Source organism: Leopardus geoffroyi, chromosome B1 (genome assembly GCF_018350155.1).
Source record: "Leopardus geoffroyi isolate Oge1 chromosome B1, O.geoffroyi_Oge1_pat1.0, whole genome shotgun sequence".
NCBI classification, from domain to species: domain Eukaryota; kingdom Metazoa; phylum Chordata; class Mammalia; order Carnivora; family Felidae; genus Leopardus; species Leopardus geoffroyi.
The window spans coordinates 79,561,650-79,696,437 of record NC_059327.1 but is presented as its reverse complement, the minus strand read 5'-3'; the positions used below and the strand labels follow the sequence as shown (position 1 = coordinate 79,696,437).

Genomic DNA, 134,788 nt, shown 5'->3' with positions numbered 1-134,788 from the left:
CAGCATCCCCTTTTGCAAGTACATCCCCTTTTTATAGAAGAACATTTTTTTAAGTTTATTTATCTATTTTGAGAGTGAGAGAGAGCAGGTGAGGGGCAGAGAGAAAAGGAGACAGAGGATCCCAAGCAGGCTCCACACTGACAGCAGCAAGCCCAATGCAAGGCTCGAACTCACAAACCATGAGATCATGACCTGAGCTGAAGTTGGAAGCTTCACTGACTGAGCCACCCAGGCACCCCTAGAAGAACATATTTTAAGAATAGCTTATGCCATTCCTATAGGAAGAAAACCAAATAATATCCAATTTGCTTAGCATAGATTGGTCTTTACTCCTGTAAGGGTCGTTAAGTCCATCATAACACATGAAAATGAATTGACCAGGGTGTAGCTAAGACAATTACAAATCAATAAACAATTGCCAGACTAGATATTCTATCACTGACTTATTTATCATTCAAATTCTGAAAAAAAAATCTTTCAAATATACAGAAAAATGTCAAGGTCATGTAAAAGATTAAGCAGGGATGGTTGCATTGGTTCTCTGCCTTTTATATAGCCATGCTTTCGAAAGGTTTATAAGAAGAACCAATAACTAGATTGACATTCAGGACTGACTCCTATCAGTCTGTCTACACAACACTACCAGGGCAAGAACTTCTCTCAGATCCTTGCTTCCAGATGTGACTCACCTCACTGAAGCTCAGCCAACCTCTCTTACTTTAAAGAACTTCCTTTCCTCACAGTGCTTTCAAATTCTAATGAGATCTCCAGAAGTCTATTGCAAAATACCTGTGGCCCTTTACACACTTTCATCATTGGCTCATAAACAACTCTTCTTTTGTCTTCAAACAGTCTACATGAGTTTCAAAGTTTATTTTTTTTTTTTAAGTTTTATTTGACTATACAATTCTAGAGGATTTTGTATTTTTATCTAAAAGCCAGTTTTGGCTTTGAAGAATATCTTTTTGTACCTAAAGATATCTTCAGTTTACATTTTTGCTGATCATAGAGCTGACAAGTCTTGTAACAAATAACAAGTTGTCAACCTGACTAATCTTTGTCCTTAAAACATGAGACGAATCCCAGTAGGGTCTGTGAAGCTTCTTAACTTCACCCTCATGCTGCTAATGATGGGAGGTAGAATAAACAATCAAAACGCACAATGTAGTAGAGTACCTGGGTGGTTGTCAGTTAAGCATCTGACTCTTAATTTCAGCTCAGGCCATAATCTCATAGTTTGTGGGTTCCAGCCCCACATTGGGCTCCGTGCTGATGGTGTGCAGCCTGCTTGAGACTATTGTTTTCTCTCTCTTCCCTTCCCCCACTTGCATGTGCTCTCTTTCTCTCTCAAAAATAAACTAAAAAAAAAGGAATATTAAAAAAAACACACACAATGTAGCATGTACACATAACAGCATACTGACTGAGTAGCTTCCATTTTTCATCCTCTTTTACATTGCTGTTTTTGTTTTAAAGTAAAATCCCAGACACTAAGTTACTGCCTCCAAACAATGGGGAAAAAAACAATAACCAGAGTATTGCTTTTAAATAAATATTAGACTGAAAAACATCCAGCTCCAGACTGTCTAGAAGCCCCTGAAGGGCAGAAGCCAAGTCTTGCTCATCTTTGTAATTTCTCCCCCTTGGGACAGTCATAGATGTGGTTCTTCACTCTTATTAACAAGGACTGGTTGCCACTACTCCACACAGTGCCTCCATAAAAATTAGAGGAAGGGGCACCTGGGTGGCTCAGTAGGTTGAACTTCCAACTCTTGGTTTCAGCTCAGGTCATGATCTCGTGGTGTGTGAGTTCAAGCCCCATGTCCGGCTCTGTGCTGACAGCACAGAGCCTGCTTGGGATTCTCTCTCTCTCCTTCTCTCCCTCTCTCCCTCTAAATAAATAAATTTAAAAAGGTTTAAGAATGCCAACTAATTTCAATTTAGTATTTTATTTAAATAATAACACAACATGCTTTCTTGGTAAATACATTTATTACAGCAATTCTACTATTTATTTGTAACTGGGTCTCATTCTATAAAAATGGCCACTTGGTTAACTATATTTTTTGTGATATTGTAGACCTTAGGCCATGTTTAATAAATTTTCAGTTTGAGAATAAATTCTCCACTGCCACCAAGAGACTTAAACATAAACTGAGAACCAGGTAAGTATTGGGTGTGCAGTGAATTAAGGCTGCACGATCATGTCCCATCTGTTACTCCTTACTATGTTCATCAGTCAATTTCAATTATAAACTTGTATGTACTTGTAGTAATTCATTTCTACAGTTTTTCGAAGTATATACGTCATCTAGAACAGAAGTTAGCCAACAATGGCCCACAAGCTGAATCTGACCCACCATCTGTTTTTGTACAGCCCATGAGCTAAGAATGGCTTTTGCATTTTTCAATGATTAGAAAATTGTTAAAAGAATAGCATTGCATGACACTTGAAAATTTATAAAACTGAAACTTCAGCATCCGTAAATAAAACTTTACTGGAACACAGCCAAGCTCTTTTGCTTATGTGGGGTCTATGGCTGCTTTTGTACTACGAGGGTAGAGCTGACAAATTGAACAGAGACCATGTAGCCCACAAAGCCTAAAATATTTATTATCTAACCCTTTTGCAAACCCCTGACCTAGAACTCTAAAAAGGCTGTGATCGTCTTTTTTTTCTTTTTTAGCTTTTAAAAAATTTTAATTCTAGTATAATTATCATGCAGTGTTATATTAGTTTCAGGTGTATAATAAAGTGATTCAACAAGTCTACAGATTACTCAGTGCTCATCTGTGATAGTCTTCTAACACTGAAAACTTTTAAAAATGATAATCTTATTGTATCATTATTACGTATTAGTAGTAATGGTTATATTATGACATTATTGCTATATGCTATTATTTTGTATTATTATGATCTATATTTACTGAATTAATATTGCATGTTATTATTCTTTGTAAGTCTATACCATTATTCTATCTATCTACATATTTAGGTATTTCCAATTACATCATCAAGCAGTTTCCCAAAGAGCATCACACGCTGCTTCTCACATAGTTTTTAGTGACACAATGCTATCAGTTGATTCTCCCTCACATATTTCACAAAGGTTTTCAAGTTTTTTTTACATTTACTAAATGGGTTTTAAATACAATTCAATGTTCAGTTGAAGTCAAAAAGTAGCTGGTTAGTTCTTGAAAGATAATTAAAATTTAGTGGTGTCAAAAATATTTTTTAACAATATTGTTAGCTACCAGGTTTAAAGAATGCACAGATAAGAGGATTAAAGACTCTTTTGTGCAATCTGTTTTTTCTATATATACTTTTCATATTATCTGTCCTTAAGACATGAGGCTAATTCCAGAGGGGTCTATGAAGATTCTCAAATTATTTTTGTCTTTAAAATTGTATTTTAAACTGTTTAGTCCATAAGAAATGCACATAATTCTTTAGTTAGTTAACAAAATTCCAAACCAAGAATTGACATTTAGAAATATATGCATCTCTAGAATCCACAAATCTAATAGTAATTTCTCTTTATTCTATTTGGCATACATCAGGGATTGTGTCCAAAATAATTAAGTTGTGTTTTACATTTCTTGTTATCCAAACAATTCTGCTATAATTTTATAATTTTGGCTTTGTATTCCACCCCCTAAGAAGTATGATATGTTGCCAATATTTGTATTCTGCGCATATGTCTTCTATGGTATTATAAAATTCTGCTATTGTTTCTAAAAAATACAACAAATCACCATTGTCTTATTAAGTTTCTTGAATAATTCTCAATGCTAGACATAGCCTTGCCAAAACCTGAACCATACATATTAAGAGGTCCATCACAGAATGCCAGTATTTTTCTCCTTTCCAAGTAATCTCTGTTTAGTACCAAGAATTATAACATTTTTCTATAAGATTTCAATTTTGAATACTTCCATTACTGTTGACCGGCATTTTCCTTTTTTCATGTTACTAAGAATATGTAATAAAAGCTCATAGTCATTTCACACTTTCTTTCATTAGTGGATTTTTTTTTCTATCCCAAGGCATTTATAATAGAGACAAAAGATAAATTGACTCGAGGTAGAATAACATATTCTAATCACTTTTGGCATTTGCAAGAACCTGCATATACTCATTTCTGAAATATTTTTACCTATTAGTGTCTTTGGGACTGTTACATTTTCTTGCAAGAATTGGATACTTTTCAACAAGAGTGGTATGTCTTTTTGTTTCATATTCAAATTAGATGACCATGAACCTAATCTGCAAATATAATATTCAGTATAATAAGTTCTTTTGTGTTTTTTTCCTCTTCAAAGTATTCTTGAAATTCTTCATTTAGAATTGATACTGAAGTGGAATTAACATCTGCTCCATTAATAATATATTTATGGTCCATTTTGCTGAAAATTATGGTTCTGAAATCCTTTTCTTTTTGTTCTGTCAGTCCACCTATTATTTCTCTAGAACATTTATTTAACCAACCCAAATTTCTCTTTAATTTTCTTTTCTGAAAATTTCCCAATTATTCATTATATGATACTAATAAATAATTTAAATTTTCTTTTCAACATCCAAGGGGAAATAGCATCCTTTTTAAAAAATTTGTAACATTTAAAAATATTATAAAACATGTCTCCAGATTTTTAGAGGTTAATTTTTGTAACAACGTTTCTATAGTAACAAAAAAAAGCCAATATTATAACATAATTAACAAATTGTTACATGGTAATCTCTAATTGGTATCTATGCAAAACATACTTTGTAGATTATTAATAGAAATTGAATCATTACATAGTAATTTGTGTCATAAGAACTTGTAGATTAATTGGAAATTTAGCAGTACAATTTTGGTCCAGGAAACAAATAGCAGATGGTAAAAACTATAGCATATGATATCCATTAAGCCAGGGCACTAAAACCAACAGTGGATTTTTTTAAAGATTTTCACCAAGATATTCAATAAGAAGCTCCTTGTTTATTTTTTTTAATTTTTTTTGTTTTTTTGTTTTTTGTTTTTTGAGAGACAGAGAGAGAGAGAGCGTAAGCAGGAGAGGGGCAGAGAGAGAGGGGAGACACAGAATCTGAAATAGGTTCCAGGCTCTGAGCTGACAGCACAGAGCCCCACACAGGGCTTGAACTCATGAACCACGAGATCATGACCTGAGCTGAAGTCAGACGCTTAGGCAACTGAATCACCCAGGCGATTCATGAAGCTCCTTGTTTAAAGGCCCAGGTTATTGGATCAAAAAGTTTTATTGATTAAGCTCATTCCTCTTTTATAAGGTAAAGCATAATTATACATATCTTCTCTGTTATAATATGATTCTGTACATCCATCTGTTGGAAATTTGACACACTATGCTGGCTTTATTTTTTAACTTTTCAAAATTTTTTCTTTTTATGTGTATTTATTTTTGAGAGAGAGAGAAAGACAGAGTGCGAGCAGGGGAGGGGCAGAGAGAGAGGGAGACACAGGCTCCAGGCTCAGAGCTGTCAGCATAGAGCTCTACATGGGCCTTGAACTCAGGAATCAGGAGATCATGAGCTAGACCAAAGTCAGATGCTTAACCGACTTAGCCATCCAGGTGCCCCCAATGCTGACTTTAATAAAGCAAAACTCCTTGCTGTCACAAGCCAGAAAATTGTCATAAAATATGCAGATCATCCATCTTTGGAGTGAACAATTAGGATAAAATAATTTTAAAATTTCAATAGAAGCATGTCTATATGTGAATGGAACCCCATTGCTATGACACCCTATTGATTAGATTAGACACAATCTAATCAATGTGAACAGCAGCTATCTATAAGAAGAAACCTGGAAATATTCTCCAGTTCCTACTGACCATGTAGATAAATAAATATTTGTTGAATGAGTAGCACCTAGTGCCTAATTTGAACATTCATTTTTGTTTTCTTTCTCATCTCATCTCCATCCTCTTTCCCATTTTTGTTTCTTTTTTTATTGTAAAGTCAATTTTAAATGTTATGACACAGATCTTGGAGCCTCAAACTTCTTCATTAAACTTATATCAGTGCTGAAAGTTGAGATTGTTCTGGGCAACATTAAGCATTTTATGCCTCTCAAGAAGATAATGAGCCAAGCCCAAGCAAAGAATAACTTAAAAATATGGAAGATTGACTAGTCAGTTGTCTTGGAATATCTTTGTATGATGACATATGGTATCTATACTTGTGGTAATCATAGCATAACATACAAACTTGTTGAGTCACTGTGTTTTACACTTGAAACTAATGTGACATTGGGTGTCAACTATACATCACTCTAAAACAAGAAATTAAAAATATGGAAGATTGAGCAAATGCTAATAACTATATTTTGCTGGGTTGCCCATATAAACAGTGAGGAATACAACTCTAGGGATCTAAGAAGAGATTGATTTTTAATGTGAGACAATAGTAGGTCACAAAAAAAAAAGGTAAAGAGGTAATAATATGTCTCCAAGAGCCTAAATTCAACCCTTAAAAGAATGTATTAAGCAAATGCAATATTCAGCAACTGGGCACCCATCCTAGGAGGAGAGATAAGCAATATACAAATTGAGCCTATATTGCTGGAATATGTGATATACAATGAAATAGACAAGGTGCTATGGGAAAATAAAAGAGAACAAAACCACTTGACTAGGGAGGATGGTGAAAATTTCATTAATTGATTAACCAAATACTTACAGAGGACCTGCAATGTGCAGGAACTATTTTTAGTGATAAAGCCAACGAAGCAGCAAAAACAATCACCCTCGTGAAGCTTACACTCTACTGACGGAAGCAGACCACAAGTAAATAAAAACTAAAACATCTTTCAAACAGTGCAAAGTGCTCTGAAGAACAACAGCAGCAAAAGACAGGCATGTGCTAGAAAAGTGCAATTTTAGATAGGATATTCAGGAAGGCCTCCTAGGGAAAGCAAAGTTTTAGTGGAGCCCTGGAGGAGGCAAAGGAATAAGTCATGTGAGTCTTGTGGCTATCATGCAGGTTAAGGTAAATTTATAATTTTTGAGGGTTTAAAAAAAATACACAAAAGGACAAGGCCACCCTGTAGTACATGCCCAGGGCCCTAGGCTTCAAAACATCTGGATTTAATGACATCTGACCTTCTTTCCAGCTCTGAAACTCTCTGTCTTGGAAAAGGGAAGTGCTTGTGCTAGAGTATGAATGGTGAGTTGGAGGAATGACATATTCAAGGCACAGCCTGAAGGCCAGTATGGCTGGGATGGAGGGGAAGTCAAATTGTATGGACAGAGAAAAAACAAGGGACAGATTATATACGACTTCGTGGACCACTGTGAGGGCTTTCCTCCCAGTGACAAGGGAAACAATTAGAAGTTTTGAGCAGAGGGGCACCTGGGTGGCTCAGTCGATTAAGTGTCCAACTCTTGAATTTGGTTCAGGTCAGGATCCCACAGTTGTGGGATGGAGCCCACATCAGGCTCTGCCCTGAGTATGAAGCCTGCTTGAAATTCTCTATCTGTCTCTCTATCACTGCTCTTCCCTGCCCCTGCTCATGCTCTCCCCCTCTTTCTGTGTCTCTCTGTAAAATAAAAAATAACTTTTTCAAAGAAGCTTTGAGCAGAGAAGTGACACAGTGTGAGAACAGACTCAGGAGAAGCAAAGATGAAAACTGGAAGACCAGTCAGGCAACTATATCAAAACTCTGGACGGCCGGTGATAGTGGTTCAGACCAGGGTGACCGCAGTAGAGGTCCAAAGGGCTCATATATGAATACTTAAATTTCTCAACAAACATCTTTTGAGTACCTAACAGACGGCAGGTACTGTATCTAACCCAAGGGCTAGATTCAGGATTTGGAATCCCTTGCATGGACCCTCTGGACTTCATTATCAATAATTCCAAACTCTATTGAAACCGAAACTATCCCTCGCTAAAATATCCCTCATTACTATTTCAGGCCATATTGACCTCCTGCATTCAGATTCCAGCCTATCACAGACTACTTCTTGCTACAAACCAAGTATGTGATGACTTGAACTCCCTCCTCTCCATTGTCCATAAAAGGCACAGGGGGAAACTTTCATAACACATTTGGAGGAAAGTACCCAACCAGCCCGGACACCTAATATTAGAGTGTATATGAAGAACAGTGCTGAAATATGAAACTCTAAAGATAGGCTTGGCCTGGGGGTGGGGGTGGTCACTGTTTGACATTTGGGCTTTATGCTTAGGTCAAGACCAATGGACACAGGTCTTTTACTGCATGTTTTTTAATCAGTGCAAAAAATTGGATTATGTTCAGCAGATATTCACTCATTTTTCCTAGGATCATACACTTGGTTGTTTATCAGACAAGTTTAACATATAGAACTGCTGTAGTCTTTCAAAATGAAGGAGGAAGAACTTCATACATCTGAGAAAATTAGCCCCAGGCCTAGAGAGAAAAGTGTTTCCAGATCCTTTTGCATCACTTTTACCTGTGGGATAAATTTGTTTTAAATAAATTTTTTGTGATTCTTCCAAAAACCATGTGCACGAATTATCACATCTACCTACAAGATACCAAATTTAGAAGTAATAAAACCAAGTACTAGTCAATTGCATGATCAGTTTTTAAAAAATTCTTGACTGGGACACCTGGGTGGCTCAGTGGTTAAGGGTCCAACTTCAGCTCAGGTCATGATCTTGTGCAGTTCATGAGTTTGAACCTGCTTGGGATTCTCTATCTTCCTCTCTCTCTCTTTCCTCTCTCTCTCTTCTCTCTCTCTCTCTCTCTCTCCATCTGCCCCTCCCTCACTTTCACACTTGCACTCTCTCTCTCTTTCTCTCAAAATAAATAAACTTAAAAAAAAGAAAAAAGAAAGAAATGTCCTGACTGATTTGCACTAATTGGAAAACTCACTGCAGTAAGAAGTTATATATGCCTTAGGCTCCCCATTTAAAATATGAAATTATTTTTTACAGAGTAAAGAAGCACAGAGATGCTACCTTAGAAAGAAAAAAGGAGATTAGGAAGGAAAAAGCTATTTTTCCCTACCAAAGACCTTAATATTTTAGACAGTAATGTTAGCAACTAATTAAGTTTACATGGAATAATAATAACAGCGACTCTTTTTCAAGTAGTTTCTATTTATAGGCACAAGCACACACAACCTATTTTAAATTCACAAAACCTTTTGAATAGGTATTATTGCCATTTTACCAGTGTCAAAACAGAGGCTCCTCAGCCAGTGTGAGGAGCTTGTCTGAACTCACACAGATAGCTACCATTCCTTGTCATCTTCCCATATGGAATCCACCAAAACATCTCACGTGGAACGTGGCCATCAGTACACTTTACTGGACTTCAGAACATTCTCCACCCCCTACATTATAGAGCAACGCTTCACAGAAGAAGTATAGGAGCTTGTTGCTCTAAATATTTGTTGATCAAGTGATTGCAAAGTTAAGTGGCACAAGTAAAAGGTTATTAGGAAAAGATTATTTTTGCCTGTCTCAAAGTCTGAAATACCTCCTTTGACTAACCCTACAGACTCCCTGTCTTTTTCATGAAATGTCAACAAAAAAGAAAATAGATGAGTATAAGCTACTTTGAGGAAAATGAAGATGAAACCACACGACACTTGAATAAAGTCACAGGTTGCTCTCTAAGCTTTTTCAGTCAAAGATTCTATATAAAAATGAGGTACTTTGTCTATCCCCCAACCAGCCCTCAGCTTATGCTGATAACTGATTAGCATGTAATAGGTTGACCTCAGCTCCTCCTCTGAGCTTTCCTCTCTGTGACTAGTGAGAACCTACTTTCTTAGGACATGCCCATGCTCGATCTTTCTTGGGCTCTTGTCCACATTTCACTAGCCTCAAAATTTAATGGCAACTCCATGATGAGAATATGAATCACACATGTTGAAGTTACAGATTCTCCAATATTCTTGAGCAAGCTAGGCCTTATGTTTTATTTGGCCCAGGCAGACTTGACTAAAGGGCATGCCTAATGTTCAGTGAATCTAAAGAAGAGCCGCCTTCTAGCCTTATAGTTTCCTTGTGGTGATGCATTAAGGTTTAAAATACTTACATTCTTCATTGTTTTTCTTACGCTCTTCAACATAAAGACAAACCCAAAGGTTTTGCCTACCTGATAAGTAATTTTTAATAATTATTCTTTACATCAATTCAATAAGAGTTCATCAAATTTATTTTTTTCATTGAATAGAACTACCAGCACAGCAGAGTTTTCATGCTACAGGTGTTTATGTTGATGCTATAATGACAAAACACAAAGTACTGTATAGATCCAAAATAAAATAAAGCATAGTCTCCAACACCCTATGTGATAAGACCATGCCTTCTTTTGACCTTGCCCCCAGCACTCCTTTACATGATTGTTCTTCCCCAACCACACCATCCTTTCTGTTCCTCAGAGAAATTGAGTTTGTTCCTGTTGAGGGCCTTGCCACCTTGCTGCTCCCTCTGCCTAGAACACTCTGCTCCCAGGTTAGATGTATGGTTTGCTTCTACTTGTCACTCATGACTCAGCTTACGCATCACACTCAGACCTGCTTTCCCAGCTCACGCCCCCACACACAAAACAAGGCAATCACTCTCTCGTTGCAGGTCTGTTTTCTTCATAGCACTATTCACTATCTGAAGTAGCTTGTTCATTTGTTTGTTTAGCTGTTATCTGTCTATCTCCCCATCTAATATAAGCAGTCTAAGAGCAAGGTCCTTCTCTGTCTTGCTTACCAATTTACTTCTAGAGAATAGGACATTTGCCTAACAGAGTACTCAGTGAATATTTGCTGTATGAATGAATTAACAAATGAACAAATGTATGAATGAATGAATGGTTTCTATGAAAGTTGTAGCAGAGCCACTAACACTAAACATATCCCAGGAGTTATGACAAATCAGCAGTCTCCTACAGTGGAGATGAATAACTTGGAGAACTAGATTCTATCCTTGATACTCATCCTTATGTTTAGCCAAACTCCAAACAATGAAGAAAAGAAAATTCTAGAAGAAACCATGTCTAGGTTTCTCTCCTTGTGCCAAAAGATGATATTCCTAAATAGAAGCCAACAAATAGAGACCCATCACATAGTAGCTATGTACTTTCTTTCTTCATAAAGGGATTTTTCCATAAGCAAGCAATTCTTAGTTTTCTCAATTTAATGCATTCCAAACACTGTTTTTGCAGTCTACTGGGTATAAAATTTCAATGTACATAGTTCATTCTTTGGTTCTGCTTAATCTTGATTAATTTCTGGAAATTTCCATTTGCATGTTCTCTCTCTCCCTCTCTCCCCTCTGTCCTCTACCTCTACCCCATCCTTTCCTCTCTTTTCTCTCTCTCTCTCTCTCTCTCTCTCTGACAACATATGTCTAAATTAAAAATAAAAAGAAGGATTTATGGGCCATAAATCAAGCATAGGTATATCTTGAGTAATCTCTACAGTCAGAAAGACAAAGAAAATAATCGTGTTACATTAAAAAATGTTGGAAAACTGAACTAGAAAGATGTCTCTTTTGCCTAAAGAAAAGCCACTCATAGTGGCTGCCTGACATTTTTTTTAATTTATGGAGGCAAAAATATTTCTTTTCTATTTAGTGCTGTATATAGAAATTTAATAATTCAATAATTAAAAGCTGGTTATACTTTTTGTTATCATTCAAACTGTTATAGTTTGAATATAGTACATTTTACTGTTTTATGAAGAGAAAAATTTTAATATTTACCATTTATCTAAAATGCCTGTTCACCTAAAAATTCACAAAAATAGCAATATAAAAATTAAAAATTCTCTTTATTTAGAATTTAGAACATGCAAGATTTAATGACCAACATTTAACAAGTAGTAATAAGAGTGATAAAATAAATAAAAGAGAAATAATTTCTACCAATGTAAATGTCTTCACATTTAGGCAATTTTGACAAATTGCCACATGGAAAAAGTTTAGTCGGTACATTGATAAAAAACATATGTGTATATATATATATATATATATATATATATATATATATGCAGTATGGGCAAGGAGTCAAAATTTTAATTACCTAGCATTTCCTCTACAGAATGAATTTCTCCAGCTTTAACATGCTTTATACCCCATTTATAAGCTAACACTATAACCTGTCCCTAAGCTAATATTCAGATAAAATGAGGCAATTTGATGACTCAAATTCATCTTCCCAAACCCTTAGCCTTTAGCAGGCAAAAACCTAAGTGTGCTAACTAATCTTTTCAACCTAATCTCAAATGTATATAGCTGGGTTTTTGTTGCTTAAAAACTGCATTGCAAAAATGGCATGATGACTTCCCCCTCACCACAAGAACTTCTGTGCCTATTTTCACTCAAAAAGTGCAACTATCACACAGATATTTTAAGACTAGGTCACCCATTGTCATATTAGGCTAAGAAATATCAGATGGGACCTAGTTGTGGCACTAATGAGATTCCCATCCCATGTAAGCCCATAATGTGTCTTCTCTTTTATACAGTTGTTCCCCCTTATCCATGGGGGATCTGTTTCCAAGATCCCGAGTGGACAGATGCCTGAAACCATGGATATTGCCAAACCCTATATATACTATGTGTTTTCTTATAATACATACCCATGATAATGTTTAATTAACAAATTAGGCACAGAAGAAATTAACAATAATACTAATAAAATAGAACAATTATAACAATATCCTGTCATAAAAGTTATGTGACTGTGGTTGCTCTCTCAAAATATCTTATTATACTGTACTCATCATTCCTCTTGTAATGATGTGAGAAGATAAAACGAAGTGAGGTGAATGATGTAGGCATTGCAGCATAGCATTAGGCCAATATTCACTTCAGAAGGACCTGAGGACACTTGAGAAGGAGGAACATCTGCTTTGGGACATGTTGATCGTGGGTGACTGAAACCGGGGAAAGAGAAACCACAGATAACGGGGGGACTACTATATAGACTGACAGCTGGTATACACGTATCTAGGAATTCACATAAAGTAAGACACTAAAAAGGAAAAACAGAGAGTCAAAACCCTAGTGACTGCTTTTGGCTCTAGTCGAGGAATAATTTCTAAGATACTAACTTCTATTGTTGACTAGCCTTTAAAGATAGAGAACAAAATTTTTTTTTCTGAAAGTAGAATAAACTTTCTTGAATAGTTTCAATTGCAATGAGGTTAACAATAATGTGAAGCCTCCTGGCTATCACTTTAACAGAAATGCATTAACCAAACATATTTCAAGTGTACACATTTCAAGTCAGTAACGTTTTGCCAATTAAACTGTCTCTTTATTAATGCCAGGACTCAGAGGTTACAACAAGTTTACCTTTCTGACAAGGGAAAGAACATGTAGTAAAAAGAACTGTGGAACTACTATGCTATGAGTAAATGCCCAAGTGAAAATTTTTTACATCATTATTATTTTTTAAGGGAGAGCTTGGGATCTAAAGTTAAAATATGTATAGCTTACAGAGATGATATGCAAAATCTTTTCAATACTTCATGAAAGTTTGTTTTTTGGAATTTAATCCAAGTTCACTTAATTCAGTGCTAAGAAAGAAAACAGTAACTGACAGCCGGTTTTCCTCTCTAACAGGCCAAACTCATGACCAGTCATCACACACATGCCCATTAATTTAGATCACCACTCATTGTGTTATGAGTTTAGATGGCACACTGGCTTGGAGGGGGTGGATATGAATGTGTTTATGTGTGTGTGTGTTGGGGATTTGCTGTCTTGAATTTAGCCTGACCAAGCAATAGGACGGAAGTCTCTGTACCCCTGGCTGCATTTTTGTGTAAGAAGGACCTCCACTCAACCTAAAGGAATGTGTTTGGCTTCTTGCCACCTCTTTACATGTATGTCCATCTGTTTTTAAGTACAAAATCTATCCTGCCCCTCAGATAAGCCACTCCACTAAATCTTATGGATTTTACTAAATATTAGGATAATTAGGACAATAGGAAGGTACACATCAATGTTACAATCTATATTTCCACTTAAGTTAAGAATTTGGTCATTCGGGCACCTGGGTGGCTCAGTCAGTTGAGCATCTGACTTTGGCTCAGGTCATGATTTTGGGGTTCATGAGTTCAAGCCCACATCAGGCTCTCTGCTGTCAGCACTGAGCCTGATTCAGATCCTCTGTCCCCCTCTCTCTCTGTCCCTCCATCACTTACACAGGCTCTGTCTCTCTCTCTCTCTCTCAAAAATAAATATTAAAAAAAAATTTGGTCATTTGACTCTATTGAGTATTTTGATACACACAGTGATGAGCAAACTATTCAGGGTCCTTATGTTCACAGGGCTTTTAAAAAATAATGCTAAAAGAGAAGTCTTATACCTTTTCCTAAATATATTTTCATCACAAGAGTATTTTTTCTTTATATCTTCAAATTAGCTTTTGGTTGAAAATCCAAGGATAGACAGTAGCTATTTGTCAAAAAGAATATGGAAATATCTAAAGCTGTCCAGAGAAGAAATGAACAACCTCAAAGGCAGGGCTTATAAGGTATACAGCCATGTGACTTGGGTTGTCAATCAGTCAGTGTTCAACAATGTAACTGAGTGACTTTTAAGATCCCAGTGAACCCTTTCTGAAATTTTTAAACTACTTTTCTAAATACAGAGTAGGGAAAATTGAAGTAGACAGCATGGAATTATCCCAACTGATAGAAACAAAGTATTAGCAACTGATCACTGTCTTCTTTCTCTCCACTCTATATTTTTTAATTGGTCACTTTTCCATTCATTAATTCATTTATTTAGACAACAAAATTTTTAGCACTAGGCCGAACCCAAAAATTCTTCAAATGAACATTATATCTTATAAAAGGTCCAGGGGCGCCTGCGTGGCTCAGTCAGTTAAGCATCCAACTTTGGCTCAGGTCGTGATCCCATGGTTCATGAGTTCAAGCCCCACATTGGGTTCTGTGCTGACAGCTCAGAGCCTGGAGCCTGCTTCTGATTCTTTGTCTCCCCTCTCTCTGCCCCTCCCCTGCTTGCACTCTGTCTCTCTTTCTCTCTCAAAAAATAAATAATAAACATTAAAATTTTTTTAAAAGGTCCATTTCTTGGGTTTTAAAATATATCTCCTTAATATACACTGGGAAGAAGTCTATATTTATATCTATTGGCTAATGAGTTTATGAAGTAAGGGATCTACTCGATAGGGGATGGAAAAATTTCACTGTTATCCTTCAGAGAACAGTCTAACCAAGTTTGGCTTTCCTTTTTTTACTTTATTATTGTAAAATATAATACACATAAAGAAAAATGCATAAAACAAAAACTTAACAAAGCATTATACAACAAACACCCATGTATCCACCACACAGGTCAAAAAATACCATTCCAAATCAATTCCATCACTCACCTAAATGAAATTTTTCCTGTTTTTTATGGTAATCATTTTCTTGCTTTTCTTTAAAATCTTATCAACCACTATACATCCCTAAACACCATAAGTTTTGAACTTCATAAAGACGGCAACATACAGTATGCATTCTTTTGTATGTTTTTGGCAGCTTACTGATGGTGTGATTTGTCCATGATGTCCCATTCAGCTATAGTTCTTCCACTTTCTTTAATGAATAGTGTTACAATGTATAAGTACATACTATTTATGTGTCCTTTTTCTATTAACAGGAGCTTGGGATGCTTTCTCTTGTTGGGGCCATAATGAATCCAGCTACCGTGAGCATTCTTGGACATGCAGGACATATGCAGGAGCATATGCATTTCAATAGAAGTGTAACTGCTATGTCATGGAGATATCTTCAGTTTTAGAAAATATTGCCTATCTATTTTGTAAAATCGTACTAATTACATACCCACCAGCTATGTATGAGAGGTTTTGTTTTGTTGTTTTTCATTTTAAACATTCTGTTGGGTTTGTAGTGCTATCCCATTGTGATTTTAACAGGCATTTCCCTGATTATTAATGAGATAAATCACTTTTTTATATGTTTATTCAATACTTCAATTTCTTTTTTTTAATTTCTCCTTTCAAATCTTTTTATACTAGGTTGTCTGCATTTTTAGTGATTTGTAGTCTTTTAAAGTACACTGGATACAAGCTTTTTATTGGTTATAGATGCTGCAAATATCTTCACTCATTCTATGGCTTGCCTTTTTCAGTCCCTTGGTGGGTATATACTATATGTAGAACTAAATGTATAACAGCATTAGAACAGATGGTGGGAGTGTAATGAGAATTGTTTTCAGTATAATAATTAGTAAATTATGATATCAATTCAAAGAGGAAAATGATAGGATAAATGACATATTTTAAGCATTTGAATAGCCTCTAAAAATTAATGAAGAAATATAGCTAGAAAAAAGAGAAAAGATGTAATAGAAAAACCTTCTCAATTAACCTAAAAGAAGATAAAGAAATAACAAAAGAACAAAGAACAAAGGAAATAGGAAAAAAATTATAATTATACTTGGAGATTTTATTGCCCATTTTTCATAGTTGATTAAAGCAGGAAAAAAACTTGGGCTATAAAAATTTAACCAATATGAGTAAGCTAACATTTATACAGCACTAAACCCAACAACAGAACACATATCCCTTTAAAGTGCACATGACATGTTCACTAAGACATTTCAATAAATTTCAAAGAATTGTTCTGTAACTGCAGTGGAACTGAATTAGAAATCAACAAAAATAAGATACATAGAAAATCCTTAAGTATTTGAAAAGAAGACATAAAATAAGACATGCCTATAATGTAAACAGATATAACCACTGTGGAAAACAGTATAGAGTTTAAAAAAAAACTAAACTAAAAATAGGGGGTGCCTGGGTGGCTCAATTGGTTTAGCATCAAACTCTTGATCTTAGCCCAGGTCTTGATCTCAGGATCATGAGTTCAAGCCCCACACTGGGCTCTGTGCTGGATGTGAAGCCTACTTAAAAAAAAAAAAATTAAAAATAGAACTACCATACGCTACAGTAATTTCACTACTATTTTACCCAACTCAAACAAAAACACTAATTTTAAAAGATATATGCAAGCCTATATTATTACAGCCTTATTTAAAATAGTTAAGAGATGGAAGCAACTTACGTGTCCATATATAATAAATGGACAAAGGAAACAACAAACGAACAAGCAAAGAAAATATAAACAGACTCATAAATACAGAGAACTGGAGGACACCAGAGAGAAGGAGAATGAAGGAACCAGTGAAATAAGTGAAGGGGATTAAGAGGTACAATCTTCTAGTTATAAATAAATTAGATGAAAAGTACAGCATAAGGAATATAGTCAATAATATTGTAATATGCAATATGTAATCTGTAGTATGTATTGTAATAACATTAAATGGTGACAGATGGTAACTATACTTACCGTGGTGTATAATGTGTAGAATTACCAAATCTATATTGCACAAAAAACTAATGTAACATTGTATGTCAACTATATTTGAATAATAAAAAAATGTTTTAAGCTATTTGAGTGGTCAATTAATACATTAAAAAATACCCAGTATCATTAGTCATCAGGGAAATGCATAGTATAGCATAGCCACAATGAGATATCACTTGATACTTACCAAAATAGCTAAAATTAAAAAGACTGATGATATCAACTGACAGTAAGGTTACGAGACAATCAGAAATACAATATGTCTGGCAGTGCAACATGGTACATTTTAGAAAATAGACAATTTCTTTTCTTTTTTTTAAATATTTTTAAAAATTTTATTTATTTATTTATTTTGAGAGAAAGAGAGAATGCATGCAAGCAGGAAAGGGGCAGAGAGAGAGAAGGAGAGAGAGAATCCCAAGCAGCCTCAACACTGTCAGTGCAGAGCCCAAGGCAGGTCTTGAACTCACAAATTGAACCATGAGATTATGACGTGAGCTGAAATCGAGTCAGACACTTAACTGATTGAGCTACCAAAGCACCCCGAAAATAGAAAATAGACAATTTCATAAAAAGTCAATATATACTTACTTGACCTTTTAAGTCAATACTTTAACCCAATACTTTCACTCCTAAATTTTTACCCAAGAAAAAAAGAAAGCATATTTCTACAAAAGGAATTATATAAGAATATTTATAACAAGCTTAATTATAATACCTAAAAATTGGAAATAGACCACATGTCCATCAACACGTGAATGGATAAGCAAATTGTGTTATAATATTATAATTGAATACTTATAGCAATGAAATGTTATGAACTATTAACACCAAAAACTGTATAAATGGATCTCAAAAACACTATAGTGAGTGAAAAAAGCCAGATACCAAAAAGAACATGATATTGATTCCATTTATAGAGTCTATTTCTAGAACAAGTAACTCTATTCTTTGGCAATCAAAATTTAATCTAATTATTTGAATAGGGTAAAGTAAACTCCATAGGTTGATGGAAATATCCTTGTTTCTTGGTTCAACTATAGTTACATGTTCATATACTATTGTCAAAACTCACTGAACTAAAATCAGTTCATTCTAAGTAAATTATAACTCAATAAAGTAGACTAAATTTTAAAAGACATATCATAGAAGGAAATTTTAGTAATAAATTTTAAAATAATGTGAACCAGATAATTATTTTCTTTAATCAAGAACAGCTTATCTCATTTTGCACTTTTTTTTTGAGGCAAAATTTATATAACATAGAATTAACCATCTTAAACTGTCAGTACATTCACAATGTTATACAACCACTAACTTCATCTTCTTCCCAAAAATTACCATCATCCCAAAATAAAACCTTGTACCCATTAAGCAGCTACTCCTATTGTCCCCTCCCCAACCCTTGGTAAACACCAATCTACTTTCTGTTTCTACAGATTAACATATTCTGGATATTTCATATAAGTGGAATAATATAATATATGCAATTTCATGTCTGGATTATTTCACTTACTATAATATTTTCAAAGTTCATCCATAGTGTAGCATAGATCAGTATCTAATTCCTTTGCCAAAAAAAAAAAAAAAAAAAAAAAGATTTTACTTTCCAGTAATCTCTACACCCAATGTGGGGCTCAAATTCACAACCCCGAGAACAAGAGGTGCATGCTCTATCGACTGAGCCAGCCGGGAACCCCAGTACCTCATTCCTTTTTATGGCTGAATAATATTCCATTGTGTGTACATAGCATAATTTGTTTACCTAATCATCAGTTGATGGACATTTGGATTGTTTCCATCTATTACCTATTGTAAATAATGCTGCTGTGAACATGGTGTACAAGTATTCGAGCAACTGCTTTTGATTCTTTTGGATATAAAACTAGGAGTAGCATTGCTGGGTGATATGGTAATTCTATGCTTAACTTTTTGAGAAAACACCACCTATTAGAAAATAGACAATTTCACCACCTACTTTCCACAGCAGCTGAACCATTTTACATTCCCACCACCAATGTAAGAGACATCCAATTCTCCACCTCCTTGCCAACACTTGCTCTTTTCCATTTTGTTTGTTGTTTTTATGTAGAGCTACCCTAGTGGATGTGGAGTGGTATCTCATTGTGGACTTTCCGTTATTGTTATATAAAGTTTGAATACAGATTCATCAACTAATTTCCTTGCCAAACAATTTTTGTTGCTGTCTTGGTAAAGAGTCCCCCCACCCCAGGTATATGCCACTTTGTATCATTTAACAACAATAATAAAAATGATAATAGCTAATATTTACATAACGCTTATTGCTTATTAGTAATATTATTGTTGCTGTTATTATTATTATCATTAATTTAACCCTCATTACTACTCTATGGGGTAGGTATTATTAGCTCCACTTTGCAGATGAGGACACTGGGGCACTAAGTAACTTGTCCGAGGTCTACAACCAGTAAATATTGGAGCCATAATTCATATCCAGTTAGTCAAACTCCAGAGTTTATTTTTTTCTGTGGTTGCCAGGCTATTCCCCAAAATGCTTGAAGCCCTGTAGGCCTTATAGAAATAAGTCTGGGTAGCATAACTTAATTACAACACGTTAAGTTCAAAATTAGGCACCCATGTTATATATAAAATGCAAATGTGAAATTAACAACAACAAAAGGACTGTTGTTATGGGGTGCCTGGGTGGATCAATCATTGAGTGTCCGACTTTGGCTCAGGTCATGATCTCACAGTTCATGAGTTCGAGCCCTACATTGGGTTCTCTGCTGTCAACAGTGGGGACCCCGCTTCAGATCCTCTGTCCCCATCTCTCTCTGCACCTCCCCTGCTCTGTCTCTCTCAATAATGAAAGGACTGTTGTTATATATGCCCCCTGAATGCACTCTCCACCTACCTCTCAGGTCTACTTTATTGAGTTATAATTTACTTATAATAGAATGAACTGATTTTAGTTCAGTGAGTTTTGACAAATGTATATGAACACTCTCAGGAAGGGTCGAATACCCTCCATCCCAGCTGGCCAGGTAAGGGGAGGACCAAAGGCTGGAGGACCCTAGAGGTGGCTTTCTGCTACCTGTTATGCCAGCCCCTTGGAGACCTGTAGGGGGCGCCATTCCATCTCACCATCTAGCAAGGATTTGGCTGTGAACTGCCAATCACCAACCACCCCAGGGAGCAGAGGCAAAAATCTGAGCAGAAAAGTAAGAAACTATCATCTTTAGCTTTCCTCTTTGGACCGTCTCCATTTTCCTTCAGGCCTCTGAGCACTGGAAGCAGCAATGAAATTTCATGTCTCTGTGTAAAGAGAAAAGGGGCCAATTTCTCCTCTACCTCTGCAACTCAAAACTTAGTTCCTAAGCAGCAGCTCCTGATTCAGCTTCCGGCTGATAGAAATTCTTCCATTAACCTCACCTCATATTTTAGGGTTTTAGATGCAAAAGAACACTCCTTTCAAATACCTCCCCATCCCCCCCAAAACACAATCAGTCTTCAAGTGATAAAGAAAAACAGGTTTTTTTAAACAAAATTTTGAAAGAATTCATTAACAGCAAAAATCATGAACCACTGCTAAGAATGTGAGCAAGAATTACCACAAAATGACAAAGAATGACTCAGAAGGTTTTATAATGTTCTTGAATCCCCCAGAGGGTCCAGAGAGCCCTGAAACCTTTGCCTTTCTCATGCTTGTCATTCCTGCCTAGACTGACCAGTGTCGGGTGGTGTTCTTGGTGTGTGGCCCTCCTATCTGAGAGAACAGGCCTGCTGTCATGGCCCACCACTGTCCAGAAAAGAAGGAAACGAACATCTGGTGAGTGCCTACTATGTGCCAGATGCCATACAGAGCACTGTACAGACATGAGCAGTCGCAACAGATGAGAGAAGGTCCTGGGGTCAGGCAGACCAGGGTTTGATGTTCCATGTCACCTCTTACCAGCCAAGTGATTTCATCAAGCCACTTAACCGTTCTGCACCTCACCTTTTTATCTGTAAAACCTAATAGCTCATATGTCATAAGACAGTGGGGAGGGCTGCATTACATAATACCTGTCAAGTGCTTTGCACATAGCCTAGAATAGAGCAATTGCTCGAGCTAGAGTATTAGCTATTAATGGCAGCACTATCATTATTACTGTTACTATTGTTCCATCACCTCACTTTCTCTTCTTAGGCAAAGTCAGAAAAAAAACTCAGAATGGGAAGAACTTCTCAAGCTCTATCAGTTCTAAGTTAGCTCTTTCTAGGTTAATCCCAAGGGAAACTTTAGCCTGTAAGCTGTTCCATTCACCTAAAAGTGTCCCCGCCACCAGGAAGCATCTGAGTGCACTCTAGGCTTCAGTGCATTGCTTTTAACTTTAGCAATGCCTGCTCTATAATTGCTCAAACACAAGTCTCTGTAGTTCTTTCTAAATTGCCTTGTGAAAACAGGATTCAACCCCAAATGTAAACCTGTGCCACTCGCTGAAACAGTAAGTGCCATTACAACCAGTGCCGCAGGTCAAGGGTAGACTCACTGCTAAAATAACTGACTGCCTCCTGCTAAGAGATGGCATTGCTCCTGCACAGATAAAAATTCATCTCTAAGATTTCTCATCAATGATGGGTCAGTTGAAAACTTTTGCCCATTTTTAGAACAAAATTGGAATTGGCCTTTTATGGTAACTCAAAAGCAGATAGATAGTATCTGCAATTATTTGCTTCTTTGCATTTATGGAATTGCTGCTCCCCCAAAGCAGGTGGCCTGAAGCAAACTATGCCAACTGCTTCCAGAATAATCCATGTTTGTATGTTCACTCCCCCCACACACACTTCAAAAAAAAAAAAAATCTAGCAGGAACTAAACAGAAACAGGCACATGTAAAAAACAGGTCTCTGACGCATGCACTCCAGCCCACAGTAATCCAGATTTCTCTCCTCCCTTTCCGCTCAGTTAAATGTACAATTTTAGCTCTTGTCTTGCTTGACTTTTTGAATACTTTCAGAAGCATTTACACTGTTGTGTAATGGAAACTTTACGGCTTAGTGGAAACTGCCTCAACCCAGTTGTGACATCCTCCTCCCCAGCTTCTTTTGGCATCTCCCTGTCTCTGTCCCTTCATGGTTTCATCTTCCCCTGTGCTCCCCACTTACACTGTGGGTATTCCCTGGGATGCCACCTCAATGCCCATCCCCTTGCACTATCATGGCACATATAGCCTGCTATTAGGAGAAAGGGCATCTGAATGATTTCAACAATTCATGTAGAGAACATTCCAAAAACTTCACTCTTACTTTTTAAATAAAATATAAGCTAATATAATTACAAAAGCATTTATAAACCTAGAATAAGGCAACTTAAGATACAGTCTCTAAATCATGCCCTGTTTATAAGAAGAGAGGGAAATAGCCTAGGGAGAAAATTAAATTGCTACAACTTCTCTGAAAGCAATTTAGCAATAATTATCAAAAAGTCTTTACACTGTCAATACACTTTGAGGCAACAATTTTATTTCCACATAATAACTAGGAATATGTGCTAATATTCATCTTTTAAATTTTTTTTTTCAACGTTTATTTATTTTTGGGACAGAGAGAGACAGAGCATGAACGGGGGAGGGGCAGAGAGAGAGGGAGACACAGAATTGGAAACAGGCTCCAGGCTCTGAGCCATCAGCCCAGAGCCTGACGCGGGGCTCGAACTCACGGAGCGCAAGATCGTGACCTGGCTGAAGTCGGACGCTTAACCGACTGCGCCACCCAGGCGCCCCAATATTCATCTTTTAAACTCTTTTTAATGTTTATTTGTTTATTTCGAGAGAGAGAGAGAGCTGGGGAGGGTCAGAGCAAGAGGGAGAGCGAAAATCCCAAGCAGGCTCCTCACTATCAGCGCAGAGCCCAATGGGAGGCTCAAACTCATGAAATATGAGATCTTGACCTGAGCCAAAATCAAGAGTCAGATGCTTAACCAACTGAGCCATGCAGGTGCCCCTGTGCTAACATTCATCTTAATGGTCAATTGAAAATGCATTTGAAATAGCCAAAAATTGAAAGCAGTCTAAATAATTCAATAAACAAAGGCATATCCATATAATAACATTAAAAAAATTTAATGTATTATTTCACGAAAAAAGTTTAAAATAACAAACATATGTACATGTAGAAAACAAGAGGGAAATAAATGGAAAGAAGTCATATCCGATAGTAATAATGATTGTTTCTTTGTGTAAGAAATGTGGATGATTTCTACTTTATTCTTTGAGTTTTTCTATATTTTCAAAATTCACTAAAATAGCATGAATTACTTTTATAACAAGGGAAAAATAAACTTTTTAGGGAATTTTTTTCAAAAAGAGGTTATATACACAAAGATGATATAATTACCATTCTCCTAGAATACTGACTCTTGTAAGATCCATACACTGAGACTATTTGAAATACAACATATTTCAGAAGGAGCTTTTTGATTAAATAGACTTTGAATCCTGTTTGAGATCAGTCTAGAGACAAACATCTAAGTGGAGATGTCTCACTTATCACAACTTACTATAGGTAAGAGAACAGCACTTGGATGACTCCAGAATTTGCCAGAAGATAACTTAGCTTTCTCAAACACAGTGAGATACATAGCGCAAATATGGCAGCCTTGCCTTTGGGATTAGAGCAGCATTATTTACCTTTTATCTATGTCACTAACTAGCTGGCTAGCCTGAGGGAAATAACTCAACACTTTTAAACCTCAGGGATTTTTAATTTGTGAAATAAGGACAAATCTTTTTGGGTTTTTTCTTGTGTTTTTGGCTTTTTTGTTTTTTTGGTTTTTTTGAGAGAGAGAGAGAGAGCGCGCACACAAGCAGGGGAGGGGCAGAGGGAAAAAAAGAGAGAAGCTTAAGTAGGCTCCGTGCCCAGCGCACAGCTCAATGTGGGGCTCTATCTCACAACCATGAGATCATGACCTGAGCTGAAATCAAGAGTCAAATCTCAATCGACTGAGACACACAGGCGCCCCAAAGGACAACTCATACCTCACACAGTGTGGATGTAGAAATTAGTTGATTCTTATTATTCATGGATTCCATATTTGTGAATTTGCTTACCCACTAAAATTTATTTGTAACCTCAGAATCAATACAGTGTTTTCATGGTCACTCACAAATATGCTCAGAGCAGGGAAAATTTTGCAGCATGACCCACACATTTCCAGCAAGGTTGAGTAAGGGATACTCTGCCTTGTTTCAATTCTCATCAAGGAAACAAGTGTTCTTTTACAGTCTATTTAATGCCATGTTTTTCACATTTCTGTACTCTTTGTTAGTGATTTCACATTTAAAATGGCTACCTAGTTTATTAGTGGTGCTGTCCAGTGTCCCCAAGTGCAAGAAGGCTGTGATGTGCCTTAGAGGAAAAATACATGTGTTAGATAAGTTTCATTCAGGCATAAGTCACAGTGCTGTTGGCTGTGAATTCAGTGTTGATGACTCAACTCTGTATGTTGAATAAGGTACCTTTAAACAGAAACACACATAAAACAAAATTACATATGATTAGTTGATAAAAATTTTGTGACCAGAGTCTCATAGGAACCTAACCCTGTATTTCCCCTAGGAGCAATGGTTCAGTATTTGCTAATTCACTCTTCATGGCAAGTTTACAGACCATCACTACTGTGAATAATGAGAATAGACTGTATATACAATTCATTCCATGCTTTCCACAAATATTACATTAAGTGCATCATCAGCTAGATAACCACCATGCCTAGAATGAAGAAAAATGGGTAATCAATGTCTATTGACTAAATTTAATGTTGCCTTAAATAGAAACAACAGATGTCATAATACACCTATTTTTAACCAACATCAAGTTACGATTTCTGAAAAGCCTTAAGCATGATGGCTTTACAAACCTCCTTTGCCTGGGCTACAGTTGTTTGCAACAGTAGTTAATCTTAATTTCTCACAGGTGAATTTGCCCTTCAGTAACCAGACATTCTTACAAAGGAGAACATCCAAAACACTTTCAAAATTATGTTTTGGCCTAAAGGTAATTACTGATTCTCTTTATGGAGAGCTTTCTATCCATAAATAAATAAATAAATAAATAAATTTAAATAAATAAATAGATAAATAAATAAAACAAAATGAAAAATTAAAAGAAATATAGCTTCTTTCCAGCCTAATCCATTCTCCTGCTGCAATTACAATGTATTTATTCGTGGTGATACACTGATTCTACAACATTCAACATCAGTTGAATCAGAAAAAGTAGCCAGGAACAAAGTTGTTTTTTAAAAACGGGGGAAATATCCATAACCTTAATCTAACCATAAGGAATGTCAAAAAATATTCAAACTGAAGAGCCTAAAAATGTGAGAGTCCTACAAAATACCACTACTCTTGAAAAGTTTCAAGGTCACAAAAGACAAGGAAAGGCAGAGAAATTGTCACATATTTGAGGAGCCTAAGGAGAAATGATAACTAAATGTGATGTACGATTCTGAGTTAGACCCTGAAACAGAAAAAGGACACTTTTGGAAAATAAGAAATTATAATAAAGTCTTTAGTTAAGGGGTGCCTGGGTGGCTCAATCAGTTAAGAGTCTGACTTCAGCTCAGGTCATGATCTCATGGTTCATGGGTTCAAGCTCTGCACTGACAGCTCAGAGCCTGGAGCCTGGTTCAGATTCTGTGTCTCCCTCTCTCTACCCCTCCCCCTCTCACGCTCTGTCTTTCTCTCTGTCCCAAAAATAAATAAACATTAAAAAAAAAAAGTCTTTAGTTAAAAATATTGTATCAATGTAATTTCTTAGTTTTGCAAATTGTGTCTCAGTTATGTCTGGTGTTAACACTACTGGAAGCTGGGTAAAGACTATGGGAACTCTCTGTGCTAACTTTGCAATTCTTCTCTAAGTCTAAAACTGAATTACAAAAACTTTTGAACAGAGAGTAGGGGAGAGTAAGAAAGGGAAGAGATGGCTCATCTACATTCAAGGTATGAATACTGAACTGAAGCCAGGTTTGGGGGGAGGGATGGACACACAGCTACTTTGGGTAGTTGGGCAATCCCCATAAGGGCCCATTATTTTTTTTAAATAATTGACAGGAAGTAGTTCTTTACTCATACTACATGGGAGGACAATTCTCCCCAGAATCCTTAAATTCCTGTCTCCTGGAGGATTTCTTCTAGGCACCCTGAATACTGAGCACACCTCCCAGGCTGAAATGGTCCATACAGAAGAGTGACTTAGGAAGCCAGAGTTCTGAAAACATAGAGCCTATTTGGGTAACTGTTCTGCATCTGACAACTCAACATAAGGGCTATTTGTGGCATAACAGTGTTTTCCCTGGGCATGAACTTTTGCCTGAGAGACAAGTATCTCCAAATGTCCTTCTGTGAAAGCATAGGCTCTTGAGCCCCAGCTCATGTCATAACATGACCATGACAATTCAAGCTCATAATTAGTATCTGCTACAGTTTGTGCCCAAGTTGCTTTGAAAGCCTGTTGCTGTTTAAAATTTTGTTTTTCTATAATTACTAGAGATCACAATGGTTATGATCTGAACATAGAGCAAGGAGATACTATTCCTTTCCTGAAAATACATCAACACTGGGGTTTCTTACTCTGAAATATTGGGAAATTTATTTTATTTTTCATAAGTTCCTTGAGCCAGCCCTTCCTGACAGCCAGCTGGTGAGTAAGAGGCATTCAGATCCGACTGCAGAGATTTAACCGCCCACTGTGCATCTATATGATTTTAGAACAGTTGTCATAATCATATTCTGCATCTATCCAAAACTATGAGAGCTCAGAGCTATATACCAAGGTCCGTCTATCAGATGCAAGAAATTCAAAGTACTGGCTTCAGAGTGTCATGAGTCATACTTCCTCAAACCAAACAAACAAACAAACAAACTCAAGGGTCCTAAATCTTAAGTTCTGCTTAGAAGAAATGCTCTAATTCTGGGACAGACAAGAGGCCTAGATAACCCAGGTATGTTCGCAACAATGATGGTGTAGGGCAGTTGCACAGCAGCAGTAGGAATGATAATGATAGGGAAACGCTAACACTGATCGAGCATTTACTGTATTCCAGGCACTGTGTTACGCACTTGATGTGTGCTATCACTTGTAATCCTCCCCACAACCTTCTGAGGTAAATATGATCATGGTCCACGATGTAAATGACAAAGGAACTAAGACTTTATGAGGTTAAGTAACCTGCCAGAGCTCATAGGACTAGTAAACATAGGAAATGAACAAAATCGCCCTGACCCCAGAGCCTACCAGCTGAACCACACTACCCTGCACTTAGCATTGTGCAACTTGATACATTCCAGGGTTCCTTGTTACCCCAATTTCTGAATCAACATGACCTCTCTGAGATGCTTCTAGGCAAAGTGAAGTGTTCAGAAACCACTTGAGTCCCTGGTCACTCTCTCTTCATGTCTCCCTAAATATACAGCTTGCTGAAGTCTCTAGTTGTGACTCCTGAAGGAGTCCTCATGGTTTCCAAGGCTTGAATTCACCAGGTAGGTTTATTTCCAATGTTTAAATGTGACTGCCTGCTCCCTGATCCTCAGGGTTAGCCCTCCTCTAGGGATAAGAGCTAAAAGCCAGGAATAGGCTTGTTTTTTGGTCCTCCCTCTGCCACTAATTACCTCCCTGAACTTTGATAAACCTCTTTATTTCTGTGGTTGTGTGTGTGTGTGTGTTTCATAGAGATATTTCAAACAAAGAAAACTGTTTTATCTGGGCATAAAAATAAATTTAAGTATTTACTAAACCAAACTGACTGAGTAATGAAAAATCCTGGGAGTTGAGATTCACTCTGAGGATCTCAAAATCATCTCACTCAGCTCAACTCTCTACCCTTGCTATCTACATTACAAACACCACCCAGTCTCTTCTCTAATAGACACTTTTACAGCTGTGGGCAGGCTGCCAGTCTGGCCTGGTTTTCTTTTTGGGAAATGTCTCCTACTTTCCACGAGATTCTATTGAGCCCATCCATCTGTTATCCCCTGCAGACACAACACTCAGGCTGACCAATGAGAATAATTTGTCATCCTGATACAAAAACCCAAGAAGCGTTTGTCCAAGTCCTTTCTGAGGGATTGACATGGGTATTTCTTTTGTGCTTTGATTCCAAACTGTAAGAATCCCAGTGTTTGTGGCCACCAGGGACAGTTTGCTAAGGAGAGAGCCTAAGAATAAAACAGAGTAGTGACAAACAATACTGAAAGACAGAGAGAGACAGTGACAGAGATAGCAACAGGGACAGAAAGGTGACGAGATTGAACTCCTGGATCAAACTATGTCTGAAACCAGACCTACCACTTGAAGCTCCCAGTTAAGTAAACCAAAATATTCCCTTGTATATTTGGTTGTATGGGATTTTTGGTCCCTTACAATTGCAATATACAGTCGTAACCAATACAGTGGACATTAACAATGTCATGGATACCCAAGTCTCCTTCTTAATTCTTTTAATCTATTGTTAATTGTTGAGAAAGTGATAAAGTACGAAATAGTACCACTTCTCTTAAAAAAATAAATAAAATTCATGATTTCTCATGTACTATCCATGTGAAATGAAATTGGGAGATATAGAAAAATTGCAATAGTATGTTGGGTTAATTAAAATAATTAAGCCAAAAAGGCCCAGATGTGGTTAGCTTCATAAATATTGACTAATATTACATATAAATTAAATGTGCGTATTTAAACCCCATGTAATCTCTAAAACTGTGAGTGTGAGTGTGTGTGTATGTGTGTGTATACCTATCACTGATTTCCAAATTTATGTCTCTCACTTTGACCTCCCTTGCTGAACACCAGACTCATTTTTCCATTAGCCAACGGGACATCTCCCCCTCTGATCTCAATATGTATCCAATGTCCAAAAGAGAATCTGGTTCTCTTCAGAGTTTTCCTTTTCAATAAAAAAGAATCTTTTTTTTAATGTTTATTCATTTTTGACAGAGAGAGAGAGCGTGCACGAGCACGAGTGGGGGAGGGGCAGAGAGAGAGGCAGACACAGAATCTGAAGCAGGCTCCAGACTCTGAGCTGTCAACACAGAGCCCAACGTGGGGCTCAAATTCACCAACCGTGAGATCATGAACTGAGCTGAAGTCAGACACTTAACCGATTGAGCCACTCAGGTGCCCCAATAAAAAGAATCTTTAATTCCCCAATGGCTAAGGTGCAAATCTTAAAGTTATTCTTGATTTCTTTCCTTCTTTCACCTCACATCTAATCAATAAATTTTGTTGGTTCTGCTTCCGGATGTATCCTGAATCCCCCACCACTTCTATCTCCACCATTATGACCTTGGTCCAACCCACAACACCTCTCAGATGGATAATTACAGCAGCTCTTAACTGAGATTCTTGCTTCCACGCTCGGCTCTGTCTAGCCAATTGTTCGCACAATAAGCAAAGGAACATCTTTTAAAATATAAATTTGATTATGTCACACCTTTCCTCAAAACCCTTCCATGACTTCCCATCACAGTCACAATGAGGCCAAAGTTCTTATCATGACGTATAAGGCCCAAGATGATCTGGATCCTCACAACCTCTGATGTCATCTTTTATTACTGCCTCTCTCATTCTTTTCCAACTGCACTAGCCTCTTTGCTATTCCTACAGTAAAGCAAGCATGCACTCACTTCAGGGCCTTTGCACTCCCTATTTCTTCTACCTAGAATGCTGTACCCCTCAGTTATCTGTAGAGCTTACTTTCTTTCTTTATTCACGTCTCTGCTCAAACGTCATCTCATCCAAGAAGCCTTTCCTAGCTGGCCTAAGATCATCATCCCCTCTTACTCTCTAGCACTTACTCTGCTTTATTTTTCTTCATGGGTCTTATGCTATGACATTGTCATCATTTTCGTTTCCCTACTCTTTTATTGACTGATTGCCTTCTTTAGGATATAAGCTCCATGAAAGGCAGGACATTTGTTTTCTTTATGGTAACATCTCCAGCATCTTGACTCAGGCAAAACACGAAGTGAGCACATGCTAAATATTTGCTGATTAATGAAAGAAGAAATATTTCTAACATTCAAGACAGGCAAAAAGTTAATATCTCTAATTCATGGAGAGATGTTCCAATCAGTAAGAATTTTTTTTTCATTTCCATAGGAAAAAATGGGCAGACTCAGGCCCAGATCTTGGTGTTTAAATATGATCCTCCAGAAAAAGGAACCAGAGTTCCTTGGGAGAAGTGGCTGTCCAAGACTGGAGCACAAAAAAATACAAGATGAGCCTACATCGTTGTGCAGAACCATAAAAGAAGTACTCAAAAAATAAAAGGATGGGGTCATGTCAAAGAGACACAGGAGAGAAACGGAAGGAGTTCCCAGTAGCCAACCAAGAAGAATTTGAGCAACAAAATTAACATGGTATTAGGTTATAATCCAAAGTATAAAATAAGTATATGTGATTCCATACTGGTGTAAATAAATGGTTGAATATGTAAGTCAATGGAGGGAAAGAGAGAAATCCTCCCTACAAAAAAATCCCCAAATAAAATATATAGATATTCTTCACTGTTATGGGCTGAATTATGTCCTCCCTCTGTCCCAAGTCCATACATTGAAGCCATAACTTGCAACACCTCAGAATGTGACTATATTTGGAGATGGGGCCTTTAAAGAGCTAATTAAGTTAAAATGGGGGTGTTAGAGTGGACCCTCATCCCATCTGACTAGTGTCCTTATAAGAAAAGGAAATTAGAACACAAAGACACCAAATGTGCATACACAGGGAAACAGCCATGTTAACACACAGCCAAAAGGCGGCCATCTGCACGCCGAGGAGGGAAGCCTTGGCGGAGACCAGATCTGCCAACACCTCAATCTCAGACCTTAAGCCATCATAACTGTGAGAAGTAAATCTCTGTAGTTTAAACCACCTACCTGGTCTCTGGTATTTGCTCTGGCAGTCGTAGCAAACTAATACACCTCTCTTTTCAGAGGCAGTGCTTCAGCCCAGCCCCACCTTGAGTGTGGGCTGAACTTAGTGACTTGCTTCCAAAAAATGGAGTATGGAAAGTGAAAAATAATCAATTTACAGAAACCTGGAAAACACCACCAGAACAAAATGATAAAGGTTAATAGCAGCAGTGCTAAGTCATGTGGACAGCATGTACCCCTCAATAGGTTATGAAGGGCAAGGCATTCCACCTCTGGTAAACTTCCTCAAATCCTGTCATCACAGCTGAATCGTGAGAAAACATCAGGCAAATCCAAAGTGAGAGATATTCCACAAATATGTGACTAGTACTCCTCAAAACTATCCAGGGTCAAAAAACAAAGACTGCATGTCCAAAGACATACCTGGGGAGACTAAGGAAACATGAAGATAAAATGCAGTGGGGTAGTCTGGATTAAATTCTAGGACAGAAGAAGGATAATAGTGGACAAACTACTGAAATCTAAGTAAAGTCTGAGGTTTAGCTAACAGTTATGTACTAATGTTGATTTCTTGGTTGTGACAATGGTACCACAGTAATGCGAAATGTTATGTAGGATATATAAGACTTTTCTATCTTTGCAATTTTTCTGTAAACGTAAAACAATTCAAAACTAAACATTTATTTTCTTTCAGATGGACAAGGAGAATGAATAGGCAAATTACTAAAAAAAAATGCATATGGTCAAACTCCATGGAAATTATGGACAAACATAAGCAATCAAAGAAATGTAAATGATAACAATGAGTTATTTTTCACCCATCGGAGTGACAATGAATTTCAAAAGTGATAATACCCAATGTTTCTAAAAAGGTGTGGGAAAATACGTAATTTGCCACTGACATCTAATGTCTTTATCAAGTACATACTTCAATTCATTTCCCAAGGAAATAAGCAGGCAAGTTACTGAAAATAATAGCTAGCATTTATTGAACATTTACAATGTGTGCAAAATAGTACATATGTATTAGATCATTTGACTCTGATGATAATTCTATAAGGTAGATAATATTATCATCTATAAGGATGATAAAACTAAATTGTAATTTTTATAACAATTGGAATATTTATTACAGTAAGGGCTTCTTGCAATGAATCATTCCTCTCTGTATCTATGCCCTTGCATAATCCCCTCCACAGTGACTCTGGGTTTGGCCATGTCACTTGTTTTGTCCAATGAGATATAAGCAAGTGTCACAAATAGAGGGTTTCCCTTTCTCTTTCTTCTTTTGAAATCTTGCCACAATGCTAAGAAATCCTAGCCTGCTAAGACTCAAAGTCAGTCAAGAGCCAGCACCAAGCACCAGACGGGAAGGTGGCTAAACTGAACAACCCAGCCATGGCTGAGCTCTCAGATGGCTTTAGCCACATGAATGACACCAGATGGGAGAGGGGGAAGACCCACCAAGCTGAGCCCAGCCCAAAAGTTTGGGCTCACAGACTCGTGAACCATAAATGAACCACAAAATGGCTGTTTAAACCACTAGTTTGTTTTACAGCAATAGATAACTAATAGACAACCTTACAAGACTTTTGTTATAGCTAATTTATACATGAGGAATCTAACACTTCGTTAAGTAGTCTGTCTGGTAAGTAGCAGAGCCAGGATTCACAGGGACATAGCTAATAATCTTAAAAGAACATTCTTAAACTCCGTGTTGCTCCACAGACCATTCATCTTTGTAAAATAACTGAAAAGTATTCAAAAGGGGTTTGTTTCCATAAATTCTGCTATAAATAGATACAATAAGTGATACAATAAACTACTGCTAATGATAGAATAAAATGCAATTATCCTCTCAGCAATATAAACCCATTGTTGATCTGAGAAGATAATCAGAGTTCACTTTTATTGGGTGTTACTACCTGTCACACACTGTCCTTAGTGTTTTATGTGCTTTATTTCATCTGCTATTCACAACAGCTCTGTGAATATTGTGAATGGTTCTCATTTATTATTATTCCCAATTATTCCCATTTCCCATTTCCTTACAAATGAGGAAAATGAGTGCAGAGCAATTGAACAACTTGCCCAAGGTCAATTAGTAGCAAAATGGGGAGTCTGACTTCCAATAGCCGTGTTCCTAACCACAGCATCATGCTGTTTTTCCCGTAATGTATTTTTAGTTGAGAAATATCAGATTATGAAAACAATATGTGTTTCCATTTTGGTAACAAAAAAGAAAGTGTGGGTGGCTGTGTGGCCTCTGTTTATGTAGGCATAGGAAAGAATATGGAGGAACTTCTAAGTGTAGAGTATCAACAGTAGTTACTCCTGACTGGTAGGACTGAGTGACTTTTCTTCTCTATATTTTATGCATTTTCAGATTTTTTTTGCAATAAAAGTTTACAACTCTGATTATGGGAAATATACAACTCTTTTTAAAGGAAAACCTTAGCACTTCAATATTTAAAAATTATAAAATAGATTTTAAAATTTGCAGAATAAACGTAAAGTCTATGTGGCCATATTAAAAATTACGAATTACTTTGTAGTTATGTATGGTGCTGGGTGTTAACTACACTCACTGTGATCATTTTGCACTATATACAAATATCTAATCCGTATGTTGTACCCCTGAAACTAATAAAATGTTATGTGTCTATTACACATCAATTAAAAAACAAAAAAAAAGTACAAATTAAAAGTTAATTAAAACAATTCATCGGTTAAAACAATTTTTCTCATCAAATGGGCATCTTTTAAATGTTAATTCTCAGCTTGCAAGGGTCTTAGGAGATGCATATTTTCAGCTGCTGCCACTGGAAACATAATTGCCACAACCTCTCTGAAATTTAAGCTAGCAGTATGTATTAAGAAAGAATGAATATGGGGCGCCTGGGTGGCGCAGTCGGTTAAGCATCCGACTTCAGCCAGGTCACGATCTTGCGGTCCGTGAGTTCGAGCCCCGCGTCGGGCTCTGGGCTGATGGCTCAGAGCCTGGAGCCTGTTTCCGATTCTGTGTCTCCCTCTCTCTCTGCCCCTCCCCCGTTCATGCTCTGTCTCTCTCTGTCCCAAAAATAAATAAACATTGAAAAAAAAAAAATTAAAAAAAAAAAAAAAAAAAAAAAAAAAAAAAAAAAAAAAAGAAAGAATGAATATCACAAGCGTTGGTGAGGATGTGGAGAAAAAGGAACCCTTGTGCACTGTTGCAAACTAGTACAGCTACTGTGGAACACAGTATGGAATTTCCTCAAAAAATTAAAAAATAAACTACCTTATAATCCAGTAATCACACTACTGGGTATTTACAAAAAAAAAAATACAGGGGCGCCTGGGTGGCGCAGTCGGTTAAGCGTCCGACTTCAGCCAGGTCACGATCTCGCGGTCCGTGAGTTCGAGCCCCGCGTCGGGCTCTGGGCTGATGGCTCAGAGCCTGGAGCCTGTTTCCGATTCTGTGTCTCCCTCTCTCTCTGCCCCTCCCCCGTTCATGCCCTGTCTCTCTCTGTCCCAAAAATAAATAAACGTTGAAAAAAAAATACAAAAACACAGATTCAAAGGGATATATGCACCCCGATGTTTACTGCAGCATTATTTACAACAGCCAAACTATGGAAGTAGCCCAAGTGTCCATCGATAGATGAATGGGTAAAGATGTGGTGTGTGTATGTATATATATCTATATCTATATCTATATATAGATATAGATATAGATATAGATATAGATATAGATATAGATATAGATATATATAGCATACATATATAGAGAGAGCATATATATATATATATATATATATATATATATAGTATATACATACAGTTATGGAATATTATTCATCAATAAAAAAGAATGAAATAGGGGCGCCTGGGTGGCTCAGTCGGTTGAGCGTCCGACTTTGGCTCAGGTCACAATCTCACGGTTTGTGAGTTTGAGCCCCGCATCGGGCTCTGTGCTGACAGCTCAGAGCCTGGAGCCTGCTTCTGCTTCTGTGTCTCCCTCTCTCTCTGCCCCTAACCCACTCGCATTCTGTCTCTGTCTCTCTCAAAAATAAATAAACATTAAAAAAAAAAAAGAATGAAATAATGGGGTTCCTGAGTGGCTCAGTCAGTTAAGCATCCGACTTCAGCTCTGGTCATGATCTCAGAGATCGTGAGTTCAAGCTTCACATCGGGCTCTGTGCTGACAGCTCAAAGCCTGGAGCCTGCTATGGATTCTGTGACTCCCTCTCTGTCTGCCCCTCCCCTGCTCACACTCTGTCTCTCTCTATCCCTCAAAAATAAATAAACATTAAAAAAAATTTAAAAAAAGAATGAAATATTGCCATTTGCAACAACATGAATGGAGTTAGAGAGTATAATACTAAACTAAATAAGTCATTTGGAGAAAGACAGATACAGTATGATTTCACTCCTATGTGGAATTTAAGAAACCAAACAAATGAGCAAAGGAAAAAAATAAAGAGAGAGAGAGACAAACCAAGAAACAGACTCTTAACTATAGAAAATAAAGTGATGATTACCAGAGAGGGGGTAGGTGGATGGATGGATGAGATAGGTGATGGGGATTAAAGAATGCATCACTTACCATGATGAAAAAATACAATAAAATAATAAAATAAAATAAAATAAATAAGCAAAAACAAAACAAAATAAAATTGCACAAAAAAGAAAGAATATTATATGAAACAGTAGCAATCACATCCTATTTATAATTCAACAAATTTTAAAAAACCCAAACTCCAACAATAAGAAAATGGTTCAGTGGGTAATGAAACATCCACATAATAGGAAAGAATATAGACATTAAAGTCCTGTTTTCATAAAATATTTAATAACATTCATTATCCCCTATTACTTTCTTTCTCCTATTACTTAAAAAGCAGAATTTTGGTAAATAGCAATAATATCTATATGCAAGTAAATATGCACAAATGAATGTGTAAATGTGCCCTCCCAAAAAAAACCCTGAAATTAAATACAAAAAACATTTTAAACATTTTCTCTGAGTAATGGCATTTTAAGTAACTTTAATTTTCTACTGAATGGTTGTCAAGTGCCTAGGACAAGTCCCTGTTGAAATCAGTTGATACTAAGAGGCATACTAAGTAGCATTCAAACTCAGGATCTCTATCCCAGCTCTTGGTCTGGATAGCAACTGCACCTGTAAATCATGGCACACTGAAGGCCATCACATGGGCAGCGCCAGGAGTTTTGCTGAGTATGATTAGAACCACAGTACAGATGAGGAATGATATTCCTGCAGTTCTCAAGAGAAGGACCTCACGAAGCTCCAGGTACTTTGGGGGAGTCAGATATACACTGGTTCTTCAACCAGAACACAGGAGAGTCTTTTTAAGCTTCTGCAGCATGTAAGTCATTTTGAAATTGAACCTATTAAAGAATAGCAACCACAGTACCTGCCACTAATATGTGTTTATATGAAACATACAAAACATCTGGGGCCAGATCTCCCTCAAATCATAACATCACGCTTTGAATGTGGCTTCAGTAACCAGAATCCTACATTCCAGGTGCTTCTCCGCCCCCCCCCCCCACTCCAGGTACTTCTAACCTGCCAAGGCCACCTTCTAGAAGGAGCATGGGAGGCCTCATATTGTTTTGTAGAGAGTCAGGGCTACCTCCAAGTTAAGTATCATTATCTCATCTGTACAAATACATGACCAAGCCAGGATTCAAACCCGTCAGACTGCAAAGCCTAAGGTAAATTTTAACCAGTGGCCTATGAATGTGAAGAATTCTGTCTTCTCCCCACCTACTCCCTATGGGGGGAAAGCATTGTACCAATATTTGATATAATGTGTACTTCACTGAGTAACAGAATGGATGAATCCATGGGTCTGATGGCAATTCCTAATTTTGATCCAAATTAACTAAATGCTGACTTTTAATCCAAATGATTATTTTTTAATTTACAGCCCCACTTTGTTACTTTGTTACCAAAAAGTAGCTTACAAAGATGCATAAAGTGTAGTAAGATAATATGAATTAAAATTAGGTGAAAAAGAAAAGCGAATACGATGGTAGGGACACGAAAAGGCGCTAGCTTCGAGGCTAACACAAAATCACACATCACCACATCCCTCTATGTGCTTTGTATCAGCTCCTTTATAAACTAAAACAGCATTTTAGAGTTGTGCCAAGTAAAACTCTAAGACAGTATGGTTTACTTCCTATTACCTGGTTATGTCCTAAAAAGACAGGACAGCTCTCCTGTATGCTGCTTCACATGACACCCATCATAGTAGCAAAAAAGGTCAGCAGTTTAGAACTGGTTTTAGAACCTGATGAACATGTGACCATGGATTGTGAACCAAAAAACCTTGAGATAACAGCAGTTATCTGACTCTTCTGTCATGCTGGTTGTAATTACCAATGCCCATAGGGGATAAAGATGTAATTTAAAATCAAGGAAATGCTAAATTCACCACCTCCAATGTCTGTCACACGCTGCAATTTTCAGTCCCCCAATTAGTGACAGAACAGAGCTAGGTCCATGGTAGTCACAAGTAGTATACAGCATTCAACATTTATTGTATTTAATGTTATTAATATGACACAACTGATTTGATTGATAATAAACAAGAAACCAATATAGATGTTGATTTCTGCTTTGGAGAGATTTTATCAATGACCTACATCACATAAGGTATCACAAAGCTCAACTACACACTTACTCAGGAACAGTGATTTTTCACTTTAAGGAAGCCCTAATACTCAGACATGCTACCCCCAGCACCAAGAAAGAAAAAAAAATCAGACATACGTGAGCAAGTATAGCATCCTGAAAAATCAAAAACATATACTGAGGGGCGCCTGGGTGGCGCAGTCGGTTAAGCGTCCGACTTCAGCCAGGTCACGATCTCGCGGTCCGTGAGTTCGAGCCCCGCGTCAGGCTCTGGGCTGATGGCTCAGAGCCTGGAGCCTGTTTCCGATTCTGTGTCTCCCTCTCTCTCTGCCCCTCCCCCGTTCATGCTCTGTCTCTCTCTGTCCCAAAAATAAATAAACGTTGGAAAAAAAAAATTAAAAAAAAAAAAAAGACTGTATGGTTGGTTTATATCAGTAATTTTTAAATTTTAAGGAGTCCATGAACTGAGGATCTCTTTAAAATGTAGATTCTAATTCAGTAAGTCTGGGGTGGGGCCCAAGATTTTATACACGTAAGAAGCTCATGCATGATGTGAATGCTGCTGGTCTGAAAACCTCAGTTACAAGTAGTACAAGTTTTTACTATATTTTTGTATCACTTATCACTAAGTTGATGTATAAAAAGAGATTTGCTTCTACTTGGTACAACATGACTAGACTTAGGGATGTCCTGATAGCTAGTGAAACATTACTTCTGGGTGTGTCTGTGGGGGGCTTTTCCAGAAGAGATTATCATCTCAATCAGTAGGCTGAGTGAAGAGCATCCTCACCACTGCAGGTGGACATCATCTACCCCTTAAGGGCCTAAATAGAACAAAGAAGTGGAGGAAGAACAAATTAACTCTCTCTACATAAGCTCAGATATCCACCTTCTCCTTCCCTCAGACATCAGTTCTCCTGGGCCTCAGGTTTTTAGACTCAGATGGGGACTATACCATTGTCCCCCTGCTTCCCTCCCCGTGCACACCCCCCCCTCCCCACCTCTAATTCTCAGGCCTTTAGATTTGGCCTGAATTACACCACTAGCTTTCCTGATTCTTCAGCTTGCAGAGAGCAGATGAGACTCCTCAATGTCAATAACCAATTAGGCCAATTCCTATAAAAATCTCCTCCTATTGGGGTCCCTGGTGGTTCAGTTGGTTAAGCATCCGACTTCGGCCTTGGCCATGACCTCACCATTCCCAAGTTCAAGCCCCATGTCAGGCTCTGAGCTGTCAGCTTCAGATTCTGTGTCTCCCTCTCTCTCTGTCCCTCCCCTGCCCATGCTCTGTCTCTCTCTTAAAAATAAAGAAACTCTAAAAAAATTTTTAAGCAAAAAACAATCTCCTCCTATATATATTTGTATATATCCTACTGGTTCTGTTTTTCTGGAGAACCCTAACTAATACACTTGAGTAAAAACAAACTATAAATTGATATTTGGAGACTCAATTCAATTCATAATGTGTGATATGATAACTTCTAGCCTTGTGTAGCTATTTAAATTTAAATGACTAAATAAAATTTACATTTTCAATTTAAATTTAAATTCCTCAGCTACATTTGCCACATTTTAAGTGCCCAATAGCAGTATGTGGCTAGTGGCTACCATACGGATGGCATGGAAGAACATTTCCATTATCATAGAAAGTTCTATTGAACAGTGCTGAACTGGAGATGGTTCAGTTACCAAACAAAAATGTAGAGAATATAAGGTTTACTCCACTTTAAAACAAATCAAAAACTGAAATCTTGAACTGCTCTTGGTAAAACCCCAGCCATCCCTGCTCAAAAAACAAAACAAAACAAAACAAAACAAAACAAAAAACAACAAAACAAAAAACACCAAGAATAGGTCAGGACAACATGATACCCATTAATAAAAGCAGCTTACATTCCTTCTTCCCAGCAAAGGGCAGTACAGCTTAACCTCAAATGGAACGTGACATTAACGGGCTAAAAGGGAAAGACAGTAACAGAGTTGCTGAAGCTAACCAGAACAGGCCCCATGCTCTGCATGCTTCATTCCAAAGCCATGTTCATGACCCTTAACTTTTATCAGTCAATCTCTTGACCTGATGGGGAAACTAATACCAGTGAGACAAAAGTGTGGGGGTGTAGAGCACAATTTTTCGCTCAGCTCTATCTGGAATACTCAACTCTGACTATTCAATGAAAGCAACAATAACAAAAATGAAACAAAACAAAACAAGAAAACAAAAGGATGTATTAGTCAGGGATTTAGATAGGCCGATAGATAAATAGAGATTTATTTAAGGAATTGGCTCACATGGTTGTGAGGGCTGGCGTGTCTGAATCTGTCATGCAGGCCAGAAGGCTAGAAATGCAAGGGAGAGCTGATGTAGCTTTGAGTATGAAGGCAGTCTGGAGGAAAATTCCTTCTTCCTTTGGAAGCCTAAGTCCTTTAAGACCTTCAACTGATTTGTTGATGCTCATTTACACTAAGGAAAGTATTCTGCTTTACTCAAAGTCTACTGGTTTAGACGTTAGTCTTATCAAAATCACATCTTTAAAAAAATACCTCCATGTCAATATCTAGACTGGTGTTTGACCAAACAACTGGATACCATAGACTAGCCAAATTGACACGGTAACCATCACAAAGGGATAAAGACTGAAATCTTTAGCTCCAGGTCCCTAGTATTTAGGGCCTCCCTACTAGCTTCCTTTCTGACTACTTTCTTCAAACTCAATAGAATCACTAGTGGAGACTGTAATGTTAGTAATGCTGTAATAAAGGCAAACTTGGCTGTGGTGGCCACTTGTCACCTGTCCCACACCAGTTTGTTGACAATAGCAAAGTCTCCATGAACTTTCAGAATAGGATGCCTGATGTCAACACTGAGGATCGCTCTAGAACATGGGTAGCATAAGCATTAGCCTTTCTCCTTTCCCCAAACTGCCCCCTGCCAAAGCCTACGCAAGATACTAAAACTTGGGATTATGTTTTGCAGATTATACGACCACTTGGGAAATCTGGAAAATAAACGAGATGGTTGTCAACTACGTTGAGCATCTCAAAAAACAAGCATGACTGGAGGAGAAAACAGTTTTCATTAAAAGAGCCTTTCCAGGCTTCTAAACCCAGCTTGAATTTTTCTGTGGGTTTGGTATATAGAAGAGAAGGAAATTTGTTTACCTTCTCGGAAAAAAAAAATAATAGTAATTCTTCCAGACCATGGGTTTCATGGTCTATGAGAGATAGAAGTTTATACTTCCAATAGAAAGTTTGCTCTGCCCTTCACTATACCTGATTTTACATTCATTACTGATGAATATATAGCCTGAAGTGGTGTTATCTGAGCAAGCAGAAATTAAGTTATAAATCCATGGAAATCCTTCCTCCCTTCAATGATATTAGATAATCAGGTAGCAGGTTTCTGGACTGATTTTCTTTATCACTTATTTCACAGTCTAACCATATGAGTCACAAGCACTAATATCCAACTTGCAATCCAACTGCAGCTTTTTGCCTTCACCATGGCATGGTCCTTGGGGCATTTTTTCTAAGCATTCAGAAGTCTCTGAATTCTAAGTCCTGCTTATAATATTATAAGCTACACTCTCTGCATCTGGTTATTGCACAAGCCACCACTAACCTCCATGATTATCAGTTAATCTCAGCTGTTGACGGAAAAAGAGGATCAAAAATGCAGTTATGTAAATCCACAAAAGTATTGGTTTATTTCCAGTCTTGATCCAGACTTCAAAAGATTTCATGGACCAAACCCCACCATAATTGGATTTCATAGGAAGTATAAGAATTGTGTATAATTAAAGTGACTTAGTTTCCAAGAGTCAATGTAAATTCAGGAAATGACACTAGTAAATTCATTCATATGAGACTATGTCCCTTCTACAGTCCCCACCCCCCACATTTTCACATTCTAGGCTTCTATTCTGCTACCCTCACCTACTATGTCTTGCATCCCACCTTCTCAAATTCATCCCTCCTTTTGAATTAATCCAATCCTTTTGCATTTATAGACTGACCAAAAGTCTATCTGCTAGGTCCCTACCATCAAATCCCCTATCTTCAATAAGCCTTCTCAGAGGTAATCACTTAGAATTCATCTCTACGCTTCTGTACTTTCAGAATGTGTGGTCTTTACCAGAATTAGAGCCTTTATCACATTTCCGGTTAGGGATACTTGGGTGTCTGTCTCATTAATTGTGACCTCTGACATAAAAAGTTACTGTGTGTCATTTTTCTCCCCCAGCATACCAAATGAAAGTTTAAAATGAAATGGGATGGAATGGGATGGAAAGGGATGGAAGTAGCTCCAAAGAGGGACAGCTTCGCAGACCCAGCTCAGCTGCTAATACAGCTCAGCTGCTAATACAGCTTTTCTGTAGGCCCAGCGATTCTGTGATGCAGCACCATGTGTTTAGCCCACAGGACCCCAAAGGCAGGGGTGAAATGTCCTTAGAGAAATGACATACAGATGTAGAAAAGAACAGGGCATCCAGTTAAGGGGACACGTTAGCAAGTACCAGCTTGTACTCAGTCTCCCAGAGTGGCCTCAAATTTCCCATTATTGAAAGCAGAATCTCCACCACTACATCTGTCCTGGCCACATGCAAAGTGGTAAACTAGGACTACCCCCCCCCCCCAACTATAACAAAAATAAGTTGTGTTTAAAGCTCTTCCATATACATTACCACATTCCATTCATATGTATCCTGTGAGGTAGGCAGGTTAGCTTTATCTCATTTTATAGGCAAAGAAAAGGAATGTCAGAGATTAAATAATTTTCCTAAGGTCCCCTAGACAGCTTATGGCAGAGCTGGAACCGTAACTCAAGTCTTTTTGATTCCTGGTTTAGAAGTGGAGGTGCTGACCACACTCCCAGTGCTATTACGAGTAAGATTTCCAAACACTGACTACCGTTTACTATTTCCACGCCGGACATTCTGGGGTTGGGGTGGGAGGGCAGCAAGAGCTCCGCATGTAGGAGCAGAGAAAGCTCAGGCAAGGAATGCAGGAAGTGGGGATAGTGCGACTGTGAGTGTTGGCTTTATTGTGTCAGGGAAATTCAGATTCCCATAGAATCTTTTCCCCTAGCAGCAGAAACTTTGCACTTTTTTTTTTTAATTTTTGTTTTTTAACGTTTATTTATTTTTGAGACAGAGAGAGACAGAGCATGAATGGGGGAGGGTCAGAGAGAGGGAGACACAGACTCTGAAACAGGCTCCAGGCTCTGAGCTGTCAGCACAGAGCCCGATGCGGGGCTCGAACTTACAGACCGCGAGATCATGACCTGAGCTGAAGTCAGCCGCTTAACCGACTGAGCCACCCAGGCGCCCCAGAAACTTTGCACTTTTAAGCCAAACCCTTTAGAGATCATCAGTAATTACAGTTTTCCAAGTCAGGTAAAAGGAAAGGACTCTACACTGGTATAGAGGAAAGAGGGAGCCCCCAGAACCCGCGCAGGAGTCATTGCTCCGGCGAGGGGGGAAAGGTACTGTCCATTTCTCCAGAAGAAAGGAAAAGGCAGAGTCTTTTGAGCTCTCAAAATATGCAGTCTCGAAACAGTTGATCTTGAGAGAAAGTTCAAGTACATCCTTGACCAAAGTCCAGGATGTTCTGCAACAGGCAGCAGCCACTTTTCGTGGATAAGATTTGCTGACCAGTATGCCTAGTTCGATGTTGTGACATTTATGGGAATTACCCAAATACCGTGGTTACATGCTAATGATAGGCTGGGGGGAAAAAAGCCGTTCCAAAATGCAAGGTAAAGTTGTTCATAAAAACTTTTTGACTCTTTGGTATCTGGTATGAAAAGGGGAAGGAAAGCATATACATTAAGTCAATGTATAGCACATGGAAATGATACATCTGATAGTAAGAGGCAAAATACCTGTTATCTCTATGTAAGATTTTTTACAATGCTGAACATAAACTGGAAGAAGAACCCAAGTAATCATTAAGGTTGAAGGGAAAAGAAAAAACCAACCCAAATGATGGAAAGAAATCAGTGAAAACTGAGAGTGAGGGAAAACAAAAACAAAAACAAAAACAAGGTTCTGCAATATGCATATCTGCTCATCATAAAAGGATTTTTATTTTGGGGGTGTCTGGGTAGCTCAGTTGGTTAAGTGTCTGACTCTTGATCTCAGCTTAGGTCTTGATCTCAGGGTCATGAGTTCAAGCCCTGCACTGGGCTCCACACTGGACGTGAAGCCTGCTTAAAACAAAACAAACAAACAAAAAAAAAAACCCTATGTTTTTTAACACAGGTTGTAGCAGTAACATTTCATAACTTTATTTTAAAGATTACCCCATTTTGCTTCAGTAGGCTTAAAATATATAAAAAGAGTTTGGCTTTTTAAATATGAAATATTAAAATACATAATTTATTCAGACAGTGGGACTATGAACACTTTTTAAGGTTAGACAATTCTAATATTGTTTGGAATATGTATGTGTGAATATATATGTGTATGTGTGTAATATGTAATATACAAAAATACACATCTATTATATACTTTTATATATTATATATAATATAAAAGAAAATATAAAGAAAATATTCTTTTCTTTAAGATACTGGTAAAGAAAGATCTTAAGTAGTTTTTGAATGAATTTGTTTGGGTTCACTGGGCAAAAGAAAATAATAATTTAGCTAAAGAGACAAACTGATGAGAAGAATAAATGACTAGGTTGCTTATGTGAATTTTCTGCTGGCTGGTCCAAGAAGACAGATACAGAGAAGAATGGAAGTGGTACCTTGTCCTGACTACCTCCCATACCCACCACCCCCAGATGTCAGTCATTAGGAAGTGAAGCAGGAAAGAGCCGAGCCCTTTGATTTGGAAGAAGAGTCTTTGGAAAGCTGTAGGCCACAGCTAATTAAAGAGCCAAACAGAAAAACCACTACCTCCTTTCTGATAAAGAGGAAGAAATTAAAGACTTAGTTACAGGGTTGCTGTATAGAGTATGTGTGCATGTGTGTTTTAATGCAAAGTTAAATCAAGTTCTAAATTACTGTCAGACAGGTAGAACCTAGAAACAAATTTTCGACTTTGAAAAAAGTCAAAATGAATTATATTTTATCTGAAGTAATAAATCCACTATTGTTTATTTATTATTACTTCTTGCCTATTTGAAAGAGAGACAAAGAGGGAATTTGATGTAGCTTTTTGTTAAAGTTGGGCATAAATGCTCTTGGAATAGAAATTAAAACCAGAAAAGAAGAAAGAAACAAATGCTTAACCACAAAGGATAATACAGTTACTGTGACTGAGCTCCATGCTTGGCCCCAAGATTCTTGGCAGTCAAGACCAAAAGGAAAACACAGTGAGTTATATAATGCCAATGAAAGAAAGCATACAAATGCTTCAAGGGAGAAAACCTTTGTTTCTGGTAATAAATTTTTCAAAAGGCATTCATCACTAGATTAAACAATAATTGATAACAGTTGAGCTCTCATGGAAGGAGCTTGCATTTTTATTTCTTAAAGGTTGCTATTTTCTATCTTGGCATAAATGTATTATTCAAATCTTACCTATGGGAGGTTTATATGTATGCTGGTGATGCTACAATTACATTGTAGTAAAATGTAGAAGAACATGGACAATATGTTAAAGTCTTACTTTCTGTCATTTATTCATAAGCAAACCTTACCATTTTAATCAAATCCAGATGCCAGTCCATGGTGGCATCCAGGAAAATTGGTTTTTATCCTCAAATCTACTAAAGGGTATAAAGAACTGTATCTTCATAAATAAGTGAGCATTCTTCAAAGAATGGGAGGACGGAATAAGAAATAGAGCCAATGGGATTTTAAAAGAGCTCGGATATTTTACTATAGTCAGAGCTTTGTGGAGTGCAGTGGGTTTGTTTCCATTTTATTTTTTATTTATTCATTTTTTGAGAGAGAGAGAGAGACAGAGCATGAGTGAGGGAGGGGCAGAAAGAGAGGTTAGAGATAGAATCCCAAGCAGGCTCCATGCTCAGTGCATAGGCTAACTCAGGGCTCGATCTAACAACCATGAGATCATGATCTGAGCCGAAAGCAAGAGTCAGAGGCTTAACCGACTGAGCCACCCAATCACCTCTGTTTCCATTTTAATGTCAGAAGTGGGAGAATGGGTTTATGCTTCTTCCCTGGAATGATGGAGAGAAGTTTCTCTGTAAAAGCATACCACAGGCATCTGAAAAAAAGGCTATAGAAAAGATTAAGAAGTGAAAGATAAAGGATCATGCCAAGAGATAAAACAAGGGAATGCAGATATCAAGGGAAAGGATGTCAAAAGGCACTTATGAAGAGCACGAGAAAGAGATCCAAGTGAATTTTCCAGGAAAAGGTGAATTTTAGAGAGAAACTGCTGAAAATCTTGCTTTAAAAGCAGAACTCGGGGCGCCTGGGTGGCGCAGTCGGTTAAGCGTCCGACTTCAGCCAGGTCACGATCTCGCGGTCCGTGAGTTCGAGCCCCGCATCAGGCTCTGGGCTGATGGCTCAGAGCCTGGAGCCTGTTTCCGATTCTGTGTCTCCCTTTCTCTCTGCCCCTCCCCCATTCATGCTCTGTCTCTCTCTGTCCCAAAAATAAATAAACATTGAAAAAAAATTTAAAAAAATAAATAAATAAAAAAATAAAAGCAGAACTCAAGAAGTAAAAGGAAAAACAACTTACAGAGACAACAGAAATTCTGGAGATCCAAGGGGTTACTTAGAGTTTAAGGTCTAGGATTCTGGAATATATCACATATAAAGTGTATGTTAGAAAATAACAGAATAATTACATCCACATACAAATTTTAAGCCTTGTAACTATCGCTGCCATAGCAAAAAAAAGTGGAAAGAAAAGAAATAGATACTATAGGTAATTCAGTAGGAGAAATAAGAAAGAAAAGAGAGAGACAAGATGAAAAGCAGTGGCACAGAGGGAAAGAGTATGGATGTGGAGGTAGGTTCACATGAACCTGAATCCCTGGTTCTGTGATATAGGACAGGTTACAAAATTTCTCTAAGCCATGGTTTCCTTGTTTGTAAAATGAGAATAACAATAAATTATGAGGAAAAGTAAATGGAACAGTGTGAAAAACACATAGCACAGTGCCTTCCACAAAGATCAACGCATTTATAGGGTTTGGGTGGGTGGTTGAGGGTGGGGACAGACGGTGAGTGATTGATGGATGGAAGGAAGGAAGGAAGGAAGGAAGGAAGGAAGGAAGGAAGGAAAGAAAATGAAATCCCTACTAGAGAGACTTCAAAGAAACATAAACAGCCAAATAAGTTAGGGGAGGAAGCCCATACTGTTATATACTATTAGATGTATTAGAGTAGAAATTCCCCTTAGAGATTATGGATTTCAAATCCAATTTATAGGTAACTAATCTGAAGTCCAAGATCATATTAACTCAAGGTCACACTGCAAGTTTGCAACAGATCTCTTCTCTGGAAAAAAAAAATGTATATATATTACTGTTATTTTTTAAAAGAAAATTAATGTCAAACAAGGTTGGCTGATTTATTTATGGACATAAATAGGGGGTGAGCATTAGCCTTGGCTGGCCTGAATTCTCAAAATTTATAACCGGAATATTTTACTTACTTTTGGCCTAGTCACTTGAAGACTTTTTCCTAAATTTAATGAATACTGTTTTATATTCTACTTAAATATAAACCTAAAGAATCTACTGAATATTTTACTCATTATAAGACTGCCAAGACTGAGAAAGTAGCTCTTTGGAGTATATAATTACTACCTCTTTGTTACTTTAACCACTGTCTCTGAAGACAATTTAGCCCAGACATGTCAATTAATTCCAGAATCATTAGTTCTTGGCAGCCAGGGCTTCTTGATACCTTTTCTCTTATTCTAGCCAAATTCTAGAAGCTATAATCACAGAGATCCTTTTCAGTGCCCTATAACCTTGTTATTATTTTAAAATTGTAGCCAGAAAGAGTATTTCTCAAAGGAAAAAAAAATGAGGCAAAAATTATGTGTTCCAGCCAATGAAGCTATTGTTGAACATTTATAGAGAGTACAAGAATATGTTTCAGCTCTTCTTTTCATTGTTTCAGAGTCCAAATAACTAAAAACTACTTGGAATGGGATTTTGGGTTATGTTTATTTTTTACATTAGCATATGGCATATCTACTCAAGTGACTTCATCTTAGGAAAATGACAGAGGTACATGGTTCTATTTTTTAATTAGATTTCTTGACTTCTCACTTGGTTACCACTGTCAATCCAAGTCCAATCTGCAAACACTATGTTTTCAGGCTCTTTTAAATCCTTACAGAGAAATGTCAAACAGATTTACCTATCCTTAAGAAGTTTAGCATCTAAATAAGGAGATTATACTTAAATAGTTTAAAAGACAATTACCAACAGATAGAAAAACATCATTCTGCCAATTACTAAATGAGTAATGCTGAGTTGAGAGGAAGGATGTAAAATGGTTAAGGAAGACCATCATCATCCACATCATCACCATCATCACCATCACCATAATCATCATCATCATTATATCTAACATGTATAAAGTGTTTATTATATGCCACAGGATAATTTAAGTACTGTATATCCATTAACTCATTTAATCTTTACAATAACCTATGAGACATGTGACAGTATTTTCATTTACAGAGGAGGAAATTAAAGCTCAGAAAGGTTAAGTGATCTATCCAAGATAACACAATTAGTAAGAGTCACAGACCTGAGATTTGAATCCACACATTCTGGCTTCAGAGTATGAACCCAAAGGAGGCCCAAAGAAATAAAATTTAATCTGGATCGTGAAGGATGAATAAAAGCTCACTAAATGCAGTAGAGATTAGTAGGAAAAGGTATGAGCAAAAGCAAAAAGGTGAGAAAAGTCAGTTTGCCCGGAGTAGAGAAATACAAGATTAGAAAGACTGGCCATTGGTAACAACAAAATCACTGAGACTTTTAAGCAAGAAATGGACATATCAAACTGACACTTAAATCTGACAATAATGTGCATGATGGATTCAAATATCTAGAGGACTAGTTACAGACCTTCATGACAAGTGAGATTTGCAAGGGGGAGGAAGAGATGAATGAGAAACGTTACAAAAAGAAGTATCATCTCACAACTGAATTTACCTGAGGGGTCAGAAAAGATGAAGAATCAAAGATAGCTCTGAACCTGGACAAATAGGAATATGATATCACTATTGACAGAAATTAGAGTTGATTTTACAAAGACAACAATGAACTAAATTGATTGTATTTCCCCAAGTTATTGGTTTTCCTACACAAATGATTCTTCACTGTATTACTTCTTTATCTGACAATCCATTTTTGTATTTCCCAAGGCTTACTCCACGATGCTCTTTTCTACTTTCCCAATCTTTCCCCTACAGACAGTGCACCCATTCTTGGGCTTCAATATTCATTTGTAAGTTCACAATTATTTTTTCCATATCTATACTTATTTATTCACAATTATTTATTCCATATCTATATCCAGTTATAACCTATCTCCTGAGTTCAGTATCTACTCTGGTGTGCTAAGGCTTCCACTTGGAGACACATCCACCATCTCATATTAACCTGTTCTCAAGTAAGTGAAGTAATGTTGCCTAAAAAGGCAACCTTTACTGCCAACCTATATGATCAATAGATCTTGATCCTTGCTATACATTAGATATAATTATGAAGGACTTAAAATCCACACATGACCACTTCATACCCCAGAATCTCCAGCAGAGGGTCATGAACATCCATGTCTGAAAGCCTCCACCAGTCATCCTCTTGGGGAGTAAGGTTTGGAAATTACTAACCAATAATGTGATTGATCAGTAGAGGTACCGCTCAATGTCTGGAAAAAAGGAATTGGAACAACTAGAAGTTGGAGTTGGTTATAGAACAGAGTTCAGTTTATTGCGTGAAACAACCCCAGCAAACCTGTAGAGGTGTTAGGATAGCAAAGATGAGAAATGACTCTTAAGTCAAGACCAGGGGCATTGAACAACAAAGTCATGAGAAATAAAGGAGGCATTGTGGGTTGCACCAGCAGTTCTGTGAATGCAATTCCCTAGACCAACTGCTTCAGCATCACCTGGAAGTTTAAAAATGCAAAATCCCTCAACCACACCTAACCTACTGAATCTAAAACAACCGTAGGAGGGCCCAGCAATGTGTGTTCTAACAAGTCCTCCAGGTGGTGGCAAAGCACTGTAAAGTCTGAGAACCGCTAGTCAAGAATCTCAGAGAATGGACAGAAGGAGAGGATATGAGTAGAGAAGAGGATATCTGGAGGCCTTAAAATGTTTCCAGCCATCCTATGGAAACCTTATTAATTAACCATGCCCTATACTCCAAGGGAAGTTTCATCTACTACTAAAGGAATGATATTATACAGATAGTATTCTCTGACAGCAATGCAACAAAACTAGAAACCAGTAACAAAGTCTAACAAAGTTAGAAAATAAACACCACACTGCTAAATAATTCATTTAAAAAATAAATAGTATCCTGGAAATTGTGAAATCCTTAGAAGTGGATGTCAAAAAAAATACTACATATAAAACTTACACAATGCCAATAGAGTGAGACTTAAGGGGGCAATTATAACCTTAAATATATACATTAGAAAAGATCAGGATTAAAAATTAATGAATTAGGTTTCCAAACATAGATAAAATATGCCATTTTCTAAATTTACCAAAATTAACTTGAGAAGAAACAGACTTGCAATCACAGTATAAAGGGTTCTTGCAGCTCCTGGGTGGCTCAGTCGGTTAAATGTCTAACTCTTGGTTTCGACTCAGGTCGTGATCTCCTGATTTCATGGTTTCAAGCCCCACATCGGGCTCTGTGCTAGCGACACAGAGCCTGCTTGGGATTCTCTCTCCCTCTCTCTCTACCCTTCCCCCACTGTCACTGTCTCTGTCTCTCTCAAATAAAATTAAATTTTTTAAAAATATATCATAAAGGGTTCTCAAATTGAGAACCCCAAACCAGAAATAACATCACTTGGGTGCTTGTTATAAATGCAGATTCTCAATCCCCCATCATACCTACTGAATCAGAAACTCTAGGGGTTGGGCCTAGCAATATGTATTTTAACAAATCCTCTCTGTGATTCTGATGCAACTAAAATAACAAAGCCTACTCTACAAAGGAAGCTACTAAAATCATTTCAGTGACTTTTATCACTGAAACACCAGAAAACTTGCTTATAATCATTGTGAAGATGTGAGTGGATTTTCATAGGTAAAATTCGTGAAAGTCATGACAATGTAGATTGCCTAAAACATTTGGGAAACAATCGTTCCCACTTTGAAAGCAGGAAGATGGTATAAAAGTCTGGCAAGCCCTGTAGCCTGTACAGTTCAGAGTGGCACCATAGTCAAGATACCTAATTGGCCCCATGTCCAGCTTTACATTCAGGGGCTGTGCAGAACCTCTGAAAAGACAAAGATTTGAGGTTTTTATATACTTTTTGTGCCTCTTGCTAATAGATGTTGTACATGTATGAGAATTTGCTCTGAAACAAGCTTTCATTGTAACCTGGTGTGAGATGGTGGAGGAACAGCAAATCTGACCCTGTCTGTCTTGTGGCTACCATTATCTACCAAAAAGAATCTAATGGTTCTACATGATCAATTAGTCTGGGCTGGTTCACATTAAGTGGATTTAAATGAGAAGGGGAAAAGAGAAATTGGAGTCAATGAGTATAGATAATCCTTCCAAGTAATTTTATAAATGGGAACAGAAATTTAAGGGTATGACTGGTGTTGGGGGGGTGGGGGCTGAAGTCAAGAAGGATTATTGAATTTGTTCTGAATAGTCAGTAAAGTAATATTCCTATCTTTTCTCCTTTTTTAAAACAGATTTTTAATGTTTATTTTATTTTTGAGAGAGAGTGGGGAGAGAGAGAGAGAGAATGAGTAGGGAAGGGCAGGAGAAAGGGAGACACAGAATTTGAAGCAGGCTCCAAGCTCTGAGCTGTCAGCACAGGGTCCAATGAGGGGCTTGAACCCACAAACTGTGAGATCATGACCTGAGAAGAAGTCAGACGCTTAACTGACTGAGCCACCCAGGTGCCCCTCTTTTTTCCTTTTTAAAAACATATTCCCCCAATACATGGAAAATTTCACCAAGAAAAAAATTGAGAGCTGGTGATGCTCATAAAAACTTTAAGGTATTTTAAGTTAATCCACATTTTTAATCTGTTACAGTCTACATTTGAATTTGCACATGTGTAATCTATTTAGCATCCCAAAGAGTCTGGCATATTAGGAAGTATATTTAGACTAATAAAATCAGTTTTTAAATTTTTAACGTTTTAGCCACCAAAAAACAGAAGAGTCATGGGCCTTCCATTCAGTATCTCTTATTCTGTTCCACTTCTGTGGAATGCCATTCCCCTGCAACCATCACAAATAAACTTTCAACAGTATTTGTTCTTTACAGTATTTTATTTCCATAACTTCAGGTCACAGGAAGGTTGGATAAGAGAGACTGTTTGTTAATGAATCCTCTTTCTCTAAAGACTTAATCCTGATCATTAGAATGCTTGATTTTCTTCTGCAATAAATATACCCCAGGTTATTTTCCCTGGTGAATTAGCTGGGCACAGATGAATTCTGAGTTTTCATGGCCTGACTTCAAAATGTTTTCTTTTACAATTCCCTGCCTGGCAGAATTCTTAAACTGAAGACTGACACACAGACTGCTGGAGTGGGCATTCTGAATTAAAAAAAAAAAAAAAAGTGAGTCTCTTCAGCTGACACTAGTTACTGTAAGGAACTAACCAAGGAAAGGTGAATCCTAATTATCTATTCTAGAGTAAAGCTCAGCCAGCCAAAATAAATTAAATACTTAGACCGGGACATTCTAAACATTTCTAACCCACTGTCCAGATGTTTCTATGAAAACATCTCCAAATTGGTTCCTTTTGGGAAGCATAATTTTAAAACATTGATGAAAACAAACCTCTACTTTTCATCAGATCTAATGAATTGTTTTACTTTATTAAACAAAGAACTTATTATTCTTCATTTGTCTTTTCCTCATACAAAAAGTCCTCATTTTAGTAAAAAAAATAAATGTTTGAATTCAAGTTGTCATCTCTCTAAAGAAGTCAAGAATTCTATTCATTCTTTAAATATAATCCTTGAAGATAGTCATTGGCAAAGTATAAGAATACTAAATGCTAACTTATACTTACCTAACTTTGGTTTCTTAAAAGACCTTCATATTCATTCTCTCGGCATCTGTGAGATAGGGATGGGTAGGTGTTACCACTGCCATTTTACATAGAAGGAAACTGAGGTTCAGAAATTTAAGGGACTTGCTCAAGGTCCCACAGCTATTAAGTGCTAAAGGCAAAACCCAAATACAAAACTCCAAGTTCCAAACCCAATGGTCCTCTCATGACATTACTTAGGTTCCATTTGAGTATCTAAGCAGAAGACAGTGGACCTACCAATAGCATCCATTTACAAGATGTTATATATCAATCCTTTCTCAGTTGATTTAGTGACTGAATTCCAGACTGGCCTTACTGAATGGACTCCCACAAGCACCACTGAATTTTTACTAAAACAACAACAAAAACAAATGAAACAAAACAAAAACAAAACCTTTCAATGTTCAAATAAATTCATGGTTCAAACATATTAAGGAGTCTAAAGATTTAGAAATGTTCAAAAAATATCTCTAGCCAATACTGCATTCATACCATAATGTTAAACAATAATAAAAAAAAAACCTCCAATATTAACTTATCCACAGAGAAGGAAAAAGTATGCTTGTTAGAAAAGAGACTGAGCAAGACTCTAACAAAGTAATAGCAATTGCTATACAGAGCCCATAAAGCTTTCAGTTCAAGGCTAGACTAAACATATACGTTTACTTTTCATTCTTTCACAAACCTCATTTGAAATAAATATATACATATATACATATTTACATATGCTAAATATATATATTCTTTATATGTAAATATATAATATAAACATATATTTATATGTTACATGTTAACATATAAATATATAACATAAACATATGTAAAGTATATATATAAATATATAAAGCATATATATATATAAAGAATACATATATATATGTATATATATACATACACACAAAATTAATCCCTAACAACACTGCAAACAAGAAAAAAACATAATCAGTAGACCAGAAATCTTGAGGAAATAAAAAGTAGATGAAGTCAGATGGATAGAAAAGCCAAACCAGTGGGCGCCTGGGTGGCGCAGTCGGTAAAGCGTCCGACTTCAGCCAGGTCACGATCTCGCGGTCCGTGAGTTCGAGCCCCGCGTCGGGCTCTGGGCTGATGGCTCAGAGCCTGGAGCCTGTTTCCGATTCTGTGTCTCCCTCTCTCTCTCTGCCCCTCCCCCATTCATGCTCTGTCTCTCTCTGTCCCAAAAATAAATAAACGTTGAAAAAAAAAAAAAAAAAAAAAAGAAAAGCCAAACCAGAGAAAACTGCAACACACAATAGGTGTGGGAAAGACGGCTGTGAGAGATAGAGATATTCATCTCTAAGGGCTCCATCAGAGAGAAACTGTCAGCTACGAATCTACAAATGTGGAGGGCAGACTAGAAGATAATAAATTAAGGAAACACCCATAAAACAGCTGAGCCAGCCATGTCCCTCTTCTTGTCTCTCACTGGGGTATTTGCTTCCAGAGGATCTAACTACGCAGGGTTCCTTGGACAGGGCAAGAAATGGAAGCACAGCAGAGTCTGAGGTCATTCCAGACACTCACAATGAAAACACACACACACACACACGCACAAGAAAGGGACCACCTTTCACACCCAAACATTCCTTGTACTGGCAATCCTGGGGGTCTCTGCACAACTGCTCCTAGCTAACATACTCTAAAAGAAAGCAGATCTGCTTACACAGAAATTTTAAAATTCTAGATGAAATGCTATGTTTCTAGAAAACATAAATATTCACAGTTCCAAAAAAAGCTGTAAGCCAAAACTGCACAATAGCCATCAGATAAATTAAATACATGGGGCAGGGCAATAAATGTACACCCAAAAGGCAATGGACCCAGACTGTTTCATGGGTAAATTTGTCTCAATAAAACCAATAATCCCCATGTACTTTAAATTGTCCCTAGATATTAAAAACAAAAACAAAAACACCAAAAATCTCCCTGCTTCTTCCACAAGGCTGGCACAAACATATACACACACAAATGCTACTAGCTGGGTTCTATGGGCCACAACCATCTTGCCAATGATTAGGTGTACATAGCATTGTTTAAGTTTATTTATTTATTTTGAGAGAGATAGAGAAAATGAGCAGGGGAAAGGCAGGGAGAGAGAATCTCAAGCAGGCTCCACACTGTCAGCGCAGAGCCCAATGTGGGCTCCATCCCATGAACCAGGGAGATCATGACCCAAGACGAAATCAAGAGCTGGCCACTTAACAGACTGAGCCACCAGGGCTCATTTTATATTTATATTGAATGTAGATATTATGAGACCCAACATCCATTCTGTTACCACAGTCTGTGTTTCTTTCTTTATGTGCTTCTGTCTTTATGAGCCTCATCTACTCTACTTAAATTTTTTAACAAATTTGACTCCTTTAGGCATGTGAGTTCACTATTCTGACCACAGACCAGTTTCACTTATGAATGTGAATTTTAAAATTCTTACTAAAATATTAGCAAATCAAATCTAGCAAAGGGTAAAAGAGCAAAGCATGTGAGTCTAGGCATGTGAGTTCACTATTCTGACCACAGACCAGTTTCACTTGTGAATGTGAATTTTAAAATTCTTACTAAAAGATTAGCAAATCAAATCTAGTAAAGGGTAAAAGAGCAAAGCATTGTAACTAAATAGAGCTTATACAGGGTTTATCATCAGAAAATTAATTCACAGAATTCACTATATTAGCATATTAAAGAACCATTTGATAGGTGGAAACACACAAACACACACACACGCACACACCTGAAAATTTTGTATCCATTCCTGATTCTTTTGTAACTCTTAGTAAGCTAAGAACAACAACAAAAAAAACCTTTCTTAATTTAATAAAGAGAATAAATCTAAAACATAGAGTAAATGACATTCTTAAGGGTAAAAGGTGAGAGAATTAATAAAAAGATAATCACTATTATTAAAAATTATTCTCAGTTCCTAGATGATGTAATAAGACAAGAAACCAAATGAAGCATAAATATCATAATGAAGTAGACAATGTTTTGCATAGTCATAGTTCAAGATAATCAATGTAAATTATTAGAATTGAGTTCCCTGAGATATCAAGAAACAAGTACACCAAAATAATGACATTACTATAAATCAACAATAATCCATTAAATGCAATAAAAATTCATATTTATAACAACTAGCATTTTTATATGTATATATATTTTAAAATAATCAAACCAGAAAAGTATAAGAAAATTATTATTTTGGAAAATGCTTTTTAAAAATCTAAGTATCAAAATACATTTTTTTTTAATATCAGAGGATTCCATTGGTAAAGGTATCAGTTTTTGCCAAGCCAATACCTGCAAATTGAATATGATTCTGACAAAAATCCAAACTATTTTCAATGGAATTTGAAAAGTTGATTCTTGAGTTTATTGTAACAGTAAATGTGCCTAGAAAAATAGCTTAAGAATGAAAAATAATAAGGATGAAAAATTTTCCCTGCCAAATATCAAAACAAACTATAAAGCCATGTTAATTAAAACAAACTATAAAGCCATGTTAATTAAAAATAATAAGGATGAAAAATTTTCCCTGACAAATATCCAAACAAACTATAAAGCCATGTTAATTAAAACAGAGAATTCATGTTAAAAATGTACATACATAGACATATACAAAGTTATAGACACATGTAGACATACACACACACACACACATACACACACACTCTCTCCAAAATACATCCAAAATTCACAATAGTGAAGCAAATATATGAAACAAGGAAATAAATGAGTCTTCCTGAGTTGTCCACCCTTAGTGTACCACAATCAGCAAGAGTAACCACTAGAAGCTAAAAATCTATGAAATTGTGCAGTTCACAAACACTTAAAATACACTGTGGAGTATTTATTAAAACCAAGTGCCTTGTAACTGGTAAGTAATTTTACATATAAACCCAATAGTGATAATCTGGTAAAAGATGAGCATTTTAGTTGGTTTTGTTGGTTTTTGAGAGAAAGAGAGAGAGAGAGAGAGAAAGAGAGAATGTGGGAGTGGGGCAGAGGGGCAGAAGGAGTGAGAGAATCTTTTTAAGTTTGAGAGAGAGCGAGCACACACACACGGGCACATGGGGGAGAGGGGCAGAGAGAGAGGGACAGAGTGAATCCCAAGCAGGTTCTGCACCATCAGCATGGAGCCTGATGCAGGGCTTGATGTGACATGGGGCTCAATGTGGAACTGGAACCCATGAACCATGAGATCATGATCTGAGTCAAAACCAAGAGTCAGATGGTTAACCAACTGAGCCACCCAGGTGCCCCACATTTTAGGTATTTTTCATCCTAGGTCACAGTTGGCTTTATTCTTCAGAAATACAAGTATTATGACCCAATATCAAGGATCAAAGAAAACGCTTACACTATGAACCTGTAGACCAGAATTTCTCATCTGAACTTTTGTAATTTTGGGGTATCTAATACTCAGTTGTGGAGCATTTCCCTGTGTGGCATCTGCTTCCTTTGGGCCTGGAGACTACTCAGTAGTGTGCAGCCTCATCTCAATACTGCTAACACAAAGTTCTGATTGGCCCTCTGTATTGCCCTGGCATTCCTGCATCACACCCTAGTCAACCACTCCCCCAGAGTCTAAGACAAAAGACAATAATTTCATCCCTTCCATTTTTCCCAAACCTCCATCAATTCACCCTCAATCCTCACTTCTGTCAACCACCAAAAGACAAAACTGCAAGCTGCAAAATAAAATATGTGCGTTTATTTAGGGTCTTAGAGACAGCAACTGGGAGACACAGATTCCACCAAAATCAAAAGCGGACTCCAGAGAGACAAAAGAAGATCAGAGCTTTTAAAGAGGAAAGAGGAAATTTACACAAGTTGTTTCAAACAAAACGTGATTGGTGCTGGTTCAGTTACACTAATCTATACGGGATTGGTTGCTAGGGCTAATGTTAGGCAGAAAGTTCATTTATGTTCATTTTAACACATAACAGATGCTTTGGCTTTCAGCTGAGTTCAGCAAAATTCCTAGAATTTCAGACAAAAGACATGCATAAGCCCCACCTCCTCAATGTCCTCCCAGCTCCATTTTAAATAAACCTCTTAGTGATGCTTACTCCATTGTATTCTCTCCATTGTTACTTTTAACTAATGGCTTCAGGTCCTATTTCACTGAGAAAATAGAAGCAATCTGAAAATAGTTTTCTCATCTTTTTGCCACAAGTTCTACCAGCATTCACACATTAGTCCCCCCCCCCCCCCATCCCTAGGGATTAAGTTCCAAGACCCCCAGTGGCTACCTGAAACCATGGATAGTACCAAACCCTGTATTTACTGTTTTTTCCTATACATACAAGCCTACGATAAACTTTAACTTCTAAACTATACGCAGTACAAGATTAACAATAACTACTAATAAAATAGAACAATTATAAACAGTATCCTGTAATAAAAGTTATGTGAATGTGGTCTCTGTCTCTTTCTCAAAATATTTTATCGAACTGTACTTACGCTTTTTATTCCTGTGATGATACGAGATGATAAAATGCCTGTTTTATGAGGTGAAATGAAGTGAAAGGCGCAGGGCGCTGTGACATAGCATGAGGCTACTATTGACCTTCTGATGATTCTCCAGAAGGAGGGTCAGCTGCTTTCTGTTGACTGTGGTAACAGAAAATGCTGGGAAAGCAAAACCACAGGTAAGGGGGGACTACTGTACCTCTATATTCAATCTTTTTTCCTGTTACAATAGGTAATCTCTCCCCGCTCCTAGCTATATTCATGTAATGATAATTAATACATACATGAATTTTATAGCCTTTGGTCATTCACACTTCCCACAATCCAAAGTATATGTGCTTACATTAAGATCCCATCTTATTCCAGTTGTAGCACTACTCTGAGAATGCTCCATTTTTAAATTCTGATCTGATAGCCTGGTAACAATATTTATCAATACCAATAAAGTGAGGAATCCTGATATCTAATATCTGTCAACAAAGTGTTTGAAGGTCCAACGTCTTTGAAGGATGGAAGCTTTCAAACATCTGGTATCGAGCAAGCACATTCATAACTTTGGAAAAATTGAGGATGTTGAGGAGAGTCAAGATAAAACTTCTTTTATTTTTTAAGAACATTTCCAGTGAGAAAAAAAAATGTGAAAGCATTTTGTCAGGTATTTTTATTGAGTGCCTACCATGCTTTTTAGAATAGCTCTAAGGTAAGTGGGAGTCTTTAATAAGGTATAGAACATCCAAATTTACCATTTTTCCTTTGGGGAAAATAGGATCTCCTTACAATGATTTACCTTATGATGCAATTTGCAGAGAAACTGGTAAGATGAAATTTGCCTATACCTGCCCTACTTCTTTCACGGGAACACTATGAAGCTTATAAAAATATAGACTCTAAGTGCAATTTGAAAAAATTAAGTGAATTAAATGCAAACTATTATCAAAAAAAACTGCAGTTCTTATCATGGATATTTAATCCTAAGGTGGGCAGCATGATTACTGTGTATGGTCATCCTTTTAGCTTTTAAAATTTCTGGGACCAGGGACTATATTACATCCTTTCCCATTTTAAAGCTTAAATAAGGAAAACTAAACAAAAGGAATATAATTAAACAAGCTTTTAAGTCATCTAGAAGACAGAGACCATGGAAGGCGTTCTAACGCCTGGAGTGATAAGCGAAAGTGGACTCAGCTGGCCAAGTCTGGAAGGCGCTACCCACAAGGTGCATCCGCTATCACAGAAGAATAAGTGGGTGTTCTGAAAAGGAACTGGGAGCCTACTCTGGTTAGAGTGAGGGGCACTCCAGATGGCAGACAGGTGAAACTGGATAGCACTAGCTTGAGAGTGGTCAAATGTATTTGTCTGACTACATTCAGAGAGCACATAGGCTCATAAATAGGGCCTTGCCCACAACAGATCATAAATACGGACTAGTAGAATTCCATTTACAATGCTGATGGAGAGAGAAGACAGGAGTTTTAGTTTCCTGCAGTTCAGGGTAGACGATCATGAAAATCCTTACATGGCCCTGGGATGTGAGTGTGAATACAAGCTAACAACACGGTGGTTCTCTGCATTCTAGAACTGGTTCTTAATAAAGACAGAAATGAGGAGATGAAGCAGAGTCTTTTATATGAACTTAAGTTAGTTCCCCACCAGCTATCAAGGATAAAGAAAAGAAATGTTTTGGGGAAACATGGCCACAGACCAGAAATGAAGAAAAGAACATTTCCAAGAATAAAGAAAGGCCTCAAAGTAAAAGAGCTTAAAATATTATTAAAAACAATGTCCAAAACTTAATATCCTCAAAGCATGATTTCTTTGTAAGTCTCACTTAGACGGAAATTACAAAACTATAGCATGAATGAACTTCACCTGTAGTGACTAATATCAACATAGTATTACTAAAATGAAGAATAATGACATACAACCACATCCTTACGACTCACCTACATCAGCATTTCCTAATGTTACTTAACCACAGAATGATTTACGAATTATAAAATGTTGATGGAGCACCAACATTCTGACAGAAGATACTATGCACACTGGATTAAAAGAGGATGGCCAAAAATAAGTGCTTCAGGAAAAGTCAAAATTGAATTCATATGTTTGAGAAGAAAATAAACATTTAGTGAAATCACAAATAAATTTACCAGGAAAATGTTCTTATATTTTAGAGACAATCAAATATTTAGATGTGAATGTTATGATGTCCGTAACTTACTTTAAAATACTTCCACAGAGGGGCGCCTGGGTGTCTCAGTCAGTTAAGCGTCCGACTTCGGCTCAGGTCATGATCTCACAGTTCATGAGTTCGAGCCCCTCGTCAGGCTCTGTGCTGCCAGCTCAGAGCCTGGAGCCTGCTTCAGATTCTGTGTCTCCCCCTCTCTCTGCCCCTTCCCTGCTCATGCTCTGTCTCTCTCTGTCTCGAAAATAAATAAACATTAAAAAATAAATAAATAAATAAATACTTCCACAGAAATATGCACATTTATAAAGCCAACTGTGAACATTTTCTTTAAGTCATGCAAATGCAAAGATCAGTACATGAAGCGGCAAGTTGGAGCAGAGCTGTGGAGCCTGGAGTGTGGTGGTGTGTGCAAAGTGTGTCCACAAAATCAAGGCATTTCAAGCCACAGAGGGCAAGTGTTAAATGTTGTTACAGGCTGAATTATGTTCCTCCTAAAATTCATATGCTGAAATTCTAACCGCCAATACCTCAGAACGTAACTGTATTTGGAAATAGGGTCTTTAGAAAGGTAATCAAGGCAAGACGAGATCATATGGTGGACCCTCATCCAATATGACCTTACAAGAAGAAAAGATCAGGACACACACATACCCAGTCACACAGAAGAGACTATGTGACACCACAGGAAGGCTGCCATCTGCAAGGCAAGGAGACTCGAAGAAATCAAGCCTGCTGACACCTCGGGCTTCTGGCTTCCAGAACTGTGAACAGTAAGTTTCTGTTGTTTAAGCCACCCGGTTTGTGGTATTTTGTGATGATAGTCCTGGCAAGCAAATACAAATGTCCTCCCAAATGTATTCCAATCAGGAAGCTGTAAACAAAGGTCCTTGAGATGCTGCCTAATCTGTCCATCATCCTTCAGGCAGAGCCACCTCTACGTCTTCCAGGTGAGGGATCAGAAGAGTGTCTGGGGAAATAACCTGATATCCGTGAGAGGTGACTGTTGAAGGCAATACACCCTGAGGATGGAATCTTGGAATCTCAAGTCTAAATTCTTTACAACACCTGTCACCCAGTTTTGGGTATCTATTGCAGAAGAGTGGTCTTAAAGCTCTGGCTGACGAATGAAGATGAAAAACTTTGGAAGGCTTTGCTACAGAACACACTGTATTGAACACTACCTCAATTTAGTAAGTAAAAATACATGAAAAGCTGGAAGTCTCCATCGTTTTTCTCTTTAATTCAGAATTGAGATAAGGTAATGAAAAACATCTTGGCAGCATTCTAAAGACATAAATGAGAAATTGGGAAAAGGCTTTGCTTCAACCTTTACCTCACATGCAAGCTTCCTGGTCTCTTGTTCACCTCTGTATAAAAAATATAAGTGGAATTGTTTCTCAATAAAATTCCTTTTCCAAATTTGCCAAGAAGTCTTGAAAAAAAGCCCAACGTAGTACATGGTAATTGTAGATGGTGTTGACTTTTCTTCCACATATTACAGAAATAAATTTAGCAGAAAGATTTATACTCACTACTTAGCAATGTTCCTGCATGTCTTTTTGCACTGTTTCTAATTACTAAGTTATTTTGAATGTGTGTAAAGCAGAAGAGTTTGCCTAAAGGCTCAGCTTGACATCCTTAGAACAATATCCCCCTTATTGCCCATCTCCCTGACCCATTCTCCCTCTTCATTCCCTTTGACCTCTCTTGACCACCCACTCTTTCCTGTAACTCTCTTCTTTCTTTGTGTCAGAGACACTGCCCTTCCCTGCTTCTTTCTTTCATGCTTCCCTCTCTGTTTGACAAGCTTCTGGTTATTACTTACCCTAACTGAATGCTTTGTACAAGGCTCATCCTGGTTTCTTTGCCCTTTTCTTTTTCACATTCAGCGTACAAATGAAATGCTTCCAACTCATGGCTACAGTTCCTGATTACTATCCTCATTCAAGCCTGAAGGCCTCATCTAGACCCAGGCCTACAGTTCCATACGTCTTTAGATATCAATGACGTTCACTTGAATGTTTTCAAACTGCTTAAAAACTGAACTCATCTTCTTCCCACTTACATAAACCTCTCTTGCCCCTCAAACCTGGCTTCCTTTTCCTGGTACCCTAATGGATTCACTGTCAATCTTCCTCTCCTGGCCACTTTGTTCACATACTGTGTATGGTTACTTTTTTTATATAAAAGCAGAGTCCAGTAATTGTGACAGAGACTGTAGGGTCCACAAAGCCAAAGTATTCAGTAAATAACCCTTTACAGAAAATGTTCTCTGACCCCCTATCTAGCAGATAGCTCTATCCTAACCCTTAGTGGGTTACTTTAAAGCTATTTACATATCTTTCCCCCTATTAGACTCTAGACTTCTTTAGAATAGGGTCATGTCTTATTCGTTATTGGGTTTTTTAAATCTCTATTCCTAGCGTAGAACCTGGTACACAGTATTTACTCAGTAAACATTGGCAAACTGTTTTGAACTCCCAATAGGAAAATTTAGAGTCTTTTTTTTTTTTTTTTACTTTTTCCTGCTTCATCCTCTAGATCCACTCTGCACTCTTTCCCCCCAAACAATTCTTGGTTTCATTAGATTGTTTGCAAAAATAGCTGCAATAGTTCTCTATTTCTATGCCCTTGGTTAGTCTTCTCCAAAACTGGCTCTGGGCTTGACCTTATTTGCTTTGGCCAATGGGATGATAGAAAACATGGTGCAAGAGGACACTCGAAGAATACTTGGTTACTGGGGCTTGCCCGTTCTTCCTGTACTTGGAGCCCCAGTACAACCAGATGAATGAGCCAGGCTAGCCTGCTAGATGATGGAAGACACAAGACCCTGTGAATCCCTTGCTCCAGCCAAGAGCCAGATATGTGAGTCAAGCCATCAAATCCTACCTGACTGCACATACATGAGAAAACTCTACTGCATGAATGAGCCTAGCCAAGACCAACAAAAGAACCATACAGACGAACCAAAACTGCTGACCTACAACAGCATGAGCTCATAAGCTATTGTGGTTTTATGCCAATATGTTCTTTGGGGGAAGGGGCTGTTATACAGCATAAGCTGGCTGCTATTTTTGTCTCCTTCATTTTAAATATCTCTAGGATGTGTGCCTTACTTAGACTTGACCAAACCACCAAAGCTGTGTCCATCGCCACTTTATTCTCTACCCTCATGCTTTAAACTGAGATAACACACTATAGGAGAGGAAGGAAAAAACTTTCCATCTACCTTTCTAAGTTTTTTGGCAGGTTTAATAATCAAATTAACAATAGACAGATTAACTAGAGAAAAACAATTTGAATTACATACATATGGGGGCCCCACAAAGACAATGAGACTCCAGGACAAACCAGACAATTGAGACTTACATGCCATCTTGAGATGAGGAATGGGGTAGGGACCTGGGCTTCAAAGAGGAGGAGGGTGATTAACAAGAGGGTAAGAAAAGCAGATGTTTGGTAATTATGCTTGTCCTGCCATTCAGATAGGTCATTCTGATTTAAAAAGAAGAAGAACAAGAAGAAGAGGAAGAAGAAGAAGAAGAAGAAGAAGAAGAAGAAGAAAGAGGAGGAGGACGAGGAGGAGGAGGAGGAGGAGGAGGAGGAAGAGGAAGAGGAGGAGGAGAGGAAGAAGAAGAAGAAAGAAAAGAAAAGAAAAAAATTATCTCTCAGTAGTAGCTCTCTTTCTGGAGCAGGCCCCTATGTAAAAATTTTTAGGCAGTTTAAGGGAGAGTTCAATTTTTTTCTGGAGTCTGCTGCATTTTAATTGCCTTGAACTCAAAATAGTCTACATGCCAAAGTAGCACATTTTGGGTAGACTTGTTCCAAACCCCTTCAATACTAACCTGTCTTCTTGCTCCTAGTTTCTATTCAGATACATAGATTGTAAGCTCCACAAGAAATGAATCATAGAATCATAAAGCATAAAAAGTCTATAGATGATGTAATCTTGCAATTTCCTTTTACTTATGGGGAAACTGTCTCCTCTATGCATATCCCACCACTGCATTTTGGAAGCACAGTTTTTGTAGGTTCACACCTGGAGAGGACTTTTCCCTTAGGATGAATTGTATCTCTAGTCTCACCCATATCTGATTTAGATGATATTTAGATGAGACTTTGGACCTTAGACTTTAGAGCTAATGTTGGAATGAGTTAAGACTTCAGGGGCTGTTGGGATAGAATGAATGTATTCTGCATGCACGAAGGACATGAATTTAGGGAGTCTAGGGGAAAAATTTTCTAAACTGAATGTTTGTTTCCCCCTTGAATTCAGATATTGAAGTCTTGTGATATTGTGATTTATAAGGAATATAACTTGGTCTTTCAAATGACGAAAATATATGTCTCACATATAATTCATCTTTAACCACCTCTGGCTCACAGCTCCCCAGACCTTTGGAATTTCCTGAGCAATAAAAGCATATTTTGTTATAGTATTTGGTCTCTTGACCTCAGTGCCAAAAAAACACTTCAGATCCACGAAGGTGAAATGAGTGTTTTGTTATTCATGACAATCGCCTTTCCAACACAATTGGGTTTATGTTAAAGAGGTGAGTTTTGGAAAGCAAATAAGGGTAGGGGCTAGTCACCAGGGGAACCAACCACAAAAAGGGAACTTTCAGTCCATGGCCTGATTTCCTGAGACTGAGTCAATTTCCAAAGGCCAATAATGTAATCAATGATGCCTATGTAATGAAGCCTCCATAAAAACAAAAAAGGAGAGGGTTTGAAGAGTTGGGGAGTCAAACAGCTTCCACATTCCACCATGCTGGGCCCCTAACTCCACAAAGATAGAAGTTTATTTGCGCAGGACCTCACCATATCTATCTCTTTATTGGGCTATTGAATAGTAGCCTTTAATGTCCGTTGTCATAAATCAGTAATCTGGTGAATAAATAACTTTCCTGAGTTCTGTAAGCCACTCTAGCAAATTAATCAAACTCAAGCAGGAGGGCAATTTATAGGCAGTCAGTCAGAATGACAGGCAACAACCTGGGTGATTGTGATTGGTATCTTACGTCTCTTGGTACTGAGCCCTTAACCTGGGAAACCTGATGCTATTTCTGGGAGGATGGTGTCAGAACTGAGTTGAACTGTAGCACATCTAGCTGGTGTTGGAGAACTGCTTGGTGGTGTGGAGAACTGCGTGGTGGTGTGGAAAACTGCACCCTCAAACACACCCTCCACACATTAAAATTGTTGATCAGAACCCATTAAACCTTAACCTCAAATGTGATGGTATTTGAAGATGGGGCCTTGGGAGGTAATTAGGATTAGATAAGGTCACGAGGGTGGCTGGTGCCTTCATGATGGGATTAGTACCCTTATAAAAAGAGATACCAGGGTGTCTCTCTCTCCCACTTTCTTTACCTCTGCCATGTGAGGACATGGCAAGAAGCCAGGCAGATAGCTCTCACCAGAAACCGAGCCTTCTGGTGCCCTGATCTTGGACTTGCAGCCTCCAAAACTGTGAGAAAACAAATTTTTGTTGTTTAAACCACCCAGTCTGTGGTATTTTACTGTGGCAGCCTGAGCTGATGCAGATAATTAGTCAACATCCACTTGCATCTCTACCAACCCAAATTAATTGTTATTTCTACGTTTAAGAATCACTTGTACTGCCATCAGTTTTCTACAACTCACAGAGCTGTAAAAGAACTTAAAGGTGATGGAAGGCACAGATAACACAAAAAAATGCACTAGACAGGACACCTAGTGATCTTTTCTGCCAATTTCAAAATCTATCGTATTTTGCCCTGACATATCTAAAGAACAAACAATAAGCTAATTGTCCTTACCTCTCCTGTTCTGACATTATTCCACAAGACACCTGCTGTCACCTCTTTTGATTAAGAGTCTGTATTCAAGCTTTAGGGATATTTAGTTTGTCTTATTACATGTGCAACCCAGAGTTCCCAAGCCCATACCAACCATAAGGAACATTCAAGAGTCAAAGTCACAGTGATGTCCTCACAGCACCCACCTTGGCCTCTAGTCCTTACTGGCAAAATCGGGACCTCTCAGGCCCCTCCTGTGTCATTAAAGGGATCCCTGGGGTGTAGCATAAGCTCAGCTGTGGATGATTGCTCTCACAGCCACCTGAAGATATCAGATCCCCTTTCCAGCATTTACCTTGTAGCTCCCCAGATGCCAGTGATCTCCTTGGCCTTACTCACAAGTACTATGTCACCTTTCTAAAGTCACCCATGTTACCATGTGAAGCTGCTTCTTCTGCGATACCACTCTCCTCATGGACAAACAAGGAAGGAACACATGAAAGTGAAAAGAGCTATCACTTATTGAGCTTCCATGATGTGCCAGACTAGGTATGTTACATCCTTTTTTTTTTTTTAACTCATGTCATTTTTGTTTCTGCTTTGGTAGTTAAAAGTAAAGTATATATACCCCAAAAGAATCTACAATATAAGACCATTCTTCTATATGCCAAAGATAATCACACTGAATAAAGTTCATTTCACATCTGATAAAATTAATAAGTTATTCACAGCATCTAATATCTAGTCCAAATCTAAATTTTTCCAGGTGTCCAAAAAATGTCCCTTACAGTTGACTTCTCCAAACCAGAAGCCAACCCAGGATAGTGCAGCTGGTTGTCATGCTCCTTTAAGTCTCTTTTAATCTAGAAAAATATCCCTTTTTCATTGGCTGACTTGTTGAAGGGCTAGTTGTCCTGTAAAATGTCACACTTTCTGGATTTGTCCACTTGTTTCCTCACAGCATTTGTTACAATATCTATCTCCTACCTTTCCTGGAAACTGGAAGAGCTAAAGCCGTAATTTAAGTTAAACGGTTGTGACCAGATGGAATATGTCGTCAAAAGGCAACTAACATCTGCTTGTCTAAACATTAGTGATGCTAAAACTGAATGATTTTTCAGCCCTCCAACGAGACCACCAGCAGTTTATAAAACACTGGGCTACATTATGCATTGAGTATATTTTGATGAGATAACCTGCAGTTTTGACAACCATGTGCAACATTACTGCAGTGAGAAAACACTTTAGAATCTTCCGCAACCCATTACAAGCTAGCATTTTGGAATACTTCCTTTTACAAGCAAACCGTCTATAGTGAATTTCAATTAAAAATGAAACTTAAACTCACCAGGCTTGCTTTTTCTTCTCCAGGCCAGTGATGTTGAGTCTTGACCATGGCACCGCCCAGTATGAAAGCTGCAGTGACAGGCCCAGGTCTCTGTGTGCATCTCCCCGGTTTCTCCCCTCACAACAAGCGTCCCAGCCTTTCTTTAACTTTGTGGTTCTTCTCTGACCCCTTCATGTTTCCTTTCCCCAGGGGGCCCTAAAGGGAACACAACATTTTTAGCAAACGCTGTGAGACTCAAATCCTTTATTGCATTTCAACTTTGAGAATCGTTAAGAGATAGCAATTGTGAAATGGATTTGCAAATTTGAATCAAGAAACTTAAATTAGCAAGAACTTTTACCCCGAGGACACATGAAAATTTGGCTCTTAAGTGCCATCTTGAGTACTTCTTAATTTTCAGCAATTATTATTCAGGAAATCAATAATGATAATATGATGCTGAGAAAAGTCAATGTAACTGCCATTACAGTAATGCTCCACTTACGAGCAGCTTGAACTACAAGTCAAGTGTGATTAAGAAAGTCTCCTTGAAACCCAGAAGGCCTGAAAATCTGCATCCAACCTACCTTCCAGAGGAAAAAAAGAATCCTTGGAAATCAAATTAAGAAACATAGTCAAATGCATTAATTATATGTTCATTAAAAGTACATAGCAGGAATATAGAAGTGGGTGAGTAGGGGCACCTGGGTGGCTCAGTCGGTTGAGCATCTGATTCTTGATTTTGGCTCAGGTCATGATCTCATGGATACCGAGACTGAGCCCCATGTCAGGCTCTGGGCTGACAGTGCAGAGCCTGCTTGAGATTTTTTTCTCTCTCCCTCTTTCTGCCCCTCTCCTGCTCGTTTTCTTGCTCTCTCTCTCTCTCTCTCTCTCTCAAAATAATAAACTTAAAAAAAAAAGAAGTGGGGTGAGTATATAATGCCTTGTAAATGGGGCAAGGGGTTAGTGAAGTAGTTAATTTAAAGGAGAACAGATTTAAATCCACGGGAGTCATTTTCCCCAAAGTAAAGCAGAGAAGCCAAGAATATAAATCTCCAACAACTAAGGAAAGTTTATGTTGTTCTCACCTAGAATGAGGCAATCCCAATCAGTTACAAAGGTATATCTATGCTGGTGATCCATGTAATACATATTTATTTATATTTGAAGATCTTTCTTAGAAGAAGCAGTAAATTTATTTTATAAACATATAGGGTAGGTATTATACAGAGGCAGATTTCATCTGAATGTCAGGAAGAATTTGTGTGGCAAAATATACATAATATAAATTTATCATTTTAACCATTTTTGAGTGTAAGGTTGTGGCATTACCTTGTGCAACCATCACCACCATCTATCTCCAGAACTTTTTCATCCCAAATGGATGCTCAGAAGCACATTAAACAAGACATCCTCATTCCTCCTCCAACCCCCTACCTTCTGGCAACCACCATACTACTTTCTGTCTCTGGTTTTGACTACTACTCTAAGCACCTCATGTAAGTGGAATCATATAATACCTGTCCTTTTGCATCTGGCATATTTCACTTAGCATGATGTCTTCAAGTTTCACCTACATTGTAGCATGTATCAGAATTTCATTCCTTTTTAAGGCTAAATAACAGTTCATTGTATATATGTGCACTACATTTTATCCATTTATCCATAAATGGACACTTGGATTATTTCCATCCTTTGGCTATTGTGAGTAATCTTGCTATAAACACGGTGCACACATACCTGTTTGAGTTCCTGTTCTCAATTATGTTAGGTATATACCCAGAAATAGAATTGTTGGATCATACAGTAACTTAATGTTTAATTGTTTGAGGAACTACCATACTGTTTTCTACAGCTACAGCACTATTTTACATTCCCACCTGCAATGTGCAAGGGTTCCAATCTCTAGACATCCTTGTTAACACTTGTCGTTCTCTGCTTTTTGGTAATAGCCATCCTCATGGGTGCAGAAGAGGAATTTTTAATAACTAGACCTGTGCCACAGTGGGGTGAGCTGTTCCCAGGATGTAGGGGCTGATCGATGTGCTCTACCAAAAACTGGATAGACTAAGATGTTCAGTGGTACAAGCTGTGCACTCTCCAAGTGTGTCTGGTCACAGGGTGAGCAGGAGCTAAAATCCAGTACATGTTTCACCTTCCAAGGTGTGAACCCTCATATAGAACTGCCTTTTCTGGGAGGAAGCAATAACATTTTCTTCCCTGAAAATATTGCCTGCTTGCCAAGTCATGTGCTTGAAGGGGCACTTTTTTTCAATGCAAACTAAGGCACTTATTTATAGAAGCTATTGGTTATCCTGGCTGGCTGACTCTCTGTCATGGAAAGCTGTAGACAGAATAGATTAATGCACAGGGTAATACCTAGTCCAGTTGGACTAGATGACTATTAAGGTCCCATTCAATGGTGATATTCCGTGCATCTCTTTGATGGTTTTACAAGTTTCCCCCTAAAAATTCTTTGAAACTCCTTCCATTGACAGATGGAAGCAAAATCCTGTCACCTTGAATCTGGAATCAGTGACTGCTTGATAATAGAATTCTGCAGAAGTGACACTGTACCAGTCTCTAAAGCCCAGACCTTAAGAAACTGGCGGCTTCCACTTCCTGACTCTTAAGACACTCCTTCTTGGAACCCAGCCACCATGCTGTGAGGAAGCCTAAACCACTTTGTAGAGAGACACACATGGAGAAAAACCAACATTCGTCACCAAGTGAGTGAACTGTCCTGGAAGTGGAGCCTCCAGCCCCAACACAGATGAGCTGTCCCAGCCAAGCCCTGCTCAAACTGCAGACTGATGAGTAAAGTAAATGATTGCTGTTGTTTTAAGCCACTACTGTTTTAGGGTGACTTTCTTTAGCTGCAGTAAATAACCAGAACAGTCTGAAAGAGTTATTTCCACAATATGTCTCACACCAGTAGTGCAACGAAGGACCCCAAGGGAGAGCCTTCTCTAAGGAGTCCTCAGTTTTTTCTTGTATGTCACAGGCAATGGCCTTTGTCCTTCATCTCCTCCCCTACTCCTTAACTTAGGATAAAAATCCCATCATGGAAAGATGCCCGCTTTCTGCAATGTCTGCACCCTCCGTGTTGGGATTTCTTGAAGAATCGTAGGTTTCTCTGAGCCACACACTGGAGCCTTTCACAGACTCTCCCGCCTTGCCTTGAAGTGGTATGCAAGAGACAAGGTAGTAGCAAAACTTGATCCAGTAAACTAAGTTTGGTTCTTGAACGCGATAAGCTTCAGAGGGGGCATACAAACCCAAGCAAAGGGGCGGGGAACACAGAGGAGACATCCGGCTTGGACCCCGGCTCTAGCCGCAGTCTTTCCCTCACGGATCAAATCTGCCCGTGAAGGGGATGGGTTTTTCAGCAAGGCCTTCCACAGTTCCGAGTCTTGTCTGTTGGACTATTCTCCTCCTTCGACTGCCAACCCCCCACTTCAGTTCTGGAAGGAAATGGTTAAAAGGCTGTTGCCCTTCAGGGCCTGGGAGGCAGCTGGGAGGGGGTGGCAGCTTTGTGCTTTATAGTGTCTTCCTCCTGGGAGGGCTGGAAGGTTGGGACGTTCTTGCTGTCCCAGAGTGGAGGCGAAGGTCTGGGAGTGTTTCGAGGAGAAGGGGAGGACAGCCGGGAGGCGTGTTCCCCTGGAGTTTTCTTTTTCTTGCAAGCCTTCGCGCGCGCGCGCGCGTACAGTCATCCCTTTAGTCTGGCGATTGCGGACGGGCGGTGGAGAGGCTCCGTCCCACTCGGTGGCCGGAGGCTGGAGGCTCGGGAAGACCTCCCCGGAGGAGCCGTGCCCAGGAAGCTTTCCGAAGCGGAGGCAGCTGTGCTTCCCGGGCTGCCGCGGCGTGGGAGCCGGGGACAGCCACCACCCACCCTCGCCGGCTCCGCTTCCTCCCGCCCAGGCGCGGCGCGCGGACCGGGCAGCTGTTTGAGCCCGCCGAGCTCCACGGTCGGTGCAACTCTTTCCTCGGGGACCCAAGCGGGGGTGGGGGTGGGGGCGCTACCTGGGAGGACTGGCGAGCCGGGAGCGTTTTCGCCCGGCGCCCTGCAGCTTGGCGACCCTTCGCACAGGGGCTGGCACCCACCTGCCCGAGGGCGCGTGGCGGGGCGGGCGCCTCTGTGGGAAGGGCGCGCTCCGGAAACGTTTGGGGGTTGGGGGACTGATCGAAAGCCCCCAGCCTCCCCAGGCGGGATTAGGATTTTTAGTCAGAGGAAAACCAACGGTTTTCCTTGGTCTCCCTTTTCCCCCAAGCATATAAGAACTTTGTGGAACATCACGCCCTCGTCGCTGGCTCCAAAGCCTACTTGCGAAGTTTGCTTCGCAGCCTTTTCTTACTCGCCTGCTTCTCCTCCTTGCACACCCGGGGTATGCCAAGGGTAGCCAAGGGCACTTGGTGTGAGGGACTGATGTGTTTTGGAAAACCCCCAGTGCAGCTAATTTGGAAACCTGCCTGTAGAGGTCTGGGCGTTGTGTTCTGTGCTCTCCTTTAAAGGGCACTTGTTGCCTTTCACGTGCAGAAAACAAGGGCTGTTTCTAGATAATCAGCCTCTGTTTACACCATCCTAATGGAGTTCCCGGATAGAGTTGGCGGCGGAGGGGGTGGGGTGGGAGGCACATTAAAGTCAGTTGTCTGTAAGGAGAGTTGCTAGTTTCTTACCCAGCAAGCAGAACCCACAGAAGACTAATAAAAAGTTCCTAGTTTGTTTGGTTTTTTTTTTTTTTTTCTCTCCTCTAGTAGATATATTCGTGGCCTCCTGCCCCCTCTGTGTTAACTAATTGAGAAACATCTTGGCAATCATTTCAGTAAATTACGTGCTCTAAATTTATGCCATTTTGGTAAGGTTGGAATTTCCAAACTACTAATTACAGGTGAACTTTAATCCTGAGAATCCAAGATGTTAAATGCTTGCAGTGTAAACCTACAATCCTGCAAGGATTCAGTCGTCTTCCTTAATAATAGCTTTAGAACTCCATCAAATTCTTAGCCCCCAAATATGAAGAAGGCTGAATCTATAAACTGTGTTTTTCAGGGTAGACCCTGAGATGCTTCACTAGAGCTAGGTCTGATTGTGACCGAGAGTTCCAAGCACAGCATGACTTGGATCCACGGAAATGTGCTACAGGTTCATCCATGGAGGAGCATGCATTTGAGAGGCTTTTTGTTTATTTGCTTTTGCATTTTTCACCCAATGATAATATGGTACCCACATATCTTTGGCAAGTATCCCTTAGCTCTGCAGCTTAATATGTGTCAAGAGCTGATGGAGATGTCATCATAAATGATGTAGCAGTATCATTGTGAGAAGAACAAGAAACGTGGCTTTAATGGTAGCTAGCTCACACTTTGATGAGAACCTATAGCCTTGGCCTCCATAGTTCCTGCCTAATCAGCTGACCAAGCAAACCAGCATGCTGATGTTCAAACACTAGTGGTACCTTTCCTAACTGGCATAATAGGCATGATAGCCAGGTCAGTTCACTAAATATCCTCCTAGTAGACTCTACTGGGCAAAGAGCCACTCCATTTCCAGGAAAGGCCTTCTCTTTCTTATTTTTAAGGAAACATTACTGAAGGGTCCATCCCAACTGGGAAAGTAGGAGGCTGTAGTCATTAAATAGCATAACATACTGAAGGATTTCTTTTCTCTCATATCTATGATCTAAAGAAGAGAATGACAAGGTGCTTTGTTCTTAGAATCTTGGTCTCCACTGTGGAATGCAAGCAGTAGCATTTTGTAGATCTACAGTATTCGGTCAACTATTCACTCCAAACTGTAAGAAGCAGGAAAAAACTGCAAACTATTTATAATTAAGCAAAGCAAAGTGAGGCATTATGCCTGTCCTGACACTCTTTGGCCATGAAGACTTCTTCAAGACCCACTTAACTCATGATTAAAATGGGAATATTGCCCCTGCCTACCAGAGTTATAAAGTTCAAGTCAGATAACAGATGCATACATAATAAATTATTAATATACATACAATGTTATTTTCTCACGTTCCCAGGAAAAACCTCAGGGGAAGGCAAAAGTATATGGTATTTACACCTTGTACTTACTTTAGACCTTCTGCACAACTTGAATAAATCTTATTTCATCGACATATTGTCTAAACCTAAGCTCTATTGATTTCCCAACATAACTGTCAAAATTCCTAAAAGCGGTTAATACCAACTATAAACAGACCAAGAAAAAGGACACAATTTTTAAAAAACTACATTATGACCATATATATCATAGACACATGCCACTGCATTAATGAGGTTATGGTCTTCATTTAAAGAATCATTAAAAACTCACAGAGAAGAAAATTTACAAAATATTTAAGTGGGAGGAGCCATTTTTAATTTACCTTTGATTACTGTGTTACTACCAACCCCTCATTTCCTCCAACATCTTTTCTGTAAAAAAAAAAAATCATTTATTTATTTTGAGAGAGAGAGAGTGAAGAGGGCAGGGCAGAGAGAGGGAGAGAGAGAATCCCAAGCAGGCTCCATGCTGTCAGCACAGAGCCCGAGGTGGGGCTCCAACTCCCGAACCCACAAGATCATGACCTGAGCTGAAATCAAAGAGTCAGACACTTAGCTGAACGAGACACCCAGGTGCCCCTCCAATATCTTTTAAGGATTAAAGTATCCTTCTGAGCAAGAAGGACCACTTGCTGTCAGCAAGTCACTTAAACAAACAAGAAAACAAAAAACGAAAACGATCTTTTGGAAACAAGTAATCACCCTCCCAAATCTATTGTTTCATGGAAACTCTGGGAGACTGTTGAAACATTTTAGGTGCTAAGAAAGCACAAGAATGAGAGAGAGATAGTGTGGTCTAGTGGCTAAGAGCTCAGGCTCAGAGTCTGACAAACCTGCCTTAGAATGAACATTGCTACTACCACCTGTGGACCTGAAGGCTCCTTGCCTTTACTGAGCCTCTGGTCCCCTATGTTTTAGAGGAACTGTGCATCGGCCTCACAGAGGCATGGTGTGCATTAGACAACACCACGCATGTGAAGTGCTCAGCACAGTTGCTGTGACAAATGTAACCACATAGGATGTTTCAAAGAAAGCATGAGACAGATAGCCCTTGGAAAGCCAAATTCTGCGCCTGGCCTGGAAAGCCATTATTTCCAGCTTCACTTGCTGGCAAGTATTGGGATAATAATTTCTAAAGAATGGAAGAGAGAGAGAGAAAAAATTCCTGTCAGAGAGGTGGATTGTACACATTAATCATCAAGATTTTCAATAAAATGAATATTTGGTGTGTATCAATTACATAATTTTTAATCAAAACTAAGATTTTTAAATGTATTGGTGGTATTAACCAGAGTTCTGATTTTAAAAGAGCATTTTATGACACTTTAAATAACTACCTGTGCTACATTTTAACCCCATGTTCATTATTTACCATGTGTACAACAGAACACATTTTGGAATATTGAATTGTTAGTTACAGAATTTGCTAATTTTATGCCTTGATATCATGTAAATTTACTCGGCAAATAATGCCTTTTCTCTTCCATTAATAAATAAAATTTTGTATCTCAACTCTTGAAGATTTTTGCAATTCAGATTTTTATCAGCCAGTGTAATGGAGAGAAAAAAGTAACTTTTGATCTACTAAAGGAAAAACCCATATGTCCTCATCTATATTATAATCTAGATATAATCATGGATGGAGATGAGAGAGAGAAAGAGAAGGAAGCAGAGGGGCATAGAGAGAGACAGAGATAGAGATAGAGATAGAGATAGAGATAGAGATAGAGATAGAGATAGAGAATTTGCCATAATGGAGCTTTGATCTTGTCTTTTTTCCCTGCCGTGGGATAACCTTACACAGATCTTATCTAATTACCAAATATATATTACTTTTTACCTGACGCAGTAAATAATCATTGACTACAATTATTGGCAGCTGGATTTTGTAACCAATTATTTTTCCTCCTTTCTTTTCCAGGTGAAAAAAAAAAAAAAGCAAGTGTATAAAGGAAAGGTAGTAAGAGACATTTCCTCAAATTTGCATCACGATGGAAACCTTTTGCCTCAAGGTGTCCTTCTGGGTAGCGCTGGTTGGATGTGTGATCAGTGATAATCCTGAAAGCTACAGCACAAACCTAAGTACTCCAGTGGATGATTTCACCACTTTTCGTGGGACAGAGCTCAGCTTCCTCGTTACCACTCATCGACCCACTAATTTGGCCCTACCTAGCAATGGCTCAATGCACAGCTATTGCCCACAGCAGACTAAGATTACTTCAGCTTTCAAATACATTAACACTGTGATATCTTGTACTATTTTCATCGTGGGAATGGTGGGGAATGCAACTCTGCTCAGGATCATTTACCAGAACAAGTGTATGAGGAATGGCCCCAACGCGCTGATAGCCAGCCTTGCCCTTGGAGACCTTATCTATGTGGTCATTGATCTCCCTATCAATGTGTTTAAGGTAGGAAGTAACCACAACTATATTTGCAGGTTTGAACATACGTTCTGATTCCACAGTAAGAGAGTTGCTGCAGACCTTTGGAGTTTTAGTCTGTGTTTTTACTGAGAGTGATTTCTGCAGCCTTCAACTTTGGTGGCCTTTAACATTTTTATTATTTGTTAAATGTTACATTTATTTGCTAACTTAATTGTTCACAAAATCGCGTTTTGGGGAAGACTATTCAAAGTCACGGTCTTTAATGAAGCAGATTCTCATGCCAGCCCTGAGCTTGCTGAGTGGATGGGCAATCTTGGGAAGAAACTGGATTTTTCTGAGACTCAGTTTTCAGGGTGAGATCTATTGAGCCCAAAAGATACTTAAAATAAGTATTTCTTCAGTTTCTGTAACCTTTTTAATGTGATGCCATTCAATGGCCACATAGCCAGGGTACATGTTGAAATGAAAGTACCTGTTTTATTTTGACGATCTGGATTGATGATGGAAGCCAAAGGGTATGCTGGCTTCCCTCAGTTGTCTCGGTGACTTAGAGATAGTGAGGTCCACGTGATCTCAGCTCAGTGTTGACCTTGTTGAACAGTGTCACTAAAGCCATTTAAAATAGGCCTCAGTTTACTGTTGCCTTCTTCATTTCTTCAGTTTACAGAGTTTTTATTCGTGGAGTACCCACTGTGTGCCTGCCCCTGAGCTAGGCAATAAGGATCCCAAGACAAATATGACAAAAGTGATGCCTCAGTGGGAGGGGAAGATAACTCGCCACTGTCACTGTGATCATCTTGCTTTAGGGACTGGTTAGTACCAAAACAAAGTAAAGCCCAAAGGAATTAGATGTTTCGTATTTGGTCTAGTGGTTGTGAGGGGAAAATGGCTGCAAGAATTCAAGTGAACTAAAATTCAAGTAAAATTACGTGGTCAATGCCAGATGTTATGGAATGTCTTTATTCTAAACCCAGGAAAAGTACTTTCCTCAGCCTTTCTTTTTTTTTCTTCTATGTCTTATCCATAAAAACAAAACTATTCTGAGCAATAATATTCTGAAATATGACTTTAAGTAGCAAGTGTTGTTTGAAGACATGATAAATTTTAACGAAGAGTCTCTCAGTTTCCAATAAATACACTTAAACTATGGCAAAATTATGCTCGCCTAACAGGAAATGCGGTGATACAATGAAGTGCTGACAGTAAAGATGAAAACAATGATTACAGTCTTGAACGTTACAAATAAAAAGCATTTCAAAAGTACTCAAGTATATTGTTGGCAAAATTGGAGAAATTAGACAACAAATGATAAAAAAAATTATATGCCATCTCTTTTCACAGAATGGCATGAAAACATATGTTTTCTATTTGAACTTGAAATGGAATTTTAGAACTGAACTATGATGCAAAACTGAAAATGCATAATTAACTTAAAATGTTTAGCACATGCTATAGAACTTAAATTTTTTTAAAGGTTATTAATTTTCTCTTTATGAAATAATGTGTGTGAACACGAGGCTTTCTCATGACATCTTTCTTTAATAGATTTAAAGTATTTATATGACTCTTATTCAAAATTTTACTCTAGTAGTTATGTTGTAGAGTATTAAACATTGATTATTCATACTTATATACTAGTTAACCAACCCATCATGCCTCAGAAGAATAATTAACTATCTCTGAATTAATTATTCCCGTTTGACCATTTGCAAAGAACATTTTTGGAAAACCAATATTTGCGACTGCTGGAAAAGACACTCGCTTATCTCTTTGAGGTGCTACCTGCCAGTCACTAGACTAAACATCATTTCTAGTCCAGACCAACACACGAAGCCAGACCGTCTGGACTATCCCCAGTTGGTGAAAATTCAAATAAAACTTGGTTTTACATTCATATAACAATGGATAATAATTTACACATCCTCATTTGACCAAATGGTTCTTCCTTTTGGGACTCTAATACTTTATATCCCTTATTGTAGTTCTATACAATGTGGACAGTTTGACAGGCTTTTACATCGCAGGGGTACATTTGTGTAATTACTGTTTTTCTAATTTTTTTTTTCAACGTTTATTTATTTTTGGGACAGAGAGAGACAGAGCATGAACGGGGGAGGGGCAGAGAGAGAGGGAGACACAGAATCGGAAACAGGCTCCAGGCTCTGAGCCATCAGCCCAGAGCCCGATGCGGGGCTCGATCTCACGGACCGCGAGATCGTGACCTGGCTGAAGTTGGACGCTTAACCGACTGCGCCACCCAGGCGCCCCACATTTGTGTAATTACTGTTTTTCTGAAACTCACATAATGAGACATTTAACCAACATTAATTTTAGAAAGTAAACCTTTTGGGTTAAAAAAATACATACATACTTTAGTTATTTCAATCTTCTTCCAGAGGAAAAGAAGAAAACATTTAAGCTAAAAAGCCTCCCAGTATTTGGGGGTTATTTCTACCTCATTCTGTCAGTCCTCTTCTCTGAGTTGGGACACGAGAAGATGTAGTTTCCCTGATATCTGCCCAGGAGAGTCCAGAGAAATCCTTCCTAGTGATGTGAGCTCTGGGGCTTCCTGCCTTTGGTCTGCAGCTGCCTCCTGCTATAAGAGTCTGATGCTTTGAAGTCTCACCTATCAGACCTGTGGACTCCTCTGACCATGGCATATGCTGCAAGGCGAAGCAGCAGCTGTCCATCTCCCTTTACCATGGTGTTTAGTGCCAAGTGGCTCTCGATCTGTGAGCATGGAAGAGGGGGTCCCTCCACACCTGATTTCCAAAAGTTTCCTAATCAATCTCCCTATCTTCAGGGTTTCTTTTCTCCAGCCTATACTGGTCTTCACTTCTACTTACCGAGTGTCATTTTAATAAAAATCACCCAGGAGCTTCCATGTTTAGTAGTCGAGGTCCTCTCCACTCTGACCATACTTTACCTACTTCCTACCAGCTGCCAATGTGCAGGCACAGCTCTTGTCAAAATGCCATCACTGCAGCTAACTAAATAACATTCTCAGAGGGGCGCCTGGGTGGCTCAGTCCATTAAGTGTCTGACTCGGTTTCGGCTCAGGTCATGACCTCATGGCTCGTGAGATTGAGCACTGCGTTGGGCTCCAGGCTGACAGCAGGGAGCCTGCTTGGGATTCTCTCTTTCGCTCTCTCTCTCTGTCCCTCTCCTACTCATGCTTTCTCTCTCTCTCTCTCAAAATTAATAAACATTTAAAAAAATAATAACATTCTCAGAGAGGCTAGGTCTAGTCACTGAAGGACTACTACTGAGGCATTTACAGATCCTAAATTGAAAAATAAGTCCAAAGTTACATGTGTTGCATAAAGAAGAAATAAGCCAAAAAGTGGAGAGAGTCTCCTCTGGCCCTAGCTTGTACTCTCACACACACAGACACACTACCTGTTGATAAAATCAGATGATCTGAGACAATAAAATTCAAAGCAGAAGGAACCAAAGGAAGCAAATAAATGCCAGTTACCTTCTTGGTTTTCAAGCATGCAAGGGCCTTGCAAATGGCAATGTTGGGGAAAAGTTGTTACTAACGTTATAAAGGATTACTCTAATTCTTAATTATGCAAAAAGCATAATATCACTAATTATAAGAGAAGACTGACCAAAACAGGAGAGAGGAAGGGAAAAGAGTTACCGACCCTTTCAAATACTCATGCTTGTCACCTAAACTGATGATGGATTTTATGTGTGAGGAAATTACATTATCTGATATCCTGAATTTTCAAAAAATGCACAAATTTAGCCAGTACATTGATCTGTGTATAAATTGTTTACATCCATTACAATGACAAAGCAATTAAAACCTTGTATCTTAGGGATACAAATAACCCCCAACTACTAAATGCCAATATAGGTTAGGACAGCAGAATCTAATAATTGTACTCTTTAATGATTCTTGAGATTATGTTAATGCCATAGAGTGCCATCTATAGGGAGATGGGTTATAATTTTGAATAGAGGGGAACCTCTAAAAGTGATGTTTATGCATGGGTAACCAGCCAAAGCTTGGCATCGTGTGCTTTCAGGATAACAGCTCACCCATGTTTGCACACAGATATGCCCATAAAACACTGTAGCTCAGCCCCTTTAGTAGAAACAAGAATGTGGGGAAATATGTGTATGAGAGAGGTAGATTGCAAAGGATTAAAATGGTGGCCGAGGGAAGAAGTGGAGTCCGATGATTTAGCATAGAAATCTCTCACACGCAGAGCTGGGCATTGAAACTAGTGATGTCGTAGATGATACTGTAGGTGAATAGTGTCTCTTTTTAGCATGTAGGGTAAAGCAGGTTTGTGAGAAGAAGCTAACCAGAAAGTGGCAGAATCTAGTAACTGATTGTTGGTTACTAATTTGGACCACTCTAAGCATCCACCTCTTATTGAGGACAACAATGAAAAATAAACAGATATAATTCTGTTTGAAATTATCAGAAATATTTTGCAATGGAAAGTCAAGACTCAATATGTTGCTCTGGCAGAGGATCTGAGCAATGTGGAAACCAGAGACGTTTGCTTGGAGCCAGTTATCTGCATATTCACACAGCCTTTGACATCTTGTGCAACTGGAATCCATTGTGCTGTTGGGGCAGCCATACCAAAGTTGTCTCCTGACACATCAAATCACCAAGGCAACTTTTGCCTAAAAAATAAATCGCCACAACTTATAGATTGTGTGTCTCAAACATAGTAGTCATTCAGTAAGTGCTTTTTGGTATAATTTGATTTGTTCAGGGTCTTTACTGTTAAAATTGACTTCTTATCCGATTTCTCTGCGATCTTCCAGTTTAAATACTGATGGTACTGATGATTATGAATGCAATTTGTTAGAGGGAATCTTCATTTATGTACAAGACACAGGAAATTATCTGTGGTCTACGCATCTTATTCCCCCAAATTGATCAAATTACCCACCAGATTATTGCCTATGTGATAATGATGGTGTCTCCCTTTTACTTAGCATCAAGCAAATAAAAACATATCCTTCTTATGTACTCCAGTAATAGTACTATAACCATAAAATTAGGGATAAAAACTATTTTCCCTGAATTTTGATAAAGAAAAGTGTGTCCTTTGACCAAGATCTCTGCCCCTGGTTGGTGCATTGCAGCTAAATGTTTCCTATGGGGTAGCTCTGCCTCTGCCTTCCCTCCTGGGCCTCTCTCTGTACACATTCCTCTACCTCCCTTTCCTGGAGCTAACCTGGCCTGTCTGAGAATACCAAGATGGTCTCTCTACCTGGCAGATTTTCCCTTCAGGCCTCCTCTGGCTTATTCTGCTTTATTCTTCAGATCTCAGCTTAAACATCTCCTTGTCTGGCAAGTATCTATAACCCAAACTGGGTTAGTGCCTTTCTCATGTGCTCCCACAACACCCTCTATTAACCCTGAAATAGCATTTAACACACACTCTGTTGTATTTGCCAATTCACTTGCCTGTCTGCCCCACTAGACTTCAAGTTCCTTAAGACAGGCTGCCATAATTCTCATTTATCATTGTATCTCCTGCATCTAGCATTGTACCCAAGTTAAAAAATATTTGATGAATGAGTAAAATAAGAACATGTACTGGTACTTGCTTCTGTAAGAGTGTTTTTCCTCCCATGCAATTCAAGATCTAAAAGCTGACTTCCTTTTTGAATTTATTGAATTTCTACTTTTTTCTTGCAAATGAGCAACGTCTCAGGGTCCATAAATCTGAGGGAAATGTGTGCAAAGCAGAGCAGCACATAACAGGGTCATTTTCCCCTTCTGCCTATGTCCAGACACTGTGTTACCTTCCTCTCTCTGGCACATATAATCAATTGAGGACTCTTTTTTCAAAGTTTCTGTGCAATATGCATTCTTTGAGAATACTTGGAATAACCTACACGTGATTTGGGATATCAAAATGAACATTCATATCACTAAAGATTTTATTTGCCCTTCAGAGAACAGGAAATAGGTTGAGTTTGAGTTTCTGGTGTTGCTAAGACACATGCGCATTGCAAAAAATTCATTATGCTAACTAGCTGATTTTAGAATATCTGTACACATAAAATGACAGAGTGATAAATTTATTACCCAATTTACTGTTTGTTATAAGGAAGTTGCTGTCTGGAAAGGCTTCAGAACCCTCTCCAACTCTACCTCCCATTCTGACTTTTCGTTTCCTGTGTCTGGGAACCTCATTGCCTTCTCTCATGCTCATGTTAAGTAATTATTCTCATGTGAGGTTACTCTGTTAACCCTCAGCATTTGGCTCACAGCACAGTTATTCCTATTTCAGGGAGGTGGGGGGATGGAAACCATCCATAACTGCAAGATTGTTCCCATGGCTGAGGAGAGAGAGATGGTTTCGTTCCGTTCTCATTAGGAAGGTGTGGAGATGTAAAGAAGCATCATGGCTGATGATACTCCCCCATCGAACCATTCAGCTCATGGAAGAGGCTGCTGTGTTCTAAATTTAACATAAAATAGTGAGGGCTGGGGAGGAGATGTAAATGTTGCACTGCTTCAAGCGCTTGCAGTACAAGCAGATGTTCGGGCTATTTCATTCTGAAATATTTCTATGGTGTCTTCATCTGCGAGTTGCTAGGATATGAGTGTTATTTCTTTATTATCATACAAGGGTATGCAGTTGGTATAAAGAGTGTGCTAACTAAAATGAAAGAGGGTGGGGTATCAACTTCTCTGTGTCTGAAGTTGATTCTAAGACTAGAGTGATTAAGTGTGGACTGTTCTAAGAAATTCTGTCAAAATAAATTTGATATACTGCCAGAAATTCTACAACTGCTTTCTGTAGCTACCATATTCTCCTGGGAGTTCAAATAACTGCTTTCTATAGCTACACTTTTATTTTTAACTATGTCTAGCTTTTCTCGGAAAAACTTTCCTACATTATAAAGTTAATAGCCGAGATTAAATTCGGTAACGGGACTAAACGTAACTATCACTCCATATTAATTTTTGGAAGCCTTATTTTTAAATTTGAACATCAAAAATTTTACAAGACCACATGCTTTGAAATGTTTACTTAAACTTGGAGGGTTTGAAGTCCCCGGTGTTCCTGGACTCAGGAAGCAGTGATCCAAGTGTGCCCTCAGGAAGATTTAATCCTATTTTTGGATGTGCAAATTGAGAGGTTACTTTTAGAATTTAAACCTCTGTATGAGGTTTGTTGACATTGTTTGCCATCTCAACTTTTCCAACAACTTACTTAGAAAAGAGCGTCCGTAATGGAAGCTGGTCAAATAATTCTTCTCATAACATGAATCCTAAACATATGTGCCCTATTTTACTCTAGAAGGTAATGGGGATGGCAGTGGATTGGCCATTTGGTTACTCAGTGACATCAGATCTTTCCTCTCTAAATGTTCTTCCTTTATCCATTCAATAGATAGTTACTGAGCTCCTACTATATACCAGTCATTGGGGAAATAGCAGTAAAGAAAAACAGACAATCATCCTTGCCCTCTTGGAGCATACATTCAAGTAGAAGAATACGACAATAAGCAAGTTAAATAAATATCTCACATAGATCACTGATAAGGAGAAAAGTAAAATGGGAAAGAGGAATAGAAAGAAAGGGGGAAAGATACTAATTTTAGAGTGGTGGCTAAAGAATGCCTCAATACAAGATAACAGTTGAATAAAAAACCTAAAACTTTCCACGCCACTATCTAAGGTAAGAGCATTCCAGCAGAGGAAATGGCAAAGGCAAAGTCCCTGAGGCAGGAATGTGTCTGGACGATTAAAGGACCAGCAAAGAGGCCATGGTGGTGAGTGGAAGGGAGACAGTAGTAACATGAGGTCACAGGGATAGGCGGTAGGCTATGTGATGGGGGAAGCAGACAACATAGAGCCTAATAATAGGGTAACCATATATTTTATCATTTAAACCAGGGTACTCTGAGAGTGAAAAGAGACACTGTCATCAATAATTGCATCTGGACAATAGGCATAAACATGGATTGTCCTAAAAATATCATGTCCTAAACATTGTCACCCTACCTGTGCACCTTTTATAAAGCCCTTAGCCTTTTCCTCTGAGTGAGATAGAAAGCTTTTAGAAGGTCAAGAGAAGATTAGTGACATGATTTGGTTTATATCTTACCAAGAGCATTCACTCTACTGTGTTGAGAAGCACTTCCTGAATCAATGAAGGAAAAATATGCAATCTTAAAATATGTTATGTATACCAATATGTACTGTGAGAATAGTATTCCCTGAAGCTTAACTAGCATTTGCCCTGTGTCAGGCTAACTTTTTTGATCCTCACAACAAACCCACGGTGCACCACAACTGAGATACAGTTTTTAAGGATTTCCTCAAGGTTATACAGCTAGCAAGTGGCAGTGCCGGGATTTGGATCCAGTCTGATCTCGGAGACCATGCTGCAGGACAAGCAGCCATACCACTTCTCTTCCGTATACTTCATAGGGCAAACTTTCCAGTCATCCAGATGCCATCCCTGGTACAGAAATATATTTTCAAAGACCATGTTCAAAGATAAAGTCAGACCCTTTTCTCTCCTCCATTAAATCCAATAACTTCTTTAGTTGCTTATTTAAGACAGAAGGAAAACATCATAAAGGAAAATGTGTATGATACAGAGACTGTTCTTCAGAATAGTATTTATGTTGTAAATCTTGCAGATTGCATTGGCACATCTGGTAAGCAGATTTTTGTATTCTATACTCGTCATGTTGGTAAGGTCAACCGACAGAAAGGAACCAGAAAATAAAATAATAAAACAAAGGTTGAGCTCTTGATGAGCTGATTGTCTAGACATATACATCTGCTTATCTGCTCAGAGGGGCACATTTTGCTAAATAGGTGTCTCACCCAGTTATTTCTGGGAGGGCCAGGCAATTTTTCAGTGGACATGAGAAAAATGAGTGTGACTAGCCCATAGTTTTATTTGGGGTGGAAACGTGAGATTTTATTGCTAAAACTAAATGTTGCATTTCTAGACCTTCCTTCCTAGGTTTACCAGATGGACAGGGATTAAAAGGGGAATGTGGAACACAATGGATCATGTTTGGGAAATATGTCTCAACTGATATTTAAAAAGAAGCCAGAGGGGCGCCTGGGTGGCTCGGTCGGTTAAGCATCCGACTTCAGCTCAGGTCACGATCTCACGGTCAGTGAGTTCGAGCCCCGCGTCGGGCTCTGGGCTGATGGCTCAGAGCCTGGAGCCTGCTTCCAATTCTGTGCCTCCCTCTTTCTCTGCCCCTCCCCCATTCATGTTCTGTCTCTCTCTGTCTCAAAAATAAATAAAACGTTAAAAAAATAAAAAGAAGCCAGAAATCTTCAATTTGAAAAAAAATGTACATAGGAAATATATATTTTGTGAAGTGGTCCATTGAATCTAAAACTAAGTAAGGAGTTTATTAATATCCCTAGTTATAAAAGCAACAAGTAAAGCAAATAATTACTGGACAAGTTAAAAATGTCCAAAGTCATTGCCTATCAGAGTATGAAAGGAATGGGATGGGCACACATCTCTGCCAAGTACTGAACAATATACTGTGCCCCATCCCACATGAGTTTTCTAGCTGATGAGGCAATTCTGCTAAATGTCTGTACCTGGAGGAAGGAAGGAAGGAAGGAAGGAAGGAAGGAAGGGGAAGGGGAGGAAGGAAGGAAGAGAGAGAGAGAACCATCTTTGCTGTGAATTTTTAACTTAGTTTCATAAAATAAAAAATGTCCTGAACACTCCAAAATTCTCCCTTAAAATAATGTCATTTATGTCATAAATGCTGTTTTTCTGCATATTTCCATTGTTTCCCCAAATTTGATTTTCTTATAGAAAATAAACCTATGGGGGCGCCTGGGTGGCTCAGTCGGTTGAGCGTCCGTCCGACTTCAGCTCAGGTCATGCATGATCTCACAGCTGGTGAGTTCAAGCCCCGCGTGGGGCTCTGTGCTGACAGCTCAGAGCCTGGAGCCTGTTTCAGATTCTGTGTCTCCTCTCTCTCTCTGACCCTCCCCCGTTCATCCTCTGTCTCTCTCTGTCTCAAAAGTAAATAAACGTTTAAAAAAAAAAAATTACCAAAAAAAAAAAAATTAAAAAATAAACCTATGAAAATTAGGGGAATGTTACATCATTTAAGAGCCATAATACTGTGTAAACTTTTTAAAAAGTTTACTGAAGTATAATATACATCCAGAACAATGTACATAAGTGTCAACTCTATGAATTTTCACAAAACAAACACATCTGTGTAACCAGGATCAAGAAACAGAACATTACCTGCTCCCAGAAGTCCCTCAGTCATGAATCACCCTAACTCCCAAGGCACCACTTTCCTGACTTCTAATGGCATGAATTTGCCTATTTTTGTATTTTATATAAATAGAATCATATGATATATATTCTTCTCTGTATGGCTTCTTTTGTTCAACATTACGTTTGTGAGAGTAACCCACATTGTTGTGTTGTAGCTCACCCATTCTCATTACTCTATAGTACTTCCTTGTCTGAGTATGCCACAATTTATCCACTCTACTCTATGTAGGCATTAAACGGTTTCTAAAATTGAGCTAATATGAATAGTACTTCTATGGAAATTCTCATATGCATCTTTCTGTACATACATATGCTGAAATATATATACACACATACACATATATGACCTACGTAGGTATATATAAAAAGATGTATGTAATATTTGCATATCAAAATATACCTATATATTAAATATATATTTTTATATAAATATTGATTATAAATCTTTAATCTAAATTTTGATCAGTAATTTTGGAGAACTATACCAGGGCATGGTACACTATTAAGAATTAGGCAGCATTGCCTAAACAGGAATTTTTTTCTAATTCTGAATGCTCTAAAGACCTGTGTGGCATATGTGTGAATTGTGTTCATTGTAATTCTTCTTTGGCTTTCAAACAAATCTGTTATCTGCCTCCATAATGGATAATCCCCACATCAACTCACATATTTACTAAGTGTCTATAGAAAACACAAATCTAGGGGGGCGCCTGGGTGGCTCAGTCGGTTAAGCGTCCGACTTCAGCCAGGTCACGATCTCACACTCCGTGAGTTCAAGCCCCGCGTTGGGCTCTGGGCTGATGGCTCAGAGCCTGGAGCCTGCTTCCAGTTCTGTGTCTCCCTCTCTCTCTGCCCCTCCCCGTTCATGCTCTGTCTCTCTCTGTCTCAAAAATAAATAAACGTTAAAAAAAAAATTAAAAAAAAAAAAAAAAAGAAAACACAAATCTAGGATAACCATGACTTTGAGTGGCACACATTCTGTTTGAGAATACAAACGTATGGGGCGCCTGGGTGGCGCAGTCGGTTAAGCGTCCGACTTCAGCCAGGTCACGATCTCACGGTCCGTGAGTTCGAGCCCCGCATCAGGCTCTGGGCTGATGGCTCAGAGCCTGGAGCCTGTTTCTGATTCTGTGTCTCCCTCTCTCTCTGCCCCTCCCCCGTTCATGCTCTGTCTCTCTCTGTCCCAAAAATAAATAAACGTTGAAAAAAAAAAAAAAAAGAGAATACAAACGTATACAATCAAATTAGCCTAACTGCCAGGGTAATCTTATACTCTGGTGTTTTGTTGAAGTTTTTGAGACCACCAAACATGCACACACATGAAAAGCATTTTAAAAGTGAAACACCTATTTAACATTTTCTTTAAAAATAGAAACACTGCCATTTCTCTTCCTCCCAAAGGAGTGTCTGCAGCTGAAACAAAATTAGTCAAATTAATTTCAAGGGATACAGAAATAAGGTTTCAGCATTTTCCATTACTGCTATAATAAATGGTTATTTATTTAAAAATATTCAGGGGTGCCTGATTGGCTCAGTCAGTTAAGTGTCCAACTCTTGATCTCCGCTCAGGTCATGATCTCGCTGTTCATGGGTTTGAGCCCGTGTTGGGCTCTATGCTGACAGCATGGAGCCTGCTTGGGATTCTCTCTCCCTTTCTATCTGCTTCTCCCACTCTCTCTGTCTCAAAATAAATAAAAAACTTTTAAAAAAATAAAATGTCTAAACACACTATGAAACACAAATTAAAAAACAATGATTGCAGACAGTAAATGTTATGAGAGTTTAAGTTGAATTAATGAAATTTTCCACACAATCTCTCTGAGGTTATTTTTGTTAAATGACATATCTTGGGTGTGCCAGTTGCTAGGTAAAACTTGGACGTTTAGTTATAATCTGGTTACTACTATTAAAATAAGATTGGGGGGCGCCTGGGTGGCTCAGTCGGTTAAGCGTCCGACTTCAGCTCAGGTCACGATCTCGCGGTCAGTGAGTTCGAGCCCCGCGTCAGGCTCTGGGCTGTTGGCTCAGAGCCTGGAGCCTGCTTCCGATTCTGTGTCTCCCTCTCTCTCTGCCCCTCCCCCGTTCATGCTCTATCTCTCTCTGTCTCAAAAATAAATAAACGTTAAAAAAAATTTTTTTTAATAAAATAAAATAAGATTGGTAAGGGAAGGTTGCTATAGAAATTTACCAAGTTGCAGCTTATGAAGACAGAATAAAATCCCTCATAATATCATCCACAAGGTTTGCATTGCAGCATCCCTAAAAAGAAATTTTATTTGTCAAAACCACTGACTCAATTTCAAATGCAACTTACAATGGTCTTATAGCGCAAATAATACATACTCCCAGAAGGTATTCAGAAGTGAGTGAAATGTGTGTGAGCACTGGGTTTTGCAATATTATGAATATGCATTTAAACTTAGGTGATTTATGGGGCGCCTGGGTGGCGCAGTCGGTTGAGCGTCCGACTTCAGCCAGGTCACGATCTCGCGGTCTGTGAGTTCGAGCCCCGCGTCGGGCTCTGGGCTGATGGCTCAGAGCCTGGAGCCTGTTTCCGATTCTGTGTCTCCCTCTCTCTCTGCCCCTCCCCCGTTCATGCTCTGTCTCTCTCTGTCCCAAAAATAAATAAACGTTGAAAAAATAAAAAATAAATAAATAAATAAATAAATAAACTTAGGTGATTTGTTGAAACTTCTCCTGCTTTTTGTTCCATGGAAATAGCTTCATAGGAATATTTTCATTGGTGTTATAGAGTGACCTTAAAATTGCCTCCATCTCCTGGGCCACCATCAAGGAGGGGAAGTAAATCTGGAAGTACTATACACTAAAAGGGATATTCCAGAGCTTCATGTGCAAGCACTGAGTGCTCACCATTTCTGCTTTCTCCTCATTCTCTGGCCCAGGGGTGGGTCTACGACCAGTGGGCCAAATCCAACCCAACACCTATTTTTGTAAATGAACTTTTATTGGAACACAGCCATACCCATTACTTAAGTAAATCATGTTGACAGACACCATATGGTCTGCAAAGCCTAAAATATTTGCTATCTGGCCATTTACAAAAACAGTTTATCAACCCCTATGGCATCTCACTAACTACCCTGTTCCTGCCTTTCATCCCTGCCTCTCACTCTCCTCCATTTTGTTCCATAGTAGGTCAAAGCTCAAAACCTGAACTTCAGAAATATTAATATGTCTTCATAACCTTTGATATTTTTAAGTGGCTTATGTCTCCAACTCCCAAAAAAGTAAATGGGCATAATCCCAGGAAATTAAAAATTTTTTAAATGGTTTGTAATTGATCTTAAATAAATCACTTGATCTCTCAAGTCATTATTTTTGTACGAAATAATGAGGGACCCTAATCCCATGGAGTCCCCTTAGGCACAATGATGCATGGTAGGCTTGCTCCTGAAGTGACTACTAACATCAATTAGAAGAACACCCGGGGTGCCTGGGTGGCTTAGTCTGTTGAGCGTCCAACTCTTGATTTCGCCTCAGGTCATGATCCCAGGGTCTTGGAATAGAGCCCTGCAGTGAGCTCCATGCTGAGCATAGAACCTGCTTAAGATTCTGTCTCCGTCTTTGCCCCCACTCCTCTGCTCCTGCTCTCTCTCTCTAAAAGATAAATAAATAAATAAATAAATAAATAAATAAATAAAATCATTAAAAAAGAACAGGCAAGGGCTGTTATTGTCTCTTTCTCTCCCCCATTTAGTTATCACACATCAGAACTCTGGCCTCATTGAGGGTCTTGGTGACCAGGTATCCATGAAACCTATTGGATAAATCATGCATTTCTCATCAAAACTGAATAAGTTTTAAATTCTTTGTCATGATCTTAGAGCTGTTCATTATCTTGTCTTTCAAATAATTAAGATCAGCACTAAACCAAGTGACCAGATCTTTCAGCAATCATTCATGTTTCAGTTAGGAAAAAGAAGTAAAGAAGACTTTTGCATTTATTTTAGGGGAATATCATACAAAAAAAAAAAGAGGTACTCCCTAAAGATTTTAAAGACAAAAACTTTACATAACTTGAAATTATTGGATCAGAAAATCACTGTATATTTATTTGGTATGCCACTTAAATTACATGGTCATATGTAATTTACATACATACTTTAAAATAAATGAATGTTTTTATCTCTGTTCTATAAAATTCAAGGAATTTTTCTTTGATAATGGATGAAGGGCCATGTCATAGACAAAGGGGAAAGTGGAGAAAGGATAAGAAATACTCTGTGTTCCTTTTTTATACAGTATACAGTGTGTGTGTGTGTGTGTGTGTGTGTGTGTCTATGTGTGTGTGTGTGTGTGTGTGTGTGCAATTTTGTGGTACAGATATTCTCTGTATATATAGTCCTTTTCTCAATTGTTGGGGAAAAGAAGAAGGTGCTACAGGGGATGGAGGAAAGAAGACAGAGTTGGTGATGGATGCATCCCTGGGACTCAACTCTTAGACACTATGTAATTCATCAGGTAGACAGAAGACAGTTCATATATATTTAGGAAGGGAGGGAGAGAAGCAGGGAGCATAGACTCTCAGAATGTTAGGAGTCAACATCTTTAGTTCTGACTGTGTGACCCAGAACACTGAGCTATTTACAATCTTACAGAGATACTAATTCAAACTGGTCTTGTGTTCAGGTTGATATAATAAAAGCAGCTCTCAGCTGATAGACCAGAGTCTATCTCTACTGTGGTTTTGAAATTTTTTACTTATTTGCGGTAACTCTAACTCTCATGAAATGATAAACATTTAAGTTTGTGGAAATGGTCCAGAAGAGAAAACTGGTACAGAATTGAAGACATCTAATAACATGTTATTTCTCTGCCAGGAATTTTGGATAAATGAATGAGTAGAGAAAAGTAAGTGCCTTAGGGCTTAATGTTTATCATTCAATCCCTTTTTAGGTTCCTTGATCCTCAGTGCATCCTCTCATTCCGTTCAAACTATCTCTTCTCTGCTAAAGACATCCATGATCTATGACTAATGGTTAATTTGGAAAATTTCATGTTATGTATATTTTACCACAGGTAAAAACAATTTTGGGGGGACACCTGGGTGGCTCAGTTGGTTAAGCATGCGAATCTTGATTTCAGCCCAGGTCATGATCTCCCAGTTTGTGAGTTCGAGCCCCATGTCAGACTGTGCTGACAGCATGGAGCCTGCTTGGGATTCTCTCTCTCCCTCTCTCTCTCTTCCCCTCCCCTGCTTGTGCTATCTCTCTCAAAATAAATAAAGTTAAAAAAAAGTATTTTTTAAAAACTATGAACTTAAATGAAAATGTAAAAGTATAAAATTTTAGGGACAAAAAGAAAATATTTGGGATCTAGGACTAGACAAAGCATTCTTAGACTTGATAGCAAAAGCACAATCTATAAAAGAAAGAATTGACAAATAGAACCTCCTCAAAACTTAAAACGATTACTCTACAAAGGACCCTCTTAAGAGGATGAAAAGAAACCTACAGACTAGGAGAAAGTATTTGCAATCGCCACGTCCAATAAAGGCTAGTATCTAGAATACGTAGAAAACTCTCAAAAGTCAACTACAAAAAAATCCAAGTAGAAAATGGGGAAAAGATACAAATAGAAATTTTACTGAAGAGGACATATAAATGACCCAATAAACACATGAAAAGATGTTCAACATCATAAGCCATTAGGGCAATGCAAAATGGAAACCACAGTGAGATATCACTACACACCTGTAAGAATGACTAAAATAAACATACATTGCTGGTGAGAATGAAAAATTGTAGAACCACTCTAGCAAAGAGTTTGGATGTTTATTATAAAACTAACCAGGGGCGCCTGGGTGGCTCAGTTGGTTAAGCATCTGACTTCAGCTCAGGTCATGATCTTGCATGTGTTCGAGCCCCGCATTGGGCTCTGTGCTGACAGCTCAGAGCCTGGTGCCTGCTTTGGATTCTGTGTCTCCATCTCTCATTGCCCCTCCCCCCACGTTTCTCTCTCTCCCTCTCTCTCTCTCTCTCTCTTAAAAAAAAATAAAATAAACATTAAAAAATTAAAAAAAGAAAAACTAACCATGCAATTACTGTCAGACTTAGCAGTTGCACTCTTGGGCAATTATTCCAAAGAAATGAAAATTACATTCATGCAAAAACCTGTTCATGCATGTTTGTAGTGATTTCTTTGTAATAGCCAAAATCCAGAAACAACTCAGATGTTCTACAGTGGGTGAGTGGTTAAATAAACTATGGTACACCCATTTCATGCAATACTGCTCAAGATTAAAAAGGAACAAGCTATTGATATATATATATAATAATTTGGATGAACAATTTTGGATGCTGAGTGAAAAAGCCAATCTCAAATGATTATGTATTATATGATTTCTTTTATAAAACATTCTCCTTTTTTTAATTTTTTTTTAACGTTTATTTATTTTTGAGACAGAGAGAGAGAGACAGAGCATGAACGGGGGAGGGGCAGAGAGAGAGGGAGACACAGAATCGGAAAGCAGGGTCCAGGCTCTGAGCCATCAGCCCAGAGCCCGACACGGGGCTCAAACTCACGGACCGTGAGATCGTGACCTGAGCCGAAGTCGGACGCTTAACCGACTGAGCCACCCAGGCGCCCCTATAAAACATTCTTGAAATGACAGAGTTATACAGATTGAGGACAGATAAATGGTTACCAGGGATTAGGAATGGGAAAGGGAGGGGAGGTGAGTGTGGATCTAAGAGGACATCATAAAGGATCCTTGTGGTGAAGGACCTGTTCTATATCTTGACTGGTGGTGGATACACAACCCTACACATGTCATAAAATTGCATAGAACTAAATACAAATGAGTAACATTGGAGGGATATGAATAATATTGCTGGATCATATTAATATAAAAAAATGATTGTACCAGTTTACAGTCCCATCAGCATTACATGACAGTTCCAATTTCTCCACATGCTCACCAGCACTTATTATGGGTCTTTTTAATTATAGCCATTCTAATGATGCATGGTGGTCTCTCATTGTGGTTTTAATTTCTGTTTCCCGAATAGACTAAAGATGTTCAGTATTTTTCATTTTCATGTTCTTATCTATTTTTATATCTACTTTGGTGAACTGTCTATTTAAATCTCTTATACTTTTTAATTTTTGTTAGTCTTTATATTTTTTAATTGTAGGAGTTTTTTTATATATTCTAGACAGAAGTCCTTCATCAGATATATGATTTGCAAATAGTTTTCTCACTCTGTGGCTTTTCTTTTCATTTTCTTAATGGTGTCTTTTGAGGAGCAAAAATTTTTAATTTTTACTAAATACAATTTATCAAACTTTTATGGATCACGTTTCTGGTGTCATATCTACAAAATCTTTGCCTAAGCCAAGGTCACCAAAAAAATTCTCCAGTGTTTTTCTCTAACAGTTTCATAGTATTAGCTTTTGACATTTAGATCTTTGATCACAGTTTTTGCGTAGGATATGAGGTAAGCATCTAAGTTCATTTTTTTGCACAGGCATATACAATTGTCCCAACATCATTTTTGAAAACCCTCTAGTCATTGAATTGCCTTGGCACCTTTGTCAAAACTCAGTTGATGATCAATGTTAAGAGTTTATTTCTGGACTTTCTTTTCTGTTCCAATGACTTCTGTGTCTGTTGTTTTGCCAGTACCATCCTGTCTTGATTAACTATAGTTTATAGTAAGTTTTTAAACACATATTGTAAGTCCTACTTTGTTCTTTCATTTCAACATTGTTTTAATTTTTCTAGATTCTTTACATTTATGTATAAATTTTAAGATAAACTTCTTCACTTCCTTCAATTTAGATAGGGATTATATGGACCTTTTAAATGAATTTGGAGAAAATTGCCATCTTCACAATATTGATTCTTCCAATCAATATTGGAATTATCAAATTCCAATATTGTATTATCAAATACAATAAACATGTATTTTAGATCTTTGATTTCTCCAATATTTTGTAGCTTTCAGTACATGTCGTACACTTCTTTTGTAAAATTTATTCCTAATTTTGACACCACTTTGAATGAAGTTGTCTCTTAATTTCATTTTTGGATTTTTGGATTTTTCAGAGCTGGAATATTGAAATGCAACTGGTGTTTGTATATTGCTCTTGTATCTTGTGACCCCGCTGAACCCCTCACCATTACTCTTGCAGCAGCAATTTTTTTTGTTGCTAGTGTGTGATGGTGAAAAATACAATGACTATTAAAACAGTTTGGTGCCACTGTCTCTATTTGTGCTAAGGGAACCAGCAGCTTTACCCACCATTGCTTTTGTACCAACAAAGCAAAAGGCAGTAATCTGCTAGTGTTCTCTTGATCGTACAAAGGTTCTCAGGGATCCTCAGGAGTTGCAGACAACACTTAAAAGAACCACTGATATAGATGATCTCTAAGTACCTGTCCTAAGTCTGAAATTATAGAACTTTAAAAATCTAAGATAATGTTTTTTACCCAACTTGTCTTAATAACATTTGATTAAATAGAACTACCCTACAACCCAGCAATTGTACTACTAGGTATTTATCCAAAGGATACAGGAGTGCTGATTCAAAGGGGCACATGCACCCCAATGTTTATAGCAGCAGTATTGACAACAGCCAAAGTATGGAAAGAGCCCAAATGTCCATCAACTGATGAATGGATAAAGAAGATGTGGTATGTATGTATGTGTATATATATATATATATATATATATATATATATATATATATATAAAATACTTGGCAATGAAAAAGAATGAAATCTTGGCATTTGCAACAACATGGATGGAACTGAAGTTCCAGCTAAATAAGTCATTCAGAGAAAGACAAATATCATGTAATTTCACTCACACATGGAATTTCAGATACAAAACAGATGAACATAAGAGAAGGGAAGCAAAAATGAAAACAAGGAGAGGAACAAAACATAAGAGGCTCTTAAATACAGAGAACAAACTGAGGGTTGCTGGCAGGGTGTTCGGTGGGGGAATGGGCTAAATGGGTGATGGGCATTGAGGAGGGCACTTGTTGGGATGAGCACTGATTCTATTCCTGAAATCATTATTACACTATATGTTAATCAACTTGGATTTAAATTTAAAAAATCATAAGAGAAAAATTTTAAAATAGCATTCGATTAAATGGCTGGTTTTCATAACAGTTAATATTCTTTAGACAAGTATAAGCATCTCTAAGTAATCAAGTCTAGAAAAGGAATCTTGATGTCACTGTAGTCTAATTACATTAGATTCCAAATTTATATGTTTTCTGTTCTAGGTAGCACTAAAAATAAACAAAATGCTTACACTAGAGATACAGCACATATCAAATATCAAGATTAGAAGCAAAACCAGCTTATAATCTATTGGTCTTGACTAGCACAACCTAATGTTATATCATTTCCAACTAACTATAAGTAAGACAAAATAATAATCAAACTCATTTTCAAAACTTTTTTAAAAGCCCTAATTTTATACTACTATTTATAACAGACCCTTGACTGGAAGCTTAAAATAGCTACTTGCCTACTATTTTTTCCTGCATTTTATATATAGTCAGGATTATATTTAAAATATGATGCTTATAGCTCACTGACAAGTGTACTGTATATTTTAGCTTTTCCCTAGAGAGTAATAAAGTATTGTTGATTCATTCAAGGTAAATAAATAGTCTCATTGCTTCAATCTATGGGATTCCACAGGTTTTGACATCCTTAATCCTTCTGGGTAGGAAAAAAAAAAAGGCAAAAGGACTAAAACAGTCACTGATTGGAAAAATAAAAGAGAATTTGGAAAAAAAATAATTATGTAAAATGAAGGGAAAGATTAAGCTAAGATTAGGGATAAATTGAGTTGATAATAGTTTTGGAGAAACCAGTTATAGATGGAGTTTTGATGTGAAAAAAAAAAATCACACAATTTCTGAGCAGGCAGAGAATTTAGAGATAAGAAATGTTGCACCAGAACTAGATTATTCAGCAGAGGAGGGAAGCAAGCCCAAAGATTTCTGACAGGGCTGAAGCTGGAAGTCAGGATTTCCAACTTCCCCTTTAGGATGTTCCATTCTTCTCTCTTCCCATTAAATATGACTTTCACGGTTTTAATACTCTCTATACCACACGTAGCACTTCCCAGAAGACAGCCAAGCTTCTAAAACTTTAATGGAAAATTGTTAAAATGCATGTCATTTGTATGTGAAGTATTATTACATGACTGGTAATTCGGACATCTTAGATATGTCTTCCTCTTACACTTTATGTGTCAGCTACTGGAAATCTTGAAGTTTTATTGTCTAATGAATTTCTGTTATTAAATATTTAAAATCACCCGAACCTCTTGTACTGTAACATGTCAGCTTCAGCATCAACTTTTTTCCTCCCAAAGACACAAGAGTACCATTTCTTCATGCTGCATACCGTACATTAGGTGGGCCATTGTTTCTGTCTACACATAGGATAATTTCTTATGACCACATGTCATACTTGACAATGAAGAACTAACTCCAGTTCTTAAGATTTTGAAGAACTCATGAATGACATGAAATCATTAAATAAGCTGCATGCCTTCAAATATGCTATTGGTTTTCCCTTTTTCCTACTTATCACCAATTCTTGATAAGTCTTTTGTAGCTACTCCCTAAATCTGTATGTGGAGATCTCTACCAGTTTGTTTTGTTTTGCTTTGTTCTGCTTTGGTTTTGCCTGCAGCTTTCTTTTAAACAAGTACCGGCATGTACTTGCATAGAGACTGCTGATTAAAAGAAATAATAAAACATTTTCATTAGGTTTTGTGCCTTGTTTTGTGTCCAGGTCAGAGCACTTATGGGCTATAATTAACTATGCTTGCACTTTGTTACAAGAAAATGTAAGTCTCCACTCATAACACGTGTGTGAAATCTTTTCTCCAGTCAGGAAAAGCTAGGGATCATTTTTTCCAACATAAATCTTCTCTCTGTTATGAATTAAATCTTAAAGTATTGGCACATATATTTGGCACTAACGTGTGTAATTTTGATATTGAGTCCTTCTAATGTTCCTCCTTTAAAGAATTTTAATTCTTCTCCATCATTCTCCATAATTATCCTTTGGTTTTACCCATGCAAAATGAGTAGAAGTCTCAAGGCCCCTGCTTCTAGACTGGTATCCTTACAGCAAACAGAGTTATTCAAAAGAGACATTTCTTTTCATTCCAACTTCCAGGTAACTGAGGCTGTTGAGGATAGGAAGCCCATGTCTTGGGGGAACCATCTTTCTTCTAAGGAAAAACCTTCGTGACTTTGGAACTCTGGTTTCAAAAAGTATTTTTCCTCTTCCCCGCCCCCACCCTCCTCCACCTGGTTGTTGTTAACAGCTATGTATCTCAGATTCTAAAAAAGTTATGACTTCAGCAAAAACGGAAACACTGAATATTCAACAGTGTAAGATACAGACAGCGAGGAGTAGCAACAATCCCATGTTTCCCATGGAAGTGCAGAATAGTGGGAACAGTCTCTCATGGGAACTAACATTTATGATCTGTGACAGGCCAGGCCCTGTTCTAAGTGCTTTGTGTGGATTAGTTCATTTCATACTCACATGCACCACATGGCATAGATTCTCTTTTCATGTCCAGTTTTCTCTGAGGCCACAGTTAACTTGTCTAAATTATGCCAGGCTCGGGTTCCAGAGCCTGTTTTCTCTGCCATGGTGCCATATCACCGTCTCCTTCTGTTGAGCTCCCACAGAACGTTGCTTACAGCTCCTTTAGGAACTATTATGTCTGTTCATCTTCCAGGTAATAATTTCCTTGAGAATGAGGTCTTTTGAGCTTGTGTCATCGTCCAGCACTCTGCAGCTGGTGACCTGGATGATCCTTCTTCACATTCTCATGGAAAAACAGGACAAAACGTAGAGACTGATAATGATAGGCTGTGCAAATATCTCACATTTCCAGATACTTCCTTCTGCTAATCCCTCTGTATGGATCGTCTCTTCTGTTGCCCACAGTAATCCCCTGACGTAGCTGCCATCACTGTCTTCATTTTCTAGAGGAAGGAACTGAGAAGCAGTGAAGTTAATCAACATGTCAACGTCACACAGGAACATAGCAGAGCCTTAAGTCCAAGGAGAGCTTCAGGGCCCACGCTCTTAACTGCTCTGCCAAGCCATCTGCTTTAATTAGAAGTGCTTCTCCATCCCCCTTGGTCACTGAGGGCACCCAGCACCAGAATTGAGAACATTTATGGAGTTGCTGCTATGCTCTGCATTTGTCATACACTTCAAGTTTGGGGCTGGTCAGGAGGCAAGAGGAGCCTGTCAAAGGAATATGTGTATGGATAGAGCAGAGGCCATGGATTTTACTTCATTTATCTGTATGAAAACCCTGCCTCAACCCTGAAGCAATTAAAACATAAAGGAAAAGAAAACTCCATGCTCAGTCATGCAGTGATTTATTTTATTGCATCTGATTTGAGATTTACAACAGAGAGCATGTTTTCATTAAAGGCCTTTCCTGGGCATTACAGGCATTATAATCAACGCAGTCTGTGCTATTGGAAGATATTCTTGTTTACTACAGATTCAACTATTCAACTTCTACATCCCAGCCCCTCCCCCAGCAAGAAAGAAAACCATAGGACCTCACGTTTTCAACACTGGTACCTGGTCCATCGTGTTCAATTCCAAGTGACACTACAATAATTCATGTTGAGGAGAGGAGAATATTTAATTTGATATTTTCAGCTACTATAGACTGTGTTCATAAATCCCTCACTCCTGTCTAGAACGGGTGGAGTGGTGTGAAGGGAGGAAAAGTATCCCTCAGCCGCACTGGATGGGCTGGAAGGAAAATTAGCACACAGAACAATGTGCCACTGGTTTTATTTATCCCATTATTAAGAAGCCATGATAATAACAAAAGTAATGCCCAAATAATAGCATTAAATGGCAGGAGATAACATCAGGAATAGATGAAGTGGGGTAAATTCATTTCTGTTATCCTTGTTTTCATTAAGTTGTGCATAAACGGGACATTTCCATGTATGATTACCAATTATAGCAGTCCAAAGTAACTAATGTTTATGTAGTGCAGATTCAGTTTCCAGAATTCTTTCACATGTATTGTTCTTATTGAGCCTCCGAGATGGTCATCATATCATTGTTGGAGGAATGAGAACCACCCCATTTAACAAATACAGAAATGAGACTTACAGGGGTTTACCCAAGGTCACACAGGAACAGGTAGATCTCGGACTTGAACCTGAGTCCTCTGAGTTCACAACCTAAGTTGAATTTAGGGGAAAAACAGCCTTTTCGGTAGCGCCAAGCTGATGAGGTCTGAAACATTAGGCTACAACACAAGGGTCTTGCATAACAGTGAAGCCACCTGGTACCGAACTGTACTTTTACGTACTGAAGCCTTTAGGGACTACTGGGGTGAAGGGGCAGTGGGATGCTGTCCCTAAACTACTGTGATTTTTTAATTTCATACGTTTATGTTATAAACTATTTCTGCTCCTCCCCTATTTGGCTGTCAGCTGTCAGTTTTTGTTGATCACTTTGCTTCTAGAGCAGTGGTTCCCCAAGTTTGGTTGATGGAACAGCACTATCAGCATCACCTAGGAACTCATGAGCAATGCAAATGCTAGGTATCAACTGTACTTCAATAAAAAAATAAAAGAAATAAAATAATAAAAAAAAGAAATGTAAATTCTCAGGCCTCATCTCAGACCTACTGAATCAAAAAGCTCTGGGAATAGAGCCCAGCAATCTGGTTTAACGAGCCCTCCAGGTAATTCTGATGCTTTGAAAGCTTGAGAACCACTACACTAAGCAATGATTCTCAAACTTGGCTGTACATTGGAATCACCTGGGAGCTTTAAAAACTACTGAGGCTTGTGTCCCAACCCCAATGATTCTGGCTTATTGGTCTATAATATGGTTTTCAACCTCAGCACTATAGGCATTGCACACTGGATAATGATTCACTGGGGAGGCCTATTCTCTACCAGCTAGATGTTAGTAGCCTCTGTCCTCCAACACAATTGTAATTACCAAAAATGTCTCCAGAAATTGCCAAATGTCCTCTGGGGGCCAAATTGCCTCAAAATGAGAAGTACTAGTCTAGGGGCATGGCCCAGGTACTGGGATTCTTAAAAGCTCCCTAAATCATTCTAATGTACAGGCAAGACTGAGAACTATTACTCTGGAGAGTTCCCAGTAGTGAGGAGCTCTGGATGTGCAGTGGACTAAGGAACAATAAAAGCTAAACTTTATAGCATTGAGTATAAAGAAAGAATAAATCAACCTGCAGTGAAGAGTCCAGCAGTTTGCCTGTAAGTAAAGTACATGAGCTCTAGGGCATAAATTTCACATCAACCAATGGGCTTCTTACATTTTTGCTTACTTTCCGTTTGTTATGTTCCAGAAAACTGACATAAACAGGTACATTGCACATAACTAAAACATCCCAACACAGTAGGCATTGCTTTGTACTAAATATAGTGGTGGACAGAGATCCTACTTTTGGATCTAGTCGTTCTATAAACAGGGTGCTTATGAGCATACCTTGTGGTACAAGTCCTTAGGTAAATCTGGTTTTGACAGGCTAAAAATGCAGCCTGTCAATTTTATATTGACTTTGACATAATCCAAATCAACCACACACATACATACATATACATTCATATTCAATGTATACATTCATTTCTGCCATTTTAGAGGTATTTGAGTTTTCAGGTGATGATCAGGGACTTTAACAACATATATTTCAACTGTAGAAAGTCCTCAGGCTAGAATCAAGGAAAGGATCCTTCAGTAAAATCCATACCCAGCAGATTGCCCTCTGCTCCTTCAGCGATTGTTCTGTGGTGTTCCTCTGTATCCCCTTGAGAATGAGATTAGACCATGGGACGCACATCATGTTCAAGTGTCTACTCTGTGGCTCTTATCAGGCTGGATAGTCTCATCACAGCCCAGACTGAGAGGTCTCCAAGCACAGAGTTTCTGGCAGCTCCTGTTTAACCTGAAGTCTTAAATAGAACAGTATTCTCCCATTTCCTCAAACGACTTGTTCACAGGTGTGTGGTTTCTTTCAACGTGAGGAATGGAAATACTACACTGGGATGCTGATAAACAACTTTTAAGTAGAAAGTAAATTACAAGATGGATGTATTTTCAGGGCAAAAGTGGTACTAATTTCAAAATATGAAAATATTGGCTTCAGTTAATGAGTTGGGATTATTAATTCATTCAACACCTACTATGTGCTAGGACCTGTGTGATGTCCTTGGCAGTTATAAATATGACATAATAGCATAGGCCCTTATATGGCAAAAATAAGCTATGACTGCCCCAAGGTGCCCAGTTAACCCTTGAACCAATCTAACTTGTCTGTTTGTCAGACTAGTTTGGTTTTTCTTTCAATGAAGTGATAGTAGCTTGTTAACATTAATGAAATCAACCAGTTCTTTTGCTCTATAAGATTTATCTTATACAGTTGCCTATCTTTTCCTATCCTAGTCTAAATTCTTTCATGGATATGCTTTTAAAAATACAAACCTTTTAATTAGACAATAGAACTGCTTACCAGAAAAGTAGGCAAAAAAGATCATAAAAGACTGTTAAAAGGTATTATTTCCATATGTTCCCACTTTTTTTTTAAGGGCATAGGAAGTTTTCTGGAAGAAAACACACTTAACAATTAACAATGGATGCCTTTGGGCAGGGATTTTAGGGGCCTTGATTTTAAGGGAGACTTGCTTTTCATTACATGTTTTTATACAGCTTTTTACCATTTTAAATCTTGTGTTTTTAATTTTAAATGCTAGTAAATAACAGAAAGGATGCATTCCCAGCAGTCTTTCAGAAGTTCCAAAATATCTCTTCTAAATAAGAGAAAAATAGGTGAGCTACACTCTATGCCTCTTTGATTCCCTCTTTTTTTTTTTCTTTTTTTGTATATGCTTTATTGCTAAAACAGAGTGAGCTGAGACTTGGAATGTAAAATTACCCCTACACTGGTTCCATGAAGAAAGAGATTAATAAGCAGAACCTGTTTGAGATCGGGTAGTTAATGGGGGCCTCTTTGAGGAAGCCACCTTTAATCAGAAAAGGAAGAAGTTGCCACAGGCAGTGACCTAATTTCCCCTGGCTACATTAGGACAGTTACTTTCCATACATTCTTTCAGAATGAAGTGGATATAGGTTTTAGAAGTCTCCTTGTGATTGTCCGGAAATTTCCTCCAATGATTTCTTTCATTTTCCTTTGTCTTTAATTCCCAAGCAGAATCAAGGTCCACTCCAGGAGAAAAGAAAAGATAACAACATACATAACAAAGCATCTCCTTATGTCAAAGAAAGACAATTCTATGATCTCTTTGGTGCCCACCAATTCTATAGTATCTTTCCCTTCAGTCCTTCCTCTATATCTACCCCCATCTGGCAAGCATGAAAAAGGAAAAAACTCAAGGGCCAGAAAGAATACATGCTCAGTTGTGTCTTTTTCTGTATCATTTTTCTTAGCACTTGTCATTTATTCCCTCACAGGACCTCAGAGTCTCCCTTGTTAAGCAAGAAACATCCTTTTCTCTGATTATTGGATGTGTGAATTGGGAAATCCATCTATGTGGATTTCAGGATCCTCTGTTTCTGAAATGAACCAACTGTAACAGCTAAATTACTCCAAAGCATATCCTATAACAATCCCTACACATTTCATTTACATCTCTGTAATACTTCAGTGGAGAATTACACTTGTAGGACAAAATACTAAACTCTCTATAAAAAGTAGTTTTCAGGTTTTCTTTTCTTTATAGGGGAAGAGTCATCTCAGAAATAGTGTTTTGTGTCTTGCATCAGCATTAACAATCAGCAGTCAGCAATGGTATAATATTTGTTAGCTTCATGAAAACTGTCAGAGTTTAGGGCAATGTTTCCGTGAAGAGCCCATCAATTGTTCTTGGACAAAAAGTTTATGTGGAAATTCTAAGAAGACACCCACCAAGACTGATCAGAATGCAAGGAAAAAGAGATGAGAGGCAAAATTGGATTAAGGACAAGGTCCTTTCAGCAAACTATTCAAAAGAAAAGGAAATGTGTTTTAAGTGTTCAAGAGAGAATTTCTAGAATAAGTCATACAAGGTCTTAGCCATAAAAATAGGATTTTAGGGGTGCCTCGGTGGCTCAGTCTGTTGAGTGTCCTACTGTCACTTTCAACTCAGGTCATGATCCCAGGGTCGGGAGATCAAGCTCTGTGTCTGGCTGTGTGCTGAGTGTGGAGCCTGCTTGCGATTCTCTCTCTCCCCCTGCCCCTCCCCCGCACTCATGCTTGCGTGCATGTGCTCTTGAAGAAGAAGAAGAAGAAGAAGAAGAAGATTTTAGAGTGCCCTATATTACTAAATTCAAAATGAGTATCATGTTAATGGCCACATTGACCAAGAAATTAAGCCTTACATAGTCTTTTAGAAATGACAGAACAGAAATTCAAAGCTCAACTCAGAGTTACTAAGGCAATAGGTATTTTGCAAAAAAAAAAAAAGAGAAAAAAAGCCCCATTTATCAAGTTAGTAGGATAGTGTTTCCTAATGAGTGGAGTAGGTTTCAATTCTGAGTTACTAAGCAAAAATTAGAAGGGAAATCAATACCATTTTTACTCTTGAAAAGACATCAAGTATTCAGCAGGGACTTCCCTTTTAGGTAGCTGAGCTATTATTCAAGCCCATGCTTTGGGTATAATGCCTAATTAGATAAATATCAGCAACTCACAGTGGACTTTATATTATTGCTACTTACCGCAGCCACTAGAGGGTATCCATCCTTTCCTTCCAACAAAGGTTTTAAATTGTCAACATAGAAGAATAGATTTGCCTGCAAATGCCACAAACAGATCACAGTAACCACCTTTCTCCATATGATAGAGGGAAGTTTAAGCCTAAATAAAGAAAGGCCACTTGTGACACACTTAGTGAAACAGAATCAGCCCTGTAAGCTAAATTCAAAATGACTTTAGGGTGTTAACCAGCTAACAAGTCAGTGCATCCTAAACCACTTCCTTCTCCCAGGATTCTCCATAACCTCGCATTCAGAGCCTTTGCTGCTTGTCTGGAGATAACATAATCTTCCAGCGGGGCTACTTGAAAACAAGCTTTACTCACGGTTTAATAAAAATAGGTAAGAAATGACTGCCTGCTTCTCATTCAAGCTGTCACCCAAACCCTAACCTTTTGCAACTCTTTGAAAAGTAGGCAGTATGACTACTTCACATAAGATCAAAGGTTCATCTCTTCTATTATTGTATTTATCATTCTCAACATTTTCCCAGAAAAAAAAAATGCTACGGCTTTAAGATATTTTTTTTGAATGATAATAATACTCTATCGCTGCCATGCTAACTGGAAAGCATAATGAATAATGAAATTTAGAAGTTTGGAAGATCATTAGATATGTAAGTGTCCATGTATTCCATGCCAGCTCTGTCATTTCTTACCGTGGTGTCTCCTTTTTTCAGCTGCTGGCTGGGCGCTGGCCTTTTGATCACAATGACTTTGGCGTATTTCTTTGCAAGCTGTTCCCCTTTTTGCAGAAGTCCTCGGTGGGGATCACCGTCCTCAATCTCTGCGCTCTCAGTGTTGACAGGTAATGTGGTTCTTGCCCTCTACTCTTGTTACATTTAGAAAAACATTTTCTCAAAAAGAAGACAAAAAGCCTTGAGAGTTGGTGGCCAGGACAGTTGTTAATTAAAATATCAATAATTAAAGTGAATTAAAATATCAACAATCTTGCCCTACTGTTGAGAATTGCTTTACACATCTGCTGGTTATTAGCCATCTTTAGTGCAGGGGATTTGTATTTAGAGCATTTTGCCAGTTATAGCTATTTGGTACCCTATGGCAACAAAGGAAAAATGAACATATTAGATGGAAGGAAGTTTGGAAAAGGAGATTTTTGGACATGCAAATCCTATATTTTCAATGGTAGATTTCTCATTAGAAAAAAGAAGATACCATTCGATTATATTTATAATGCTTGATTACTTGAGCTGAGTGGTGAGTACATAATATTGTTTTATTCTTCTTCTGTGTTTCTTTGAATGCCTGAAATGTTTCATAATTTTTTAATGTTATTTTTTAATGTTTATTCATTTTTGAAAGACAGAGAGAGACAGAGCACAAGCAGGGGTGGGGCAGAGAGAGAGGGGACACAGAATCTGAAGCAGGCTCCAGGCTCTGAGTTGTCAGCACAGAGCCTAATGTGGAGCTCGAACCCACGTGAGATCATGACATGAGTTGAAGTCAGACACCTAACCGAATGAGCCACCCAGGTGCCCCCGGAATGTTTCATAATTTTTTTAAAAAGGGCAACAACAGAAGCACCCCTTGATCAGATTCTGAAAAACCCATCAAGTATATCTTTCTGGAATTCTCCTCAAACATGGATGTTAAGACTTCTCTAAAGGAGTACTTCTAGATGGTATTTTCCTTACCGTCTAATTTTCATAGCAGGATCTATAAAAAGTGATGTTAGGAACTTTATAATACATTCTATGGAGTCCTTTTATATTGAATATTATCCTATGCAAATGTTCTTTAATCACCTATTTAATTTAGAAGAGGTTTCTATTTTTTCTGTCTCACACTCTGGTAATAATTCTATCAGAGCACCTGAGTCCGATCATTATAGACATAAAAGACTCACTTTCTTAAAGAACATTTAAGTTTTTACAGATATCCTGTTATTTGTCATTTGCAATTAATTTCGGGGACCAAATTGTTACTGATAAAACATAAAAAATACTCGTTCCATTAGGAGTTGAAAATTATAATGGTATTCTTATTATAAATTTAAGCCTGTAATAACTGTGAAACACAAACCAAAATGTTTAGTAGTGTTATTAAAAATAAATGTATTGCGGGGTGCCTGGGTGGCTCAGTCGGTTAAGCGTCCAACTTCTGCTCAGGTCATGATCTTGCAGTTCATGGGTTCGAGCCCCATGTGGGGCTCTGCGCTGATAGCTCAGAGCCTGGAGCCTGCTTTGGATTCTGTGTCTCCCTCTCTCTCTCTGACCCTCCCCTGCTTGTGCTCTGTCTCTCTAAAATAAATAAATATTAAAAATAAATAAATAAATAAATAAATAAATAAATAAATAAATATAAATGTCTTGCCAAAAAAATGTAATTCTGAAATTAAAACACAAAAATTCTTTTAGTAGTTTAAAACATAGTGATGTGTTTGACAAAAATGCTGCTACAGCAATGGTAAACACAAAGATCAGAGATCACTTCTCCCTTATTAGTAGGATTCTCAATTATTTCTAAGAAAACCTGAGGTCTATGTAGTTTTCTTCTGCATCATATCAGACATTAAGGGCTGCAGTATTAAAACATTTACACGGTGCAGGTGGCCACTGTATCACTTCCACCTGACTAAATAATAGACTGTGTTACTTGTGGCCATCTCCTAAAAAGTTGAGTAAGCATTTATAATCTGGATTTTATTCACTAATGAATTCTCACTCTGCTGCTCCTACCCTAGCATTCCACTAACACCATTTTCCTCTTGTATCCAAAGTGTCGTACTATCTAAAAATTAAAGCATTTAAATTGTATATGTGACATGACTAATGTAAAATTTTTCTTGTATTTGTCAAGTTGTATATTTAGAGATATAGCTATATAGTCTTATTACAATATTCAATTAAATTTTTAATTATAATATAACTCTAAAATCCACATGGGGAAAAGATATAAGAAAATAATCATGATAGTTTAAAAAACAATTATGTTTCCTACGTACATACTCTTCCTATATAATAGTGATATATGTTATAAAGCTACAGTATTTAAAACAGTGTGGCACTTGCATATAAACATACTGAGAAATAAATGGGAAAGTCAGAAACAGGTGTTACAGTGTATGAGAACATAATACAGGCCGAAATCACTTTTGTAATGGAGAAAGGAAAGATCATCAATAAACAGTGCTATTTAGTCATCTGAGGGAAAAAAGCATGTTAAAGTCTTATCTTGTATTGTATGTCAATAATAATATTTATAATAATTACCACTTGTTGAGTACTAGTATTACTGGGCCCTGCTAAAAATACAGAAATTAGTTTACTTAATCCTTACAACACCACCTTGTGATAGTACTGTAATTATCCTCATTTTATAGGTGAGGAGTCTGAGGTTGAAAGAGGTTAACGAAGGCCATTTGGCTACCAAATGTTGGAGGCAGTAATCAAATATAAGTGGTCTGCCTTTTTACCACTATGCTTCAGCATGTAAAAACTCAAGCCATATAGAAGAAAATAGACTAATATCTTTTTGATCACTGGAAAAGGAGGGCTTTGGAACTTAAAAAAGATGGTATAAATTCTGAATATAATTATTAAATGGATTTCAGGAGATAAAGTTTGAAAATATGAATATCAAACATTCATAAATTTAAAAAACAAATATAGCAATAAGCTGGGGGAAATATTTGCAGCAAATACTTGTAGCAAAAGCTACAACATGTTAATATTCTTGGTAATTAAAGAGGCCATACAGATAGTCATTAAAATCATAAGACTTCCATATAAAAAGAGCACAAATATAAAAATACCAATGAAGAAGTTTGAATGACTAATTAGCATATGAATAATGTTCATGTAATCAAAGAAATTCTAATTAAGAACATGTTTCTTAATATCTGGTGGGAGTAGAGATTTAAACACCCCTTCAGGGGGGCGCCTGGGTGGCTTAGTTGGTTGGATGTCCAACTTGGACTCAGGTCATGATCTCATGGTTCGTGGGTTTGAGCCCCACGTCGGGCTCTGTGCTGACAGCTTAGAGCCAGGAGCCTGTTTTAGATTTTCTGTCTCCCTCTCTCTCTCTCTGTGCCCCTCCCCTGCTCATGCTCTGTCTCTCTCTCTCTCTCTCTCTCTCTCTCTCTCTCTCAAAAATAAATAAACATTAAAAAAATAAAATAAAATAAACAGCCCTTCAGGAAGATAAAATCCTATATACACTTTTGCCTTCTGACCTGGTAATTACAATTTTTAGGATTGATTCTGAGAAAACATTCCAAACAGAGAATTCATGCACAAAAATTTTCTTTACAATATTATTTACAGCAAAATACAGGAATCTTATTGCTCCATGTTAGGCCAATGGAAAGGAGGTTATATATAATTGACATGTACAGGTATATGAATATAAAATTCCTTAAAGGAAACATGATAAATATTATTAGTAGTTATATCTAGGGATGGGGGATAGGTTTTTGTAATGTTCTTCTATGAGTAGGAAAAAAAATCTGAAAGTTTATTTACTTCTATTACCTATTACCCATTATCCCTATTTATTCTATGCCATTTTATGCATTTTATTTTTTCTCATTTATGCAGCTCATTCCTATGACTGGTGTTCTATATCAAGACTAATTTTCTATGGGCAGGCAGCTCTAAAACATATAGGCACATATAGGCATATAAACATGAACACAGAAGTTTGTATACATGGAGAAACACATGTATATGCCCAGCCCAGAGTCTCTTCCATCCCTATTGTTGCCTTTACAAAAACACCATCATATTTGGGAAAAATAGCATTTTATATCAAAATTAAACTTTGTCTCAAAGGCTTTAAAAACCAGGATGATAATGAGTGCTAGGAAAGAGGAATTTAGCATGGTAAAAGAAAACTACACCTCTGAGGAAACATCTAACTAAAAGCCAAAGCTAGATAAGATTAGCATATTACAAAAAAGAATGAGAAATAAAATGAAGACAAGGAGAATTCTTGTTTCCTATAAATAATAAAAATGTTTAAGATATCTAAGTATAATCCCCTGATAAGCATTAATAAAAGAAGAAGCCAAAAGAGAAGAAAGAACTAATCATCAGGGAGGTGCAAATCAAAACCACAATGAGCTATCACCTCACACCTGCCAGAATGACTAGTGTCAAAAAGACAAGAAACAGTAAGTGTTGGTGAGACTGCAGAGAAAAAGGAATGCTTTTGCACTGTTGGTGGGAATGTAAATTGGTGCAGCCACTCTGGAAAACAAAATTGAAATTCCTCAAAAAACTAAAAATAGAATTACTATATGATCTAGCTATTCCAGTTCTGAGTATTTTTCCAAAGAAAATGAAAACACTAATTTGAAAAGATACATGCACCCCTATTTTATTGCAGCATTATTCACAATAGCCAAGATGTGGAAACAATTCAAGTGTCTATCCATGGATGAATGGATAAAGATGTGGTATATATAAACAATGGAATATTAGTCAGCCATAAAAAAGGATGGATCTTGCCATTTGTGAAACATGGTTGGACTTTGAGGGCATTATGCTAAGTGAAAAAAGTGAGACAGAGAAAGACAAATACTTATGATCTCATTTATATATGGAATCTAAAAAACAAAACCAGCAAAACAGAAAAAAATGAGCTTAGAGATACAGAGAACAAATTGGTGATTGCCAATGGGCAGTACGGGTGAGAGTGAAATGGGTGCAGAGGGTCCAAATTATTTCATAACTTCCAGTTATAAAAGAAATAAGTCATGGGGATGTGATGTACAGCATGATGACTGTAGTTAATACTGTGATGCATATTTGGACATTGCTAAGGGAGAAAATCTCAAAAGTCCTCATCATACACACACACAATCCTATAACTGTGTGTAGTGATAGATGTTAATTAGACTTATTGTGGTGATCATTTCACAATTTATACAAATATTGCATCATTATGTTGCATACCTGAAACTAATATAATGTTTTATGTCAATTATACCTCCATAGAAATAAATAAATGTTTCAAAAAGAATTTAGTAAGCAATGTCGGCAAACTGTCACCCTTGTGATTTATTTCCTTGCTACAAAATTTAGAGTCTTTTTGTGAATAGTGTTATGTGGCATGGTTTAGTGGTCCCTTTTATATTTTATATAAATCTATGTCATACGTTTTTTGTTGATGAAAATATTGTAAGGTACTTATCCCCTAGTGACATACTGTATAATAAATTATCCTAGATTGAGAAGCATAATTCATAATTTAGTTCAGCAGGGGCTCAGGCAGGAATGAGGTGATGGACAGACATGATGAATAAGGACTGGCTGCTGTCCCTTAGGAGTCTTCACGCTTGTGAAGATGGCAACCTGGAGACATGAGAGAATGAAATATTTGATGAAGGTATTTAGGCTATGGCATTCCTAAATCAACTAAATCATCAAAAGCCTGCCTTCCTTCCCAAGTTCACATTGTTCTGCCCTCTCTTTCTTCCTTGAGGGAATCTCAGGGAACCATTTTGCACAGCTTCGTTCTCCCCAATAGAAACTCTACCTCTGAAGGGGGTGGACAGGGGGAAGAGAAGGTGTGGGATCACCTCACCTTACCACTTCCTCCCCACTCCCATCTCAGGCATGGAGAAAAATGAAATAAATGTTCCATCACAAATGATCAGTTGTATATCAAATGAAATGTTCTTGGTTAAAAAAAGGAAAAAAAAAAGACATCAGGCATCTATTTCATTAAGACTTGGGCTCAGTTTCAGATCAAGATCATGAACCATTTAAAATTCTACTCCCACAAAAATCTGCCTTACCCTAGGAGATTTTCCTTGGTAATAAATGCTTTGTTCTCTGGGTCCTTTCTTTATTATTTTTACATTTCATTTGGTAATGACTCTAAGTTTTGGGATCTGAATATAGGGAATCTCTTTTGACATTTCTATTTCAAAAGCGTTCACACTAGAGAATGAATCATTTGCACTTAATTCCAGAAGATAAGATACTATTTGCTTTGAGTCTCGATTTGGTTGCATTATATTCTACTAAAAATAAAAAAAAAATCCTTCTTTAAGAAAATAAAAATAAAACAAGAAGTAAAAAGAGGGAAGTTGGAATCTATTACAAAACAATTTACAGTTTGGGAATCCCTGCTTTCCTCTTATGAACTGAATCAAATTTATGGCTCAGGAAGAGTTCCCATTCTTTTCTAAATATATTTTAAATAAAAAATAATGAGAGGAACAACATATTCAAGTTCTGTACAATTTCTTTTTTTTTTTTCTTCTTTGGGAAGACAATATAATAAAGAACGTATTTCACAAGTTGATTTACAGATTTAATAATTTATAATTTACAGATACAGTAAGAAAGGAAATGTTTTCCCACAACAATGAATAATAAAATGAAAACAACTGGATGAGAAAGATACTTGTAACTGATGTTTATGAACAGAAATTTTAGCCCAAAAATATGTATGCAAGAGAGATATTGGTTAATAAAGGCAACAGCTACTTTCTAGTGGAAGCATGGTTAAAGAATATGAATGTATGGCTATGTAAGAAGAACTATATCAAATGTTATTCAAAAGTTAAGCTTCCAGAAGAATTTCAAATTTTGTGAATTAGAGCAACAATGAGGTGTCATCTTAACTATAATTAGTAAAAATAAATCAATTTATTTATTTTATTTTTTATTTTTTTAAAATTTACATCCAAATTAGTTAGCGTATGGTGAAACAATGATTTCAGGAGTAGATTCCTGAATGCCCCTTACCCATTTAGCCCATCCCCTATGCCCACAATGCCTCCAGCAACCCTCAGTTTGTTCTCCATATTTATGAGTCTCTTCTGTTTTGTCCCCATCCCTGTTTTTCTATTATTTTTGTTTCCCTCTGTACAATTTCTTTTTTAAAAAATGTTTATTTATTTTGAGAGAGACAGCAGGTGTGTGAGTAGGGGAGGGGAAGAGAGAGAGTGGGAGAGAGAGAATCCCAACTAGGCTCCACAGAGCCCAACACTGGGCTTTATCCCACAAACTAAGAGATCATGACCTGAGCCAAAAATCAAGAGTCAGATCCTTAACTGACTGAGGTTACCCAGCAGCCCCTGTACGATTTATTACTTTAATCGATTATTCAATGAATACAGAAAACTGAAAGATGAAAGAAAAAAATCTACCTTTCTCACTATCAGCTTTCAATCTGCAGAGGATAAACAAGAGAGTAAGAAGAAGCCCATAACTTGCCCCAGAAAGGATGAGCCTTCATGGTTAATATCAACTATGGACCTGTCTCAGCTCTACCTTTTCACTAATTCCTCTTCAAATCTAGCTCTTATTGATTTTTACTTTGCATCCTTAGTCACTTAAGAAAAAGAAAACCAGAATTTCAGAGAAAGACTGAGGAAATTTAGAAACAACTTTGACCCCTCTTCAGATTTATCAGTGAACATTTTTTTTTAATGCTAAGGTAGTGTACTCATAACACCAGCCATTACCAACAATTAAAATAGGTGTTTTTGTATGCCGTAAGTGACAAATTTCAGATGTTACTTTGAGTTTGTTTGAGGGGAAAAAAGAGGGGGCAGGGAAGGGAAGAGGGATTCAATGCTGTTCTTTGTAAAGTTAACTGTCTTGTTTAAAGTGGAAGATGACAGGGTCAGACCAGTAAAAGGGTCTGGGTACAGATCCAACTTGTAGTTAAAAATTGCCTGTGGAAGGAGATTGTAAAAAGATAAAACTCTTTTAACAACTGCTCCAGGAGTGATGTATAATTAGATACCTGGAAAAGTTGCAGAGACCTAGTGATAAGGCAGTTTTGTTTCATAAGCCTCAAACTCAAAAGCCAATGTCAGTTCTTCATCCCAGCATTTTACATAATTGCTCAGTGGTCTCTATGATGTTCCCAAAGGTTTGTCCTAAGTCAAAACATGAAAGTGGTTTCCTGGAAAACCGGTTTTATTTAGACCCTGGACTTGGTTTCTCCTTATTCTTCTGCTGTTCTGATCGTCCTTTGCTGCATGACAATAGGGAAGACATGTAAGAAGAGCCAGAGCCAGAAGAGGGAACCCAGGGACCAGACACAGACAAAGCCAAATGCTGACTATAGAGCATTTGGCTCTATATTTGGGGGTCTGTTCCCCATTGCACATAGTTATTTGTTCTTTTATCTTAATTCTATTGATAAGATCAAGTGACTGGATAATTTTGCTAGCTTATTTTTCTTTTTTTGTTTTGTTTTGTTTTTATTTTTGAGAGAGAGAGACAGAGCACCAACAGGGGAGGGGCAGAGAGAGAGAGGGAGACACAGAATCTGAAGCAGGCTCCAGGCTCTGAGCTGTTGGCACAGAGCTTGACATGCGGCTCGAACTCACAGACTGTGAGATCATGACCTGAGCTGAAGTCAGACGCTTAACCGACTAAGCCACCCAAGCAACCCAGCTTATTTTTCTTTGATAACAACCTACCCCAAAATTTAGCAGCTTAAAACAACCACCATTTTATTATTACCTCACCATATGGTGGGGTAGGAATTTGGGCAATTCTTATGCAACTTGTCACTTTGACTGGGGTCTCCTGGTGGATTTCATCTCGTGGCTCAGCTTGTCTCTTGGGTCCAAGATACGTGACTAGCCCTTTGGCAAGAACAAATGGAAGTCTGAGCCTAACTCCCTCTCATGTAGTCTAGCACCTCTTAACACATTCTCTGAGACAGGCCCAGGGCTTCAGGGTGGAGTCGCTGCTCTGCTCAGAAGCCAGGCCTGAAACCCACAAAGCATCCTTCCAGCTCTACTCAGTCGGTCCAAGCAGTCACAGGCCAGCCCAACTGAAAGACTCTGCCGAAGAAGTATGAAAGTACTCACTGCTATCTTTTAATCTACCATGCCTGGTTTCTCTTTAAAATTCTTCCTGCTGAGGAGACTATAGATGCTGGAGAGGATGTGGAGAAACGGGAACCCTCTTGCACTGTTGGTGGGAATGCAAACTGGTGCAGCCACTCTGGAAAACAGTGTGGAGGTTCCTCAAAAAATTAAAAATAGACCTACCCTATGACCCAGCAGTAGCACTGCTAGGAATTTACCCAAGGGATACAGGAGTACTGATGCATAGGGGCACTTGTACCCCAATGTTTATAGCAGCACTCTCAACCATAGCCAAATTATGGAAAGAGCCCAAATGTCCATCAACTGATGAATGGATAAAGAAATTGTGGTTTATATACACAATGGAGTACTACATGGCAATGAGAAAGAACGAAATATGGCCCTTTGTAGCAACATGGATGGAGCTGGAGAGTGTGATGCTAAGTGAAATAAGCCATACAGAGAAAGACAGATACCATATGGTTTCACTCTTATGTGGATCCTGAGAAACTTAACAGAAACCCATGGGGGAGGGGAAGGAAAAAAAAAAAAAGAGGTTAGAGTGGGAGAGAACCAAAGCATAAGAGACTCTTAAAAACTGAGAACAAACTGAGGGTTGATGGGGGATGGGAGGGAGAGGAGGGTAGGTGATGGGCATTGAAGAGGGCATCTTTTGGGATGAGCACTGGGTGTTGTATGGAAACCAATTTGACAATAAATTTCATATATTAAAAAAAATTAAATTAAATTAAATAAATAAAATTAAATTAAAAAAAAATTCTTCCTGCTGAAATAAATAAATAAATAAAAATAAAATAAAATTCTTCCTGCTGGTATTTTGCCTCCAAACCTCTGCATGGAAGTTAGTTTGTCTATCATATAAGATACATAAATCATAAAGAAACATTACAAATGATTGCATTTGCTGTTAATTAACAATGTGCGTAGGTAAGGGTAGAAGTGACACTTACTGGAAGTGGCAACATGGAAGGGAAAATAATAAATTCCAATGTAGACAAGTATCGATAGGCACTTGGTAGAAATTACTGAAGTACTGAAAGTACTTCAGTTACCTTTTCCTTCTCTTGATTCAATAATCCCCCTCAAGATAATTAATCCAGGAAAATCATTCAAAAAGAGAAAAAAAACTACATATACAAACATATTTATAAGTGTGTTATTCACAACCTTGAAACATTAGAATTGATGTGAACTTAGGAGAAATATTTAAGTCAACTGTATCAATATCCAGTTATACTGTGTAGCTATAAATTAATAAATGCCATGCTTCTGTAGAAGCATAAGGCCATTTTTTATCATGAAAAGTAGATAAAGCTAAAAATAAAATTGTAATTGATATGGTTATAATATATATTTAGATTATGCTTGTGAGAATAGAAATAGGCAAAGAATGAGAAGAAATAAAAATAGATTTTGTTGGGGCGCCTGGGTGGCGCAGTCGGTTAAGCGTCCGACTTCAGCCAGGTCACGATCTCGCGGTCCGTGAGTTCGAGCCCCGCGTCAGGCTCTGGGCTGATGGCTCAGAGCCTGGAGCCTGTTTCCGATTCTGTGTCTCCCTCTCTCTCTGCCCCTCCCCCGTTCATGCTCTGTCTCTCTCTGTCCCAAAAATAAATAAAAACGTTGAAAAAAAAAAAAAAGATTTATTTAAAAAAAAAATAGATTTTGTTGAAGTGGTATTTTTTTAATTTGTTTTATTTCATCCTGTTTTAAAGTACACTCAATAATAAATATATTAAAATGTACTTACCATCCCAGGCCATACCTCAAAAATTCAAAAACATGCATTAAATGCCTTTGGCCTTGGAAACATGTAGAAATCTATACATAGACATACACAGTAACAAACATCTTTACATAAATAAAATGCGTAATTTATACTTTTATTTTGGCATATCACATGACAGGGTACAAGGTGATGTCGTGGGAAAAGACTCCCCTGGGTGTTGGCAGACCAGAGCCCTAGTCTGGGCTCTCCACATTCACAGGAGATGAGGCAGACGATATAGTAACACTCCAGTCCTCAGGTTCCCAACTGGTAGAACATGAAGGGGAGAAAGATCACCCCAAGAGTCCCTCATGGTTTTTTAATTATTTGCTTCTAGGATTCTAAAAGTATTAGCTTTTTGTTTGTTGTCTGTCAAGGCTGCCTTAAAAAGTAAGAAAATGCTCAGAATGTAGTGTGCTTTATTGGCTGATAAAGATAAATGCATGGCCAGGAAACAAAGACATTTACTTCGACAGATATTTATTTGGCACCTATTGTTCTAGGTATCGTGACCAACATATAAAATGTCTGCCCTCATGGTGCTTATATTCTGAAGACAAGGGTGGACAGAGACAATAAATAAAATATTTGATTGGTCACATGGTAGTAAGCGCTATGGAGAAAAATCAATCAGTGTGAGCAGGTCAGCGTAAGTCTGTAGGGGATTCTGGCAATTTCAAACAGATGTTCAGGGAAGGACACTATGAAAAGCTACACCTGAGTAAAGTAAAGCAGATGAGGAAGCAGCTCTGAGAACACCAGTAGGCATTCCCACTGGGCTGGAAACTGCTGGGGGATTTGAACCGAGGGATGACATGAGGGACTTACATGTTAACAGGGTCACTTTGGCTGTTATGTTTGGGATAGAATGAAGTAGGACAAAATGGATGAAGGGAGACTAGTTAGGAAGCTACTACAATAATCCAGGTGGGATGGTAACAGGAGAGATGGTGAGATGTGGTTGCATTTAGGTGTATCGTGAAGGAAGAGGCCACAGGGTTTGCTAAAGAATTGGATGTGTGATAGCAAAGGGAAAAAGAGGAGTTAAGGCTAACTTCAAATTCTGGGCCTGAGATGGTAAGGACTGAAGAGAGGGCAGGGTCGAGGTCATGAAAGGGACCAGGAGTCTGGTTTGGGTAAGTTCGAATGCCTATTAGATTTCAAGTGGCCATATCAGTTAACCAGTTGGAAAGACAAGTCAGCAGCTAGAGGCGGGGTCCTCGGTTAGACTTATAAATTTGGGAATTAATTATCAGTATATAGAAATTTTAAATGATGCTAAAGCCATGAGACTAGATGGATCACTAAAAGAAAGTGTGTTGATAGAGTAGAAAAGAGGACCAAGGACTAAGGAGGAATCCAATGCTAAGAGTTTGAGAAGTGAGCAGGTTCCAGCCAAGGAGATGAGAAGAAATAGCCAGCCTTATCAGCTGGAGAAAGACCAGGAGAAATGTAGTAGAAGGCGAGAGAAGAAACCATTTCAAAAAGTAGACATCATTTCTGGAATATCAGCTGTTAGTGGTTGAATCTACACTTGCAGATTTTCTATGGCAAGTGAAAATGTCATATGTGTCCACTAGCTCCATTGAAGGATGTTTATAATCACACCTAGTTAGGAGAACATATTTATGGATATGTGTGTTGTATCATTATATTCTAAATAGAAATTATGTTTGGAACTTCCGGCATTTCTTATCTTTCACACCTTTCCCTACCCCCATCATCACAAATGATTATTTCTAATTAACTCTTACAGTTGTTTTCTCATGTCATGTAAATGTCATCAAAATCAATGTGATTACAAATAAAAAATAGTCTAATTCTCAGTCATGTGGGTTTGCCACACTATACACTAAAAACTACTTCTATTTATTTTAAAATGTTGAACTTACATTAGATTATAGACGTGTAATAATTTGAGGACTCATGGCATATTACAAAATGAAGCTGCTTTGTGAATATACTCATCATAAGAACATGTTGACCACATTTTCCTTCTCAAACCACCTTCTATCTCCAATCCTGCCTAATAAATCTTGCTTCCTTACTCCCTTAGGAGATAAAGCACTTTATTTAAAGCACCTTTCCTGATAGTTGATCTAAGAGAAGGGGAAAAGAAATAGATATAACTCACTGACAGCCTCGGGATATAGACATCCTGTCTCCATTCCTTTTAGCTTTTACTGGACATCAGGCTGCCAGTCTAATAAGGCAACAAAGAAAAGTAAACAGAAATGAAAAGCAAAATAAATAGCAGTCTTTATCCCACTGGAAATAACCATAAATTTAAAAATGCAATCTTGGCTATATCGTAAAAGGATTTTCTTGGTTTGTTTGCATAGCTGTATTTTATTCAATTCTGAACTAATCTGGACTTTTTTTTTAAGATTCTTATTGTACATCAATCTTATTTATCCTAAAAATCTTTTGCAAAAAATATTTCTTCAGCAAATTGTGCTATATGTGTGCCATATGGCATCGTCGTGCATACCCAAACTATAAGTTCTAATCTACAGTGGAGAACTAGGTAGCATAATTCCTAAGACCTGTGTTTTCACAGATGTACCTTGTGGATGCACTGAGACAGCACAGTAAATATAAGTGATAAGAGTGATTATGGGTAACATGTAGTTTGCCTTGGCTTTACTGACAAATCTTTGACATTAAATCATGTGCCCTACAAGCCCATGTGCACCTGTCCCCAATGCCTTGGTCTGTTTTACAGTCTTCTTCTGGCACTATCTAATGAAAGCTATAAAAAGAGAATGTTTACTTTCCATTACAACAGCAAAAAAAATTTCAAGAATGAAGCCACAAAAATACCATACCATGTCACAGGTCCCATCTTAATAGTAAGCCTAAAAGTAGTTAGCACCAGACCATCACCTCAGGTCAGAAACACAGACTTTCTGAAACCAAACTTTCTTTAGACTTAACATTGAAATGGGATTACTATCACAAAAAATATTAAAGTAGAAAATAAACAATTTCTTAATGCCAGTTTGTTTTTTGATTGACATGATTGTCCAGTAACATTTATGTTCTACATTTTTCTATGAACCTTTCTTTTCTATTAGATTGTAAACCCTAAAGATTAGGAACCAAGATATCTTTAACTCCACTTGATCTATTTTAGCTCAGGACCATAATGGGAGATAGTCATTCTTTGACTACCAGGTATACAGTGAGAGAAGAAAGGAGAAAATGATCAGCTATCTATGGTCGTATTCATTTAAGGATATCTAGATCCACTTCATAATAATGTTTCAAGTTTCTTTTTTTAATATATAGAGAGGAGTAAGATATTACCTTAACAAGTACCAGCAGCTTTCACTACACCTTCCATCATCCAGTTTTTTCCCCCAGCTTAAAAAACATAGGCACATTTATCTGATGCTGCCCCATTATAAGCCATCACAAGATTTTCCTGAATCCCAAATGAAGACCTCAGACTCAGGCCTGCCAGACACCTGATTCCCAAAGGGGTGGAACTCTTAATGGTTCCACTTACTTTTCAAATCAGGACTCACAGAAGGGTCCTTATTTTTCGCATCAGGACTCACAGAAAGTTCCAGGACTCATTGGAAAGTTCCAGTGATTGGTCACTGGTTAAGGGGAGGATCTTTCTAGCATTTATAATTATTTTTTAAATGAAATAAATTTTAAATTTCCTAACAACTAGGTTCTGCCTCCATTCCCCCCACCCCCACCCTGCTTTTGTTTTTCAGGTACAGAGCAGTTGCCTCCTGGAGTCGTGTCCAGGGAATTGGGATTCCCTTGATCACTGCCATTGAGATCGTCTCCATCTGGATCCTTTCTTTTATCCTGGCTATCCCTGAAGCTATCGGCTTCGTCATGGTGCCCTTTGAATACAGGGGTGAACAGCACAAAACCTGTATGCTCAATGCCACATCAAAATTCATGGAGGTATGGAGAGTTTAAAGGAAATTGGGGAGGAGAGGAGGTCTTCATATATACTTTACCATCGCCAAGACTTGTTGATATTTTTACAATGCCCAGTGTGGCTTACTCTGTTAGTTCAGTCCCATAATTAGAGCAACTATTTTGTTTTCACTCTTACATTAGAGCACAATTGTAGACACAACTCTAGTTTTACCCCCAAACAACTCAGAATCTGAAACAAACTTACTCAGAAAGATAGATGTGGGGGGGGGGGGAGTATATATATATACACAGTGCTATTTGTTTTTATAATAAGTAATACAGCACAACAATGTCCATCTGATGGGCATGCTAATATGTATTTTATGTTACTTGGGGAAATGCACATTCCTCACACTTTTTTAAAGATAGATTTACTAACTTAAAGTAGGAAGTTATACTTCATGTACTTATATTAGTACAAATTCTATATGTAATATACAAATAACAAATTTGCAGAACTTTTTAAAAAGTGTTTTAGTTCTTTAACAAATTCAGTTGTTGTTTGATATATCTGACCACATTAATGTTTTTATGAAAAGTTTAATTACATAACTGAGTGTATTGGGAAACATGTTTAAAATGCATATTTCCTTTGCCAAACTAGTCAAATGTGGACTGGGGAGCAAAAGGAGAACCATTTCTCTTAAATCAGCATAATTTAGTGCTTTGATGTAGGTTTCATGCAGCTCAGATTCCACATTTAATCCTTCACAGACATCTCCAGGTATGTTTTCCTAACTTGAAAAATTCACAAAATTAGTGGTTTTACAGTTGACCAGTTTTCCTGCATTGGAAATTCTTCTTTTAAAATTAAAAGTACTCATGAAAACTGCCAAACTGGCGATGTTAAAATTAAGGTCTTCTGTTTATCTACTGACCTTTTTATTAAGTCGATGTCCATAGTGAAAAACAAAGTAGCAGCAGGAGGTTATCAGAATTTGGGCAGTGCAAATAAGCAATCTAGCTATTCCCGACAAAAGTGTTAAAGAGAAGAGGCTTAGTATAAGAATGAGCTCACTAATCAATTGAAACTAGACAAAATGAAATGGGCTACTTCACAACAACCGAGTCTCTCTTCTAGAGTGGGCAAGGAAAGACTAGCTAGCTACCTAAGGGGATTACAATGAAAAGTATGAGTTCAAACTGATTGTTTTTTAGATTCCATCCAACTCTGAAGTTTTAAGACTCATTCTCCCCCAGCTTGTATTCCATTCTTTCCTCCTCAACTCTGCCCTAACCTAGAATAGAGGGACGTCCCTCCATACCCTGGCTGATGACATTAGTTCAAAAGAAACGTGTGACCCCTTTCTCTACAGGCCTCTGCCATGGAGGGGGCAGAGGACTCCATCGAGACCCCTCAGGGGTCAGCTTCCAGACCTTCTGCAGCTGCTTCTAGGGCATTCACACCCAGGCAGCAATGCATCTGGAAGAAGGAGGTACAAGTGAAGAGAGCGCTTAAAGGAGTGTTTGTGTGCACTTAAACAAAGAGTTCTGATTTTTTTGTTCTTGTGTTTTGTTTTGTTTACTTCAGTACGCAAATCTTTCTACAGTGTGATGTGAAGAGGGAAATACTTGTATAAACAGATCTGAATAAACCAAGTCCCTTGGTGTAGTTTGCACTAACCTTAGGATAGAATTCAGGGGTCTGTGAACCTGAATGGAAAAGAAATTGCATATTGATTTTCACTAACTTCTAACTGAAATTTATCATTTCCTTCTATTATGAATGTAGGCAACAACCCACAGTCATATTTAACAGAACCATTTTACTTCCACTAATGGAAGTAATAGACATTTTCATAACATAACAGTTGGATAATCTTGAAATATCATTTCTGCTCATCATTATTTCAACTTCTGATGGTTATTAGGGCCACCATTTGATTTTTCATTTAATTTGTTAATAAACACCTAGATCAGAATTTTAATATTTTGATAGCTGTGTTTCAACATAATTGGCTACCACTGTAATCTTATTTTATTTTATGCATATAAAAGTATTATTCTCAGAAAGGATTATAGTCTTCACCAGACTTCCAAAGCATAGAAACAGTTAAGAACCTCTGCCCAGAACTTTTTTTCCTCAGGAACCATTTATAGATTATTTTAATAGACATGTTATAAATGTAGCCTACTGGGCCTCTTTCTATATTCAGCAACTGTCCGGTTTTTCACAGAGCAGCATGATTATTTTTTACTGTGGGAACTGAGATAATACAGGAGGCTGCATTATCCTTCGTAAATAAACAATCTGGAGAAAGAGTATAAGGAAAAGCATTTCTTCCTAAGTCGGTGATTAATTTAGTGGGAGGAAGAACACAGATATAATTTTCTAATTTCCATTTTGTAGGGTACTAAATTTTCTCCTTTAAAAAGACATAAAACTTAATAATACTAGTATTTACAAATCCTGCCCACAGAGAGATAATGCTAAATAGGCCTTAAGATAAGATACTCTGCCTCAATAGTTTCCAGGTGATAAGTATTAAGAGCTCGAGAAAGGGCATGGTTATTGATGGCTCAAACTGGCTGGCTGCAAGGTCACATAGCAAGCATACCAGGCAAAGGGTTAACTCCCAGTAACCAGAGCTACACAGATAAGCCATTCATAACCTTCGCTGTTACCACACAAGATATTCACATTAAGTACACTTTAACCACAAGAGTCAAAAGTAAACTTGGCACTAGCAAAGTTTTGAGGCTCATCAACAAGTAAAGATAAATACATATTCTATCTATCTCAAAATCATTCTTTATGAGCTTTGGGAGGGAACTCTTCTTCTCGAGTAGGGCTCTCCCACTGTGTTATTAAAACCAATTTCAGTTTATAAAAAGTATCTTTGTCAGGATTATTTTTAAGTGCAATTTCTTCATGTGCTACTGGAAAGCCAGGATCATTTTTGGATTTTCCATTGGATTTTGGATTTTCCATTGAGTTTTGAGCACCACCCCCAAGCCCTTTACCACAAGTGTGAATGTAGAAACATATCTACAAGCACGAAGATTTTGAAGCTACCAGAGCACTGCCCAGTAAATTTCGATTACAATGCACCTCCTATTCTCTCCCTTTCTTCACCCTACAGTTTTACCAAGATGTGAAAGACTGGTGGCTCTTCGGGTTCTATTTCTGCATGCCCTTGGTGTGCACTGCAATTTTCTACACCCTCATGACCTGTGAGATGTTAAACAGAAGGAACGGAAGCTTGAGAATTGCCCTCAGTGAACACCTTAAACAGGTAAACCTAATAAGATCATGAAAATTTGGCCAAGACTTATTTGTCCCTGACAACAGAAGGCCTATAAATAAGTGTATTTATTTAGCATATTTACCCTGGTTTGCTAAAAATAAAGTCTTATAACTGTTTTATTTATAGTTATAGTATTAGAAATTTCTTTTTTTTAATTTTTTTAATGTTTTATTTTTATTTTTGAGAGAAAGAGACAGAGACAGAGCACAAGTGGGCAGAGAGCAAGGGAAATACAGAATCCCAAGCATCCTCCAGGCTCCAGGCTCCAGGCTCCAGCCTCCAAGCCATCAACACAGAGTCCAATGTGGGTCTCAAACTCACAAACCACGGGACCATGACCTGAGCAGAATGAAGTCAGATCCTTAAAAACTGAGCCACCCAGGCGCCCCAGTATTAGGAATTTCTTTTGTGAAATAGAGAGTCTGCCTGTAAAACAGGTGGTCTGGAGGCAGGGCCAAATAGAGAGGAACTATTCATTTAGTTTGCCAAGAGTATATTGAACATGTGTGTTTGTGTGTCTGTGAATTGAACTGGGCTTGGAACTGTGCCAGGACACAAAGAGGCATAGGTCTTTCTCCCCTAGCAGGCTTTGCAGTCTTGGTGTAGAAATAAAATACAACATGAAAAAATTAGAAAATAGAATCACCAAATATGGTAAAAGTAGCCTATGCTGTAGAAAGCCAAGGATTATATAAAGACAAAGTCACAAAGACGCTTGTCATGGATGAGGGAGATCGAACTGTTCATAAAGGATAAATGGGTTTGATGGGGAAGAAGAAGACAGAGGGCATTTCAAGTGGGAGGACAGGAGTCTAGTTAGAACATGGCACAGGCACCACGCATTTGGGGAGTGGAAAAAAGAGATGAACCTCACTAGAAAACCACCCAAGGTCAGACTCAGGATAGGAAATGGGATTGGGTACATAAAAAGAGGTCAGATTTTGGATAGCCCCAAAATTTGTACATGTCAATAGGAGGCTGCTGTTGGTTCCCTCCCTGCCCTTCCCTCCCCTCCCTCACTACCAGGAAGCAAACAGAACATGTACAGTCATGGACTTTAGAGGGCAAACCTTTACACTTATACTTGCTGGCTCTGTGTTGTTGGGCAAATTGCTTAATCTCTCTGAATCTCTGGGTCTTCATAAAATATATGCAATAATATCTGTACCTTTCTGTACAAATACTGATTCAGTTTTAAATTTTAAAAAATTAAATAGTCTCAGTCTATTAAGCATCTGACTCTTGATCTCAGCTCAGGTCTTGATTTCAGGGTTGTGAGGTCAAGCCCCATGTTGGGCTCCACACTGAGCATAGAGCCTACTTTTAAAAAATTAAACAAAATGTATATAATAATACATCAAGAGGATTACCTAATGCATGTACAGTGTCTAATAGAGCCCAACTCATAATAAGTACCCAGAAAATGTTTGATACATATTAATTCAAAGAGTAAAACTAGGACTACAGGTAAATTCTCTGTCTCAGCAGAGAAGTGGATAAGAACACCCAACCGCACCAAAAGATAATGAATTGTTGATGAAGCCTGTAAATCTGCTCTCTACAATTACCATACAAAAGCAACATTCTTCATCAGCAACTCTTCTCAACTATTGTACTGATTTTTCTGAGTCTTCAGCTTCTTATCTATAAATTGGGCATAATTGTATATGAATCAATATTATTACAAAAATCAAAGGCATTAGGTGCATACATGTACTTTGTAAAATCCTTACATGCCATAAAAATGGTAGCTATGTTTTTTATTAAAATTTAACGGAAAATTATATTGAGAAAATTTAGTATGACTTTGTTCAGGCATGAATGTTTCAAGTGCTCCAGATGTGAAATATATCAAGCAATTACTGTGTTTCACTCCTGCAGTGGAGGTAATTAATTAGAATAGATTTATAAAAAACAAAAACAAAAACAAAACCCCATAGTGTTTTTCAATGTTGACTTTTTCATTAGCACCATGATTGAGTGTTTAGGCTGAATGGTACCTGCTCTGAAAATAACTGAATAGGGATTGGTCACAATAATAGGATGCTCCTTCACATTTACATAGCATTTTATGTTTCCAAAGAGCATGTCATTTGCTTATTTGATTTCTTCCAAGCACCCCAAGATATAAGCAGGGTAGATGTCCGCATAAGGGTGGTTAAGCGATTGGCTTATCCAAGTGGAAATTAAAAGCAAAGACTTGGTCCTCCTACAGTAGTCACTGCCTTTGTCACACCCAAAGCTGTAGCAGTTTCCAAGAGCAGGAGAGCAACCCTACTGGAAGGCTTTCCATGGGGGCTGTAGGGAGCTAGCTCTCAGTGAAAGGCCATGCCACCCTTTAACTAGTATCCTATATAGCTCTGGTCTTGCTTTCAGCACGGTTTCCTCGAATTTCTCTGTATTATTCTTTCAACATCTTTTATCAGTTAGGGATTGTGTTTGGATGCTGGTAGCAGAAAACCCAAAATAACATTGAGCAAACCAAGTGGAGGTTTCTTCTTTCTCCCACAGGAAAAAAAAAAAAGTCACTGGTTCAGTGTTCAAGGGACTCAGAAGCCAGGGGTCTGCTGTTTTGCTGACTTTTCCTTTAGTATTGGAAGACAGTAGCTACAACTCTACCCTTATATCAGATTTCCAGGCAGCAAAAAGGGAAAGAATATAGATCATATTAGTGTGTGTGCATCAGAAGGAGTACCCTCCACTTTTAAGTAGCTTTTCCAGAAACTTCTTACAATGATTTCTACTTGATCTCAGTGGTCCGACTGTGTCAGGTGTCCATGCAGATGATTAGCCCAGGCTCACCTGCTGACATAATAAAATCACGGTTCTGACTGATAGTAAGGAAAACAGGAGAATAGATATTGGTTAAGCAAATATCAGACTACCATACAACATATTACCTTTCGAATGATCATCCTCTTTGAGGATGTGCTCAAGGGAGATAACCTTTCCCCCAGTACCCAGTACCCTCCTTTTCTCTTTTTCTGGTCACATTGTCTTCCTGTGTACACCAAAGGACCCTTTAAAAGAATCCCCTATTCCTACAGATTGGAACTCTTTATTTTCTCAACCATTGCTTAGCTTATATGTTCTCTGAAGCCATATCCCAGCTATCCCACCCAATAACTCTGGAAGATTAAAGAACTCCAGTCCTTTGGTCTAGAGCAGCAGTTTGTGACAACTGCCTTGAAATCTTCTTAAATGGCTCTATTAATCATGTGGGTTTATTGTAGGCTTCCCATACTTAATGTTATATGCTTTGGGTTGAACCAGCGTTACCCTTCCAAATCCTGTTTTCAATCAATTTTATTTTGACATTAACTGATCCCAGTTACAGACGAGTTGCATTTTATGTTCCTAGTTAGGCTTTCAAATGCATGCGTTTTAATGCTGAAGCATAATGCACACAAATGACTGTTGCTGATAATTCCTAACCTATGATTTTTCTGGTCTACACAAACTCGAAAGTATGTAAACCTTCAAAGTGAAGTCAGTCCAGGGTCAACATGTCCCACTTATTCTAATCATCATTGCTGATAATCCTTTACCCTCATCCCTCTGTTTGCAAACAAGATGTCGTTGGAAGCTATATGTCATTAATAAAAGAATTTTAGAAGCAAAAAACTCCCAGTGCTAGCTTTCTTCAACAGCAAGAAATGGGGGAAACACATTGCTATTGACCTGTTCTCTTTTTCCTGCTTATGTTTTCCAAATATCTTCATAGATTTGTTCCTTCTTTATTATGCTAGGTTCAGTCACTTTGACTGCCATGCTGTCATTAATGCTAGCTACCCATTATGGAGACTTTTAGCTAACCATCTCCCCCACATAGTCACACACACACACACACACACACACACACACACACACACAGCCACAGTGTTGGCTCAGCTCCAGCTAGTTCCCATTTCCTTGACATCTAACTTCTATCCTGACCCTAATAACCAGTTTCAGGCCACCATCCTTCCTGGCAGCCACCCAAAAGAATCATTAGCAACTCCTTGATTAGAAAGTTGGACTCTAAATATTGAAGAGATAGAGGCACTGTGAGGTATGCTGTTCTGGCTCTTTTTTAAGTAATTCTTTCTTTGCTATCTACAACTTCCTTTGTATAGTTCTTTCCTCTGGTAGAAAAACACTAAACTTATTGTACTTTTTTTCCCCTCACTTTCCTTTAGCGTCGAGAAGTGGCAAAAACAGTTTTCTGCTTGGTAGTAATTTTTGCTCTTTGCTGGTTCCCTCTTCACTTAAGCCGTATTTTGAAGAAAACCGTGTATGATGAGATGGACAAGAACCGATGTGAATTACTTAGGTATGATCCTGTGTACTCATTAGGAAATTGGAGTTTCCCTAATTTGCACACTTATAATACTTTTTACCAAACCACCTAGTCTATAGCCTCATTAGCCATGAAAATTAAAACTGCCAAGTTGATTATTTTTCTTGAGCTGACATAGCCCATGACTGATCCCCAAATTTGTGCAAGCCATAGCTTGGCTTGTGGCTCCCCTCCTGAGGCTGTGCATAATGGTTTGAGCTAACCAAGTGGCAGGTATATCTGTAAATGTTCTGCAGAACTGAAACTGCCATTTAAACAAGCACTTTAAAAAAATTCTGACTGCCACCTATAAGAAATGGCTCCTGGGCAAGAAAAATGCTTATTCTAGGGATAAATGCTAGCTAGCAGATTTTAAAACATTGTCTTCTAATTATTCTACACTATTTTCTTTTGTTCTAGTTTCTTGCTGCTCATGGATTACATCGGTATTAACTTGGCAACCATGAATTCATGTATAAACCCAATAGCTCTATACTTTGTGAGCAAGAAATTTAAAAATTGTTTCCAGGTAAGAATGTTTTGCACGTATTTTTTAAGGACAACCAAATGGTTATATTAAGTAGCCAACAAGCATGGCTAATTCTAGTAGAGAAGTTAAATCATATTCTGTTACCTAGAGAGTCAGATTGTTAGCATAAAGCAATATTGTCCAGATGTTGGCGAGGATGCAGAGAAAGAGGATCTCTTTTGCATTGTTGGTGGGAATGCAAGCTGGTGCAGCCACTCTGGAAAACAGTATGGAGGTTCCTCAAAAAACTAAAAATAGAACTACCCTACGACCCAGCAATTGCACTACTAGGCATTTATCCAAGGGATACAAGTGTGCTGTTTTGAAGGGACACATGCACCCCCATGTTTATAGCAGCACTATCAACAATAGCCAAAGTATGGAAAGAGCCCAAATGTCCATCGATGGATGAATGGACAAAGAAAATGTGAGATATATATACATAAATATATGTATGTGTGTATATATATATATACACACATACATATATATATATACATATATATGTATGTGTGTATATATATATACACACATACATATATATACATATATATACATACATATATATATACATATATATACATACATATACATATATATATGTAGATATATAATAGAGTATTACTCGGCAATCAAAAAGAATGAAATCTTGCCATTTGCAACTACGTGGATGGAACTGGAGGGTATTATGCTAAGTGAAATTAGTCAGTCAGAGAAAGACAAAAATCATATGACTTCACTCATATGAGGACTTTAAGAGACAAAGCAGATGAACATAAGGGAAGGGAAACAAAAATAATATAAAAACAAGGAGGGGGACAAAACAGAAGAGATTCATAAATATGGAGAACAAACTGAGGGTTGCTGGAGGGGTTGTGGGAGGGGGGATGGGAAGGAATCTACTCCTGAAATCATTGCTTCACTATATGCTGACTAATTTGGATGTAAATTTAAAAAAATAAAAAATAAAATTAAAAAAAATAAAGCAACATTGTCAGAAAAATTGTCAGAAAAGCAAGATCAGTTCAGACAACAAAATATTCAGAGGTATAAAAAAGACTAACTTAATAATATGCTAATTTAGTATGCTGCTTTAAAAAGAAATGCTCAAGGGGCGCCTGAGTGGCTCAGTCGGTTAAGTAGCTGACATCAGCTCAAGTCATGATCTTGTGGTCTGTGAGTTCCAGCCCCGCGTTGGGCTCTGTGCTGACAGCTCAGAGCCTGGAGCCTACTTCTGATTCTGTATCTCCCTCTTTGTCTGCCCCTCCCCTGCTTGCTCTCTGTCTCTCTCTCTTTCGAAAATAATAAACATTAAAAAAAATTTTTTTTTTTAAATACACTGTTTTAAAAAGAAATGCTCAAGGGGCCTTTGGGTGGCTCAGTCGGTTAAACATCTCGTTCCTGATTTCAGCTCAGGTCATGATCTTATAGTTCATGGGATCTAGCTCTGAGTCAGAGAGATCCCTGCTTGGGATTCTCTTTCTCCCTCTCTCTCTGCCCCTCCCCTGATCTTTCTCAGGCTTGCTCGCTCTCGCTCTCTCTCTCAAATAAGTAAACTTTAAAAAAATTTTTTTTTTAAAGGAATGCTCAAGGGGTGCTTGGATGGCTCAGTTGGTTGGGCATCCAACTTTGGCTCAGGTCATGATCTCACAGTTTGTGGGCTCGAGCCCCACATCGGGCTCTGTGCTGACAGCCTACTTCAGATTCTGTGTCTCCCTCTCTCTCTGGCCCTCCCTCACTCATGCTCTGTCTCTCTCTCTATTTCAAAAATAAATAAAACATTAAAAAAATTTTTTTAAAGGAATGCTCAAATGTGAGCTCCAGGCTGCATAGAATACATAAAACCTATTCATGCTTTTCATTATCTTAGACTTTAACCACAGTCTCCAACAAAATATAAATTCTGTTGTTAAAAACAATCTTGCTAAATGCTGCTTAATACTATATTTAATAATAGCCTCTTCAAGGAGAGTAAATGCTTATTGCCCTGGAAATCTGAACTAATGTAATTTCATTCAAAATCAGTTTCCTTATGTTCTTCAAACTTCCTTGCAGCTAAGCTAACCCACGTCCTCCAGAAGCTCCATGCACTTCTTACCAAGGTGTCATTTCTGCAGTTCCTGGGATGATTTAGCATACAGTTAATTCTAACTGGATTTTGTTCTCTTTGGCCAGGATGTTTAACTTCAGTTTATGGCACATATTAGGAAGAGTAGGGTAGAGGTCAAGGCTGCAGGATCTGGAAGCAAACAATCTTGATTTACACCACAGCTTTGTACTTGCTAACTGTCTAACTCAGGTCCAGATGGTACCCCTCCTGCCTCCTCAGTTTGATCATCTGATTTTATAGATTATCTATCTCATGGGTAGGATTCAGTGGACTAATATATGTTAAGCACTTGAGACAATAATAAGCTGTCAGTATGAGTTTATTATTATTAGGGGTAGAGAAGAGAGGAAAACCACAATGACTGCCCTCATGTAATTTGCCATCTAGAAGGAGACAAACATATATTTACCAAAGAATCATACAAATAGATGAATCTTGGCATGGAAGTTCTAGCCAACACCTTTTTGAAGTCTACTTGATAATGTTTACAAGTCATGAAATGCTATAAGAAAGATTCTGCCCAAAGAAGGATTGACTAAAATGCTGGTCATGATAATATATAATCTGGAGTTAACATCATTTTGATTAATTTACATACTAATTAGAGGGAAAGGAAAAATCAATGTACAAACTCTCAGAAATTAAACATGTCTTTTGACTGATCTGCAGAAAAAGGTACCATATGCTGGAGAAATCTAGAGTCCTGGGTTCTAATTCCAGTTCTGCCTCTTTCTCCCCTAAACCTCCCTGTCCTCATTAATAAAATGAGGAAAATAACACCTACCACCTAAGGTCATTATGAACATCAGATGAGGTGCCCCATGCAGGTGGTGCACACTGTGGAAATGCCAGGCCCCTCTGGACTCTTCTCCATCCATGCCTACCCCAAGTCATGGAACATCTCCCTCAGGCCAACACTGCCTTCTCTTCCTCTTTGATTTGGTGAATAAATTAAAACAAGAAACAAGGGATCTATTTTTCCAGCACTAGACTGGACAGTTTAACTTCTACCTAGAAATTATAGGCTCCATACTCTAGATTACTGTTCAGGCTCACATTCTGTCCTCAAATTTGTATGGCCATTTCCCCCTTGTTGGTAGGAAGGCAAGGCCTCTGTGTTCTGCTGGGAATGGGTTGGTAGGCTCATGTTATTTAGAATCTGTTCTTTTTCCCAGTCTTGCCTCTGCTGCTGCTGTTACCAGTCCAAAAGTCTGATGACCTCGGTCCCCATGAATGGAACAAGCATACAATGGAAGAACCATGAACAGAACAACCACAACACAGAGAGGAGCAGCCATAAGGACAGTATTAACTAAACAGCTTAAGAAATATTAATCAATATTCCTTCAAAGTCTGTTGAAGAGAAAAAAAATCACGCAGCAACTGTGTTTCCAGAAATCTTTTCTCCAAGTCTTCTCCCATGATGCAACCCCAACCCCAGAAAAATGCTTTCCAAAACATCAGAGGGTGGACTGGTTTATAGTCACAAATTCAATGAATCTTTCTTCTTTAATTTATCTAATTTACATATTCTGCATGTTATATTCAGCACCAAAAAATGTTGGGAGTTAGCAGGGAGAAAGGAGACTGTTCAATTAAACCAGAAGGATATTTGCTACTTTTGCATGAAAATAGAGTCTCCGAGTACTTAACAGCTTCCATGGCAGTTCTGTGGAATGTTCCATGAGAACTGGTCATAATGAAAATTTTGCAATCTTGACAAGGTTTTCTTTTTTTTAACTGGCCAAAGACAGTAAGATGAGGAATTAGGTTAATGTTTTTCATGTCACTTTTTGTATTTTTAAAACATCAATTCTCAAGCTGCAACAAATACAGCCACTTAAAGCACAGACTGATATCCACATGTGGCAGTTTAATAGCTGCTATTCAAAGAATTGTTAAGAACCTATATATATATATATATATATATATATATATTTTTTAATGGTGTTTCATTACAGGAGATCTGGAGCATATTTTTATGTTAAATTTTAAAATAATGCTTGAATCAAATAATTCTATTTTTCGCAAGCCCAATCTTTTTAAAATGTAGATATTTTGTGTAAAACCAATGCCATGTACCAAAATGTAAATGTACAAATCATTCAACTATACCCAAGACTTTCAGTGGAATGTATTGAAGTCTAAAGCACACTTCATAGAAAAAGATTGAATCTTTTTTGAAGATTTGCAAATTTTCACTGAGACTTTGTTTTTTTGGTCATAGTAACATGTGTGTGTGTGTATGTGCATATAGATGTACATATACATATATGTATAATGTATATAGATGTAGACATATCTATATACATTATACACATCACCTCATATTCTCTTGATTTCTCTTAAAATGTTAACTGGCAGTAAGACTTTTTTGGTCATTCCCTTTTCCATATAAGAAACAATTTCAAGGTGGCCAACTGAGTTTACCATGTCAGTGAAATATAATTATCCCCAAAGGCCACCATGAACTTACGGTTCTTCACTTCCCTGGGTTTCCAGTATGAATCGAAACACCTCCCCCACCCCTGCTCCTCACATGGTCACCATTTCAAAGGGCCCACAGTGACTTTTGCTGGGCATTTTCCAAGATGTTTACAGACTGTGAGTACGGCAAAAAACCTTTTACTGTGTGTATATAAATATATATAAACAACTGTACATTTCTTTTAGCCAATTTTTCTGTGATTGTCTTTATGGAATATACTTGTGTGTGTGATATATGCATGTGTGTGACAGTATGTATGGACTTAATGAAATCTAATAATAATGCCCTGTAGTTGTACTACAGCACACACTCTGAGTGGGTGGAATCTAGTGGTTGTTCATCATGACAACTGGCCTTAGTTTTAATATATCTGTGTTCACAATCCTTGTGACCATGTTGCCATTACAAATGGAATATGAGAGGCAGCATGAAAGAGGATGCACCATGGGTTGACAATAGGGTTTGTTTAATTGGTTGGTTGGTTGGTTGGTTGGTTGGTTGGTTGGTTGGTTGGTTTGATAAAACAGTATTTGGGGTTATACTTTTTCCTGTGCTAGAGCAAAAATCATTCAATTTTGAAGTAGTATATTGTCCTGGTTCCTCAACTCAATGTGCTGATGAGACTGACAAGAGGTCTGATGTTTCTATCAGACTTCACCAGATAGATTGCTGATGATAAATTACCTAAGCTGATTTTTTGGGCTATATTTTAGCATAGTCATGTATAAAATGATATCAGGTTCCAGCTTGTGCCATTGCAGGCCTCCTCTATGTGTGAGCAGTCAAATTCCGTTACTATACTGGTGAATCACATACAGTGATATATACCTATAATATAAGCCATAGTTCACATCGTTTTGTTTAGACAATTGTCTTCTTTTTAAAGATATTTTGTCTCTTGCATATTAAAAATGCATTTTATAAGTTCAGAGAGTCATAGATTTCTGAATAAAACACAGACTTCAATGTGCATTTTATTTATGGACCAGTAAGTAACCATGATTTACTAACAGGAATAGTTCCAATTTCTACCTTTACCACATCTTTCCAAGTAGATATGTAGAAATGAGCCAGAAGCCAAGGCCCCTGCATTGGCAGTGGCCCATAAGTATAAAATAAAAGTTTACAGAAGACTTGCAAGTGTCTCTTCATTTTTACATAGTTTTACATAGAAAATGTTGATTACGTGATGCCTGTTGCAAACTTCTCCCTAGTAGTAGCGAGGCAAGCAATTTTACTTTCAAACAGGTACTTCCTATTCTCAACCTACTTTGTTATACTAAACACTTAACTCTTTCATTCATTCCTTCATTCACCTTTCCAGTAAGTTTTAAGCATCTACTATGCACCAGGCATTCTTCTAGGTTTGGGGGACATAGCAGCAAACAAAACAGGCAGAGTCCCTGCTCTCCTGGAGCCTGCATTCCAAAGGAGGGAGTTTGATAATAAATAGCGTGTCAGGTGGATATCTGGAGGAAGATACTCATATATACCTACATGCTTATTTAACATCTCCAAATGAATGGCTAACAGACATACTATATCTAAAACTAAGCTTCTGATATCCCTCTAAACTGTGCTGCCATAATATTTCTCTGCTTATGTATTAGGGTTCTCCAGAGAAACAGAACCAATAGGATAGATAGATAGATAGATAGATAGATAGATAGATAATACATAGATGGTACATAGATATATAGATAATAGATAAGATAGATGATAGATAGATAGATAGATAGATAGATAGATAGATAATACATAAAAGAGGAAATTTATTATAGGAATTGGCTCCATGTGATTATGGAGGCTGAAATATGCCATGATCTACCATCTACAAACTGGAGAACCAGGAAAGCCAGTGATATAACTCAGTTCAAGTCCAAAGGCCTGAAAAAAACAGGGGAGCTAGGGTATAACTCCCAGAGTCCAAGGACCCAGGAACCAGGAGCACCAAAGTCCAAAGGCAAGAGAAGATGGATGTCCCTCATCAAGAAAAGACAGAATTCACTGTTCCTCTGCCGTTTTGTTTTTTTCAGGCCTTCTACAGATGGATGACACCTGCTCAAACTGGTGATAGCAGATTTATTTGCTTTACTCAAGCTTCTGATTCAAATGTTAAACTCTTCTGGAAATACCCTCACAGGCACACCCAGAAGTAATATCTTACT

General features: G+C 37.9%; 1 protein-coding gene across 1 annotated transcript; it reads left to right on the top strand.

Annotated features, from left to right (window-relative positions):
* Positions 1–71,409: 71,409 nt before the first annotated feature.
* On the top strand, positions 71,410–133,753 carry EDNRA (endothelin receptor type A). The gene is made up of 8 exons (XM_045466241.1): positions 71,410–71,854; positions 75,856–76,345; positions 105,069–105,196; positions 119,711–119,909; positions 123,011–123,163; positions 127,354–127,487; positions 127,914–128,022; positions 131,308–133,753. Exons 2-8 carry the CDS (start codon positions 75,926–75,928, stop codon positions 131,446–131,448), a joined length of 1,284 nt encoding a protein of 427 aa, XP_045322197.1. The 5' UTR covers positions 71,410–71,854; positions 75,856–75,925; the 3' UTR covers positions 131,449–133,753.
* The last annotated feature ends 1,035 nt before the right edge of the window (positions 133,754–134,788 follow it).

What these genes read in the sequence shown, in the direction of transcription:
- EDNRA (XM_045466241.1), top strand. Translation starts at nt 75,926, where the DNA reads ATGGAAACCTTTTGCCTCAAGGTGTCCTTCTGGGTAGCGCTGGTTGGA. An exon ending in TCCCTATCAATGTGTTTAAG is followed by an intron (nt 76,346 to 105,068) that starts GTAGGAAGTAAC and finishes TCCTTTTTTCAG; the next exon opens with CTGCTGGCTGGGCGCTGGCC. An exon ending in TGCGCTCTCAGTGTTGACAG is followed by an intron (nt 105,197 to 119,710) that starts GTAATGTGGTTC and finishes TTTGTTTTTCAG; the next exon opens with GTACAGAGCAGTTGCCTCCT.